The following is a 136,023-nucleotide window of genomic DNA, read 5'->3' on the forward strand; positions in this document are numbered from 1 at the left end:
ATTAGCTCGCCACGTCATCAATTTTTTTAGAAACACCTATCACCTCTGGTTAATCACGTTCTGGAATTCTACCAAAAGGCCCAGAGATGATCCGGTGAACACAAGAGGCTCTGCCTGGGCTACCTGTCCTTCTGACGGGGTCCCATCCTTTGCCGTTTGGAGGTAGTGGTTAATCTCCGTGCATCCAAAACTTGATCCAACGGGTATAAATGCCCCCAACACATGGCACTGTAGCTCTCTGCCGTTCCAGGACGCCAGAGGATGCGAAGCCCCTTCTGGCGTAGTTGAATTTAGGCCTTGTTTGAATGAGCCTCAATCCAAGCCCATAAGCATGATGGGCTGGTGTTTGAACCACGTGGAGGAATAGGTTTCATTCGGACTTGGGAGTATTGTGTTGGAATAAGTTTACCGGAGGTCCCTCAACTTAACAACGAAACTTTTTGAGATTGCTTAACCACAAACCAGAAATGTGCACCCCTAAACTTACACAAACCGTGCACATAAAATTCTATGGCAGTATATGTGGGTGGTTTCGCTGACGTGGCATCCTAGCCAGCAAAAATAAATAAATAAAGTACATGGGACCCATATGTAAGGGAGAGAAAACAATGTGGGCCCACATCCCTTCTTTCTTCCCCTTTCTTCTCTTTTCTCCTTTATTTTCTTCTCTTCTCTCGTCTTCTTCAACAGGTCGAGACGGCAGGTGACGGCCGGCGAGAGTGGCGGCGGGAGGTGAGGACGGGATCCGGGACGGGTTCCTCGACGGGCTCCTGCTCTGGGAGGGGATCCCAGCGGCCAACGGAGATGTCGCCGCCGGTGGCGGAGGAGGGAGCGAAGGGGGCGAGAAGGAGGAAGGATGCGATCCATACGGCGACGGACGTGAGCACCTGGTAGTCCGAGAGGAGGTAGTATGCCGCAGCAAGGAGCGCCACGGCCGTGGCGGCGTGGGGGAGGGAGCGGGATGGTTGGCTGCAGTCCTGGACAGGGCACATCAACAAGAGCCACGTGAACAAGACTACCGCGACGAGCATCCACGTCAACGACGTGGCCGACGGCGTGACCACGAAGGACCACGGTGGGCACGTGTGGCCGCCGCCGCTCTCCCCCGCCGCCCTTGCCTGCTTCGATGGCCACTGCCGCCGCTCTTGCCCGCCGCCCCTACCTGCTTCGCCCGCTGCCACCGTGTTCGCCTGCCACCGCCACCCCCACCTGCTTCGCGCGTTGCCACCGCGCTCGCCTACCCCCGCCGCTCTTGCCTGCTTCGCCTGCCGCCGCCGCCGCTGCGCTCGCCAGCCGTCGCCCCACCCGTCTCGGCCCGTCGAAGAAAACGAGAGGAGAGAAGAAAATAAAGGAGAAAAAGAGAAGGGGAAGAAAGAAGAGATGTGGGCCACATCGTTTTCTCTCACTTACATGTGGGCCCCACGTACTTTATTTATTTATTTTTAGTGACTAGGATGCCACTTCAGCGAAACCACCCACATATACTGTCATAGGACCTTGCGTGCATAGATTATGTAAGTTTAGGGGTGCACATTTCTGATTTTGTGGTTAAGGGACTGAAAAAATCTCGCTGTTAAGTTGAGGGGCCTCTGGTGAACTAAGGGCCGTTTTGGTTTGATACAAAAAATATGCCCTACCAATTTATAGGCAAATTGAATAGTATGTGTGTTAGTTTAGATTGAGCCAAATATTTGATAGTGCCCCTATCCTATTTAGTCATATTCTATAAGTTTCTTCCTTATACAATGAGAATTTGGTTTTATATTAGTAACAATCCAAATGATTTCTAAATAATTTTACCCTACCAATATTTGGTAGTGTCAAAGTTACTTAGACTTTACCAGTGAATTGGTAGGGTAAAGAATCAAACAAGCCCTAAAAACACTTATTGTGGGACGGAGAGGCTGTTTGGTTCACATACTAACATTGCCTAGACTTATCATACTTTTTTAGCTAAACTTGCCAAAGGTGAGGCTATCAAAATCCAAACCACACTCTAGCCAACAAAATGAAACTATGCCACACTTTTTAGAGTCACTTACATATGGGACCTAGATTAAAAAAGAAATCTTACCACACTTGTGAGAGCCAACCAAACACTCACCTGACATGGTCAAACTTGCCTAACCTCAAGTGTGATAAAATGTAGCAACTTATGACCATCAACCAACCAGCCCCGCAGCCACGGCGGGAGTACGAGTACTGCTTAGCGAAAATAAAAGTAAAAAATTCCTGCAATGTTGCTGACACCTAGTCAAATCAGTCACCGCTTGCACGGAGCTGAAGAGCCGGCTCGTTTCTCTCCTTCCAGTTCACATTTCAAAACCTCAAAGCCCCCCCAGAAACTTCGGAATCGAGGTGAGCGGGAGTTCGGAGAGATCAACCCGAGGGCGGCCGGCCGATGGCGATAGATCAGCCCATCAAAGCATGTTCTTTCCTTTCCCTCTCTATCTGTATCTCTCGTTTCTCGATCAAACCCAGTTTTTTGGGGGTCATTTGCTTCGCTTATTCACTGTTCATCCGGTTGATGGAAACCGAGGGTTCTTTGATTTGTTCCATTGAGTTCTCTTGAATCGTCGATTAATAGCGGCGGATTTGGGGGCTAAAAGTTTGTCTTTTGTGTTAGCTTTCATCTTCTTAGCTGCTTTTCTTGTTTTGATTCTTCGACGCGAGTGGGAGACTGAAGAGAGTGTTCTGTGTGTGTGAGAGAGAGATACGTGTTCTTGAAAATTTCCCCATGCCTTTTTTTTCCCGGATGACGGGGTGATCTGATATTTCAGCTATTTTATATGGTTATCTTTGATCTTCCTGGAGATTTTGCTTCCTCTTTGATCAATTTGGCTGTACTGCTCATTCTTGGATACGATTTTTGTTTTCTGTTTAATGACTGAAATATTGGTGTTTACTTCCATGGGTAATCTGAATCTAATTCGCTTGTCCTTTGGTTGGTTGTTCTTGAGCAGAAGAGAGGGAGACCACCAGGTTCCAAGAACGCGAAGAGCAAGATGGAGCAGAAGATGGAACTAGTCCATCAAAGGCTCGCCTTACTTGACAGCAGCAGTGGCAGCGACAGGGATGATGATATTGGGCCGAGGGTGAGATCCTTGCATTATCATTTCGCATTGATGCGATACAGGCATTCAAATTAGGACAGGTTCTAATAGGAAAAAAATGGGGGAGAGGCATATACTACAATACCTGGGTGTATGCCCAATCTGGATACTTAATTTGATAGGATGATCTACTTCTGCTTAAATGCTACCCTGAATAATTCATGTATTGCAGCACATCTGTATGTTGGTAGGTTCATGGAAGTGGATCCTATCCCCTCGTTCTTGCATGTTTTTGAAGTGACATATTACATATTAATCTATCTTATCAATATTTTTCATAATTATTTGGATGACATGCAAGAAAGAGGGATTAAAAAGAGTTTCCTGTAGGTGCACGAATTGTGTAACTCTGAACAGGTAAGTCATGACAAATTATCACATGCTGTATTTGCTTAAATGGTCACTTTATGTGTTAACTGTGATTTTTTTCCAGGTCTACAAAGTACTATAGATGTTAATATATTTTTCTATAAACTTGATCGAAATTAGAGAAGTTTTGACTTAGGACAAAACTAAAAGACCTTGAATTATGGAAAGGAGGGGGGTATTTCTAGCTTATGTTTCTTTTTTTCTGTTAATGCTTGTTAACATCTGGTAGCCCCTATAATAATCAAGGGTTAATTGGATCTATACCATTATAAGAACTATGTATTTACCATGATATCAAGAATATATGTTCTTTTTGTACTTGCAGAATTATAATATTGCTTTTGTTGTTGCTCCACAGGCTATAATAATTGATTGTGATGAAGATGATACGGATGACGTGATGGAGGTTGTTCCTTTGAAAGTAAGGGCAGTGCTGCTTTAGTTAGTGGGTGGAATTTTGTCACTCGAGAAGACATCCCCTTGTTTTGTGCATGTTGTTCAAAAAGTCATAAAAAAAGTGAAAACAAATTTGATAAGAAGATGAATATGTAAAATATCTCTCCACAAGCATGCAAGTTCAAATTCGACCTATACAAGTAGAAAAACAAAAACAATAAATTTGATTACAAATAGTGTGTTTGTTCTATCGTGTCACATATTGATCTATAATGTCAAATCTTCTTAAACTTTTTTATGATGTTTTGGGTGACATGCACAAAACAAGGGGATGTCTCCTCAAGGGACAAATAGACTTTTCCCTTTATATGATTATCTGTTTACATTGGTGTAAGTTTATATGATATAAACTACATGTGCTCTATTGAGAGCATCCCTGTCAATGATGCTACATCATTGATAGCACTCTATGTAGCAACAATATTTTCAATTGCACAAACTCACAATATCTGTCCTCCTTGTTATCTCATAACTTCATTTATTAATTCTCATCTCAAAAACAACTTATTGATTAAGTGTTCTGATTTTTCTTGGATTTCTTACTGTGCAAGATGCTGATGCCAAAGGAGGTGGAAAATGAGCAAAGAACGGTTCCTGGCATTCCTCAAACATGCAATACCCAGAACACTAGCAATGGACGCACTAACACCACTGAAGTAAGATATGTTCACCAACTCTATCTGTATTGTATGAATGCAGTATGAATGTAATTGTAAGAGGACTTTCAGTTTTCATCTATAAAGCTCATAATACCCCTAAAGATTTTTATATCATAAGCCATAGCATTTAGGATTTCGATTGGCTGGCTGAAATCTCCGGTTTTCCAATTCGAAAAAAAAAGATCACATAATGTAATCCTGGAACACATCTCCAATCTTTATTCAGTGGACTTTACCATTTCTTTTCCAATTCCTGTATAATGTATACGAAACCGTTGTACTTTTGAGCCATTACTCATAACTGAATGAGTTGTGACTTAACAGGTGCCAGTTAAGGGCCAAAATAAATGTGCAAGGTATTCCAGCTCTCCTTGTTCTTCTTATGAAAAAAACTGCTTATGTAGCTCACAAGCTTGTTCAATCACACGCAGTTATCTTCCAAAAAAATCTAGTGTTCAGACGTTCTGTGGATCTGCTATGGAGAGAGCTCAAGAGATTCAAACGAAGTTACCAGCAGAGCATCCTAGCTTTGTTAAACATATGTTACATTCACATGTTGTCAGCGGATTTTGGCTGGTAAGGGTTGTAGATTACTAGCTTTTCTTATGCTTGTCAATTTATGAAGCCTTAGATAATTGTTTCTTATGAACAGGCTGTGGAGAAGCACCTTCTGCAGAAACATACAAATTGCATTTACTATTAGAAGATTTTATTTGTCAAACAAATGCTCTCACTAAAATTAGAAAGTAAAAGTTTAAAGCGTGTTATGGATCTTATTTAAAACTTCCTACTGCCCTATTAACATGTTCTAAACTTCTAATCTTTTTCATTAAATTTTGTTTTAGGAAGAGAAGTCTCACACAAACAAGTTATATCCAACTTATGTACATTTCCTGCATGTTAGCTCTTACTGCTTGAGTTCTTGTGTTTATGAAAATGGCTGACACTAGTTCTGCACAAGCCACCTAGAAACTTCTTTTTGGTTTTCTCTGCATCTGATTATTGTTCTCCTCTGCAGGGTCTACCAGCTGGCTTCTGCAACAAGTATCTCCCAAAGCATGACACTGACATTGTGCTCGAAGATGAGAATGGGAACAACCATAAGACGACTTACCTGGGTGGTAAGCAGGGACTCAGTGCTGGATGGAGAGGTTTTGCGATTAATCATGATATCAAGGTTGGCGATGTTGTGGTCTTTGAGCTTGTGAGCACAACAAAATTCAAGGCAAGTGTTTCTGAAATGCTTGATAACATTCTTCCAAGTCTACTACTACTACTTACTTGATTGTTCCTTTATAATCTTCATTCATACCCATTTCTTGAGTTCCCTTGTGGGTTCAGTCTTCCCTAATCCAATAATACAATTGCCTCTTGTTTCTTCATGCCTTACATTCAGGTGCATATAATTAGAGAAAAAAACATCAGCACAACTGACAGAGCACCCGGTCTCAAGAGTTTTTACGCCTGCAAGAAACGGAAGATATCTAGTGAGTCAAAGTTTATGTTGTTAGTTTTACACCTTGAAATGTGTTACACATGGGAATATACACTAACTATTGAATCTCCCGAATCATGTGCTGTATTCTACATGACAGAAGAAGCTACTGATAATGCCACCAAGCCTAAGGAGGATCCAGAGACTACTAGAGTCAGTAGCAAAATGGCTCATGATGATACCCAGAATCTAGTTCATGAAGCAATAGATGGCATCAGGTTTTCAGACTCGGAGATGAGCTTTGATGACATGACGAGCTACAGTAACTTTAACATCGTCGTGGATGGCTTGGTCATCGACTGTAAGTTCCCCGATCACCAGCGCAGGACGTACTACGAGCTGTGCTGCGCCCAGAAGTCGTTCCTCCACAGGCATCTGCTGAGGCAGCTGAGCCTCACACTCGTCGTGGGGGTGATCATGGAGACGATCAACATCGCGGAGGGCATCAGGGCCTGTGGGGCAGGCACCTCCTCGCAAGAGGACTTCCTGATCTGGAAGAAGACGCTGCAGTCATTCGACCTGCTGGGAATGAATGTTGCGTTCTTGCTCAAGCGCGTTGACGATCTTCTCGGCCTCCCCGAGCAACCGAGGGATCCATCGGAGTGTGGCAAGTACAATGAGCTGAAGCTCGAGCGGTCTCGCGCTGGGGAGAAGGTGAAGGCTCTGGAATCCATGATGTTGACAGTGAAGGATGTGCTGAAGAAGATTGATGCCGAGATGGAGGAGATGGAGTCAAGCGTGAGGAACCACGACATTGCGCTGCGGAAGATCGCCACCGCGCCATGGTGATCCTGCTTGACATCTGGGGTACTTGTCTGAAACATTTTGGGTTCGTCATTCAGGGTTTCAGATGATGCACTGGGAAACCTGCGTGGTGAGTGACTGAGTGGTGAATCCTGCTAGGCTCAAGGACTGACCACATTTTTGTGTAAATTTCTCCAGTTACTACCACGCAGCTCAGTGCCTATCTAGAACTGTTCAGCAGCAAACCTGTCTATGAATCAGGATGCTGTTTTTACACGGTAAATCGTGTAACACAAGTTGTAAATTTTGGGGGGGCGAATGCGCTGTAAACAGTGCAGGAAATGCGAGGAAGAAATGCAGAACACTACTCAATTATTTCAGACTCCGTCATTCAGTGCACCCTATTCTTGGTGCCTGTTTGGTTGGTTGGTAATCTGAATACCGGATGCCGCCTTCAGTAATTTTCAGATTGTTCTAATTTACATATAACAAATTTGTCATTTCTTTTAGCAAGCTTGCTTTGCCTTGTATTTTATTTTACTGGTCAAATACCCGTGTATTGCAATGAGTTATATAAAAGGAAAAAAAACGAGTCTTTTTGTTGAGAAAAAAAATGGTTGCTTCTATTTGGTTGAAATGGGATTCTTTATCTTAAAAAGACAAAAAGAAAAGGGACATACTTAGGATAGTTCTTAAAGTGAGACATAAACCCTTTTTCACGTGGCAATGAAATTCTCATTATTAACAAATTGTGCAGTGTAATTAACTTAAATGTACAAATGAAACTTAAATTTTCATGATTTTTTAACTTGAATAGAGGTGAGAAAGAAGCAAAGAAATATAGCATTAAAGGGTTGCAACCCGAGTAGAAGCACCCAATTTCCTCTTTCCGGAGAGGAAAAGCGATGACTGCAACACACAAAGCAAGAGGACTCACATGTGCACTGCTCTCATGGCCCCACTCGTCAGTGGTGTTGGCGGCATCATCACCACAAGTCTTTCGAAAGGAGTATGGAAAATGATAAAAGTATATGACACCGTTAAGTTTTCTTATGCCAATCATAATACGTCTGATCCCCAATTCCCCATGCGGTTGAGGAGTGGAGGAAGCGGGGTCATGACCTCTACAGGATGGTGCTCTCTCTCTCCCCACGGTACTCACCCAGGATTAGGCTGAAGAACGAGCGATTATAGTTAAATACGGGGACTTTAAGTAGGTGTGACAGAAGCGAACGTGACACGGAATATTTATTGGGACACGATGAGGCCGAATGCCAACTCAATACACTGTAAACGCACTTAGCTCCTGTCCATTAGTGTTTTTATTCATTCCTAAGCAAATCGGAATGTATCTGTTCAAATTTACAGATATGATTCTTTTGGGCAACAAATGACATCTGAACGTATGTCCGCCCTCAAACTAATGGTAATGTGAACATATTTTCCACAGGTTAGATACTGACCATTTCGTACATCCGTCACATTTGACATTTTTGGCTTCATGCATGGGTTTCTTCAAAAAAAAATTTCGAGAACCACCACTATAAGAACCCCACGAAACCTTCATTAATTTTTTTTCCTGATCCGCCACTGAAGTTCATGCATCATATACTACTTGATCCATACATCATAATAAAATTGGAAAGTATTTATCTTAAACATTCCTTAAAACTAAAATGCATTATAACGTTAATAAAACTAAAACTATATCTTGAATCATTTCTTAAGGTATACTTTATCACTCAACTGAAAGTACATATCGCGGCCAAAGAGTACGCAGCTCCTTCAATTCAACATCATGACACGTTGTTGGCAACTTTTTATATGACAAGTTAACAACTAACGTTTTTGCGGTTTTTGCGGTGATCTTAGAGTCGCCAACCATCTTAATATAGTAAAAGCTAAACTAAGATAGGTTTTGATAACTAAACCGGCTAACGGAGCAGAGGTGTCGCATTCTCGCAGCGGCGGCGAACGATTTACGTTGCAAATCGACAAAGATGGACAAACTAAGAGAAAACTAAAATCAATATGAAAAACGATTCGATTGATTGTAGATTGGTTATTACAATGAACCGGCCTTACCCTCTTACATAGGGGTTGATCTTACTCTCTATAGGCCCTCCTCCACGTTCAACTCGGGATAGAATCCAAAGGAAACCCGAAATATGCCTTCCTGAGAAAGGAAACCCGAGATCCGACGAAAACAGACTCAGACTCGAACCGACCGGCCACACCGATCTGACCGGCCCTCAACCGGTGGTCTGACCGGCCCATACACAGCGGTTAGATCGGCCCCATAGAGGAAAACCGGCAGACTTCCAAACTTTGGGAATTTTCCCTATTTTACTCCTAGGTGCCAAATTTGGATGTAAACACGCGCAACATAAAAAACATACATTTCTTAAGATACGTTTTATCGGATGATAACATAGAACCAATTTAGAACCAATTTTCCCTACCAAAATACAGCTACCTCAGCTTTCTAATTCAAATTTGAACTTGCGAGTTTTGGAGGTTGCAGATCGACCCTACCGACAAGGAAGATACCACCATTGAAATTTGTTGTTCTTGATGCAAACATGTATACACATAATCCCACATAAATGCACAAACTATCTTATTCTGACATGTGTTTCTGAACGCACAACTTCAGTGGCTAGTCTCTGAATGAAACTCCAGTCCACGGTAGCCAGGCGGGGCACGGTAGCCAAACAGACGCCGGATAAGACCATTGCCAAAAGCTGTAATTGCAAGAGATAATAAGCGTTAATTACCATTAGCTGTAAAGCCTAATTAACTGCAGATAATGCAGTCAGCCAAATTAGCCGACTCATCGTCAGATGTGTACACACCTATTTTCGAGAAACTGTTAGGAAGCTCAAGCTTTGACCCAAACCTTCCTGGAGGAGTAGTTAACGTCTCCTTGGTCTGTGAATCGAAGGTAGGGTTGTCTATGATCACATTGAGGAAGACCCATAGATAGCGCTTCACATCATCTACATTGAAGTTACACTCCTCATAGTGCTCATTCAGAAAGTTCATCAGATGGATGGTAATCAGCTCCGTGACGTAATCAACATGGGTTCCACCTTTTAGTGTCTCAAATCCATTTACAAAGCTGACCTGCGAAACCCAAAAAAGAAGAGTAAAATGCAGCAACAACCATGGCATAACTAAGAAGCTACTCGGATATAAACATAACCAAAACATTTACCTGCTGAAAGTGTCCAGCATCACTCAGGCTCAAACAGACCTCACACCAATCATTTAACTTCTCGTAAACTCTGAAATCGATCAAGAAGGCAAAGGTGAATTCAGCTAATTAGAAAGACAAAACCATTATGGATAGATTTCGATCACTCAACAAACTAATATGCTCGTTCGAAACAACACAGCACAAATAACCTTGGGGACCCTACTCCTGATCTGTCACTGACAGGGGAATCGATATACAGGCGCACATAATCGTTGAAGCTGTTTATACGCAGCCTCACGCCATCCCACTCAACTTGCACGGAGTCTCCTAGAATTCCTGCCATATCAACCACTCTCTTCCACATGAGCGTCACGTGATCCTCTTCGAGGTAGGTCATGTTGAACCTAGCAAGATCTGGCTTGAACGTGATCATGGTCCAGTTCTCCCCTTGATTGCAGTCTGTGATATGGGGCACTGATTTCTTCCCCATGTTCTCAGAGAAAACCTGGAAATTAAAGTATTCAAGGAGTAAGTAACATCATGATCTATATTGTTTTGATAGTAAACTGACCTATCCAATGCACCATGAAAGTAGTAACTACATCTAAAACTCGGAAAATTTGTTGATAATACAGAATTTGCATGCCCATAAACGATGAGTTTTTTTAGCAAGAGGCCAGGCCTCCCATTTCCATTAGTAGAAATGGAGATAGACTTACACAGAGTTTTGACTCATTGACTACTACCTGGCAACTACATTCCTCCAAAAGCCAACCAAGTTTTCTAAAAAAGAGAAAAGCAGCTGGATCAGATCTAGACATCGAATAAACGACAGCGAGTATATATCAACAACAAAGCCGATAACCCCTGCCAAGTAACAAGGTCATAGAATAGGCAAAGAAAACATATCATGATCCTAGGAAATACTGGTCATGGTATAGGCAAATAAAACATATCATGATCCTAGGAGATACTGGTCATAGTGTGCAGGATCTAACAGTTAGAAGAGTCAATAACAGTATCAGGTGTACCAAACTATGCCACATGCTCTTTCTGGTTTTCCAATTTATGACGCCGTTGACTTTTTAATAAGATATACTAGTTTATGAACCCTGTTATTAACATCGTCTTGTCACTGCATGGGTCCTTTTAATTTTTTCACTGTGGAATCAAAATTTAAGTTCTTTGATGTTAAAATTTGAGTATAAACAACCATGCATATTATTTGTTGCTGTACTGTGCGAGCCACCGAATTTTCGCCATCTCTACTTATGCGCGACCACCTTATTCTCCTTGTATATTCCGTCTATCCTCCTACTTGTGATACATATGTTTTAGCAAATGTAATTTTATTTTACATATTTGAATAGGTGTTAAGAGAATATAGTTGGCAGGAAACAATAGGCGGTTTTCTAAAATTTAGTTTATTGGAATTTGATTTGTCACATCGTTGATTAGTTTTTTTTAGTTGCAAATTATTAATAGTTTTTTCTTTTGTGTCTCTTTTAGATTTAATTGAACATGTTGCTTAACCCCACGATCATTTGGCCCACTGAACTCAACTGATCCCATCCCATGATCATGCTTGCTAAGCGATAGCTGTGGCGGAGCGTTGTTTCCTTTTCTTTTCCTTTTTTTTAATCCTCTTTCTTCTACTACTATCTCTCTCTTTTTACCTTCAGGAAGGCTCTTCATTTGAACGGATGGCTACGATTTGTCATTTCTTTTTTGTCGTTTTCTGTATCGGATGGTCACCATTTTGTTCATTACGTGGCTCATCCAAGTTGCTGTTTTGTTCATTACATGGCTCATCCAAGTTGCTTTGAGAGATTTACTTTTCACTTAGGTAGATTTGATGATTTATTTTACTATAAAAGATTACGCAATTATCGTTTATTTTATGGTGACTTGATCTATCATGAAATAATCTTTAAGCATGACTTCTTTTTTATATATATTTGTACAAAAATTTTGAATGAGACAAATGATTAAACGTTAATAAAAAAATCAACGACATCATATATTAAAAAACGAAGGTAGTATCAAATTTGGCACAGTGGAGTTGATTTGTGAGGGTGTGACGCTACCGAGAGAGAGTAGAGGGTGTGTGCTCAGAATTGGCTCACTCACCTGCTTGTACTTCTTCATGCGGCACCCATCGGCGGTCTCGACGATGAACTCCGTGGAGAACAGGTTGGCGAGCTTGACACCGTAGCCACCGCCGCCGTCGTTCGTCGCCTTGTTCTGATCATCCTCTTCGTCGTCGTCATGGAGGTGGCCGAAGAACATCTCCGGTGCGTAGACGCCGCGCTCCTCGTCGACGAGCTCGACGGGGACGACGCCACGGCCGTTGTAGAAGACGGAGACGCTGCGCTCGACGACGTCGACCTCGACGGAGAGGGTGTCCATGGAGGGGTCGCACCGCTTGTTGCTCGCGGCGTGGACGAGGACCTCGTCGAAGATCTTGTGGAGGCCCGGGCGGTAGGTGACCTCGCGTGGCACCATGTAGTAGCCGTCGTTGATCCAGAACGTCTGCGTGCGCTTCTCCGGCGAGCCGATGTAGTCGTCCGGCCGCAGGAGGATGCGCTCCCGCAGCGCGCCGCTGCCTCCGCGCGCGGCGGCGATGCGGGCGGACCTCCGCCGAGGCGGCTGGCGATTCATGGCGTTGCCGGCGGCGCTAGGGTTTGCGTGGTGTTCCCTTGTGGAATTGGGGATCTGGTGGGGGGAGAGATGCTTTTGCGGGCTTGCGGCGTTTTATCGAACACATAGAACTTGGGCCGATCCACTAAGGGGCTGTTTAGTTAAAAAAAACTTTTCCAAAAACATCACATTAAGTCTTTGATACATGTATGGAGCATTAAATCTTTATCTCTTCTCTATCTCTACTACTACCTCCGTTCCAAAATAAGTGCAGCTGTGAATATCCATATCTAATGTTTGACCGTTCATCTTATTTGAAAAATTTATGAAATTTTTTTAAAAAATTAGTCACACATAAAGTACTATTCATGTTTTATCATCTAATAGCAATAAAAAATACTAATCTAAAAAAATTTCAAATAAGACGAATGGTCAAACGTTGAACGTGAAGAGTGCAAAACTGTATTTATTTTGAGACGGAGGAAGTATTATATATATATATACTATTATAAAAGTTAAAATGTTTTTGACAGAATTTTGGTACGTTAATTTTTAATGGATTAGGTTTCGAGTTGGGTCTTTAATTTTTTTTCTTTACCTACCTAAAAAAATTGAAGGGTCATGCGCCCATCGTCCGACTCGCCCACGATCACCTCTTCCTCTTCCTGGATTCGTTCTGCATCTAGCGTCCGATCATGTTCCCAACGATAGCAGAGCATGTATGTCGATATGTCCGTCTCCAGCGTGACACAAGCAAACGTGCACCTAACGTGTTCGACACCAAAATAGAATCGGATCGGGAAAGTGGGACACACAAGAACGCTGCATATATATGGTCATGTGTCCCAAGTCATCCAACACTTGCACAAGCATTCATCGTTGTCGCGAGGTCAAAGAAGACCTGGCAAGGGAGATGCTGACCAGTTAGGCCCACTTGCAACTTCTTATAAGGAAAATAACCTCTGTTATTAGTGCACAGTAATTTAAGTAAATAATACATTGCTCACTAACAAATGGACACTACGGCCCACGGGTTTTAAAGGCCCGGCCGGTGGTATATAGAGTCTACCTGTTCTTTCAAAAAAAAAAAGAAGAAAAAAGTACACCAAAGGTCCCTCAACTTGTCATCCAATTACAAAATCATCCTCCAACCACAAAACCGGATACAACGTATCCCCCAACTTACAAAACCGTACAAACTATGTCACTTGATGATTTTGACCCTGATTTTATCCGACGTGACGACTGACTCAGCATAAGACCCACATGTCAGGATTCCATGTTAGCACCCTCTCTCTTCCTTTTCCTCTCCCTCCATTCTCTCTCTCACTTTTCTCAATCTCTGCAAGGATGCTAACTTGAGATGAAAGTCAGACTCCTAATTACAGCTCATGATTTTCTAAAAAAATATCTAAGCGAATCCCATAACGAATTTCATTCTAGCTAAATCGTATAACAATAATAAGATTAAAATAACATTAACCCGTTGCAACACACGGGTATTTTTTCTAGTATATTATAAAAGTTGAAGATATTTTTATCGGTCGTTTGGTACGTCATACTAATCTGCTTTGTGTTCCAATTACTACTTCCATTTCAGGTTACAGGACGTTTTGACTTTAGTCAAAGTCAAACTGCTCTAAATTTAACTAATTTTGTAGAAAAAAATAGTAATATTTTTAAAAAAGGGCGGAAAAGAAATCCGCAAAAAAGTCCGACTCCTAGAAAATAGCAAAAATAAAACGTCCTAAAAAAATAAAAAAGGCCAAAAAATCACCTTCCGAAAAAAAAAACTGAACGCCAATAATCTCCTAAAATAAAAAGGGCCAAAAATAAAACTCCGTCCTACTTACAAAACAGCGAAAAAAAAGAGCCATCCGTAAAATTTTTTAAAAAAAGCAAAAAATAACTCCGATTCCAAAAAACAGATGGCAAAAAAACGTCCTTAAATCTTAATCTACTTTTATCTACTACTACTTAAAAAATTTAAGACGTTTCCGTCGTCCGTCTAAAAAAAATAGCGAAATAAAACATAAAAAAAAGAGAGATAGTCCGATTCGATCAATGACGCGGAGAACAAAAAAAAATCCGTTCGTCCCTCACCCACATCACGCACACCCCTCTCCAAATCCCAAACCATCACAATCTAAACCAAAAACAAAATCCCAATCCAAATCGGAATCATCACAAAATCATCTAAAATAGATCATAGGACAGGAGATAATCCAAACAGACCACAAAACAAATCACACAGGAGAGGGAGGGACGAGCGCTGCTCCCTGCCGGAGCTCCACAACGCCTCGCTACCGGGAGCTGCCGACTAGCCGTTGCGCAGTCGCGCCGTCGGTGCGCCGGGATCCGCCGACCCGCTGGTTCGCCGTGGAGAAGCCGAGGGAGAGAAGGAGGAGCCAAGTCCGAGTCGCCGCGCTACCAAAGAGCTGCTGACCCGCCGGATCTAGAGAGGAGAGGGCGGTGGTGGCACCCCGACGAGGAGGAAAGGGGTTGCCGGTGCACACAGGGAAAGCGCCGGTGGAGGGAGAGAGAGGCTGAGGCGCCGCCCACCGAGCGAAGGGCACCGCAGGCCGAGGGGAGGGCGCCGTGGCTGAGGGGTAGAGGGAGCGGCACCGCCGTGGGGGGGGGGGGGGGGGGGGGGGAGGCGGAGGGGAGGGGCGGAGATGGAAGGCGTCGGCGCGTCGCTGGCTGAGGTAGCGCAACAGAGGAGAGAAGGGATAAGGGCGAGCGGATAGAGGAGAGAAGGAGATAAAGACGGGAGAAAAAATCGAGGCGGGCGCGTGCCGTTCCCTCCGCTCTGGAGCGCACTTCAATCTCTATCTATATTATTTAATTAAAAACTGAAGAAAAAGGCAAAAAAAATATAAAAAGAAAAAAGGAAAGTCCGACTGACATGGAGAAAAAAAATTCTGGCGACAGTTTTTTTTAGAATTTTTTTTTAAATCTAATTATATGTAAGTTGAATGTAATTACAGTGTAACTAATGTGTAATTTTTGTTTTAGTTCAAATTTGATTGACCGCTCACTTGGTTGAGGCGTGATGCGTGTAACCTGTTGGTCCTAGGATTGATTCCTCTTACTTGCAGTTGATGTGTTTTTTTTTTCTGGCAACTAGCACGAGTCTAAACACAAAATCAATGGACCAGAAATCTGCTGTGTTTTTTTTTCTCTGGCAACTAGCACGAGTCTAAACACAAAATAAATGGACCAAAAAATCGAAAGATATCCATAGAAAAAACTGTCAACAGGTTTGTAGCCTTTCCGAAAAAAAAAAGACCTCCCAGGTGGCTCTCTTGTGTTCAATGCGAGTTTGATTAAAGCCTCCTATTTCTTTATACCTATTTAAAAAAATAAAATTTGATTCATCCTTCTGTCGTTGTATTTGATACGCTCGGTTTTTCGTCACGCACGCGCCACTGCCTGGGGCAGGTGGCTGGTGTGTTTCTTGGGGGGGGGGGGGGGGGGGTGTTCAAGGGGATTTCGTATTTTGGGCTTGGATTTAATTAGGGGCAACAGTTACGTCTATTTCAGAGGAGATGGTGTCCATGGCGGAGTCCGCCCTGATCACGAGCTTAAAGACGACACTGTAGCAGGCCCCACCTGGCAACTTAGGTGGCAACTTGAGAGGGACAAAAACAAACTTGGGCGGGCTGGGCCTCTTGGGCGAAGAGGCCCACACGGGAAAGGGAGGGAGAGGAGTTGCTGGGCGAGATAAGAGGGAGCAAAACTGAACTCGGAGGTAAATAAGAGGATGCAAGGCAGGGATTGTTCGATTAATGAATTGTTTGGCTCTGTTCTCGATCTCAGTTCATGCCACTTATTTTCCCCAGAAATTCTTGATTGTTTAGAAATCTTTGATGCTTAAGTGAGGCATGTGAACGTTAGGATTCAATTATTTTGTGATTTGTTTTATCAAGAAATATAGTTTAAGTACATAATTATTAATTATTTTATTGTAATTTGTTTTATCATGAAATATACTATAAAAGTATGAAATTTGTATACCCGTAGCAACGCACGGGCATTTTTGCTAGTCTTAACTAATTAAAAGATTTGTAATTTTCCTTTCGTCTCCAATTATTTTCGTCCGTCCTCCCACTTGAGTACGCAAAATCGATTTTAATCCGCTTAGTTGTGTCGGACGCTTTTCAATCTACTGCAAAACCACGGTCTAGATAGAATATGTATGTTCCAAGTAACAACCAAGCAAAAACAGCAGTCTGCCTACTTGGCTAAGGAAGGAGCTCTTCACAGTCCCCACCAGATCTCGATTCCCACCTTCATCTTTTTCATTTTTAAATTTATTCTTTTTAATATTTACAGAAATATTATATCGGTGAAAAGATTTTACATAAAATAGACCCTGCCGCCCTCTATTTGGGCGGTAAAGCTAACGTGGCACACGGCGTCGTGACGGCACCGTGTACGCATTTTGCACTTAAGCCCTTGCAGCCCGCACAGAGGGTGGCAAGGGGCTAAATGCAAATTTTGCCTTGCCAAAAAAGCAATTGGCTAGTTCTTTTAGTATCTGAGCTCCTTACCGCCCTTGTGAATTTTGCATGGAGGCCCCTTTGCCGCCCAGACTCCTTGCCGCCCTTGCGAATTTTGCATGGAGGCCCCTTGCCGCCCAGACAGAGGGCGACAAGGGGGCCACGTGCAAAATTCGCAACCTCCCAAAACGACCGTCATGCGTCCGTGTGCCACGTCAGCTTGCCGCCCAAATGGAGGGCGGCAGGGTCTATTTTTGTAAATCTTTTCGCCGATATAATATTTCTGTAAATATTTTAAAAAATAAATTTAAAAATGAAAAAAATTCTTATTATTTGCACTTGCATGATTTAAAACGTCAATGGGCCACTTCTGGGCCAGATTTGGCCTACTTTATCAAAACCATTTTACATATATTATTACTTAGAATAAGTCTACATTGCATCCCTCCTCTCAAATCATTTTTTTTTTGGTAAAAGGAAAACATATTATTACTTGCACTTGCATGATTTAAAGCGTCAATGGGCCACTCCTGGGCAAGATTTGGCCTACTTTATCAAAACTATTTTATGCCTATTATTACTTAGAATAAGTCTACTGTACATCCTCATGTCAAATCTTTTTTTTTTGGTAAAAAGAAAACGATAGAAGGGACTCGTAAATTAAAACTCCAACCCCTTTTGACCTCGGCAAATCTCTTTTATTATAAAAATTAAAAATATTTTTACCGTACTTTAGTACGTCATCCGTGTATAAGTCGGTCTTTAAGTTCGTTCGTTTTTAAAAATATAGATCCATATTTGAGTCGAGTTTTAAGTTTGTTCGTTTTTGGAAATACAAAACGAGTCGTATAAGAAATCTCTTTAAAATAATTTAAAATAAATTCGCATGTTAACTTGACATGATTTTCTAAAAAAGTATATATCTAAACGAATTCTCATAATGAATAATAATAAAATTAAAATAGCCTTCATCCGTTGCAACGCACGGGTATTTTTTCTAGTAAAGTTTAAAAAAGCCGTAAAAATCGCCTTCCAAAAAGAAAAAAACAGTTAAAAAAAAGGTAAAAAAAAACAACAACGCAACGTCCGATTGCAGCTCATGATTTTTTCTAAAAAATATATAAATCCAAACTGAGTTCTCATAGTAGATTTCACCTTAACTAAAATATATATCTCTTCTCTATCTCTATCTCTGTATCTATCTCTACTATTATAAAAATTAAAGATCTTTTTACCGATTCTTTGGTACGTTATCTTTCTTTAAGTCGGTTTTTTAATTTCGTTCGCTTTTGGAAATATAGATTCGTGTTTGAGTCAGGTTTTATATTTGTTCGCTTTTGGAAATACAAAAGAAGTCCTATAAAAAATATCTTTAAAAAAACTCGCATGCTAACTTCAGACGAAAGTCAGACTCCTAATTGCAGCTCATGATTTTCTTAAAAAAAATCAATCGAATTTTCGGAGTAAATTTTATCCTAGCTAAACCGTATAATAATAATAATAATAATAAGATTAAAATAGTCTTCACCCGTTGCAACGCACGGGTATTTTTTTCTAGTTAAAAAAAAGGAGAAAAAGGGATCGGTTAGGGCTTTAATTGATTAGATTAGATATGGGGCTAATTATAGGTTAAAAGTTTTTATGAACCGAGTGCCTAGGAACCCCTCCATCAATGTAGCTTCGCCTCTGCTTGGCGACGACCATGTCGGCTTCGATATCGGCGGCGGCCGTCTGGAGGAGCCGCCGGTCGTTGTGTTTCACCCATCTTGGAAAGTTCTCCTCGTCGTCGTCGTCACTGGTCAGTAACCTTCGGTGGAGCTGACTGTGGACGGGGACGTCGGAGAGCTCGCCGACGGGCCTTCCCCTCGCGACGAAGATGGCGAGGCTGTTGCTGAGGTGCTCCCGGAGATTGCCGAGCATCTGCTGCTTGATGCGGCCGTCGGCGTTGTCGTCGCCGCTGGCGCCGACTTCTTGGAGTCTGTCCTGGCACGTGTCGTGCCTCGATGAGCGCCTGAGCCACGTCATGATGTCGTCTCGTCCCGCCGTGTGGACGTCGACCGAGTCCGGCGACGGCGGCGGCGCCGCGATGGCGCCGACCGACCGCGAGAGGAGCTCCGACGCGGCGTCGAGCATCTCCACGCAGTCATCGTACGAGGCGCTCGATCTCGCCCCGGCGAGCAGGGCGGCGGCGCCGCCGAGCGCCGTCGCGTTATACAGCGCGTCCACCACGTGGCGATGCGTCGCGTTGAGCGACATCGGCACGAGCTCGGCGTCGCCGGCGCGAGCCCCATGAGCGTGCTGACGCACAGCTCCGGCTACGGCGTCATCCTCGACCTTCCCAAGATGGGTAAGTTCGAAAACCTGAAAACATATTTTAAGAGCTTAGAAAATTAAATGACATATGTGTATAAGTTTGTGGGTCGTCTGTGCCCTAACTAAAATTTCGTCCCTATAACGTTAGTACGGATATATTACTAGTTGTGATTAAGAGGGAAAAAAAAGGCGAATGGTGATGTGGTATCGCATTACTCCCATCCGCTAGTGCCGGAGACTCGGGGACTGGGACTGCTTCTTCGTTGCCCAGATCGGGTGTCTGCAATCATGCACCCGCCGCTTCACCGGCTTGATGCGGCCGTCGCCGACTCGCCGTCGTCTTCGGTTTAACTTGTAAGTGGAGCAAAAGCGAGGCTAGTGACTACTAAGCAGAGAATTTATAGCTAGGCTTGTTTGGCTTTTCTTTTTTAATTTGCTATCTTCAGGAATTCACTGTTTTTCTTTTCTGTCAATTTTGGTGATTCTCATGTTGCCAAATTTTGGGTGCATCAACTGGAATTGGCGTGCATTTACAATTCAATCTTAAACTACGAGGAAATTCATACAATTCAGAGGAAAAAACTCAAAACTGTGATCAAATAAGAGATAAAAAGGCGATGTGCCACAACACACATGCAGGCAACAGCGTCGGGTAGCGCTGGTCGATTCGGGCTACCAATGATACTGATGCCGTTGCACTTGCTCGCCTTGATTCGGTCCTTGCACCAGCACGGTTGGTTCGCACTTGCACAAACTGCTTGCATATTCCGGTATTCAGATCACACCAACAAAGCAACAAGAACAGGGTGCACTGAAATGAAACCCCGTTTTTTCTTTTTTGAGGTGTAACTAAGTCTGAAATAGTTAAAGAGTAGTACCACTGTACCACTATGCATTTCTTCCTCGCATTTCCTGCATTGTCTACAGTGAATTTCGTCTCCAAAATTTACAACTTCTTTTACACGATTTTGCCGTGTAAAAACAGCATCATAATTGCTAGACAGGTTGCTGAACAGTTCTAGATATGCACTGAGCTGCATGGTAGTAACTGAAGAAATGTACACAAAAATGTGGTCAATCCTAGAGCTTAAGCAGGATTCACCACTCAGTCACTCACCAATCAAGTTTCTCACTGCATCACTATCAGAAACTCTAAAGGAATAGCCCAAAGTATATCACGATGTAGTAGTTATAGCAGGCCGTGGTGGCCATCTTCGTTCTGCAACTTAATTGTAATGCTTCTACACACTAATCTCCATCTTTTGCCGTCAGCTTCTTCAGTATAACCTAATGAATGAGCTACGAAGGCTCCAAAACCTCCAATTAATATCCTCCCGCTGTATACTGATCAGCCTCTTTGCAGTCTGGTTACTGAGAAAAATCCTCAGGTAACCATTCCTTTGCCATATCAGCAGCCATCCTGGATCAGCGAAACCGACTAGATCCATCGTGTGGAGAGCATCCGGCGCTTCTTCTCCGCGAATTCTCCTCGTGCCAATGCTTCGACTTAAGAAAGCCGATCTGTTTCTGTTAACAATGGGAACAATGTCAATGGTGGTCAGGTGGTTCCATAAGTTTCCTTCTTCCAAGGTGAACACCAAGACTTTTCCATCTTCAACTGGCACAAGGAGCCCAAGGCATCCCTTCCACTCGCACATCAACCAGTCAGGTTGACAAACAGGGCTTGCTTGATAAGGTAGAACAATGGTTCCAACCCGATGAGGAGGGGCTTCCCGGTGTTTGTAGAAGACGATCTCCCCAGCAGAAATCTTGTAGTAGATAGTATTGTCGATGGTCACAGCATTTCTTGACCTGTTCGACCAAAATTGGTTGGCCGTTTGATGAACAGTCCACCCCTCCATAGCCGAGTCCCAAACTTGAAACCTCGGAGGTCTGATGGCCCAATCTCCCAAGGCCGGGGGACCAACATGTTCTGCTGGTATGGCTATCCAATATTGTGGTGATATCGCTTCGCCATTGATAACCTCAGCACACAAGCCTGGAGGCCCTACATTAGCTTCAAGATCGGGAGGGTGAATGTACACCTCCTGGTTCACCATTGGGTTCCAAAGGCACATCTGAGCTGGATTTGATAAAGTGAGCAAATGCACACCAGAACATGTGGCCACAATTGCAGCATCACGGCCATCAAATTGCTCATCCATCCTGGGGAATGATCTCTGATTAGTTAGGCCATCTGACACTTGCGCCTGTAGTGCATCAGTTTGCAGCAGAAAACCAACTGAATGGTTGCCACCAGTTGCTGGTTGTGCAGCATTAAGGGAACCTCCAACCCCAACGCCATCAAGATAAGCCTGGTTCCATTCCCTTGCAAAAAGTCTTGTCCTCTGCACGATGCACGCGGGCAGCCGAGGGTAGATGAATGCCCTGATGATATCTGATGTAGTATTATTCAAAGCCATATCCTGAAACATATAGAACAAGAGAGAATGTTGACAAAAAATGGCACCAATCTAAACATCAAGAAACATTATTGAAAATAAACAATGAATTGGTAGGGCGCACCAAACCAAACTAGCCCTAATTTGTTTTTATCTTTGTCCTCACCTCAAATCAGAAGGTATTCTATAATTATGTTAAGAGAGGATATCAAAATTCCTAAGTCTCCCTTCATCCGAAGGGATTACTCGTATGCTAAACAAGCCCTTATGCTAATAAGGCACACGAAATACACAGAAAGCCTCCCAAAATAGCACAATACGGCCTCTAATGTCACACCAGCGCGCTTCTTCTCCATCCCCCAGCACCCCTCCCTCCCTGAAAACCTAACCCGTGGAGAAGCCGATGAGGATAAAATCCAATCCTGTGGAGAAGCCGATGAGGATAACCAGAGAAGAGAAGAAATCCAATTCATGCGAATCTGCACATGTAAGTGGGGGTGATACGAAATGAAGGTGGCCTACCAGCTGGAAGCGTCCGTCGGAAGGCGGCTGTGGGGAGGACACCCGTCGATGGATGATCCGTGGGAGCTAGCGGTCGGAGGCGGTGGACGGAGTGGCCGATTTCGTAGAGCTCTACTGGAAAGAGGCGGCGGCGAGGAAGGTTAGTGGGTAATTCGGAGGTCCGAATCCGATCGCGGGAGATTGGGAGAAGATTTAGGGTTTTGGTCTTTTCGCAAGGAGCTCAGCTGCAGCCTACAGGCGGCGCTTGGACCTAAAACTAAAAGCGTGCACGGCCAATAAAACTAGGCCACTTGTCACATAATTGTCTATTTGCTCCCTTAATCAACACCAGTCAGTACAACATCCGATTAGCCCGGACTTCAAATTAGAGTATCGTCGGGCACTCGGGCTCGGCTCCGTATCGTCTGGCTTTTCGCCTCAAAGGCAAATTTTGCCGTTGTTTTCATCTCAACCACCCATTCAGTGATCAACGTCTCACATGTATTATACCTAGCTACCCGGTGATTAATTTACCATTAACTACCCGAGACCACCATGAATCATCAAGTGACTAATTTAGCAGGTATGAGTAATAACTAATCAGATCTAGAAAATTAATATTCCCCATCTTTCATATTATAAGTCGCTCTTACTTTTTTTTCTAAATTTATCCCTGTAGTCTAGTGGTTACAACAACCTCAACTTCCCATGGGAGCGAATTTTTCAGGATTTAATGGTGTTGTGCTTTCAGTGGTAGGCGACGTACCAATATAGTAACATTTCTAACACAGAATAAACATATTATCAAAATATATTCAATGTTATATTTAATGAAATTAATTTGTTATTGTAAATGTTATTGCTTTTTAATAAATTTGATCATACCTACTTATTATATGAAGGAAGTATCAACCAGGCAGTAAAGCGGGCGCGAATTTTACCGAGCTATGCTATCTTTGATTTCACATTCTTTTAAAGTATTCTTTTACAATATATTCACTCTGTATTTATGCGTCACATTTTCTCAAAAGCCAATTAAAATTTTACACTATAAATTATATACATTTTACACGCTAATTACACTGTAACATTCAGAACTTATACTGAGAACTAGGATAAAATCAATTGATTACCTACTTGAAATAAATATGCACATATTTGTAGCAAAACCGTATCCAATGTCAGATATTTGGCTCTTAATGTCAGTTGATCCTTTATCGCTTGTCCAGTCAAGGTGTTTTTGTTCATGTGTGCTCTAATTTGCTGTCGGAATTTTTGTTTGCTGATTTTTTTTCCTTAAGAGTTGAGAAGCAAGTAGAGTAGTGACGGTTGATTAGACATTTAAAAACTATAAATAAAACCTTAAACAGAATCACGATCACGATTTAGTGGATGGACGACGAGCATGTTGTTATGTAGCACGGTCACGACGGTTAGTGGGACTTCTAAAAAGTAAAAAAATAAATCCCCATAATAATCATGTTCGATTTTTAAAATCTCAATGACTAAAAATAGGAGGCAGCGGGCGGACCGTAGAGGAGTATAGTGACGTAGCTGCTGATGATTTGGCGGGACTTTAAAGTAAAAAATGAACCCAAATGATATTTATGTTCGATTTTTAAAATCCCAATAACAATACAGAGATGTAGCGTATGCGCTGTAGAGGAGTACATTGCCGGCGTTTGACAGGGCTTTTAAAATTATAAAAACGAAACCCAACGAGACAATGAACTCTAAAAATTGGTAGTCCAATTTTTTTAAAAGTACCAATGAGGATGAAAATAAGCATTCGTAGATCGGTGATAAAGAAATAAGGGGTAGCGACTGACATGACTTTTATAAACTATAAAATTAGAAATATGGAGGATTATAAGGTTCGATATTTCAAAATCCTAAAACAACAAGATAGATATTTAACAAATTTAAAGTAAAAAATCATATTTAATAAATGGATAATTTTATACAGTTGCTAGCCGTGCACTTACGCGGGCCACCCAGCTAGTCCCAATCAAATAGACATCCTCCACCACAATGTTTAAGGTTTCCACCACTATGCTGTGTTCTTTCCCCCAATTTCCCAACCCACCTCCAGCGTTTTCCGTGCGCACGCTTTTCAAACTGCCAAATGGTGCGTTTTTTTGCAAAAATTTTCTATATGAAAGTTGCTTTAAAAAATAAAATTAATCTTTTTTGAAAAAAGTTGCTAATACTAAATTAATCACGTGCTAACAGACTGCTCCGTTTTCTATGTGAAGGAGTTGGCCTGAAGTTGCGAACATAGCCATATATGATTTAGGCACCTTCCTCTCCCAATGCCAACCTACACATGCCAGAAATATTGTATTAAAAAAGGAAAAAATATTGCTAGGATGAAACCGAAGACCTTATAATTCTCGGGGTTTTGTGAAAGGAACCGAAGACCAGCTTGATCCTTATCACAATCCTTATCACAAAACCTCGAGAAGTATAAGGTGCTAGGGAATAGTTCCGTGCTCCCGTATTACCGAGCTTCAAAAAATACACATAAAAGTCACAAAAAAAATGTGAAAAAAAATCAGAGATCTGCAGCACTATGACAGGTAACATCACACAAAAAATAAAATCAAAATACAATGTAGGTAGCGAGAAAAAAAAGGCAAATCTCAGGTGAATAGTAGAGTGACATGTTTGAACATTGTTGGAGCATGAATTCGTTGTTTTTTTTTCTCCCTGCGTGCATTATATTTTAAGCTGATTTTTTATGTGATAATACATGTCCTAGAGCTACACATATGTGAATCTTTTTTTTCACCTTTCTTTGTGCCTTTTTGGGTGCATTTTTGAAGCTCGGTTGTACCGGTGCACGGAACTGTTCCGTAGCACCTGATACTTCCTCACAAAACCCCATGGAAACAACGCAAATGCCATACAGCTAACGCCATTGGCTCCTGAAACATTCAGAGGAGGTTTAGAGAAAACTGAAATAAACAAATAGTATAGCGGTTTGCAAATATTCTAGACAAGGTACTAACAATAGGAAATATTCAAGGAGGAAATAAGTAAGGCATGTCTGGACTACAACAAAGCAAATCATTCAGGATCAACATAACTGCTTCTCATGATTCTAGCTAATACAAGACCCACCAAACAAACATTTCTCTGCAATCTGCATATAATGGATTTGTGAATTGGAAATATATTCTCAATGTTATTAAACAGTAGAATCACTTTGGTTATCCCAACTCGCTTACATCCTAGACACTTGCCTGAATTGAACTTTCAGTAAGTTCCATCCATCCCAAGTCATGGAATATGTATTTGCAGAACAATCATGAGTACAATTCCTAAATCCTAATTCAATGTGTTACCCGCTAGGAGAATTTAGAACATTTGCAATATTTTGAATCTGATTCAGCTTTGGATGGTGTTTCCTAAGGCTCATGCTAGTAATAGTAGTAGTAACAACAACAACAACAATAATAATAATAATAACTTGAACATACTAGAATAAGTTCCAATCTTCATCGCTAAGATATATACTCCCCTGTTTCTAAATATTTAACACCGTTGACTTTTTAGCGCATGTTTGACCGTTCATCTTATTCAAAAACTCTTGTGAAATATGTAAAATTATATGTATACATAGTATACATATACATAGTATACATATACATAGTATACATATAAGTATATTTAACAATGAATCAAATAATAGGAAAATAATTAATAATTACTTAAATTTTTTAAATAAGAAAAGAATTAATAGTATGTGATATGTCAGGCTTGGAGTGGTTGTTTATTTTTGCATCACCATGCTAGAATAATTGATGCTCTCCTGGACCCGCCAGACGAGCTGCCGCAAGTGACCGAAGAGACCAAGCTCCGCCTCCCCAACCTCCCATGATGCTCTCCCTCCCTATGCACCTCCCCCATCCCCGGTGGCGGCGAGCGACAGGGAGGAGGGCTGCAGGAAGGAGAATTGGGAGCACTGGTGGCAGGACCATACCCTGCGTAGTGAAAGCAAATCCTAGCTAAAAAGGAATGCTTTTCTATCATGCTAGCAGTTGAGTAAGATATCTGAAGGGAGTACAAAAATCGGATCTTTTTTTTTTGAGAGTCATATGCACTTATCTTTTCCTGGCGAGGCCCAGCAAAGGTAACACGGAAAGCAAGCATTAAGTGAAGGAGCAAGGTCCAAACAAAGTAGTGAAAGATTGACATTGAAAAGCTTATCCATGTCTACATCTGTCTGATGGACCAAGTTCAAAGGAAACGACTTCTCTCTACATCAAAAAACCCACAACATTTGCACATTTGGATGCTACTACTGTACTTTCCAAAGGATTAGCTTCTAAGGGTATCTCCCCACTTGTTGTTCCATCTTGCCTCCTCGCCCGCCTACCTCCGCAACCATTGTACTCGTCGGCTTGACCTGTTGACCACGCCCACGCATCCAGATCCTAGCAACTGCACAATCAACAGTGAGGCGAGGGGAGGCGGGCGATGAGTGGCCATCCTAACAGTCGCCAAGCAAGAAGCTCTAGTTGAGAGGCGAAAGAAGAAGGGGGTGGCTAATGGGCAACTGGTCGCGCCCGCGTGTTGGCGCACGACCACCCCCATCCCTCTAGTCTATATAGTACTGCTGGTACTGGTACTAAGGTTTTTATACTACTACTAGTATACTACTACTACTATACTAGTACTACTGTACTAGTACTATTGCACTGCTACTACTAGTACTACTAGTACTATTATAAAAAATATATTTATATGTATATATTTTTGATGTATTAAAAAATATATACATATATAAAAAAGTTTATATACGACGTATACAAACTTTGTATATATGTATACAAACTTTATATACGTTCGTATTAAAAAATCAAAAGAAGAGAAAAAACATCACGGATACAAATTTTATATACTTATACAAAGTTTATATAACGTATACAAAGTTTATATACGCGTATACAAACTTTGTATATAGATATACAAAGTTTGGATACGCGTATACAAACTTTGTATACATATGTTCATATTAAAAAATAAAAAAAGAAAAAACATCACATATACAAAGTTTATATACAAACTTTATATAACGTATATATACGTATATATATGTATATAAAGTTTGTATACGTTTATATAAAAAACCAGAAAAAAAGAAAAAACAAAGAAAGAAAAAAAACGAAACCACAAAAACCGGCGAAAAAGGAACGCGGGCCCCCCACTGCGCGCAGCCGCCGCGCCCCCTCCCCTCCTACGTGCGCCACGTGTCCATCTGCGCGGGGGAGGGGCGCGCAATCAGTCGCCAATTAGCAATTTCGAAAGAAGAAGCTCCAGCTGAGGGAGCTATTTTGTATGGTTTTAACAGTTCGAAGGGTTGTCATATCCTGTTTAGAGCAAGGATAACAGTAGGCTATAAGCCAACTATAAGATTATATGGAAGAGAGAGAAACAAAAGTGAGAAGTGTTGGCTCTCATGTAAGAGCTAGCTATACACTAGCTCTAAGATATATACATTAAATTTATAGTGAGAGAAAGAGAGAGGATAAGAAAAATAGAGCTGACCTTACAGCTAAACTATTATACAAAACTCTAATATGGACTATAGCTAGCTAGCTGTCCACTTTACTATTAAAACTTGCTCATAGATGTTGAGGGATTTGGACATATATTCTTAGGGACTGATGTTGAATTTTTTTGCTTCTCGAGTTGGCGTGGTACTGAAGCGGTGTGGCCCATGAAGCAGAGCGTCGGCCGTAGCCCGTCGTGTGTTAGTTTAGTGGGCTGACCGACCTTTCCTTTTAGTGGATTGGCCCACGTTCAATGTGTTCGATAAAGGAAACACCGCAAACCCGCAACCGCATCTCTTCCCTCACCAGATCCCCAATTCCACAAGGGAACATCAGCCAAACCCTAGCGCCGCCGTCAACGCCATGAATCGCCAGCCGCCGCGGCGGAGTTCCGCCCGCATCGCCGCCGCGCGCGGAGGCAGCGGCGACACGCTGCGGGAGCGCATCCTCCTGCGGCCGGACGGCTACATCGGCTCGCCGGAGAAGCGCACGCAGACGTTCTGGGTCAACGATGGCTACGCCATGGTGCCACGCGAGGTCACCTACTGCCCCGGCCTCCATAGGATCTTCGACGAGGTCCTCGTTCACGCCGCGAGCAACAAGCGGCGCGACCCCTCCATGGACACCCTCTCCGTCGAGGTCGACGTCGTCGAGCGCCGCGTCTCCGTCTTCTACAACGGCCGCGGCGCTGTCCCCGTCGAGCTCCTCGACGAGAAGCGGGGCGTCTACGCGCCGGAGATGTTCTTCGGCCACCTCCATGACGACGACGAAGAGGATGATCGGAACAAGATGACGAACGACGGCGGCGGCGCCTACGGTGTCAAGCTCGCCAACCTGTTTTCCACGGAGTTCGTCGTCGAGACCGCCGATGGGTGCCGCATGAAGAAGTACAAGCAGGTGAGCGAGCCAATTCTGAGCACACTCTCTTCTCTCTCTCTCTCTCTCTCTCTCTCTCTCTCGGAAGCGTCACACCCTCACAAATCAACTCCACTGCCAAATTTGAGACTACATTCCTTTTTTAATACATGATGTCGTTGATTTTTTTTATGAACGTTTAATCATTCGTCTCATTCAAATTTTTTGTACACACACAGTCATGCTTAAAGATCATTTCATGATAGATCAAGTTACAATAAAATAAATAATAATTACATAATTTTTTTAATACAACAAACGATCAAACGTATATAAAAAGTCAAAGGGATATCATATACAGAGAGAGTAGTACGTGGCATATAAATTTGGTACTCCGGACACTGTTATTGACTCTTCTAGCTGTTAGACCCTGCCCACTATGAACAGTATTTCCTAGGATCAATGGATCATGGTATGTTTTCTTCGCCTACTCTATGACCTTTATTACTTGGCAGGGGTTATCGGCTTTGTTGTTGTTATATACTCCTCGTCGTTTATTCAATGTCTAGATCAGATCCGGCTGCTTTTCTCTGTTTTTAGAAAACTTGGTTGGCTTTTGGAGGAATATAGTTGCCAGTTAGTAGTCAATGAATCTAAAACCTCTGTGTAAGTGTATCTACATTTCTACTAATGAAAATGGGAGGACATGGCCTCTTGCTAAAAAAATCATCGTTTATGGGCATGCGAATTCTGTACGAAAAAGTCCAAATACCCCCCTAAACTTTGGACAGAAGTCCGTCTAGCACCCTAAATTTTAAAACCGGACATCCAACCCCCTAAACTTTGCAAAAGCGTTCATATTACCCCCTAAGGTGGTTTTGTATAGTGGTTTTTTTTATCTAATTTGTATATAACTTGGATGAGTTTGATCATTTGACATACACAGGACATATATATATATATTAAAATCTCCACTTAAATCATTCTTTTTAATCACTTGTTAGCTCTCACTTACAAACAAGTACCAACATAATAGTAGTATAGTATTACTGTATAAGTATAAATTGATGACTTAGAACTAATGATAAGCAAATATGCAAAACCACCATTCAAAACCACCTTAGGGGGTAATATGAACGGTTTTACAAAGTTCAGGGGATTAGATGTTCGGTTTTAAAGTTCAGGGTACTAGATAGACTTTCATCCAAAGTTTAGGGGAGTATTTGTACTTTTTCCAATTCTGTATTATCAACAAAGTTTCTGAGTTTTAGATGTAGTTACTACTTTCAAGGAGCATTGGCTAGGTCAGTTTACTATCAAAACAATATAGATCATGATGTTACTTACTCCTTGAATACTTTAATTTCCAGGTTTTCTCTGAGAACATGGGGAAGAAATCAGTGCCCCATATCACTGACTGCAATCAAGGGGAGAACTGGACCACGATCACCTTCAAGCCAGATCTTGCTAGATTCAACATGACCTACCTCGAAGAGGATCACGTGACGCTCATGTGGAAGAGAGTGGTTGATATGGCGGGAATTCTAGGAGACTCGGTGCAAGTTGAGTGGGATGGCATGAGGCTGCGTATAAACAGCTTCAACGATTATGTGCGCCTGCATGTCAATTCCCCTGTCAGTGACAGATCAGGACTAGGACTCCCAAGGTTTTTGTGCTGTGTTTAGTTTCGAACGAACATATTAATTAGTTTGTTGAGTGATCGGAATCTATCCATAATGATTTGTCTTTCTAATCAGCTGAATTAATTCACCTTGTCTTGATGATCGATTTCAGAGTTTATGAGAAGTTAAATGATTGGTGTGAGGTCTGTTTGAGCCTGAGTGATGATGGACACTTTCAGCAGGTAAATGTTTTTGTTATGTTTATATCAGGGTAGCTTCTTAGTTATATGCCATGGTTGTTGCTGCATTTTAAACGTCTTTTTTTTATGGTTTTGCAGGTCAGCTTTGTAAATGGATTTGAGACGCTAAAAGGTGGAACCCACGTTGATTACGTCACAAACCAGATTACCACCCGTGTGATGAACATTCTGAATGAGTACTATAAGAAGAGTATCTTCAATGTTGATGATGTGAAGCGCCATCTATGGGTCTTCCTTAATGTGTTCATTGACAACCCTACCTTCGATTCACAGACCAAGGAGATGTTAACTACACCTCCAGGAAGGTTTGGGTCAAAGCTTGAGCTTCCTGACAGTTTCTCGGAAATAGGTGTGTAATACATCTGATGATGAGTCGGCTTATTTTTTGGCTGACTGCATTATATGCAATTAATTTGGCCTTACAGCTAATGGTAATTAACGCTTGATTTATCTCTTGCAATTGCAGCTTTAAGTGGTGGTCTTCTCCGGCGTCTGTTTGGCTGCTCTGGCCCGCCAGATGCAAAGATAGTTTCATTCAAATACTAGCCACTCAAGTTGTGCGTTCAGAAACACGTCAGAATAAGATCATTTGTACATTTTTGTAGGGATTATCTGTACGAGTAGAAGTTTGCATCAAGAACATCAAATCAAATATCAATGGTGATACCTTCCTTGTAGGTAGGATCTGCAACCTCCAAAACTCGCAAGTTCAAATTTGAATTAGAAGCTGTATTTTGGAAGGGAAAGGAAAATTGGTACTATATTATCATCTGATAAACCATATCTTAAGAAATGTTTTAAGATGCATGTCATGTTGAATTGAAGGAGGTGTTTACTCTTTGACCGCGATATGTACTTTCAGTTGACTGATAAACTATATCCTAAGAAATTATTTAAGATATAGTTTTAGTTTTATTAACGTTATAATGCATTTTAGTTTTAAGGAATGTTTAAGATATATACTTTCCAATTTTAGTATGATGCATGGATCGAGTAGAAGAGATACTCATCTATGGAAGGATAAAAGTAACTCTCGCTCGTCCTTGGGGATGTCATCTTTGAAGAAACTCATGCATGAAGCCGAAACATCAAACCTGTGGAAAATATGATCACATTACCATTAGTTTGTGGGCAGATACGTTCAGATGCCATTTGTTGTCCGAAGGAATCATATATATCTGCAAAAACTAAAATTTGACCAGATACATTCCGATTTGCTTATGAATGAGCAAAAACACTAATGGGCATGAGCTCTCTAGAAATTATGGTAAATATGTGACAATACCTTCAAAGCTTGTGTCTGTCTCTATTTCACTAAGTGCGTTTACAGTGCATTGAGTTGGTATTTGGCCTTATTGTTCCCCCAATAAATATTTTGTGCTACGTTCGTTTTTGCTACACATACTTAAAGTCCGCGTATTCAACTTTGGTCACTCGTTCTTCAGCCTAATCCTAGTCCTGGGTGAGTGGCTTGTTCAGCCTAATCCTGGGTGAGTGGCTTGTTCAGCCTAATCCTGGGTGAATGGCATGGGGAGAGAGGACCGTGTGAGCTCACTGTGGAGGGCGTGACCCCACTTCCTCAACTACTCAGCCTGCACACGTGCATAGCTCACCGCATGAGGACCTTAGGGTGATGATGCCGCCATCAGGCCCTCACAGTGTGGTGAGCTGGACCGGTGCTACGCCCCTCCACATCGGATTCGTGCGTACGTGGAGCGAGAGCGCGCGTCCAAACAGAGCGCCTCGCCTCCAAGTTGAGGCACGCGGTTCCTTCTCTCGCAAACCCACGCGCGGCAAGGAATCGCGCGGTGTGGAGCGCGTGCCCCAGACACAGCGTGACCTCGCCGGCGAAACCCAAGCGTGAAATCCCCGATACGCCCTCCAAATCCACTCCCGCCACTGCTAAATCTCCTCCTCCCGCCATAGCAAAATCAAGAACACAGATCACAGCGGCGACGTTACAAGAAGAATCACACAAGAGTCACACAAAAATCACAAAAGAAAAATCAAGAGACACAAAATCACACAAAAATTAAACACAGAACGCCAAGGCAAGGCGGCGCCGTCGACCGCGCCGCCCGTTCTTGAGCCGCCGCGGTGGTGGAGCGGCAAAGTTGTCGGTGACGACGTCCTCCATGGGTCTCCCTCGGCGAGGTCGCCGCGGTGGAGGAGGCGCGTCCATGGCCGACGGCGGCGGATCTCGCGCGTCCATGGCCGACGGCGACGACCCCGAGAGCGGAGAAAGTCTCGACGACGACCCCGCGGCGGAGACGACAGGCGGAGGGAGAGGGGATCTGGCGCGAGGTGGACGTCGTCGGCCACCCTGCGCGCCCGTCGTCGTCGGCCACCCGGCGCGCCCGTCGCTGTCGTCCACCTCGCGCGGCACTCGCCACCGCGCCCTGTGCGCCGCTCGCCATCGACCGAGAGAGAGAGAGGGAGAGATCAGAAGAAGAGAAGACGGTGGGCGGCGGTGCTGGTAGAGGCGCGACGGATGTAGAGGCGCGGCCTCCTGTCGGCGTCGCGGCGAGGGAGGAGGAGGCGAAGCAGCGCGAGTAGTACTCGAGGAGAGGAGGCGTCGAGGCGAGGGTGGTTCGGGAAAGTGGAGGCGATAAAAAGTAGTACTCGATGCCTCGATTCCTTTTGGTGGGGTCCATCGGCTATGGGCTTGGTACCTCTGTTTAGGGGTGCTTGCACTGTGGGTTGAGTGTCTTTGGGTCAACTTTTAGGGCTACGGGTACGGGCCCCATAGCTTGCACTGTGAGAGGCCTCACCACTGACGTGTGGGGCCATGGGAGCAGTACACATGTGAGTCCTATGCTCTGTGTTGCAGAGTCACCAAGTTGCTCTTCCTCTCCGGAAAGAGGAAATTGGGTGCATAGACTCGGGTTGCAGCCAACTTCAGACCTTTTCCATCACATCAACCTGTCATACACACACAACTTTTCAGTCACATCATCTTCAATTTCAATCAAAATCTAAACTTTACGCTGAACTAAGCACAGCCTTAATGTTATTGCTGTGCTTCTTTTTCACCTCAATTCAAGTTAAAAACCATGAACATTTAAGTTAATTACACTGCTCAATTTGTTGGTAATGAGAATTTCATTGTCACGTGGAAAACGGTTTATGTCTCACTTTAAGAACTATACTAAGGCTGTATTCAGCACCCCTTGTTCCCAACCCCCTCCCTCATTTTCCGCATGCACGCTTTTCAAACTACTAAACGATACGTTTTTTTCTAAAATGCTTATATACGAAAGTTGCTTAAAAAATTAAATTAATCATTTTTTTAAAAAAATAGCTAATACTTGATTAATTATGTGCTAATATACCGTTTCGTTTTCCGTTCGCACTATTCCTATTGGAAACAATGGGTGCCGAACACAGCCTAAAAATATGTCACTTTTGTTTTTTTTTCTTTTCAAGATAAAGAATGTCGTTTCAACCAAATAGAAGCAACCATTTTTTTTTCTCAACAAAAAGACTCGTTTTTTTTTCCTTTTATATAACTCATTGCAATACACGGGTATTTGACAAATAAAATAAAATACACGGCAAAGCAAGGAAGTCATGCATTCCACCATAAAATATACTATTTGAATTGGAAACATAAGGAAAAGCAAGCTTGATAAAAGAAATGACAAATTTGTTATATGTAAATTAGAACAATCTGAAAATTACTGAAGGTGGCATCCGGTATTCAGATTACCGACCAACCAAACAGGCACCAAGACTAGGGTGCACTGAATGACGGAGTCCGAAATAATTGAATACTGTTCTGCATTTCTTCCTCGCATTTCCTGCACTCTTTACAGCGCATTCGCGCCCCCCAAAATTTACAACTAGTGTTACACGATTTACCGTGTAAAAACAGCATCCTGATTCATAGACAGGTTTGCTGCTGAACAGTTCTAGATAGGCACTGAGCTGCGTGGTAGTAACTAGGGGCGGATCTACCCATTAGACGGGGTGGGTCGATCGACTCAGTTACAACTCGTGTCGTCCAACACCCTCAAAACCCCCCTTACCCTATTGTAGTAGTTATGGGCCATCAAAATTAGGTATAATAAGGTGTGAACACCCAACAAATTGAGGCAGTTATGCGAATAAACTATTAACTCAATATGTATTGTGTTCGAATGCTCTTAACGAGTGAACATCTCTGTTCTCCGCCCCATCTATATTTTAAAGCTGCGTCCGCCACTGCCTATGGATGCGATGCCGATAGGAGTAAATGGTGATGTGGTATCGCATTACTCCCATCCGCTCGTGCCGGCGACTCGGCGAGTGCTTAGCTTGTTCGTTGCCAGATCGGTGTGTGCGTGCGTGCATGTGCAATCATGCACCGGCCGCCGCCGCTTCACCGACACCGGCCGGCCACTGGTGATCCGCCATTCCGGCAGCCGCTCCGGTGGTACGTAACATGGCCGGCCACCTCCAATCCGGAGCGGGCTCCAATGCTTCAATGTGTTTTGGTTTGTGAAGGATTGGAGGCCGCTCCAGATTTTATCAAGGTTTTGGGGAAAAAAGAACGGCACAGTCAGCAGCAGACTTTTTTATTTTTTGAAAACACATGAACTTTATTAAGCAAGAACAGAATTAGGGGATAAACCCCATTACATAACCAAGGATAAAAACTGAAAGCAACAGAGCCACCCTTGAGAAGGGAGGGTTAACTGAACTACGGAAGCAATCTTCCTGAAATAACCTAACAGCAGAAAAATGAGCAAGTCGACAGGGATCTGCGGCGAAGCCGCGACGACTGCTACCATGGGCCTCAAAAGATGTGCACTCCGCTTGACATACCATTAATCCTCATCGGTTGCCTCCTCGGAAACGGCACAAGACCGAGGTTTGTTGCTGAGCCGTAGATTTTGGTGTGTGCGTCACCGGACTCAACGAAGGATCCCCACGAGTTATCACGAGTCAGCAGCAGACTGAATACCGCTCCTGAGCAGTTGCACCAGTTATCACGATAAAATGTACGTGCGTTCACCAACAAAAATCATCGTGTTAATCAAACATATTTCATTGAAAGCTTTGAATTTTCTTTAACTTGACTAGTTGTCCAGAAAAAACCCAATACCGCTAACTACTTGTCCAGATATATACTACCTTTGTTTTTCTAATATATGATGCCGTTTATTTAATATAATGATTGGCTATTCGTTTTGTTTGAAATTTTTGTGCAAATATAAAAAAATTAGATATGCTTAAAGAACATTTGACGATAAATAAGTTACAGTAAAATAAATAATAATTACATAAATTTGTTACTCCCTCCGTCTTTTAATATAAGGGATTTTGACATTTTGCTTGTATTATTGACCACTCATCTTATCCAAAACGATATATACGAAGGCTCCAAATTCATGAAATTTACTCCGAATAAAACGAGGCAACCACATCTTCTCTTCCCCGGATCTCTCAATTAATTCCACGAGTGTTCAGAATTTAGACTATTTACCATTCAATTCACGTGCCTCAATTATTTTACCACTTAATCCGCGTGGCCTCTATAATATGTCATTGGGAGTGCTAATTAGTCTATTTGGTACCACTTTCTCAGTTTTTAATGTATTTCTTATTTTTTAATTCCATTTGTATTTCTGCTCAAGAATTGTGGACTGTTTTGCCCCTGGGCCCACTGTCAGAACGAAGAGAACCTCTTCTCTGGATCGATCGATCGGTCTCTGTCTCGCTCTCGCCTAGCGCTATCCCGAGCGCGAGAAGCACTCCACCGCCGGGCGCCACCACCCCGCCGCCGAGCGCCTCCACCCCACCGCGCCGAGCACCGCCGCCGGCCACCGCACCCTGGCGCCGCCGCCCAGGCCGAGCACCGCCGTGCGCCCCACGACCGAGCGCCTCCCCCGTGCTGCCTCCTACATGTATCAGGAAAACTTTCCACCGGTCTTTACCACTTGAGTAGTTTTCATCTGATTGGTTCATTTCTGTTTTTGTCATTGCAGTATTTGATTTGTCTTGAGCAGGCAGAGCGGCAGACCTCCTCCTGGAGCATTGCTAAGCACCATCATTCTCAGACGAGGAAAAGATGTCTAGTGATATTCTCAAGATGTACAAAGCCTGCTAACTCACTAAAGAATCCTTGTCAACCTGGTGTGAAGAGGTTAAGCAGCAGGATGAGTATAAAGAGCTAAAAGACTAGCAGAATCAGAGAAAAGACTAGCAGAATCAGAGTTACAGACCCAGGAAATCTGGAAATGAGCTGATGATTAACTGAACTTTGGTAAAAGCTGCATATACAGAGGTGAACCAGCTGGGTGCTTTTGCCATTCAGTTAATCTAATCATCCCTCACACACTAGTACTATCAGATTATACATCATGGACCAGCTTTTTGAGCCTCCATTTCTGAATTAATCCCCACACTAAAAAAAACTACTGATAGCATATCCAGTTGAAACACTGAAGAAAAAACTACATCTTTGCTACTATCCAGTTGCTGAAAACTACAACTTTGCACAAATCCAGCTCTGCTCATTGCCTCCATCTTGCACGGGCGGCGGCGCACTGTGGCGGCGGTGGAGTGGTGGCGCTTGGCGTTGGGGTTGTGGCGCGGCGCTCGGCGTTGGGGGCGTCGAGCTGGGGGCGGCGCTCGGCGCTTGGTGGCGGCGCACGGCGGTCGTCGCTCGTGGCGCACAAGGCCGGTCGTCGCTCGTGGCGCTCGGCGCTCGGCGCATGGCCTGGAGCCCCGCGGCGGGGTTGGCGACGGGCCCGGCGGCGCTTGGCGGCACCCGACGGCCCTTGGTTGGCGGCCCCCGGCGGCGAACGGCGCCCGGCAGCAGGGTTTGGTGGCGCACGGCGTTTGGAGACTGGAGGGATCGATCAATCCTGAGGAGGAAAAATCACCCTTTGATCTGACAATGAGCCCAGGGGCAAAACAGTCCACAATTCTTGAACAGAAATACAAATGAAATTAAGAAATGAGAAATACATTAAAAACTGAGAAAGTGGTACCAAATTAAATATACTAATTAGCACTCCCAATGACATATTATAGAGGCCACGCGGATTGAGTGGTAAAAAAATTGAGACACGCGAATTGAAATGGTAAATAGTCTAAATTCTAAAGTGTGAACACACAACACTGACACACACCACCCAAAACCCTAGCGCCGCCGGCCACGCCGCCATGAATCGCCAGCCGCCGCCGCGGCGGAGGTCCGCCCGCATCGCCGCCGCGCACGGCGGCGGCGGCGGCGGCGGCGACACGACGCTGCGGGAGCGCATCCTCCGGCGGCCGGACGGCTACATCGGCTCGCCGGAGAAGCGCACGCAGACGTTCTGGATCAACGACGGCTACTACATGGTGCCACGCGAGGTGACCTACCGCCCGGGTCTCCACAGGATCTTCGACGAGGTCCTCGTCCACGCCGCGAGCAACAAGCGGCGCGACCCCTCCATGGACACCCTCTCCGTCGAGGTCGACGTCGTCGAGCGCAGCGTCTCCGTCTTCTACAACCACCACACAAGCTCTGTCGACATGTGGGACCCCTGCACCGGCGTCCCCCGCCGGCCAGCCTTCGTGTGCCGAAAACTGCGCCACACCCACCGACAGCTCCTCCTCACACCTAGGTCGCCTCCTCTACCGCCGGCCGTGCCTCTCGCGCCAAGCCGACCTCCTCCACCGGACGCGCCTCTCGCGCTAATCCGGCCTCCCTCCATCGGCCGCGCCTCTCGCGCCAAGCCGGCCTCCAACTCTGCCGCACGCGCCTCTCGCACCGAGCCGCCCTCAGCTGCCATCGGGTGCGCATTTCTACGCCAAGCCGGTCTCCGACCCTTCCACCAGACGATGCCGCGCCAGCCAAATACAGCCGTTTCCCACGCCTTCGGCTAGCCATCCAAGGCCGCCATGCCTCCGGTGACTGCTGTCATGGCCACCAGCCACCGCCTCCGCGAGCTGCCATCACTGCCAGCGGCCGCTTCGTTTATCGCCCTCCGCCAAGTCCTCCGCCGGCGTCGTCAGCCCCACACGCGCGTCGCTCCACGTTCTAGATCTGAAGAACAACACCTAAGAAACAGGCTCGCGTAGCTCCAGCCCCAGGGGCAACGCGAGCGCCCCTACACGCGCCGGCCGCTGCCGCGCCTTCCCCCTCCTCTTCGCCTCGCCGCCGCCCGAGTGGCCCCCCGGAAAGCTGGCCGGGCGCAAGGGCGGCGGCGGCGGGGCTTCTCTCGAAGTGGCGCCGCAGCTAGGGCATCCCGGTGCCCGTGGTGGCGGAGGCGGCTAGATCCGGGGCGGGGGCGGCGACGGCGGCAGGGCAGAGGAGATGGCGGTGGCAACGGGGCGGACGAGGCGGCGTTGGCGGCGGCCGACGGGGTGGAGGAGGCGCTGGCTGCGGCGTCGACAGGATGGGGGTGGAGCTGGCAGCAGAGACGGGCCGGGTCTGCCGGCGCGCGGCGACCGGATCTGGCAACCTCCTCGCCGGATCCGGCGCCCCCTAGTCCGGATCTGTCCCCGGATCCCCTCCATCGAGGCGGTGGCCGGCCAGCACGTCGACGACAGTGTGCAGCCGGGTGTGGAGGCGGGGAAGGAAGAGACTGGTGGCTGTGTGGGCGCAGCGTTGGCGGCGGGATGTGGCTACGGCTAGCCAGCGTGACCCGCGTAAGTCCCTGCGCGGCGACAGCGCGGTGCTCGGTGGCGACGGCAGCGGTGCCCCCCAGATCCGCGCCTCTCGGCCGGATTTGGAGGGTGGCCGGCTGTGGTGGTCGGCGACGGCAGCCGACTTGCGACGGCAGTTGGCGACGGCGGCGATGGTGGTGGTCGCTGCAGTTGGCAGTAACTTATAATATGAAAGATGGGGAATATTAATTTTCTTGATCTGATTAGTTATTACTCATACCTGCTAAATTAGTCACTTGATGATTCATGGTGGTCTCGGGTAGTTAATGGTAAATTAATCACCGGGTAGCTAGGTATAATACATGTGAGACGTTGATCACTGAATGGGTGGTTGAGATGAAAACAACGGCAAAATTTGCCTTTGAGGCGAAAAGCCAGACGATACGGAGCCGAGCCCGAGTGCCCGACGATACTCTAATTTGAAGTCCGGGCTAATCGGATGTTGTACTGACTGGTGTTGATTAAGGGAGCAAATAGACAATTATGTGACAAGTGGCCTAGTTTTATTGGCCGTGCACGCTTTTAGTTTTAGGTCCAAGCGCCGCCTGTAGGCTGCAGCTGAGCTCCTTGCGAAAAGACCAAAACCCTAAATCTTCTCCCAATCTCCCGCGATCGGATTCGGACCTCCGAATTACCCACTAACCTTCCTCGCCGCCGCCTCTTTCCAGTAGAGCTCTACGAAATCGGCCACTCCGTCCACCGCCTCCGACCGCTAGCTCCCACGGATCATCCATCGACGGGTGTCCTCCCCACAGCCGCCTTCCGACGGACGCTTCCAGCTGGTAGGCCACCTTCATTTCGTATCACCCCCACTTACATGTGCAGATTCGCATGAATTGGATTTCTTCTCTTCTCTGGTTATCCTCATCGGCTTCTCCACAGGATTGGATTTTATCCTCATCGGCTTCTCCACGGGTTAGGTTTTCAGGGAGGGAGGGGTGCTGGGGGATGGAGAAGAAGCGCGCTGGTGTGACATTAGAGGCCGTATTGTGCTATTTTGGGAGGCTTTCTGTGTATTTCGTGTGCCTTATTAGCATAAGGGCTTGTTTAGCATACGAGTAATCCCTTCGAATTGAGGAGTAGGATGAGGTTATGGAAATCGCTGGAGCTACCTGAAGAAATTTAGATGTAGTTTGTTTAGGGGTTTACTTGATGGACTGGCGATCTTACCATGTTCTGAGCTCTAGCTCAGCTGGGTGGTGTGGCGTGTGTTTGCATGATCATCTTCTGGGCTTTCTTCCAAAAGCCGGATCATTATCAATATAATGATCTTTCATCTAAAAGTAATCCCTTCGGATGGAGGGACACTTAGGAATTTTCTGATCCTCTCTTAATATAATTATAAAATACCTTTTAATTTGAGGTGAGGGCAAAGATAAAAACAACTTATTGTATTGTTCTATATGTTTCAGGATATGGCATTCAACACTACAGCAGATATCATCCGGTCATTAATCTACCCTCGGTTGCCCGCGTGCCTCGTCCACAGGGCAAGACTAATTGGAAGGGAATGGAACCAGGCATATCTGGATGGCGTTGGAGTTGGAGGTTCCCTTTGTGCTGCTCAACCAGCAAACGGTGGCACCCTATCTATTGATTTTCTGGTACACAACGATGAACTACAGGCGCAAGCGTCAGATGGCCTAAATAATCAGAGATCATTACCAAGGATGGATGAGAGATTTCATGGCCGTGATCCTAGAATTGTGGCCACATGTTCTGGTGTGCATTTGCTCACTTTATCAGATCCAGTTCAGATGTGCCTTTGGAGCCCCATGGTAAATCAGGAGGTGTACATTCACCCTCCCGATCTTGCAGATCATGACTCTCATGGGCCTCCAGGCTTGTGTGTTGAGGTTACTGATGGCGAAGGGATATCACCAAGATATTGGATAGCCATACCAACAGGACGTGTTACTCCCCTGGTCTTGGGAAATTGGGACATCAGACCTCCGAGGTTTCAAGTTTGGGACTCGGGTACGGAAGGGTGGAGTGTGCACCAAACGGCCAACCCATTTTGGTTGGACCAGCCCAGAAATGCTATCACCATCGACACTACTATCTATTACAAGATCTCAGATGGGCAGATCATCTTCTACAAACACCGGGAAGCCCCTCCTCATCGGGTTGGAACCATTGTTATACCTTATCAAGCAAGCTCTGTTCATCAACCTGACTGGTTGATGTGTGAGTGGAAGGGATCTCTCGGGGTCCTTGTACACAGAGTTCAAGATGGAAAGATCTTAGTGTTCACCCTGGAAGAAGGAACTTTATGGAACCACCTGACCACCGTTGACATTGTTCCTATTGTTAGCAGCAACAGACTGACTTTCAGAAGCCGAGCCATGGGCACAAGGAAAATTCCCGGAGAAGAAGCATTTCAGGCTCTCAGCTCGATGCGACTAATTGGTTTCGCAGATCCAGGATGGCTGCTGATATGGCAGAGGGATGGTTACGTGAGGATTTCGCTTAGTGACCTGACAGCAAGAAGGCTGAACATTGGGAATATCAGTTGGAGATTTTGGAGCCTTCGTAGCTCATTCATTAGGTTATACTGAAGAAGCTGACGGCAAAAGATGGAGATGAGTGTGCAGAAGCATTACAATTAAGTCGCAGAACGAAGATAGCCACCACGGAATGGTGATCCTGCTATAACTACTACGTCCAACATTTTGGCCTAATCCTTTATAGTTTCAGATGCTGATAATGATGCAGTGGGAAACTTGCTTAGTGAGTTAGTGGTGAATCCTACTTTTTGTGTACATTTATTCAGTTACTACCATGCAGCTCAGTGCCTATCTAGAACTGTTCAGCAACCTGTCTAGCAATTATGATGCTGTTTTTACACGGCAAAATCGAAATTTTGGAGACGAAATGCACTGTAGACAGTGCAGGAAATGCGAGGAAGAAATGCATAGTGGTACTGCTAACTATTTCAGACTCAGTTACACCTCAAAAAGGAAAAAAAACAGGGTTTCATTTCAGTGCACCCTGTTCTTGTTGCCTGCTTTGTTGGTGTGATCTGAATACCGGATGCAAGCAGTTTGTGCAAGTGCGAACCAACCGTGCTGGTGCAAGGACCGAATCAAGGCGAGCAAGTGCAACGGCATCAGTATCATTGGTAGCCCGAATCGACCAGCGCTACCCGACGCTGTTGCCTGCATGTGTGTTGTGGCACATCCCCTTTTTATCGCTTACTTGATCACAGTTTTGAATATTTTTTTTCCTCTGAATTGTATGACTTTCCTCGTAGTTTAAGATTCAATTGTAAATGCATGCCAATTCCAGTTGACGCACCCAAAATTTGGCAACATGAGAATCACCAAAATTGACAGAAAAGAAAAACAGTGAATTCCTGAAGATAGCAAATTAAAAAAGAAAAGCCAAACACGCCTAGCTATAAATTCTCTGCTTAGTCACTAGCCTCGCTTTTGCTCCACTTACAAGTTACACCGAAGACGACGGCCGCATCAAGCCGGTGAAGCGGCGGGTGCATGATTGCAGACACCCGATATGGGCAACGAAGAAGCAGTCCCAGCCCCAGAGTCGCCCGCAGTAGCGGATGGGATGGGAGTAATGCGATACCATATCACCATTCGCTTTTTTTTTTATCTTAATCACAAGCTCACAACTAGTAATATATCCGTACGAACGTTATGGTGACAAAATTTTAGTTAGTGCACGAACGACCTAAAAACTTGTACATTTTTTGTGAAGGCTCACAAACTTGTATAGGTGTGTCATCTAATTTTCTAAACTCATTCGTTAAATTTCTTTTTCTAAACTCCTAAAAAATATATTTTCAGGTTTTCTAACTTATCTTGTTGGCGTCAGTGTCTTGGTGGCGATCGCCGTCTTGGGGAGGTCGAGGATGACGCTGTACCCGGAGCTGTGCGTCAGCACGCTCATGGGGTTAGCGCCGGCGACGCATCGCCGCGTGGTGGACGCGCTGTACAACGCGACGGCGCTCGGCGGCGCCGCCGCGCTGCTCGCCGGGGCGCGGTCGGGCGCCGCGTACGGCGACTGCGTGGAGATGCTCGACGCCGCGGCGGAGCTCCTCGCGCGGTCGGTCGGCGCCATCGCGGCGCCGCCGCCGCCGCCGGACTCGGTCGACGCCGACACGGCGGGACGGGACGACGACGACATCATGACGTGGCTCAGCGCGGCGCTCACCAGCCACGACGTGCCTGGACAGCCTCCAAGAAGTCGGCGCCGGCGCCGGAGACGACGGCCGCATCAAGCCGCAGATGCTCGGCTACCTCGGCAACCTCGGGGAACACCTCAGCAACAGCCTCGCCATCTTCGCCGCGAGGGGAAGGCCCGGCGGCGAGCTCTCCGACGTCCCCGTCCACAACCAACTCCACAGACGGCTACTGACCATCGACGACGACGACGACGTCAGCTTCCCAAGGTGGGTGAGACACAACGACCGGCGGCTCCTCCAGGCGGCCGCCGCCGAGATCGAGGCCGACATGGTCGTCGCCAAGGACGGCACGGGGACTCACCGGAAGATCCGCGACGCGGTCAAGGCGGCGCCGGAGCACAGCCGTCGCCGCGTCGTGATATACGTCAAGGCCGGCGTGTACACCGAGAACGTCAAGATCGGCAGCAAGAAGACCAACCTCATGCTCGTCGGCGACGGCGCCGGCAAGACCGTCGTCGTCGGCTACCGCAGCGTCCACGAGAACTACACCACCTTCCACACCGCCACGCTAGGTACGTAACGTACTAGTACGTAGCACTGTACCAATGGCGGCGGAGCACGTCGCTGATCGTGTCGGTCTTGGTCGTCGCCGCAGCGGTGGCCGGGGCGGGGTTCATCATGCGGGACATGACGGTGGAGAACCGCGCCGGCGCGGCGAGGCACCAGGCGGTGGCGCTGCTGGTGAGCGGCGACCACGCGGTGGTGTACCGGAGCGCCATGCTGGGGTACCAGGACACGCTGTACGCGCACGCGCAGCGGCAGTTCTACCGCGACTGCGACGTCGCCGGCACGGTGGACTTCGTGTTCGGGAACGCCTATGTGGTGCTGCAGAACTGCACGCTGTGGGCGCGGCGGCCGCTGCCGGGGCAGGAGAACACAGTCACGGCGCAGGGGCGGCGCGACCCGAACCAGAGCACCGGCATCTCCGTGCACGGCTGCCGCCTCCTCCCTTCGCCGGAGCTCGAGCTCGCGCCGGCGGCGCGGCGCGGCCGCGCGGCGACGTACCTCGGGCGGCCATGGAAGCCGTACTCGAGGGCGGTGTACGTGATGTCGTACATGGCGGGCCACGTCCACGCCGCCGGCTGGCTCGCCTGGGACGCGTCGGGGCGCGCGCCGGACACGCTCTACTACGGCGAGTACCGCAACTCCGGCCCCGGCGCGGCGGTCGGCGGGCGCGTGCCATGGCCGGGCCACCGCGTCATCAAGCTGCCGGAGGAGGCCATGGAGTTCACCGTCGGGAGGTTCATCGGCGGCTACTCCTGGCTGCCGCCCACCGGCGTCGCCTTCGTAGCCGGCCTGACCGTGTGAGGCGACTCTCACTGACTCATGGTAGCTTAAGCCAATAAGTGGCATTTGCTAATTGGGAGATAGGTGGTAGTAAAAGTAGGTGTAATTTTTCAAGGATGATGTAATCATCTACACATGCTAACTGATTCAGGAAAATTATGATTAATGATTAGTTTTTAGGCTTGAATTTGAATTGAGAAATGAGAATTCTGAATTGGGCACAAAAACAACATGAATGTGAATGAATAAACCTGTGAAATATTATACAATAACGATATTTTTTGCAATGTTGGTGTAATGAGAAAATAAATTGTTTGTCCAACTACTTGGTCCCTGCAAGCAATGAGAGTGCAGATGAAAATAGTGTACTAGCTAGTACCCTGGAAATAAAATATGCCAACCAAAAAGCTCCTTTTGGTTGTCACTTAGGCTGCTCACAATATCACAGTGAGAATATATGCTTTTCTTTGCATTGGATTTCCAGGAAATAGTACCTGCTAGATGGGTGTGGGGCTTACCACTAGAAGATCGAAAGAACCAAAAGCTAGCATAAAGAGAGAATATCAGAGAGTGGCTTATAATTGATGGGCTATTGCCACTAAATTCCTGGCACAAATTCTTAGCTAAAATATCGTGTATTTGTGCTCCTTATCTTGTATGTAGGGGAATAATTGTGTATTTGTGTTCGACAATCTTCAGCTATTTTTTCCCGGCAAAGCAGTAGCATTGTATCGTTATCAACAATGACAACTGATAAAATTTAAACATAAACAATTGGATCCAAACCTTCACATAAATACATAATCATGTGCAATCATCTGTACATAGTCCCATGCTTTCTCATGCGATTCAATTCTGCTTGCTTGGGCATGGAAGGCGAGCATTCATGTTGATATATCCATGGTGTTTTCGTCTGTCATTTCCTACTTAGCTAAAAGGCCATTGATCAGTGCATGCCTTTTGAAAGCAAGCAGAGCCTTTTTATCCCAACTACCCCCCTACTCCCCCCCCCCCCCCCCCCCCCAAAAAAAAAAATCCAAAGGTGCAGCTTCTTTTGCTGACAAAGTAGAACTAGAAGGTAGCTATCACACGTACCAGATCCAAGATTGAACTTGGGCGGTGAGGCAATGTGGAGCCCTTGGAAGAGTTGATCTTGAGCACAATGATGTGAGCCTGAAGAGTGACAGATTCTCATGTTTTACAAGCATAATGCAACTGTTAGAACACAGGCACAAATTTAAAGCAAAATTAAGGTAACTCTAATCTGGTGGACAATGTCCATGTTAAATTTTACATAAATAAAATGTCCATGTTAAAATTGGCTCAATTGAAAAGCAAATTAAAGAAGCCCAAATAGAGAGCTCCATATTCTACTTTTCTGTAACAAGTGATATCAGAGCATTTTAAAGAAGTACGGACACAATTAAGGGGAATGCTACATGACAATTAAGAAGATGTACATCAGTTAAGTCCAGCTTTGCGATGGAGGACGCCAGTTGGATGAATCCATGTCGCGCGGCCGACCTAGTTGCCGCCAAGGCCAGTGGCGTTCTTGACGGCGTCGGCGGCGCCCTCCTGCGCGGCGCTCGCCGCGCCGTGCGCCTTCTCCACCGCCTCCTCCCTCCTCGCCTGCGCGTGGCCCGCCGCCTCGCCGGCCTTGTAGCTGAGCTGGTTGGCTTGGTCGGCCATGGCGATAGCTCAAGCTGCTGCCGCTGCTCCTTGAATTCGAATATAAACGCCCCCCGCTCTCTGTACGTCTTGCCGTTGCCGTACGTCCTCCTGGCGCGCGGCCGCCATTTGTAGGTGTACGTGCGTGGTCGCCGGCGTGCTGTCGCTACATTTGCCGTTGCAGCTTGGCATGCGCGCCCCGGCCGCCGCACGAGGAGGACGAGGAGAAGAGAGAACGGCCGGCCAACAAGCCCGTAATGGATGGGCCGTGAAGGTACTGTGATGACGGGGAAAAAGTTCACTTGAGATCCCTCATCTTGTCGTCGAGTTTCAAAATCGTCCCACAACCAGAATCCTATCTTTCTATAAAGTTATCCCCCACTAACTGCTTAAACTTAACATGCAAAGATGCCACATCATTATCCACTAACAAGATACCACATCATCATCCACTAATTAACAAGATGCCACATCATCATCCACTAACAATGATCACATTTAAACATCATGCAAACATGCTATATCTTTATAGTTTTTATAATTTAAAAGCTTTTCAAATACAAACATGTTAAATTATCATCTAACATAATTCACATAATGTTTCAATATATATCTGTATTATGTTTTTTTTATATCATATATACTTATATAGTTCATTCTTACTTAGTTAGTGCTTAAATGATTAATCTATGGTCCAAATTATCTTTCTCTTTTTTTTCTAATTAAGTCATATCACATTAATTGTTTTTAGCCTTGAGATGAATAATCTACGGTACAAACTATCTCCCTACTTTTCTCTTCTTCCATAAAGTCATACCACCTTACTTTTTACGTTTGAATCACCATTCTACATACTATTTAAATTTAAATTATTATAAACCATATTGATTTACTTAATATGATATTATCTAGCTATCTTACACATTATTTTTTATTGTTATCATACTAAATTTCCGTAGCAATGCGCGGGGTTTCACCTAGTATCATATATAACGTATCCCTAGCCTTCCCCTTCACCGATTGACTAGCAGCCAGCTAGGCATGATTGACTGGTGGTGTACCGCGCGTGCACCGCGCCGACGCAGGCGAGGCTCAGGCGGAACTTCGCCGGCTACTGCGCCATCGAGACCGCCTCGTTCCTCTGCGCATGCGGCCTCTGACGCTGCCACCTTGGCCCCGGCCACAACACCGTCGACGCGGGCGGGGCTAAGGCGGAACTCTTCCGGCAACTGCGCCATGGAGACCGTTTCGTTCCTCCGCGCTTCCATTCCTTCCACTGAACAAGGCGCGCGCATTTTAATATTCAACACTTTTAAACATTTGACCAATAATTATTTTATTATAAATTAAATTTTATTTGATGCAACTAATATTATTGGGTTGACATTTTAATTTAATTTCCTATGATTATGATTTTTCTTATAAACATTATAATATATGAGAAATTTATTTTATATATGTGAGAGATTTATGGTTAAAGATTAGTTTTGGAGCCAGTTCTAAATTTGACAGCACCTTATTCGGTGGGTAGGGCATTTTTTTTTCTAAAGAAAAAACTATATATACAGATTTCTTGGAATACTTTATATGTTCAATGTTAATTCACTCATTTGTGCCCTTAAATAATTGTAACAAAACCAGAATAATCTACCATCCATCCTCCACAGTTTAAAACGAATGGGGGCTAAATTTTTTTTCGAGGAACAATGGGGGCTAAATTTCCATGCTGTGAATTTCATCGTCTTTGATTTCTTGAAAATTTTGTGATTATTATATTTTATTTGTTGTTTCGAGCAGAAAGACGTACACTTCTGGGGTGTGGCAATTCGAGGCATACGGGTACGTGCCATCGGGCACGACGGGGGTGTCCATCCTGCAGGTGTTCGGCGCGTCAGGCTGCAACACGACGCTGATACCTTTGAAAGATTAGGGATAAGTTATATCTGGTATTATTGGTATTATATAGTTGAGAGACGATTTTGAAACTCAACGACAAGTTGACAAGATGAGGGACCTCAATTTAACCTTTTCCTACTGTGACGAGTGTGCGTGCAGCCCATAATGCATGAGCCGGATGTACGGCCCGACCCGTGTTTATGGTTTGGATCAGATCAGACCATTGTTAATTTGTATAATGCAGGAATAGATACCAGCATCCGTTGTAGTCTAGCTGGTTAGGATACTCGGCTCTCACCCGAGAGACCCGGGTTCGAGTCCCGGCAACGGAATTTTTTGCTTTTATTTCTTCTTTGTTTCACATGGCCAGATGTGCGTCGAAGTTTCTTTTCTTTTTTTTTTTTACCGTCTACCTTACTACTCCTACTTTGTTTTTATTATTTCGAAGTGAGGTGGCCAGCAATCCAGCATCCTTGCCAAAAAGCAAGCGAAAGACGACGACGATTCGGCCTCTTTTTCCCAAGGGAAAAGAAGGCGCAATCAACGCGGCATGTTGCTTACACACTAAGCTCCCCGCGAGCGAGAGCTTTGCGTCCCAAAAGAAACACACACAAAAAAAAAAAAGCCAAAGAAATACCATTACTACAAAAAGAATACCGAACCTCATCAGCCATAATCCCCAACTCCGTTCCAGTTAATTTCCTGTTTGGTGGAGTCCGCGTCCTAACTTCTTTTCCCTTTCGCTCGTCGCTTTGCTATGCTTTGCTTTGCTTAGTCAAGTCACACTGGTAATACCAAGGCTGTGGTTAGTTCACGCTAAAATTGTAAATTTGGTTGAAATTAAAATGATGTGATGGAAAAGTTGAAAGTTTATGTGTGTAGTAAAGGTTTGATGTGATGGAAAAATTAGAAGTTTGAAAAAAAAGTTTGGAACTAAATGCGGTGCAAGTTTATCCCACATTGCTCGACAAAGCCCAGCTAATCAGTGAAGCTGTGCTGATCAGCTGATCAGCAGTTCAGCGTAGAACAAAGTCTAGCTAACACGACAGTAACAGCTTCACTGACACGAAAGAAAACGAACGTGAAGCTGAAGCATCTATCAATACAACCATCGAACCAACGGCCAGGATTCGTTTGCCCTTAGAACACACGTCGTCACATCTCCTCCTAGGGGTAATAACGGATCGTATGTTAGTTCTGCTTTGAGTCTATCCAAAATGACGGTATAGTATCGGTTTATAAAAATTTTAGCGAATATGGATGCGGATTCAAATAATATGATATGAATACGTATATGATATCCCTAAAATTCAATGGATGCGGACTATCCTATGAAATAATATATGCATAATCACATTATCTACTCTATATATTATGAGTTGACACATTCAATAGCCCAATTTATCAGTCAACCGCTGATCAGCATGAGCTCTCACGATCTCTTCTCACGACCGCATACTACCGTCACTCACCGACACAACGCAGGATGCAATGAGCCGCGAGGGAAACCCTTTTCAGCACTTCCCCTTCCACCTCCTAATTAATCTCTGATGTAGGCTCTGGTCTCGTGATCTTCAATGTACATAGCAACGACAACAGCCCACCACACACATAGTTAAAAAAAATAAATATTAGAGAATGATCTAATATCAAATAAATAAAATGAATGAGGCTTTGAACTTTGGTCGGCTAACCCACCATTTGTGGAGCTAGCCAAAAGACCCTGAGCACTTCTCCCACCACACAATGGGGTTCACATCGTCTGCTGTTGAGGCTTACGGCAAACATTGCCGTTGCATTCATCCGTGCCACACATCCTTCTATCAACGGCTGTATACAGTGATCCCACCATGATTAATTAGGGCCTACTAATCAGCATAATTACTAATTTCTCTTTAAAAAAAATCAGAAAACAGAATATGCACTTGGCGGCAAAGCGTGTGAGAACAAAAGTAGAGTAGACTGTTTTTTTTTAAGATTTGATAAATTCCATTTTTTTAACTTATATCAGTCTATACATTTGCAGGGTGATTCAGATGGTTGTGAGTTGTATTCTCAAGGATTTTGTTAGTAGCTTCATTTCGCTGCTAGTTTTTGGATAAAAAAAATACTATGTATGGACATAATAGTAGTGCGGCAATGCTATTTTTATCAAATGAATACTTAAATAGTATTTTATAAGATATGTACTATTGTTCGAGGATTTGGATAGCTCTTAGTATAATAGAAGCTTGCTTTGCTGCAGTATTTTGCTCTACTCTGCTTCTATGCTCGATTGCTCGCACGCTTTGCCGCCGAGTGCGTATTCTATTTGCTGATTTTTTTTTCAAAAGAGAAATAAGTAATTCTGCTGATTAGTAGTTCATAATTAATCACAATAGTGCGATCACTTCATGCAGCTGTTGATAGGAGAATGTGTGGCACGGATGAATACAACGGCAAAATGTTTGCCGTTAGCCTCAACGGCAGATGATGTGAACCCCACACAATGGTTGACGGTGTGCACGAACAACTTGACATTGTTTTATTTACACACAGCATCTGAGAATTTTAATTATTTTCCGAACAAATTCGATATCGACCCCCACCATTTTCAACGTCCGAAATTATCCCTTTCATATCCGCTCCAACACATAGGTCATAGATACTCCCTCCATCCTAAAATGTTTGACAACGTTGACTTTTTTAAAAATGTTTGACCATTCGTCTTATTCAAAAAATTTAAGTAATTATTAATTTTTTTCTATCATTTGATTTATTGTTAAATATACTTATATATATATATATATATAGTTTTACACATTTCACAAAAGTTTTTAAATAAGACGAACGGTCAAATATGTTTAAAAAATGAACGGCGTCAAACAATTAGGGAAAGGAGGGAGTACGATACAACCACTACCAAAATTATCGATCTCACTCCAAACTAGAACTCTCTCTCCTCTCCCCGACAGCCGACAGCAGCAGCTGCGGAGGCTGCCGCGAGAAGCCTCCACTTCGCCGCGCTCTCCACTTTTGCAGCACATGCCGCCCCCAACCACTCCATGCCATCATTCACTCCTAAAGCGGCGCGCCACCTCCGGCGCAAGCCAACAAATGCGCTCGCCACGCGCACGCCCGCCAGCAGCAACCACTTCCCACTCACCACGCATGCAGCCGCCGCCAAGAACCCGCGATCCGGCCATCGCCATCGCCGGCGACGGCGCGGCGCGGCGAGGTCCCCCGCCGATGCAGCCGCCCGGGCCGCCGCCGGTAAGGCATGGTCCGCCGCCGGTGCGGCAGCAGCACGGCTACTACTACGAGGAGGAGCAGAGGCCGCTGCACCTGCACGTGAGGCCGGCGAGGTCGTCGTCGTCGGCGCTGGCGTCGTGCCTCGTGGCGGCGGCGTTCCTGGCGCTGGCGGTGGGCGGGGCGGGGGCGGCGCTGTTCGTGCTGTTCCGGCCGCGCCCGCCCGACATCGCGGTGGCGGCGGTGCGGCTGCCGGCGTTCGCGTCCGGCCCGAACGGCACGGTGGCGTTCACGTTCGAGCAGACGGCCGCCGTGCGCAACCCCAACCGCGCGCCGCTCGCGCACTTCGACAGCTCGCTCCGCGTCGCCTACGCCGGCGGCGAGCTCGGCTCCGTCTACATCCCCGCCGGCCTCATCGACGGTGGCCGCACCAAGGACATGTCCGCCAGCTTCGCCGTCCCGGCGTTCGCCGCGGCCACCCCGCCGCCGCTGCCTCAGGAGCAGATGGCCGCCGCCGCCGCCGCCTCGGCGCAGCAGCAGCAGCCGGCGGCGGCGGCGGCGGTGATGGAGGTCGACTCGCTGCTGGTGGTCAAGGGGAGGGTGACCGTGCTGCGTGTGCTGACGCACCACGTCGAGGCGGCCAAGGTGTGCCGCGTCGGCGTCTCGCCGGTGGACGGCAAGGTGCTCGGCTTCCGGTGCTGAACACCACTATGGATTTGGATTTGGATGAAATCCAAATTAAGCCGAAATTTTGCGGGAAAGAATGTAATTTAATTTAAATTCTGCAGAAACCAAGCATTCCCGTGAAATTTCTGAGCTCCAAACTGGTGGTGTAATGGTAGATGATGATATACTATGTAATATGTTCCATTCTTAAGACACGGTGAAATACCAGAGTATCAGTAGCATTTTAGCTCAAAGGTATCATCAAGGTTGTTCATGTTCTACATCAAGATCATCTCAAGTTGTTGCATGTAAAAAATATCATATTTAGCATAGCATTTGAGCTCAAGACAAATAGGCCCTTCATACTTAACGTTGTTCTATCTCAAGTTGTTGCACTGCATGCCAAAATCTCTGACTACAGAAGCTGATAATCTGGCAATGAGAATGACCTTTCTCCAGCAGCATAACCGGACGTATTCGATTGCAGCTAAAACGTCTGAGTCACAAGACATTCCATGCAGCTTTGGATGGTATGTGCCTTGTCCATCCATCAGCCTGAAACATCAATTCTTACATGGTGAGTTTGCAAAGAACATATACCATTTCGGAGGTCGAAAAGCCGACTCTACACAACAATTAGCCAGAAATCGGTGCTGCAAGAACTCAAGGACTTCTTCATCCATCAGGATAGGCTGGGTCGATGACGAGGGTTTATACTACAATGGGTTTAGTTTGGATGATCTTTGTTGGGAGGAATGGGCAAAAAACAAAAAAACAAAAAACAAAAAGCACGGAAGAAGAGCTACACTACTACTCGCTTGAATGGGCAGATGCGGGATAAGCCATCAAAGCATCTGTTGAGCCAGAATCGATTCGGGGTGCACGGAGAACTCAAGTTCCAGCACCGTAACAGGAGGCCTGACTGTTACTCTCAGTCACCATATCTTGTTCTTGACCCAAAAGAGCATCAGTACTATTCCAATCACAATGGCAACAGGGGCATACTTGCGAATAAGGGCCTGAAAACCATGAAGGAAAGCCTTGTAACAGACGTGAAACAGGTGAAGTGGTAAACTGGTAATGCAGATCAGGTGTTTGTTATGCTTAACAGTCCACCAGTGATATGACATAGATAGGACATAGTAACGAATGAGAAATTCCCATATCCCTCACGTGCATTGGTGAACATAATTTGGGGGTATGGCAGGAATTCATATGTTTAACAAATAAAGGATGTAGACATGTTCTAAGCATTACTGTGTCAAATTGATCGCAAAAGGACCAACTTAGTTGTTGACTACTTGAGCACAAATTCCCCCCCTTTTCTCCTCAAAGAGCAATGAAGGTAAGGAAATTTGAAGTGGAGTTGCTGGAACTAAGCAATACAATTTTACGGATTTTGAAAATAAATTGCAATTGCCCATCGATCATTCTAGGAAACAATGGACTGTTGATGTATAATTTTGAGAAAAGTAAAGTGTCACAATTCTAGAAAGCAAATGAGTAGACTCCCTTAAGACTTCCATGAATAAACAGCAGTCACGATTTATCACATATCCAATATTAATTCACAATTTATTGAAATATTAATTTCATATTAGTTGCTTGGAGATTGAGATTGCCAGATGGCAAATGCAGTAAAGGGAATAAGGGATCACACCTGACGATTGAGATCCTTCGCCTTCTCCGCATAAATTCTAGTATCAGAGGTCAACCTATTGGACATTTCACTCACCTCTGCAAACAGAAAACTTTCACTGAGCAACAGCTGGGAAATGTAAACCTCTAAGCATGAAACGAAATGTGAGATGAGACTGCAACAAGTCTTGCCAAAAGTGAAGCACTCATGCAAAACTGTCAAAGCGTGGGATTACAGGCAACACAAAGAAAGAAACAGCTTTGGTGTGTACTGGAGCAAACAATTCAAAAGGAAGCATGAGTCTAAGAAATATTAATAAGATGTGAAACAACAAAATGGCCTATTGAAGGAAAACACAAAATATAACAACAATATAGTGCGGAATGAAAACACAACTCAAGTAATTTTAGGGCAAGATAGTCTGCTGAAACCAAATTGATTTTGCGAATTTGACTGCTCACCTATTCACTGATAATCTTTCAAGGAAATACGTAAACTCAAGTTAATCTCATATGCACAGAAATCATTGACAAGTCCATCGTGCTAAAAACTATGATGAACGATGCAGCATAACACAGATAAGGTGCAAAGGCAAACTCATGATCTAGTTTTTCACCAACACCGAGAACTTCTTGAAAATTGCGAGTCATAATCTGGTGCACCTCATAAAGCTCATCATTCAACTTGGCCAGGTTCCTTTGGGTTCTGGTATCCAAATACAACTTCTTCGTCTTCTGTATGAAAGTGTCTAAACAGGAAATATAAGCCATTAACTAGTAGAATTAAGAGAATGAGTATAAAGAAAAATATCATGAATGTAAGAACCATACCAAACTTAATAAAAGCATATGGTCTTGCAGCAGTTTCAATTTGGTTGCCATTGACCCTCTCAAATTCATTTTTGAGATATTCTAAGTACTGGAAAGCAAGTTTCTTCGGATAAGAGCAGTCACATATTGTCAAATAGCACACACGGCCCTCGATGATGTAACTGTTTGGTTAAATCAAGGTGCAACAAGTGTACCACAAATGATTTTCACAAGGCAAACAGCATGAAAATTCAAGAAATGATTTAGTTTCTTAACATACGGCATTAGTAACACAACTTTCCTGGCATCTTGGTGCCATTAACATCCAAGTATATGACGAAAGGCAGATGATGCATATAGGGCATAGAATATACAAGTTCTTGCTGATGCAAAAATTGGGAGAGTGGTAGACCAAGTAAAATGTCTAATACAATACTTATTACTCACCAATTCACTCCCCCATAAGCAGCAAGAATATGTTGTCAATGGAATGAGCAGTTAAATTTAAAATAAAGAGGAAAACTAAACAGAGTGTATGTATCAACCAACATATCTAGTTGGAATCATTGTCTTTGCTGCTGCAATTCAAATTTGAGCCTAAAACCACAAAAAGGGTAACCATGAGTTAATCTTTTGGGAATTGGCACGGAACACCTATAAAAAAAATCATGAGGGAATAATCTTTTTCAACAGGAACTCTAAATCTGCAGATAGCATAAGAATTAAGGATACTGGAAAAGGTATGGCCCAGTCTCAATTGACATCCTTGATGCTTCATGTTGCCCTTTCGATAAGTTCTTGAACAACAGTTTAGCTTGCTGCTTGTAGAAGTCAGCATCCTTCAGATCCCGACCATCATCTAATCCCTCCACTAACGGAAGGTCATCAGTAACACGTGCTATCATTGTCAGCTTCACCATTTTGGATATGCAGCGTGAAATGAACTAGCATAGGCAATCTGAAAGTGCCACCTGCATGGTAAAGCAGATAAAGGGTAGAAGATACATTAGACATGTCCCATAGTCAAACTTAGCTGCGAAGTTTTAATGTTCAGTGTGAATTCTACTTATTGCAATGGGCCAGATCTAGTTTTGGAGAAATTCCATTTTAATCACTATGTCTAAACCGGAGTGCAAATAGTGCTACCATGGGATTCATTATCCAACTACTCAAACAGTAACAGCGTAACACACATTAAGCTTCCTAGTTTCAGAGGGCAAACGCAATCCATACGAAAGCCAACAGGGATGCATGATAGTGATCAAACAAGCTGCAGCAGAACAGGTGGAAGTCGTCTGAACTTTTGCATTCTTCAATCAATCACTATCTACACATGCTAAAGGCCTACGACAACCAATACCAGTAAAACTTTAGATTATAAAATATAAGCGCATATTCGATATTCTTAAGCTTGACAGGAACACCTAGAAATTATAAACTAATCATACCCCCTGCATAACACTAGTGAGACTAGTAACAACAATGTTACGATCAACCTAGGAAGTGCAGAAACCTGACCAAATTCAGCCAAAGTAGATAGCTAACAGTCTGTGCCTATAGCCCTACAGACCAATTTCCCTGTAACACTACATAATTGACCACTCTTGCAGGTAATGAAGCAAATATCCGCTTAATGTGGGGGCATAGGGTTTCAACTGAATCCCCAATTATTTTTGCAAACAAACTGCTAGCAAAACAAGTCCCCTCAATGTCAGTACTGCACCAAGCAGCGAAGAAATCCGGAATCAAACCAAGGGCTTTGTTCGGTTAATCCCTAGGAGGACCACACCTCACTACGCGTGGAACTATTCCCTTCCAAACAAATCCCATCCAATCTCCTTGGGGGAAGATTCAATCACCGGATGGATCCCCAATCTACGCGCCACGCCGGCTCGTGAAGCGGCCACAGGAGAAGGGGGGAGGGCTAAGCGAGGCGAGAACGAATACTACCTTCAAAATTTCGAATCGGGCCGCGAGGTGGGGGCGCCGGTGGGATGAGCCGGCCGCGTCGCCGCCCCCGGCGAACCCGCTCGCCGGCGATCGGGGGAGGAGAGGAGCACGTCCGCCGCCGTTGCCTCCGGCGGTAGCAGAGAGAGAGAGAGAGAGAGAGTAAAGTGGAGAGAGGTAGATGAACTGATGAGGGTGTGCACTTAGCATTTTGGTTGGGTGAATGCCATTTTTTTTTCTCAAAAATTTATTTGAATTCGAAATTCCTGCCACTGTCGAAACTCATTTTCGCCCAAAGGGGGGAGTCAAATAAAGTGAGATCGATAACTATAAGTTTTGTTATAGTAATATACACGTTTTCTTTAGGAAAAAAATTGCATAGCGTGTTGTTTGTAGTGGTGTGTGTGCATAGGTACATATATATTTTATGTATTATCATGAAAAAAAAGGTTTTAATTTTGATTTGATCTTTGTGTTACTTAATGTTTTGAGAGTTCATACTAATACTTATATCAGCTGAACATGTTTAAAGTCCCCATAATTTCATCCTCAAGAGGAAACTTTAAAGAGGTATCATTCAATTACTTTACACAAAATTTTGAGACAAACCCTTGTTTCAAATAAAAAAACACTGAACATGCAAGATGTTGGTGAGATATACACAATCCATTAATTTACAACATTCTTCACTTATATTCATTTACAATTTACATCGAGAAATGTAGGAAGGACCAATGATCCTTCCTTATTATTCATAGAGGCGATATCTTGACACAAAAGAGACTTACATTACTTACAAATTCACTTATCACACACACTCGAAACCATAATTCACAGTCATCTTGAGGAGCATTTCATTTGAAGAGTTCATTGAGATGGCGATCCATGATACCTGAGATGGCTTCCATGAATGCCTTTTCACCTATCCCAGGAAGAACAACATCCTCTGCCTCTTCAACAATCTCTTCAATCTTTGATTTGGTTGTAATGTTCTCCCTACACAGCATGTTACCGATCTCATATGGAGTTAGACCTCTCACAGCACCCTTCTTCAACATCATGGTGCTTAGACGAAAAACACGAACACACTTAGATGATGGTTCACAACCATTGAGCTTGAGCAACTTGATATCCTCTTCCTCATCAAGTGACTTTATGTAGTCCAGGGTTTCAACATTGAAAGGTTGGCGTGCTTGGGGCCAGTAAAGCCAATCAAATGTGCAGTCTTCAAACTGTAAATTGTTTAGAAGTCAAATCAATTACTAAAACTGAAATAGTTCAAACATTGTTTACAACATGAGAAAACAATCATTGCTAGTAACCAAAATTAGGACATAAAATTTAGCAATGGATACTATATTAAAATGTGTACATAGTGTGTGGTCGTGAAAATTACTCCCTCTATCCTGAAATATAAGCCTCCCGCAATTTTAGGAAGCCAACATTTGCAAACATTGACTAATAATTGAACTAGCGGTACATATGTTTAGCGTCAAGCATGTGGCATCATAAGATTTGAATTTGAAAGTACATTCACGTTATGTCAATTTTATAGTTGTTGATATTAATACTATACAAGGAATTAAAGGTCAAAGTTTTGCACTAAAGACGGTGTAAGAAACTTATACAGCTTATATTTTGACATGGAGTGAGCAACTCTTTATGGCGATTAGTGACTATGGGTGATCATAGATTTCAATTTTCAGTACAAAAAATGCAGTTCAAAGCAAAACAAAATACTTACGCTTTCAGGCAGACAATACCCATGATCAATTGGTATCAGCTCAATCTGCCCATTCTCATCCTTACGAATCAGTATGTTGCCGCCATGGCGATCCGCGTTAGCTAGCCTCATATCCAAAACAGCAATCTTGTGCACCTCTTGCACAGGGAAAGCCCTAGGACCAAACTCCTCACAACTCCCAGAATTCTTCACAAACATTTGCAAGGACCCAATTTTCGGTTCTTTCTTCGCGCAGTCATACTTAGTCTGATCAACATAACCATTCAAACATCGAACAAGAACTGTCGGAGGAACACCAGCAAACCCTAGTTCATCGCTCACGCGATAACCACTAATAGGATGGTCAAGAATGTATGCTGCAACCTCCCTGAATGCACCTTCACCGACTCTTGTTCCTCTCTTTAATCCTTCCCCATCACTGGACAAAGGGTAGCCATTAGGATTGTCCTTTGCCATTGGCTCTTCATTTATTGGCTTGAAAATAGCAACATACTCTTGGCCTGATGAATCTAGCATGAAGTAGACTCCCCCAGTGCCCTCTGAGGACATCACAGGTGTGTGCTCCATTTCTAGCCCAGCAAGTGTAGCTTCGATCATACCCGTAATTTTTGGAGTAAGGGTAACACTTGGGTTGACAAGAACTGGTTCAATCAGGGGATATTTCTCCTTGGCATCATCAAATTGTAAATTATTTCCAATGTCAGAAGAAATGGATAATTGCTCAGAAGATTCTTCTATTTCATTTCCATTAAAATTTTCTGACTTGTTTGCAAGAAAATCGGTATCAGAAGTGTTGGTCTCACAAATAGTGGAGATTAATGTGCTTTCATCAAGCTTTTCACCATTGACCAAAGTCACGCTCTCTCCAATACCATTGGGACTTTCAACATTTCTTGAAATCTCTTGCTTCATATATCTAGCATTTCGACGTTGGTCCACTTGGAATTTAAACTTCCTTCCATAAACAGTCCTCACAGCGGTTCGCCGTGGATCTGATAGTCGGATCACGAGATGAAGCACACTTCCATACCTCACCCCATAGTCACGGATACGGCTATCATTGCGAGAGAGCTCTCTGCCTTCGAAAACCAACCTTTGGTTTCTCGCCACAAATCCTTTGCTGTTTTGGATCCGAAGCTTCACTGCGGCAACCGAATCAGACTCAAGCACTTGCATTTTGGCTAGAGGAACACCGGGAACTGCAAGGTAGAGTAAGAAGACCTCTGGTGTATGATGATATGAAGATTGATCACCATCTAATTGTGCAACAGCTAGGTCCAAAGCATCGTTGTTGCTTAGGCTCACTGCAATGCCTGTTGATGCCATGCTCTTGTCAACAATAGTTTCTTTGATATGCACCACAAACTTTTAGTAGCGTCTATGGAAGCTGTGAGGGATGTGTTTTTAATTACAATATCTTGGAAGCCATCTCCAGAAATCAACTACATGAAGAGAAATAGTCGTAAGAACATAGATAAAGGAACTTTGCATTTCGAATTCCAAATATAGTTATTGTGAAATTAATTAAAGTAGTACTCCATCCGTCCAAAAAAAAAGTCCAATCCTAGATATATATCTAGACATACACGTTGTCCAGATACATCCCTAGGATTGGGGGGTTTTTTTGGGACAAAGGAGTATGTGTTAGGACATCAATCACAATTTTGATTTGATCATTTTAATCACACTACATAAGCACAATATCCTAAATAAATTGAACATAGTGTTGCCACACAAAAAGGCACATCCATAAAAGTAGCTCCCACAAGACCTACAGTGTACTTAAAAGACATAATTTTCCCACATTTAAGTAAAGATTAAAATACACTAGAAGTGCTCCCTAAACTTGTTGCATGGTGCCATGTTGATCCCTTAACTTTGAGAAAAAAGTACACATCCTAATCTTATTAAAATACCAAATACTCCTTCGGATATTGGTGTGGTTACCGCCTCTCTCTCTCTCTCTCTCTCCCCCCCCCCCCCCTCCTCTCAAACTCCATCTTCAAAGTTTATGGACTAGTATGACATCACACAACAACTTTAAGGACCAACAATGTATTTTACTCTACATGTTACCTTCGAATCCATCCTCCATAATAAATGCCAAATAATAATAAAAATCCACAGAATATACCCATCAACACATGAATTTGTAAGAAAAGGGGGTTAAGATTTCTAGAAAAGTGGCCAATAAAATAAATGACGTGCATATACATATATAGTGTGGCACATAAATGATACTTACCAAAGTGATGGGTATGGATATGTTTAGTTAAACATTGAACTAAGAGTAGTTTAGCCTTCAACCTCTTGATGGAGAATAACTAAAGCAATCAAACATGAGTGAGATTTTTGGGAGCTGAGAGAGGGCAATGATAACAAAGTGGCTAGTCTTGTTTATATAGCTTAAAACTAGGAATAAAGGTGAGTTTAACATTAATTGTTGACATAGGATTTAATTTTTGGTGAGTACAAGATTGCCCCTGCGAGAAGTAGGATTCGTTAAATCACTTTTCCTGCTATGTCCCCAGATCATTTGCACCAAATCTTTTTTGTTTGTTTCTGCAGAATATGAGCTTGGATTTGTCTCTGCAGCATATTATGCATTATGATACTCCATGGATATGATTATTAAGAGTGCAACTATTAATTGTTGCTAGAACTTTGAGCTTCGATGATGGCATGCATGCTCTAAAATGATAGTACCTGCCTTCTTAAATAATTGACACTGAAAATATTTAATTTCAAACCACTTTATTTAGCAAAATATCATAAACAGCTGAAAATATGTTATGTCATCGAAGCGTGCAGCGTCAAAAATTATAATCATACAACTTTCATTTATCGAAGTGAGATGGCAATAAGGCAGTAATCAATAGAGTCAATTACTCCAAAACACAGAGAGGAGATGTGTTATTTATATTTTTATGTCATATTTTAAGTATTTTTTTTCTGTTTTCTTGCGAATTGGTGAAATGTTTTGCTAAACATTATTTTTTTTATTGAATCAAATAGTGAGGTCAGGGATTTTTCTTTTATGTCCGTCTCTTTAAGCGTGTGTTAGGGCCTTTGGGAGGGAGGTGGGGGGGGGGGGGGCTTCGCATGTGTGTGATGGTGTGCATGCGTGGTGGTGTGTAGGCATGTGTGTTTCTTGTAATAGCAAAAACAATTTCACTTATACAAGAGAATAATAGATATGAGATTTTTTAGCATGCAAGTTTCAAAAAATATCCTTACAAATACTTTCTTAATTTAAGTATTAAAATATGATTTGTGCTCATTATAAAAAACAATATTTTCCCATTCTACCAAACTATGCTAAGTGTTTTCATATAAAAATATCATGAAACATTATAATTTGATAGTACTGATAATGTTTTTATATAAAAAAATAGAATATATAGGAAAGGGTATCCACTACACAGGTCCTTATAGAGAACTTAATAACTTTCTAAAAATATATTATGACTATACTTACACAGGTCCTTTTCCTTATCCTCCATGTAGAACAAAAAAACTCAGAAACAACATTGAAACCCCTTGGATGATGAAGATCATATGTCATACTCTCAAATTCCGACATAATTCTTCTAGTGGTTAGATCATTTACTGATGAGAAGCACGACGGTTTGACCGATGGTGCTTGCCACCATCAACAATCGACTCTTGCAACCATGAGCCAAAGGAAAATGCAAAAACAGGAAAATAATCGTATCATCTACTAAGGAAAGCCATTAGTCTCAAGGGAGCAAGTAGAAAAAGAACAAGAGTTGAGAGGAGACGGGGGTGAGGGGAGGGGGAGGAGAGAAATGTGTTGAGTAGAACACCCACACCCCCTTCCTCTTCAGAGCTGGTTGGCGAGATTACAAAACGTGAAAGGAACTTGTTGGAATGCTTGTCGAGGTACCACACTGAGCAACGCCAAAAAAAGGACGGTCGTATCCACATGTCAACTTGACGGTTTGTATTTGCTTGAACTTCCGAATATGGGCCTTCCATTTTTGATACACTGTACTCCTCCCATAGTGTCCAATGCTAAAAAAGTAAATTAATGGGACATATGTAAAGTGGTAAAATTAACATTAAATATGCTCTTAGTAATTTTAGTTTGGTGCAAACGTTATTATGCCACATAAATATTCAAATCTGTAGGTCACAGAGGATCCCCATAGAAGCTTAGAAAGCAAGTGGCAGTTCAGTAAATATAGGAAACATGTGAGGGGAGAATCAACGAAGGTGAGTGGCATTTCACAATATTAAAGCCAAGTTTAGGGGCATGGTGGTATATTAGAGATAGACATTTCGTCACGAAGTACATGTCGGTGAAAAAAAAGGAACAAAACAAAACGAGCCAGCATGACATGCCTATAGTCTTGACGTGGCCTTGTGATAACCTTTGTGATGCAATATACAACAAAAATAGTTGGTAGCTAGGATCACGCTTGAGAAGAGTTTGCCGTATGGTATAAATTGTTGATATCTTCTTCTTGTTGTTTCCTTGCACGGGTGGATGCAATGAAAGCTTGCGGCAAAGAAAAAGGATCCATTTTGTGACTAGGATTGTCCCAGAGGGAATGTGACTCTTGTTACCTTTGCTCACAAAAGGTCTTGTGTTTTTTGTTCTCTACATGGAAGGATAGAAAGTTTTCTGGCAGTATGCAACAGCAAGACAGGAGATTTGACCATGTTCTTTGATGAGCCTGAACCGTGGAAGAAATAAGATCATTGTGGCATTTTGCCCTTTTGACAGAAGTGATTTGCTTCTCTTTGCGTTAGCGTCTTAGGATGAAAACTTTTCTAGGAAGTATTCAAAAGAAGTTGTGAGGTGTGACACTATATCCTTTGGATGACTGGATGGCGTAGTGTGTAAGCATATTGTGTGTATAGGAAAATGTGATTCCATTGTTGTGTTGCTGTTTACAAAGTTTATACGTATATATTTTACCTACATTTTTTTGTTTGATTAAAGAGGATCTAAAGTTCTCCTGGAATCATATATGGAGGTTGGGAGATTCCTGACAGAAATGCAACCAGGCTGTGATGCTGTTCTGTAAAGAAAAGCATTTTTGTGTTTTTCTATCTTTCTGTTTGCTCACATGAGATGATTGAAGTTGCCTACATTGTATTATGCAGCAAGAAATGTGATCATGTTGCGTGCTGAGGCTGGATATTATGGAGAATGTGACTCTGCCGTTGTGTTGATCTGTGGAAATTTCATGTGCATATGTATCCATTTGTTTGCCTACAAGCTAACTACAGAGGAAGAGGAAAGTTTTTCTGAAATTTATGTGGCTCTGTAATGTTCACTATTAAAATATGTATATTTATTATATATCTGTAAATGTTATTCTTGAACAGTGGCACGAAAATTTGGCCTCCTTGTCATTTTATTTAATGGGAAGATATTATTTCTCCCTGGGATTATCAAACCGAAGTTTGGCCCTATACCATATTCTAACTTAGCCAAGATCCCCCCATTACCTCCTGCCCATTACTCTCAAGTCTCAACTCTCTTAGCTCATCTTGACAAGGACATCAACACATTTTACTTAAGGGGGTGTTTGGGAGAGAGGGGCTAAACTTTAGTCCCTCTCTCAAAACCATAAGTCCCTAGTTTAGCCCCTCTCTCAAAACCATAAGTCCCTAGTTTAGCCCCTCTCTCAAAACCATAAGTCCCTCAAAACCATAAGTTTTGTGAGAGGGACTAAAGTTTAGCCCCTCTCTCCCAAACACCCCCTAAGTCATTAATTCTTCACACAAGAATGTCCTGAAGCAAAATAAATATCATTGCATATAGGTCCAATCTGGACAAATGGGTGAAGATCAGTTTGCCCATGCCAATCGTCCAGAATAACTGATAACTAATCAAAACTGCTGATATCATCGTAGATCTCCCAGATCAAAATCAAGTGTTCAACCATGTTTTGCTGTCAACTTGTAGCTCTTCAGAATAACCAGAGCCATCACTTGAAAAATAGTCACATCTCCATCAAGACCCTTCGCTTCCAATGCTGAAATTTGCTGATGCAGGTAACTGAAATTTGCTTGCAGTTGTGGGACTAATGGAATTCACAATTTAATAACAGGAAGCAAAAATGCAGTTTCAGATCCAGCCGAACTGAAGACAACAGAGAGCTTGAACGCTCGATCAGCCAACCTGTAAGATATGGGGTGCCATATACACACATTTTACTTTACAAGAGAGTCCTACCCTCCTAATGTTTGTTTAGCAAAGGTACAACATGAAGGCGTTGCCTCGGAGCATACAAAAAAACAGTAAGACATGGCAACGGGATAGATGTTATCCGGCCGCAAAGTGGAGTTGAGTTTCTTTGTTTCTTCTGAATGTTGTGATTGCTTAGCTACAGAGATTTGGTATGCAGGCACCGTCTGGGGTCTGCTGCTCCTTCCAGATCCGGCCGGTGATCCTCAGCTTCAGCTCCTTTCGGTCGCCCCCCGAGAAGAACAGCGCCATGTTCCTCTGGATGATGAGGCCATCATGGCTGTCCCGCACCTTCCGGTGGCTGTCCCGGACACTTCGGGGGGTGCCCTCCCATACCATTTTCCTGCCGTTTGCGCCGACCTCAAGGCTGTAGCTATAGTTCCTTGCCTCATTTTCATCACCCATGAAACGGAGAAAGGCCATATAGACTGGTGCCATCCCAAGCTGGAAGGCCTCAAAGTGCAGGCAGAAGTATTGCCCGAAACAGTGGAAGACCTACTCACAAGACAGCAATTCAATGTTTCAATATTTCTATAATACAATTTCCACAAGATAATCTTATATCTACCACGGAGGTATTATAGTTCAAATAAGAATAACAAGAGCGCCACAGTCTATAGGTACTTACCGTCAGCATCCAGGTGGCATTTTCGACTTCTCGTGGGTTGGACTTGACATATCTATGGTTGAATGTGCAACCACTATGCATATCAACTTTGTGATCATCCCTCAAATGGGCAACAAGATAAGGGATATCACCCACCACAGCACACTCAGAACCAGCATAAGGGCAATTGTATGGTCTAAACATGCACTGTGCTTCATGTTTTATCTTGCTGTAGTATGGGAAGATCTCTGGGCACCCCAAAGAGCAGTACTTACAGGGAAGCTCAAGCGATTCAGCTACTTTCTCCAGTGCCAAACACCTGATATCACCAAGCTCTTGTCTGCATGTAGGGCAACGGTTGTGCACCCTAGCTTTGCAGGTGGAACACAGAGTGTGTCCATTTTGGCACTGCAATGAAATTCAAAGAGATGAGAATCATATCCAAAGATCAGAAGTTCAGAACTACATAATGAGACTCTTCAGGTTTACACCACTAGATCAATCTGACACAACGAATTGGGAAAGGGAGTGTATGGTTAGAATTGCTTATTGAAATTGAGCCCATGTATTCTCTAAGGATCTTCGAATGATCCATTTTTAGGTTAATTAAGTTCTATACTTCTACCCAACATATATACTTCACAAGTACCGTCGTCTTCCTTCCCTTTTATAACTTGTGCTAAAAGGGAAAACTCACCATGGCTAAATGTTAAAGGTACTACTATTTTTTATAAATTCTGCTAAAGATAAACCGAATGACCTGAAGGCATGATTATTTTGGCAGCTCATTCCAGATTATAATAGATATTAGCCATCTAATTCTAACAGTTGATCATTTGCAAGATTCAACATTCCTGCTTCTTCTTAGGCATCGACTATATGTCAAAAAGGAGCTCTATAATTACTAGAAAAATAATGCAGGATTTGAACAATAATCGGCCGATCGATAAGCTAAGTCAGCAATTCGTGCACGAGAATAACAGAACAGATCACCGAAATTATTCAGGAATACACAACACCAATCGGGAGCCCAGAGAACACCAAGATCCCAGGAAATTCTGAACGACCAACAGGAAGTCTACCCCCCATTGTGCCAGTATCATTGTATCAATGATCGAATTGGATATGATGCTCCAATCACAAGAGGAATCAAATCATGACAGGCATGGCGAAAACGACATTTTCCTCTCTTTGTTTCGCTCTAAAATTCAACCCCGATTCCGAGGCTCCCAAGCCCAGACGCACACAGATCCCCCCCCCCCCCCCCTTCCGAATCCCCCACGGATCGCATCCCACACGACGCGTATGCGAGCGCGGAATCAAGCGAGAACCTCACCTGGTGGATCGGCGGGTACATGGAGTTGGTGCAGACGGGGCACTCGAGCAGCTCGTGCACGCCGCTCCCTGCCGCCGCGCCTCCCCCTCCCCCTCCCTTGGAGCACGCCGCCGCCCGCGCGGCCGCCAGGAGCGCGCCGTGCGCGTGCAGCGCGAGGCCGACGTCGTCCGCCGCATCCATGGCGCCTACGCCCCCACCCCCACCCCCACCCCCTCCGCCGCCGGCGCCGGCGCCGGAGGAGGAGGAGGAGTCCGGCAGCGACAGGCACTCGACGCTGTCCACGTCCATGGCCGCACCCGCGCCCGCGCCCGCACCCCCGCCTGCCACGAACGGGGAGGAATTGGGGGGCACGGCGGGTGGGCACGCGGGGGGGGGGGGGGGGGGGGGGCTCCTGCTCCGGCGAGCGGGGGCTTTGTTGTGGCGGTGGCGTGCCGCGGATTGCGGGGGTAAAAAGGGAAACGAAAGCGAGAGGGAGAGAGAGAAGAGGGGAGCTTTTGGCTGAGAATAGATGGATGGGGAGGGGGGGGGGGGGGGGGGGGGGGGGATTAGGTGAGGACGACGACCACCGCGACGCGCTATTATTGCTGGATCCTGGATGCCGTCTCCCCTCGTCTGGGTTGTGGTGGTGGCGCCGGCGACACCGATGGACCCCGCCGCGGCGAGCACGGCGACGACTGCCTGACTTTTTTTTTTCTTTTCCGTTCTTTTGGGTTTTCCGGCGAGTAAATTTTGTGAGTGACTGGACTGACTCCGGCACTGGTTTACCTAGTCATCCGGATGTGATATTGACGTATTGTGATGTGATACGGGTGATACCGACAACAAAAATGCGGCCATAATTCCTGGGTTTCCTAGGTGCCTGCCTGGATGGACTACTGTTCCATCTGAACCGCTCCCTCCCTCTCATCAAAAAAATCAATCTATTACCGAATATGGCACATCTTAATACTATGAATCTGGACATACATACTCCCTCTATTCTAAAAAAAACTAAACCTAGGAGGGGATGTGACATTTTCTAGTATAATGAATCAGGACAAAGGACTATCCAGATTCATTGTAATAGATGTCACATACTTGCCTAGGTTAAGTTTTTTTTAAGGACATACGTGTCAAGATTTGTTTGTACTATAATATGTCACATCTAGTACTATATTTGTTTTTCATGGGATGGAAGGACTACCTTCGTCTCAAAAAAAATTCATTCTAAAAGGAGATATAACCTCTAAGGTTGGGGTTTTTTTGGAGGGGGGAGGAGGGAATATGTGTAGATTTATTGTTATGGAATGGATCAAATTTATTTCAAGTTGTAAAATAAGTTTAGATAAAGGTAGTAGTATTCTTTGTGCTTCTTTCACATTTATAGTATAGTGGCTAATCGAATATTATATATTTTAAAACAAAAAAAGTATACGGGTTTTTTTTTCATAAAGAAATTTTTACATAAGATAGCTGCTGTACCGATACCAAAGATGGGTAATCTGCATGATATGGAACGAACCGTATCCTCTGACATTACTCAGTAATGTCACGGTGTGGCATTACTTCAATCCACACCATCCATTCTAATCAACGGCCGTAGATTATTTGACATGCAATTAATCAAACTAATTAGTAGATTGTGCAGCTATAATTGTCCCTAGATCAGATATTGCATTTTCAAGAGGCAAAAATCGTTGACCGGTGGAAGAATCGGCACATGATGATAATTAGGTTTCACTTAGTACTTCTTAGATGCAGCGATTAGCACATTATCCTGGAGGAAGTGAATCCTGTGCATCAATTTTGTGCTGCCACATCCTCTGTCGTCGGAACGGGGCAATTCTTAATCTACAAGCCGATGGGTTAATGTTTAATGAAGATGAAGAGACTGCTTTAGTGTTAAAAAAAAATCCTTCCCAACTATTAAGTACATACCTACATAGTACATACTCTGCTAGTTAGTTTGATTAGTTAGATGGAGTACCAATTAATCTACGGCCGTTGATTTAGATTGGGTGGTGTGGATTGAAGTAATGTCACGCGGTGACATTATACAATCAGAGGATACGGTTGGGATATGGAAGGGTTTGTGTTCGGCTGCAACACAGCTAGCAAGCACAATAATTTATGTCTGTGGCAACGGATATACTGGCTAGTTGTGTTGTGTATACTATATCAAACAGTCGAATAGACCCTCTAAAAGAAAAGAGATGTAGATATGTTTATATTTTGATCTTATCGATTTATCATTACCAATTTTTTTAAGGGCACAAAATAAACAAAATCCAACCATTATTTTCGTGCTAAAATATGATAGTTTTGGAAGCTTTCTTTCTTAAAAGTATACTAAAATTTTGTGAACTTTTAAACCAAACAGAGTCCCATACTACCAAAATTCGAAAAACTTGAAATTATGTCATCGTAAAAATAGGTTTAACCTAAATATCGTTATGTAAATGGGCTTTACTCTTATACCATTTGCAAAAAGAGCTGCACACTAGAAATGCCCTTGGACCTTTACTTCTTTTCTAGTTCTGGCTGAACCTCATCATCCATGTCTTCTCCTCAGGGGGTGTAGGCTGTTGTGGCCACCTCATCCCCTCGCAGCCATGGTTCCTCCTTATGTCCTCCATGTGTAGGCCCTCCTCCTCTACCATGGTTGTTGTCTGGATCCGTCCTTTAGTCCTTGATGTTTCACTACCGTCCTAGGCGCTTTCTCGCACTGCCACCAGCTCAAAGCCCAATGCTCAATCACAAGTCCCGCCAACCTCCTTTAGCTTCCACGTTGTCGTCCTCATCCAGCTCTCGCTTTGTGATCTCTTCAAGCCCATGCATCATCGTCCTCGTCAAGCTCCTATGTAGCCACAACCTCCTCAAGTTCCTGGTCTCACGGAACTCCAGTGTTGGCTGTCCTTTCTCATCATGCTCATATACCAACTGTCCTTTGTAGAGCTCCAATGTGGTAGGTGGTAGCGATAGTGCATGCCTTATCACTGAAGAACACACATGATATTGACTTAAGGGATCTACCATCATCTCGTTGACCCTATCAGCTCCATGACTCCACCTCCCACCCCAATTGTTGCACCGAGCCTGGAGGTGGAAGATAAGTAGAGGGACAAATGACATTTCTATCATTTTAAATTGCAAAAGGTTTAGCGTGTAGCTTCTATTTGAGAATGCCATTTTAGTGAAGTCTATTTATGGGGATAACATTTAGACGGGTTCTATTTTATATGATGGTGTAATCCCAAATCTCTCCCGAAAGTCACTAGTGTAAAAGTATACCAAAATCCACTATATTCCTAATATTTGGTCAGGTTTAATTGTTTTGATAATGAACCAGGCCTGTCCTATCTATAACATTATAAGATCTATTTATAGACTATATATAGTGCAATTTGCATATAAGGACAGGTACCTCTTATCCACCAACTGTGAGAAGTCACATACCAATTACACCTACAAGAGTACAAGTACAATCTCTATATCCAAATTTATGTGCACAGTGCGCTCCATTAAAAATGTTAGGGTTCTACTTGCCTAGCGATGGACGTTGTGGCCGCAGCGGCGGGTGAGGGCGACCGGCGACGATGTGCTTCATCCATGCCATGAACTCCGGCAGCTGCAGTCTAATCTAAAATTTAAACTAAGACAGCGTTCGAGATAACTAGAAAGATGGAAGATTTGTTTCCACGCACATACGCTTCTCGAACTGTTAAACGTACGTTTTCTATCAAAAGTTATATAGAAAATTACTTTAAAAATTTATATTAATCAATTTTATAGATATAAAATAATCAATACTCATCCATTAATCATGTGCTAACATCTAACCTCGATTTAAATATCTCAATTTTCTTATATCCTCTCCTAAAGAGGTGGGCCTGGAAATGATACGTGTGGTATTGGGCCTGAAGCCCAGAAAACACCCAGGAAGGCCCAAACAAAATCGCTGACCAAACACCGATCACTCAATCTGGACCGCTCAAAGACAATCGAACGGCGGCACACCGCCACCGCGGCCGTTCCCCGTGCCTAGCGCCGTCCACCGGCCGCCGGCGCGCAGCAGAACACCAGCCGGTGGTGGCGACGACAGCCACGGCGGCGGTGCGTGGCTGGACGAGGCGAGCGTGCCGGCGCCGCCGGCCGGCGGCGAGCCTGGGAAATCAAATGTCAGCTGCCATGCGAGTGTGACTGACAGTTTCTGTTCGTGCAACTGATGGAATTCAGAGGAGAGAAGAGACAGTGTTTTTTTTATCTTGATGACTTTTAAATTCTATGAAGATTCCACGAGAACCAAATGAAATGAGAACAAATTTAGTAAGTATTGGTGGTTCGTTAGGTTGGTGATAGTATATGCAGAGTTTCAGCACAAGACAAGAATCAACTGAACAGGAACACTATAGGACCATTATATTGATCATAATGCAGTGTTTCCTGGACCTAGCAATCGGCAGGGACAAGTTCTTTTGCTTTTTAATTTAAATATGTTCGGATGTTGGACATAAGCGGTTCCATGGTCTAGCGGTTAGGACATTGGACTCTGAATCCAGTAACCCGAGTTCAAATCTCGGTGGAACCTTTTTTTGCATCAATTTTTTCCTGCCTTTATTTTTTGGGAGAATTGCTCTTTTGAAGCCGCCCCTTATTTTTTGGCTCATTTACACGAGTGGCTGTTCAATTCTTCATGGAAGATCCCTAGAAAAAAAAATTCTTCTGCCTTTTTTTTTTGGGGCTCATTTAGTCATTTACACGAGTGGCTGTTCAATTCTTCATGGAAGTTCCCTAAAAAAAAATTCTTCATGGAAGAACACGTAAAACAATATGTTTATTTCCGGAAGAAAAATAAAATCCAACGAGCAACATCCACCACGCATTATCCCACCACAAAGGTAAGTAGCCCACGTGGCACCCAGTTCGTCCTCCAATCCCCCCCCCCCCCCCCCCCCCCACCCCCCCCCCCCAAATTTCCACCTCCATTTCTCTCTCTCTCACCTCACCGGGAGGAGGAAGCAGAGGAGAGGGCAGGAGGCGCAACAATGGCGGCCTCCCTGTGGCTGCAGCTCCCTGCTCCACCTGCTTCTGCCGCCGTCCACAACCCCGTCTTCCTCACAGGCAACCTCAGCTCTTCACTGCTCTGCAAGAAGCATCCACAGGCGGCCAGAGGGAGCATTCTGTGCAGCAGCAGCAGCTCATCCAACTCTTCTGCTTCTGTGGTGACCAAGGAGCAAGAGGCAGTTGCTGCTGCTTCCTCCTCTCAAGAGGAAGGAGTAGCAGTTTCTGAGACTGAATTTGTCAGCTACAGGGATGACCCCAACTTCAGGTAAATATATATGCTTCATACTTGTGTGTATACGTTTGTTTTCTGAGATGGAGCTTCATGTTTCAGAATCTATAATTGGCATGTTATTAGCATCAATCAGTGGTTCTTGGCTTCCATTTTAATGTCAGAATAAATCCTTGGAATTTATGTGGAAATGGGTTCCTGAATTTTATATAATGGATATTAGATTTGTTTTGTTCTCCGTACCAACGAATGGTTCCATGGTCTAGCGGTTAGGACATTGGACTCTTAATCCAGTAACCCGAGTTCAAATTTCGGTGGAACCTCTTTTTCCCCCTATTTTTTTTCATCTTATTCATATATATTGGCTAGAGTGGCTGTGTGTGTCTATATATATATATATATATATATATATATATATATAGGGAGCGTATCCTATGCACACAGGCCCTCGCGTGTACACACCGTGTACACCAACTAAAAATTATCACAAAAAATTCTAGAAAAATTCATACATGTACTTTCAATAGTATTACATCTACGTGCAAAGTCGCATCTTCAAATTCATTCTACATAGAGAATAACAAAAAAGATAAAATTCTGACAAAATTGCAACCTTAAAACTGTTAGATTTTTTGTTTTTTTTTGTTACGGCTAAAATATAATGAATTTGACGTTAAGATTTTATCCCTATGTGTAATACAATTGAAAGTATGTGTATGATTTTTTCTAGATTTTTTGGTGACATTTTTTAGTTGGTGTGCACGTGTGTACACGTGAGGGCCTGTGCGCATAGGATATGTTGCCATATATATATTGGTTAGAGTGGCAAGCACTTTTTTTCCATTCATCTCTACATATATTGGCTTGAGTAACAAATTCATGATTTGTAAGCTATTGGTTAGAGTGGCAAGCACTTTCTTTCCATTCATCTCTACATATATTGGCTTGAGTAACAAATTCATGATTTGTAAGCCAAAGCTCTTTTTGTCTTTTTGTAAAAAAGAAACTTCTGAAGATTGCCAAAAAAAAAAAACTACTTTATGTACATGTAGTAAGATTCTTGTATCAAAGAAGAGAGAAATTCAAAAATACCAGCTCAACTTTTTCTTGCACCTTCTTGACAATGCCGTGTGCGTAACTGCGTATGTATATGCAGGGGATGCAGAGGGTGCGGGCGGGAGGAGGTGGAGAGGGGTTGCAACGGCGAGGGGCGGATCCAGGGCGGCATAGCCACCGTCCCCGGCTTCGGGTGGTGGCCGATCAAGGCGTACCGGCCGTGCCCCGGCTTCGTCGCCTCCGGCGGCCGGTACCGGAGGCAGGGGCAGAGCATGGACGATGTGGCTTCCGGCAGAGGGAAGAAGGTCCCCTCCAACAACAAAAAAAATACAAAAGGTATTACTACTCCCTCCGTTTCTTTTTTTATGATATTGGTTATCATCGTACATTTTAGAATGGAGGGATTTCTTTTTTATGATGTTGGTTGTCGTCGTACATTTTGGGATGGAGGGATTTTTTGTTTTTTTATAATGTTAGTTATCGTCGTACATTTTGGGATGGAGGGAGTATTTTGATTATGAGCTTATGGCACAGCACAATTCATTCCGTTATCACATGATTATGAGTTTATGGTGTTTATAGGAATTTCATAGGAAACTAAGAATTATTCCAAGAAAAAAAACACACTCCTTTTATGATTTTAGTAGGAATTTTACAGAAAACAGAGAATTCCTGAGGAAAAAAAAACTCCTTTTGTATATGAAATGACATGTATAAATCTTGCTCGTACATTGTAGCATATCAGTTGATCTCACTTGGATTTTCCAACTTGCAGCGAGAGCTGAGAGGTGATCCAGTCCAAGAAATTTCAAGCCTGGAAATGTAAGCAAATTTGTCTATGAGGTGATCAAGTAGGAAGCAGTGTGCATCACCAAGGATGGCTTCCAGAATTATTTCAGATTTTTAACATTCTCTAGGCTGGACAAGGATGTTCAAAACTTCAACCCCAGCCTGCAAAACTCTGTAGCTGACGTAATATCCCAGTGCCTCATGGCATTCATGGGTTGCATATTGCTACCAGGTGTAATAGCGAAATTGTATCGAAACTTTGAAAGTACTACTATCCTATGATAAGAGTAGCAATATCAGATTGTTGATTTACTGGCTTGATTACTATTGAGCCTTGACACTGCGACATTATTGGTAATGCTGTTGCTGAATGTATTATGAACAACGGCAAAAAACATTAGACTGGTACTCCCTCCGTCCTAAAATAAAATCATTTTTGGCTTCATCCATTTATTCCAAAATAAGTTTATTTTTAAGCAAGTAGAGGATAAATGCATTGGGAATAGATAAATTGAGAAATAATTACATTGATATTTGATTAAGTGAGGGTATTTTTTTAATTTTGTATTGGTATATGTGTAGGATAGATGAAAAATAAACTTATTTTAAGACGGAAGGTCATTTTCAGAATGTATACAAGTATACAACCAAACTTTAAAAATGCTGGACATAAAGTATAGGCTAACGTTATTATGATTAGTCATTTGAAAATTGAATCAAACGGCAACACCACGCATGCAATTGTGTTGATGCCAGATAAAGGTGGTGACACCCTAGTTATACATCTATCTCTACTACAGCTTTGGATCATCATCACTTAAAGATCAGCAAGAGAAATTGAAACTGGTAAATTCTCATCAAAGTCGGGTTTCTTCATTGATGATAAAGCTGCTTTCTACACCATGTTCAAAACAAAAATTCCTTGCATCATCCAGCAGGAAAGTTCTGAAACCACACGCATTTCAACAAATTAATGGAGAAGGTACATCCCGTTTGCATGTTCCTTCAATTCTTCACTACCTGCTCTATTATCTTCCTCTAACAAAGATGCAGAAGAGCTAATTAAAGGGTATTCTTTTGACAAGATGCAAAAGAGCTGATGAAAGGGTTAAAAAAAAAACTAAGAGAGTATAATCTGTTGCAACTTGCAACTAGCAAAATGACAGCCTAACTTAGCAACATATGGTATGCCAGTAACATCAAGATTGTTTTTTTCCTCGAATGCCATCAAGATTGTTGCACAATGCATTCTGACGGCATGAAGCCATCAAGCCATCATCTATCACTGGCAAACTCCAATCTGAAGGAAATGCCTAGAGTCTTATGCTATCACCGCAGGTGGGGAGGCCTTGATCCAAATGGATTGCTTCCAGGAGTAGCTGGTGAAGGAATTGTCGGTGAAGCCTGCGATGCTCTCTGAAAAAGTGAAGACATCAGATCCATTGTCGTATCACCATTTTCCATTCTTCTGAATTCAATATATTTTGGGGGAAAATAGAAATTTGAAGAAAATACATATCATAAATGATGGGCACAAATGAAGTATAAATTAAATGCAATTTATCCTCAAAGAAACAATTTGAACCTGGACCTCATCCTAGAATTCGCCAGTTTCCACACGGGCAAGTTAAATAGTTAGCTGACTGAGATTTTACCCTATCCAAGAAGAATACATGGACAATAATTTACAGTATTGCTCTTCAGATGTCTTAACAGAAGTATAGCTTGTACTAGTATGTTACAATATTAGATGCTAGTTCATATGTAAGTTAACATTGCTAACATAAGCCATAGAATGGGTGTGGATCCTGCTATGCACTAATGCACATGCTACTTCCATTCAATCAGCCACAATTTGATCAAACAAACGATCATCAATTGACTGCAGCAACAAAGTTATACTTCTTATATCATCAAACAAGTTCTTTTCTTCAAAATGGAACATATACTATCTAGAAGACCCCTCTGGCCTCCCCTTTGCTCTCACAAGGCAGCTACCTGCATCCTACATCTAGTTTCAGGAAAAACAAAAACCAAGCTTAGCGTATCAGATAGAAGACACGTCTGACCTCCCATTTGCTCTCAAAGTGACAAGGCAGCTACATGCATCCTACAAACATCTAGTTTTGGAAAAAAAATATTAAAAAAGCTAAGTGTATTAGATTCTCTAGCAGACCCCTCCAGCAGTCCGGCCTCCCCTCCGTTGTTAGAAGCAAGCGACCTATATGTGTACTTGCTACAGTGGCACTTCATAGAAATAGAGAATTCTATTCATTATCTAACTGTAACTCCGGATGACAATAAATTACTAATAAATTAGTACAGTCAAGAAAATAACAGAATAAATTGTAAGTTCACCTGTAACATTCCTGGTTGAGTGATATAAGCCATGAACTGTTCCTTTTTCTTGCTGAACAAATCCTTAACTTGGTTCAACAAATCTTCTTGTCTTTTTATATCCTCGAGAAGCCTTTCCTTTTCCCAATTCTTATGTTTAACTTGCTCCTCCAGTTCAGTGATAGTTACGGGTAAGTTTGAGACCCCAAGATTTGCAGTTACAGGAAATTGTATTCCTAAGCTTGCCCTTCAAAAGTAAGGTCATGTATAATCATTAACAAAAAGAAGAGGTGGAATTAAGCTTAATATGCTTGTTACAGAACAGTGCAAATTAGTGTTACCAGACTTTATGTAGTAAGCAAACCAGGGTAATGTATCACGCATATACTCATAAAATGAAAGGACAATTAAATATCACCGAAGGACCCACAATATGCAGAACACTAATGATCAAATAAAAGTATATGATGTGATGTTAAAGGATAAATCAATATAATTGCATACCTATTACCTAGGCAGAATGAGCCATTAGGTCTTAGTATAGACCCATCAAGAGAAACAGCACCATCATTTATCAAAGGAATAGCATTTCGCAATTCAGCTCTAGTCTTATAGACTTGCAACTGAGAAAACAGGCTGTAAAATAAAGTTTCCCTAAGACCGTGGCCCCCAGCTGTGAGACAACTCAAATTTGCCTGGTCCAAATGTATCATATTTACTGCAAAACCAAGAAAACCAGGTGGGAACTCTCCACTAGGCAACCTTGGTTTATGCAAAAGAAGTTTCCTCTGAGGATCATCGATCATAAAATCACCAGAAAATGGCCTGCAAAGTGTAATAGTTATAATGTTAAGGTGTCCATCCAGTAGAGTCCAAAATATAACGGCACAATGAAAACACACCTTATATTTTCAAGACAAAAGACAGTGAATCTTCCATCTAAAAATTTTCCAATTGTGCGACCTAGTCCATGAATGCCACTGGTTTTATCAACCATACCTTCCTTGTCATATGTTTCAAGACCCTCGACACCATCATAAGTCTTGCAGACGACACCAAGCATATTGTCCAATCCCAAGTACTCTGAGAGTACTCTATAACAAATTCATAAGAAGAAATGGGTACCTCAAAAGTAAACAAATAATTCTGCCCATTAACTTTGCACCAGTTGGTGCAATAAATCTTATTATATGTCAAAACAAAGCGAGAATAATGACCTGCTGAGGTTGTCATTATTTATTTTTCCCAAGGTAGCTACGACACCAAGGACATCTTTCATCAGTGGCAGCTTTGATGCATGCTGATAATGACGGATCTTCAGTTGGCATATAATCCCAGCTGCTGTCTCGTCCTGTTTGAGTATACTTTGAATAGTGCGTTGTTCAGCTTCTTCAACAGATGTGTCATTATTTGCAATTGCCGCCATCGATGAATAATAATTGCCTATTTTAACTGAGAAAAGTTCCAGGGTTCAGCATATAAATAGGGGCAATAAGATAAAGAAAAAGTATATGGAATTATGGAAATGAGTTAAAGAAAGAGTATATGGAATTATAGATAGCTTTGATATCTTTATCCAAATGGCGTTACTTGCATGATAAATTCAAATTTACCACAGCCATCTAATGCAATAATCCAATGGTGCTAAGAACATTAGATGATAGGAATGGTGGATATGTTAGGCTCATGCAAAAAGATTCAATTTCCAACGTGATAATAAAAAGATTTTGCAATAGCTTGCTAGTCCTACCACTAATGCAGAGATGTTGTCTCAACAACCAACTTCCAATGTTCTACTCAAAGAGGCCTCAATTGATTTAGATAGATGCATATGTCATGCGAAGTAGTAGCACACTAGCACCTAAAGGCACACACGCAGAAGCAGCAAAGGCCACAGTTGGCTTGCCATATGGACCTTAGGATAAGCATGGGTAGTAAGTAAGACATGAATTAGAACGCAAGTTTTTTTGGTCTACCTCTACCAAGGTATGTCAGATTTGCTTGTCAGCATTAGAATTATTGCATTAGGGTGTATCAGTTCCTACACATGTTACAGCTTATCATATACTCCCTCTGTTCTTAAATAGATGCCGTCTCAGAATGTGTATAGTCAACCTCAAAATTTAAATCATCAATATATACAAAAATATTAAGATATACTAATATGCAAAAAAAAATGATATTACAGATTCACCATGAAAAACACTTTCATGCAATTATATTCTTAATATTTTTTATAAATATATTATTAGAAATGTTAATTATCAAACATATGCATTGGATACTGTATTGATGCCCAAAACATCAAGTAAAAAGGAGTAGAGCTAGTATAAAGTAAACCAAGACATTAGCTACTATTGGGCAAACAACGGCTCAACAGACCTGTTCATGTTGACTGTTGAGTCTCTATCTCTCTCTACCTCCACTGAGTACCTTTGCTATCTTAGCTCTTTCTACATTAACCCATGCCTACTGGTCACATCTAACAGTAGCTATCCTCCATTGTGTACCAAAGTACAGGACAATGCAATCCACTCACAAGGATGCTCATTCATCCCAAATACTGCGAGTTCCTCTTCCGATGACATCACTAACTACATTTAGGTATTTTCACTGTTTTAAATATTTAAGTTGGCGATGGTTGGTTTCACACCCCATCCCTCCTCTCATAAATATTTTCATGCCAACATATGGGTCATTCATCCTCTTCACAGATCCATGACTCCACATCTGGCCAACTTGAACATACATATAAAACTCAAGTTTACAGAAAATATATCTGACATACTAAAAATTAATGACCACAAGCTCCATAGTTAATAATTAACAGGCCTTATTTACCAGAAACTAGGTATTGCAAGGCTCGAATTATTCACTATAGTGTTTAATTAATGATCTACGCAGTTATTCTGCATCATGGTACCGATTTATAGCATTACTAGACTACACGAATATAACCACGAATCCATAAATTAAAAGTATATACAAAAGCAAGGTGTCACAGGGCATTAGGATCTCACTGCCCAGGTCGGCGCACGAGTCCTCGACGGCATTGAGCTCCAACTTGAGAAACCTGATGTTCTCCTCGTGGTGGTTCACCTTGAGCGCCAGCTTCTGCAGCTCGTCCTGCATCACCTGCAGAGCAAGGCGCGCGCGCACACCCAATATCAGACACGAAGAATTCCCATACTCGCTCGCATCAACAAAAAGCATTGAACCGGATCAACAGGCGGCGGGCGGCATCACCGTCACCGGAGGCACACACACACACAACCTTACTGTTGAACTCGAATATCGACAGCGTCAGAGGTGGAGCCTCCACGCCGCGCTCTGCAGGTTGAACCGCCATAGGTAAGGAAGCTAGGCGACCAAATCTGCAGGGGCGGCGGATCCAACTTCAATTGAACCCCCCCAAACTCTTTTTTGCGGGGGAACAAACAAACTCAAACTGTTATTAAGGCTCTGAAATTAAGAGAAGAACTTCTTGCAGATCTACAAGAGAAGCTAGGGTTAACGAACGCAAGCGAAAAAATCGAGGGCGGGAGAGAGAGATGAATCAGAGAGAGGAAGTGCGATGCTCACCAGGATCCCCTCCGCGAGATGGCGCGCGCGAGGAGCGGAGGAGAGGAGAGGAGACGGGAGGAAGAAGGAGCGCGCGCGACAGAGAATTTTCGGTGTGGGGGCGCAGGGGAATAGAAATGGGGAATTTTCGGATTGATAGGAGTATATATATATACGAGTAAAGATATCAATTTTTTAGGGCTAATTGAATGCACTTTAAAAGGCCCCCAGGCCCAACTGAAAATCCCCAATGTACTACTCCCTCCGTTTCAGGTCAAAGTCAAACTGATTTTACTAAGTTTATAGAAAATATAGTAATATATATAATACTAAATTAGTTTAATCAAATCAATAATTGGATATATTTTCATAATAAATTTGTCTTGGGTTAAAAATATTACAACTTTTTTCTACAAATTTAGTCAAATTTAAAGCAGTTTGACTTTAACCAAAGTCAAAACGTCTTATAACCTGAAACGGAGGGAATATTATAAAAAGTTGAAACTAGATAGGTGCTACTTATACTTCTCTAAATTAGAATATATCATTATATATGCCTCAGCCACCCTTGAGTCAGTTTTTTTACTTAGTATTTTCATATGGACCATATTGCCCCGATTGTATTGATTTGATTTGATACATGTGCCCTCTATCCTTGGAGAGAGTCGTCATAATTCAAGATGGATTATAGGTGGTTGGTAGGAGAGGGAGGAGGAAGATGGAGAAGCCATCATCACACATGAGGGCTCTAGATGCTATGTCCTCTTTCGGTCCTGCCGCTCACATCGCCGGAAGAAGACGATGGTCGCAGGGTCCCTTTTATTGTCGTCGTAGGAGATGATCATCCTGAAGTGCCTCCCGCTGATGGATCTAACCTTCCTGGCCTCGACCTCTAGGGTAGCGACAATATTCGGGGGTCTAGGACTACGAGACACACAAGTCCTGCAGGCACAAGGTTCATGCATGTGATACCTTATGCACATATCGTCGGCTGACCGGTGAAGGGTGTATCGATCAATTAGCGCTTGGCTCCATCCTATGCAACCCTGGAAACAGGGGGTCGATGCTACTGATGCGGAGGCGGAGTTTGGCTAGGTTGCTGAGAAGGGCAACGACGACCACCGCCGTAGGGTCGTCGAGGTTTTCCACCACCGTGGTGGTGCACGTCGAGGTCCACATCGAGGGAGCTTCACGGTGTGCGATCGACAAGCAGGTTGTCTCCATGGCCTACTAGGCAGTCTGCTGGCGGCAACGAGGAACAGGGATGATGTGGGCATCAGCAGGGGCAATATGACCTATCTGAAAAGTTGATTCAAGGAATGGTTGGGGCGTAGTATATGTTAGCATGGTTCTAGTTTAGAGAATTCTTAGTGGCACTGTTACAGACTTGTGTGAGAGAGAGTGAGAGGGAGATGGGCCTGGTGGGCCGTTGTATTCTGAGTGTGAGGTTGGCGCAGGTGTGAGGTTTAGTCTTTGGCCTGGTGGCGTGGGAGTTGGGGTATATAAGGCTGAGCTCTGTAAGAGACAGATTATCGATGAAGTAAAGAACAAATCAAACTCAACTACCTCTCCTACCTCGTTCTGTTCTTCCCCAAACTCTGCTCCAAACCTGCAAATCCTCTCCTAAATCCCCAATTCTAGCTCTCAAACTAGCGGAGATCCGTAGGTTCGTCACAGGCACACACCCGGTTTCAGCCTTTGCAGTGGCATGATCTAATTAACCTCATTTTTAAGAGCATTTACATCGTGAGTTGTTTTGGTACCATATACTCCCTACCTAAAAAAAAAAAAGCTAACCTTATACTATAATATTAATGTGAATGAATCTATGTCATAGAGTATATTCAAATTCGTTGTACTAGAATGAGTCACATCATAGTATGAGGTTGTTTTTTTTAGACGGAGGGAGTACTTATTAAATATTATTAAATATATATGATATGTAGGTTTCGAGCTTCGAAAGTTATCCTAGTTAAAGGAGGAATATGTGCTTTTTACGTTGAAAACACTATGCTCAATTTTATTGCCATTAAAGTAGTGCTCACTTGTCAGAGAAGATTATGGCGGGTCATTTAAGATTTATCATTTCTTCAACTCACATTAGTCGAACGGGCATACAAGTTTTTTTTCACTTATTCTCTCTTGCTATCTTCTTATGACATATAATATACACACTCCTCTCTATGTTGAGTTAAAACTACAATTAACATGTACACAGACGAGTTTTATCTGGTTTTAGAAGTTGTGGAACAGGCTTTAGACCAAGAAAATTCCCATTATCACTATATCCACTAAAATTAAAATACAATGATCTGATCTCTAGATAGCACTTCTCAAACTAGCTTGAATGCTTGATCATCCATAGGGGACTCGATCATCATATTGCATGTTGCATTATGATGTTCAATTCTGTTATCTAGGAAGAATTTGATCTTTGTGAGAGATTCCTATAGAAGACAAAATCATATAGGATCATGTTTTTTACTCATAAATTAGGGGACCGATACAGTACTACGAATTCTTTGGCTGCATCAGTGAAGAACTGAAGAATCTTCCATGTAATGTAACTCAGAGATAAAAGGTACTATATGTTGATTTGCTGGAGAGCTAATTGATCCATTGGATTGTTTCGTAGCCAGTTTCGTACTAGACCTCACAAAACACCCTACCATGTTATTAGTCATATTGATATTTACAACCTGCAAGAATTATTGACGGCATACGTCATTTGTGCACATTTGATTGCTATATATATCCAGTTAATTGGTTGCTATCCAGTTTGTTAAACCAATCCACTGAAATTCAGTTCCATGTCTACGGAATTTAGTTCTTAAAAAAAAAGAAGTCTATGGAATTTGCTTGACTAGATCCTACAAGCACGAACCCTTGATGCTGTTCCTCCTGACAGTAATTCGTTCCAGTGCCTGAGATGTCAGGCGATAATCTCTAAACTCCTCCAGGATCAGAATGGCAATCCCCATCCAAAATCTGGGCTGTCGTGGTTCTTTGTCCTTTTGAATTGCTTTGCCCCCAGTTCTTCTCATGCTCGCTATTGATGATTCACTCGTTTAACCTAATCCAGAGGAATCACGCACTGAAGAAGGTGGTCCTCTTACTTTTTTTTTACACCCGGTTAGATTTGACTTGCTTTATATTGATAGGAGAGGGTTAAAGTACAAACAGCCAAAAGGCTAAGCAAGGAAGAAGAGAAAAAACCGTACATGCCTACGTGCAAACAAGCAGCTCTCCTAACTTCTCATGGCAACATTCTCCCAATATGTTTAGCGCCGGCCATACATCACCAACCCAACTCCTCTTGGATGCGATCATCTAGTGTACTGTCGCCTCCTTTTCTCTGAAGATTCTTGTGTTCCGTTCCTTCCAGATTTCCCAAGTAATGAGCAATAAGAGAGATACGAGTCCTTTTAGTTTTGTTACTTATGGGTCGCTTGTTTCTTGTGTCCACCAACCCAATAGATTTCTATTGTTATTACATTTCAGGATGTTGTGCCCTTGACGTAGCTATGTGAGAACGTCAAACCAGATTTGCTTCGAGATCGGGCATTCGAACAATAAGTGGTTGACAGTTTCAAGATTCTGGAAGCATAACTGACAGAAATAATTATTTGGTCATCTCCTGATCTGCAACTGGTTAGCTGTCCACACCCGGTTTTGAAGCACCAGCCAGCTGAAAATCTTGCAATTTGCTGAAGCCCATTCCTCCCAGGACAACTTTGTTGATGGCGATAGTACCATTCCGTTGAATTGGAATTGATATGTAGATTTTGCACTATATTCCCCATCGGTTGTCCATCGCAAGACAATCAAATCTTGTACCTCCTCTGTTAGTTGTGGGGTGTCACGGGCTAGAACTTCCCATAAGAATTCATCAAGGAGGGGGATAGTGAGGTTGTGGCGGATGTCATTGATCCATCTTCCTTGTTGCAGAGCTTCCTGGATGGTGCTGTTTTTCCTCTTCGAATGCCTATAGAGATTCGACACTTAGACATTTTACACTTTAGGTACCAAATCAATTAGATTCTTAGAAGCTCGCCTTTTGCCCATCACCAATTTGGACTTTCGTCGATGCATCAAACGTATCCTTATCCAATTCATTGCAAGGAGTTTTAGTTCCTATCTAAGGCTTTTCTGACGTGATCCATACAAACCATAGCCACCTTAGCCGAAAAGCTATGGTAAATTTTTCTAAGTTTGGAACCCCCACGCCACCATACCGAACGGAGAACAAACCTTAGGACCAATTGAGCTTAAATTTCCCACCATGCATGTTCTACTTTTTAGTACTCTTTATTAACATCAACGACACATCTTTATTATCACTTTCTCTAATTACATCTACTCCTTTCTTAACCTCTGCTATTCCATGTAAAAAAAACTTCAAAATAAAAATCAGCTTAAATCAACCAAAAAAAGGTAAAAAAAATAAACTTGTTTCATATATCAAATTAAACAAAGTATCTTGCGCAGACATGTGACTTGTCAAAAAAAAGAGAAAGAGCACATCTTAAAACTGCAAATACTTTGATAAAATTATCACAAAACTACATACTTACGATGTTCTATCACAAAACTATAGATTTAATACAAAATTTCTCAAAAAATACATATTTAAGATGGAGTGTCAAAAATAAAGATTGAGTGTCACAAAACTACAGGTTTAGTATCAATTTAATTAGAAAACTACAAATATTTATAGCTCTAACATAACGGTAATGATAGAGATTTAAACTAGGATTGTGATAACTTCAATACTAAATATGTAGTTTTGTAATATTTTATCTTACTTTATTGGTAAATCTATATTTTTTATACAACACTTTTAAATCCACTGTGGCCCTGTTTGGATCCAAGGGATATTTTTTAGCCTTTCCTCAAATAGCTCAAAAAGATCTAAAAGTTAAGTTATTTTAGGGCTATTTGGAAATAACCCACCCAAAAAACTATCCCACCCAAGAAGTGCTAATTGGAGCTATTTCAAATGGGGCCACTGAAAAAGTGTCTTTTTTCCTCTATCTCCCTCCATGGGAAGGTACATTAAAAGCCAAATAACTCTCAAAATAACCTTTGAATTCAAACAACTTAGGGCTATTTTATTGGAGGGCTATTTCCTTGTGTTAAAAAATAGCTGTCAAAATAACTCTTGGCTAATTCTCCAAACAAGGTTTGGTTAAACTCGTACTACTAGAATTTACTCTTTTTCATTATTAACAAAAATAATTTACTCTCTTTCTAAAAAAAAAAAAACAGTGATGTCCAGAACTGAAACTTGTCGAAACACAATTCTCCAATCATATACCGACTGTTGTACGTATATTTTACTCCGATCCACCGCCGATCGCCTCCCCAAGCAAGCAAGCAGCCGCTCGGAGCGAAGACTGAGGCGGCGGCGACCATGGCGGGGCTCGCGCACCTCGTCCTCGCCCTCCTCCTCCCCCTCGCGCTGCTCCCGCCGGCCGCGCGCGGCACGGAGGAGACGCCGCAGTACACGACGGTGCACGCCGAGTCCGACTTCGAGGTGCGCCGCTACCGCGACACCGTCTGGATGTCCGCCCCCTCCGACGACATCTCCTTCCACGTCGCCACCAAGCTCGGCTTCCACCGGTAAGCAAAGCCCGCCCCACCCCGATCAGATCCGAGACCCTCGTCGCTACGATTTGGTCCGGGGGATGGGGGATCAGCCGCGCTTGATTTGGAGCCTGTCTGTAATCATGTGCGGTGGGTGGTGGAGTAGGTAGGAGATGATGATTTTTTTTGGTGAGCACAGCTCTTCGATTTGCTCGTTTTGGGTGTTGGTTGCTCTGCAGGAATGGAAAAGATCGGTGAATTGTAGAAGAGATTGATGAGTGAAATCGATGGCTATTGTCGGTTGACTTTAGCAAGATGCTTGTTCATTTCAGTTGAGAATCGGGAAGAATGTGGTCTTGAATTGAGACAGTATTGTGATGTTAAATAGTACTCTATTTTAATATATGATGCCGTTGACTTTTTAACCAACATTTAACCACTCGTCTTATTCAAAATTTTTATGCAAATATAAAAATACTTATATCATGCTTAAAGAATATTTGATGATAAATCAAGTCACAATAAAATAAATTATAATTACATAATTTTTTTGAATAAGACAAAAGGTCAAACGTTTGTCAAAAAGTCAACGGTGTCATTCATTAAAATACGGATAGAGTAGTACTGATTTTTTCTAGAAAGAATTGGGTCTTTGTGAGAGATTTCTATAACAGAAAATATGCAGGATTGTTTTGTTACTTGTTAGCCATAAGTTAGGGGCTGCACTGCCAAAACTTTTAGTTGCATCAGTAAAGAGCTCTTCATGTAATACAGAGATAAAAGGCGTTATCTGTTGATTTGCTGGAGAGCTAATTGATCCATTGGATTGTTTTGCCACTTCCTTACTAGACCTTACAAAACTCCCAACTATATTACATTTGTTGAATATATTAGCACTTTTGTGATTATTTTGATTCCTAAGACAACAATTAACAACATGGTAGCCTGTGAGTTCATCAGATTCACTACTACATTGATCTTCATTCATAATTCACTCTCATTTACACCTTTCTGAAATTCAGTTTCCCTGTCGGTAGAATTTATTTTACCAGATCCTACAAGCACTAACTCTTGATGTTATTCCTGCCAGATTGTTCCAGTACCTGATGGGCGCGAACCTTAACTCCTCCAGGATCAGGATGACAACTCCCATCCTAACTAGCATCGTCCCAGGTGCAGGGCCGCTACACTCGTCTGCCTACTTTGTGCGGCTCTACTTACCAGCGAAGTTCCAGGCTTCCCCTCCTGTGCCTCTCCCCGAACTGAACCTCCACCCGGATAGGTGGCCAAGCCACTGCATTGCAGTGAGGAGCTTCTCGGGTTATGCACGGGACAACAATGTCGTCGAGGAAGCGGAGAAACTTGCGTTGAGTTTGAGCCGGTCACCATGGGCTAATTCCACAAACTACCCTAGCAAGAGCGCCTACTCAATTGCGCAGTATAACAACCCCTTTCGCATCATTGGCCGTCTCAACGAGGTATGGTTCGATGTTGATTGCAAGTCTACTGGTGTTGAGGCATACTAAAACGAAGGTTTTACTGTGCACCATCACCCCCCCAAAAAAAAGGCTTATTGTGTGTTAGTACCACATAAGCCATGTACATCTTTGTATATATGTGTTCATGGTGATGAATTCTGATGATAAAGCTGGGGGGTGTTTGTGGTGTGTCAATCCATCAGTGATGAAATGACACAGATGTCAATTGTAATGATCCACTATGTACTCACATCTTGCAAGCTCGAGTGCTCGATTCAGACTGATCTTGCATGTCATTGTGTGGCTAATGTGATGTTTCCACTGCAATTATCAGTTGTCACAGCCCTGATTCCCAACTTATGAACGAAGAAAGTTTACAGTTTAACTAAAGAGTAAGTAAACAAAATTGTACTTGTATAACATAACTGCTCACAAATACACAAATGGATTTTGTACAGATGAGCTGAACCTACTAAACCATCATCTGTCAGGCTAATTGTATCTGTGATTCTGTAAAATAGTGAAGATCACTTTGTCTAGAACAAATGCTACTCGATATTAGTCAAGTACTCGAAATATATATACAAGTAGATACTGCATGAATTCTCTGTTGCCAATTTGATTTGCTTGGATCTGCTAGTTCAGAGAAGGCATGGAGCATACTTGCTCAGTTCAGATCTACAATCTCTTCTACTCCAGAGAGATTATTTGACACATAGACAGTTCATGCAAGAACTGACACTTGCAACAACGACCACTACCAAAATTGACTATTCCTACAATGATTTAGAAGAATCATTACAGGAAAATTACCTGCTTTCTATCTGGTCCTACAAGCTGCGTTAATAGATCATAGGACATGGTCACCTCATTGGTACGGTAGGCAGACGAGAACAGCAACCAGCAAGACTAGGAATGCCGCAAAAATCCACTTCCAGTTCAGGATTTTTGGTTCAATGGACCTCACTGTGTTAGGTGTGCTGCAGGCACCGGAATTATCCTCTGGTGGAGCAGTAATCTCATCTTCCTCCTCTCCAAGAGTGTTAGCAACTCTCTTCACCTTTTACCACATTAATAAACATCGTAGGGTGAATTACCAATAAGAACATAGTAATTGTGCTTGACATAAGTTCCAAAAGAACAAAGTTTGCTTAAAATAAATAAATATGTTAACCCTTAACCGTAGCAAGTTTTGGTCCTGAGACAAGAACCCCAGCTGTGAATGCTTATAAAATCTGAGTTCTGCTAGTAGAGCTTTGCGCTATCAGGTGATTACTCATGGAAGAGAGAGCATGGTGGGTGGGCAATTTCAATGTAAAGAGTTGTTTTCTACACTGATGATTGTCTTCAATGATGCAACAATTGTGGTCAATGTGAGAACAACAAAGAGGATCAGACCCGAAGAATTTGCTGCTTCTACATGTTTTAAAACAAGACACCGCAAGAACTTACCTTGGTTTGTGTAGGTGAAGAATCTGAGACCATTTCCTCCATTACTTTAGTAGTCTTGAGTTCACCTTCACTAGCAGCAATTTTGTTGTTTAGTAGTGTAACTTCAGTAATATTTTCTTTGCACTTTTGAGCCAACATCCTGTTCTTCTTCGTCAGTGTAACAATCTGTACAGAGAAGATACCGGGAAGCTGGTTAAGAAGCAAGGAGTACATATATTCTTATTTATACTAGTAATTTCTGCAACACTGTTAACTGAGAAAAGGAGGATGCAGTCATAGGATTGATATCCAAAGGAATTTATTAATAAAATATCTAATTTTGATTAGCACCAGTCTGTTGAAAAGTCTGATGCCTTAAAAAGGCTAAAACATGCCAAAGAAAGAGCAGAACATTCAGAACTAAAAGGAGTAAAGAAACATAATGCAGATTTTATGAAAATGAAATACAAATATGAACTATTTTTTCAGTCTGTTCAGTGTTTCTACTCAAAGCATTCAGAATCTCAAAATATGAGCTTGGTATATTGACTAGATGACCGTGAAAAAAATCCTGCATATGTCTTTCTATGATTAACTGATTGCCTGGCTCCAAGAATAGCCTTCATTCTTTTTATCTTTTGGCGTTTCTGTTTCAACCGGAAGTCCAGAACCCCAAAGATATTATTTGAACAATGTGAATCATAAGCATCAATTTTTTTTGGTAAAAATCATACAAAGTACTTTTGGTAAAAATCATACGAAGTACAGTTACATAACATACAAAGAACATAAATACACAGGACAAAGTTAAAATACTGACAACAGTATTTTTTTCTTGAATAATAAAATTTATACCTGTAAATGAAGGTGCTCTCTTTCCAATGCAAGTTTTGCAACCAAGTCAGTGATAGTTTTGGTTTTAATGCCAATATCTTTTGCTGCGGACATCTTCAGTTGGTTGGCTTTGCACAGTGAATTCTCTAAAGTGTCTACTCGACCTCTCAGAAATGACAACTCTTCACTAAGCTCTAAGTTAGTGTCTGTCAGCAATGTACATTTTGATTCAGCATTCTCAGCTCTGGTTTCAGCTTTCAAATATTTTTCCTTTAGATCATCAATCACCTGCTCCATATCAGACATTGAAGACTTAAATATACTGTGCCGTTCGACAATAGCCTCAATCGATGCTTTTGCATGCAGTAACTGAGTTTCTGACTCCTTAAGCTTCTCCTCCAGTAAGCCAGCCCTATCTGACCCCTGACTTTTGAGGGATTTTAGCTCCTCATCGAGTTGTATATTAGCGTGAGAAAGTTGTTTGCACTTTGCTTCAGCATTCTGTGTTCTACTTTCTGCTCTGAAAACAGCATCTTTAATATCATTAACAATATTTTCGAATGTGCTCATCTCATCTTCGCCGACTTCATTTTCTCCTGTTGATGCAATTGTCAATGGCAATCCAGACTTAGATTCCCTCAGCCATTCCTCTAGTTGCTGAATTTTATCCTGCAAAGTCAAGAACTCAGAGTCCGGTTGGGCTTGAGTCGGCATCACTTCCTTTTCACTGTCTTGTTTCATCTTCTCTAGAGTGCTATTAGAACCATTCGATTCTGTCAAGCTTTGCTCTAACTTTGATTTAAGGTCACCTTCCCGACGAATTGATGCACTTAGGTGGAACTGTATTGTATTAACTTTACCGATAAGTTCCTTTGACGCTCCAAGAAACAATTCAGATGCATTTTCAGCTGCAAACATTCTTTCAGAGATCGCTTCAACAGATTCCTCCAAGAAATACGATTCATGTTCTACATGATGCAGCTTAAGCTTGACCTCTTCCATAACGGACTCCGAATCATGTAACTTCTTTCCGAGATCCAGTTCACTTGCTATTGACTGATTTAACAGCTGCAGAGTATTTCTTTGTTCCTCGGCAGGCATGGCTGAGCGAGATGAACCATGACCATTTTCGTATCCACCATCTTCACTAGTTCCTGTACAAATGCAATTGTCAGGAAAAAAAAAACATACAGCAAACAGCTAGCACTAGTAGCACCAGACTAACATGAGCATACCAGAGTTGTCCTGAGAAGGGTCTATGACATTCACAAAGTTTGCCGATTGTCTTCTAATAGCAGAAATAAGGTCCTGCATCTGGTTCAAAGACACGGCTGCATCTCGGAGCTTGCTGTTCACCTCACTCACCGGATCTTCATCAGAAGCCATCATCTTTCCACCATTCCCGATATCCACTTCAATGGAATCAACTAATTTCTCCAACTCCTTGACCTCTGAATCTAGGATACAATGCAAGAGGTCGAATTCAGAAACCCTCTGAACCGACTCGGCCGATATCGACCCTGCATCCAGCACGAGGGGCTCGATCTCAGTTGCGCGATGGGCGATCTCCATCAGCAGCATCTCCAAATTCAGCAGCTTCTCCGAGCCAAATGCGACCCCGAGGTCCACCCTCGTCTGAATCTCCGCGATACTCCCTCCATTCCTGTCGTCGTCTCCACCTGACAGCAGGATGTCATCACCATCCTGGATGCTCTCGGTATCCATATGATTCTTGCTTTCTTTTTGGTCTTCAATGTTGCCTGTTTGCACATCGTGTAAGCGAAGAAACAAGGGAGAAAACATGATAAAAAATGAGAGACGTATGAAATGGAATAGATGGAAAGAACTCAAAAGGGAAGTAGGAAATGAAAGAAAAAAAAAAGGGAAACTCGGAGGAGCAAATTCGTCGTTAGCCCCCAGTGCATCGAGAACTCGAACCACGCGCATCGCCATCATCACAACGCGCAGCTCGGGCGAGCCACACAGACCGACCACTCGGCGGCGGTGGCGGCGACCGATCGTGAGCTAGGTAGGGCGGGAGATGGGAGGAGCGGGGAATCGAGGAGGATCCTTACCCGGCGCGAGCGCGGGTTGGCGTCGCGATCACCGGGAGAGAGAGAGAGAGAGAGAGAGAGAGAGAGAGAGAGGGAGAAGGGGGGGATCGAGGGTCGAGGGATTTTGCGGGATTGATTTGTGCGAGAGCGAGGCGAGGTTGGAGGCGAAGGTTTTGGTTACCGTTTCTCGCTGATTCGTCGGGAGCGGGGCCGTGTGGCGGAGGCGGAGGCGGAGCAGCGCCACGAGCCACGAGGTGGTGATGTGGCCGGCGTGGGTTGGGCAGAGGCCGGTCGGCCACGCAAGCAGCACAGGTGGCATCGCCACGACAAAAGATGAAAAAGGTTCCGTGTACGGTTTTGGTGCTTATAGTAAAAAAAACTCAACGGGATACCTTTGTCCATATTTATTGTTCTCTGAGTTTTTTTAAAGAGGAAGTGCGTAACAAAAACGTGGGGATATCTTTATCCATATTCATTGTTCTAAAAGGAGAGGTTGAGTTTTTTTTTTAATAGAGAGAATACGTAACAGGAATACGTAACGGAAACGTAAAAATGACATAAAGAAACCTCACGATTATTCAACACTGTGTAACCTTCGTTCAAAATAAATAAATATATAAGAAAATACGATCCACCATAATATTACAAATCTAGATTTATTTAGATTTATATTATTAGCATATATCACGCTCTGTATTTATTTATTTATTTTAAGATAGAGAAAATATATAAGGATTTGCAACACCGTGCGGTAAAAGACGAAGAGAGTAGATCACGGTTTGCATAGTAACCGTGCAGTTCCCACGATAATGTTGGGGTGACAGTAACCCATCCAAAACAGCTTGATGAAGCTATAATCTAGATGCAAAGCAAACGAAATTACGAAACGGTAGAAATGGGCAGATGCTATAGTAGTAGCTTGCAACGGCTCAATGCATTCAAAAAACAGAGCAAATGGCAGCAGGATCGCGAGGTCCAATCGAGGTTCGCAAGATTTTTTGTAACCCAACCTAACAAAGGGTGATGACCGATGACAATATACTCCCACGCCATATACCATTTCCCACGCCAGAGCAAGGCATTCAGCCAACAAGGGCAAAAAAATTACAGCAAAGTTCCACCAGGATGGCACACGCCTACGCTGGCAATATTCTCGGGGTATCCTCCACAATGTTCATGTTTTCCGGGGGAAACAAACCTCTTCCACACCAAAAAAGAAAATTCCAAATTCCAATCAAAGAGACATCCTCCACCACAATGTTCATGTTTTTCCACCACTATATGATTTCGACATCCTTCCTCTCCCAAGACCAACCTACACATGCCAGAAATATTGCAAGGATGAAACCGAAGACCAGCTTGACCCGATAGACCGACCGACCGATAGACTCCCCTGAGACATCCTTTGACAAAACCCCATGGAAACAATGCAAATGCCTTACAGCAAAGCCATTGGCTCCTGAAACATTCAGAGGAGGTTTAGAGAAACTGAAATAAACAAATAATATAGCAGTTTTGCAAATATTCTAGACAAGGTACTACCAAAAGGAGATATTCAAGGAACAAATAAGTAATTGGCATGTCTGCACTACAACAAAGCAAAGCATTCAGGATCAAGATAACTGCTTATCATGATTCTAGCTAATACAAGACCCACCAAACAAGCATTTCCCTGCAATCTGCATATAAAGGAATCACGAATGGAAAATATGTTCTCAATTTTATTAAATAGTAGCCTCTATACTTTGGTTATTGCAACTCGCTTACATCCTAGATAATTGCTTGCATTGAACTGTGTCCATATGCTTTTCAGTAAGTTACATCCATCCCAAGTCATGGAATATGTACTTGCAGAACAATCATGAGTAAGATTCTCGCTAGGAGAGTTTAGAACATGATCTTGAATTTGCAATATTTGGATTCTGATTCACCTTTGGATGGTGTTTCCTAAGGCTCATGATTGACACCACAATAATAATGGACAAAAACTAGAACATACTAGAATAAGTTCCAATGTTCATCACTAAGACATATGTCAGGCTTGGAGGGGTTGTTTTATTTTTGCATCACCATATTTCTCAGGAAAAAAAGTTCCTATCAACAAATTATGGATGTACTTCTGCCTGCAAGTGACATGAAGCATAATAACTAAATAATATTTCACATTATGTTTCAGACTGCCATTCAATTAAATCCTAATGGCAATTTAGTACTATATTTCCCAACCCATGTCTGAACACATAGCACTCAATTTTCATACAAAATTTTGATTATTGAAGCAACTAAACTAAACATAAAAATTTGGATGCAAGGCCTAATGTCAGTGCAGTTTAAAATGTGAAGTAATAATAGAACGTTTATGGCTTTAATTATGCTCCAAGATGATACAGAAAACTTGATAAAGAGTTCTTTACACCCTAACCAAAAAGAATTGTTAAGTGTGGGCCCAGGTGTCCTGTGTGGAAGGGGTATGCCAGGGATAACAAACTCATAGTTTAACTCACAGGAACTCCCACCTACATAGTTGTCAGTTATTGTGAATTCTGATACTATCTGGGTATTTAATCCAATATGTGACCAATTCTACTTTGTGACTCAAAAAAAAAAAACACTTTGGTGAAACATAAATCATGGGATACTAAGATAACATAATCTATTGAATGAATAGGTAAGACAGAAGCTATTAATGGGCCTAGCCACAATGTGCATAATAATATCCTTTTCTACACAGAACAAGAGGCATCTCTATTATACAGTTGAAGCACCAAACTAAGAAAAAAAGTTGTACAAAGGACAACATTGCAGTTTATAGGATCATCAAACTGAGATTTTGTTGCATGTGTCCAATGGAAAGTTCACTTACAGCTAATATTAGAATGTATAGATGAAAAACTTCCATGTTTTCAAGACAACAAATGAAAATGCATTGGATTGACTCGATGCAATAAATGGGAAGGAACTGAGAGGTAGTTTACCTAGACAATGTTGGTATTGTAAGCTGCACAAAGTTGAATAAGAGCGCCTTTGTTTGCAGGATCCACGTTCTGCTCAATGATAGGACCAAATCTCCCTGGAGATTGCGCAGAAAGAGTAGCCAAGGAGGTGACCAGAAACTGCTTTGGATCATTTACCTCTTTCAACAGATCATCTTCACTCTTTCCAGCATATTGAAGACGTACAAATGAGACAGAATAACCTGATGTCCTCTGACTATCTGCATCAGCACCATCATTCTGATCTTGTTGCGCCCCATCTTGATCCGTTCTGGACAGCAATGCAACAATGCTGTCAAGCAATTTGCCCCAAGTTTGGGCTGCTGCACCATCCAACAGCAGTGCAGATTCACAGATCAACTTCGTTGATGCAACTGATGTCAGCTTAACTTCAACAGTCCCTTTGATGAATTTAAGATTGGGAATCCAAAAGCGCTGAAGGATTGTCATGAAAATATTTGGCTGAATTGCATCGACAGAACTGACAAGAACACCTGGTCCATATTTAACCACCACCAAGGACATGAAGACCACAAGAGAATTCACAAACTTCACTGCCTGCCTTGTCTGTAGTCGAGTAAACAAAGCACTCCATATCTCATTTATGTGAGGATTCATGATGTCAAAACTCACATTTTCCACAAGTGTGTTAAGCATGTAGAAGGCAGAATCTTCAGTACTGCTCCGCGAAAGGAGACTGCGGAATATCACTAAGATATTCGGTAGCCTGCCCTCTTGGTTAAGCTCATTTGGAATTTTCCGAAGGAATGCTCTCAGCAACCGAACCAAGGCAGGGACACACGGTGGACGGTCCCAGGTAGCATTACTGAGCAGGACACCAAATAGCTGCATGTAGTTCTGCGAGAGAGGTGGTCGGCTCAAATTGACAAGTTGTGCAAATATCTGGAAAGCATATGGCCAGAACTCTGAGATGTCCTCAACCAATATCCTCTGAAGCACCGGGAAGAGGCTTGCCTCAAACACAGGAAGTAGTGCTGGGTCCTGCTCACCAGCCCGACCAATCACTGCTGCCAGGGCTTCAAACAAGTAATGGTTAAAATCAGGGTTCTTGGGGTTATTGCACACTTCCATAAGAATACCCACAAGGCGAGCAGTAATCTCATGAACAATTTGCCCAGCAATATTAGCAATCCCAAGCACTCTCATCAGGCACTTCATCAGATAGGGGTTCTCATATGATTCAGGAAAACTTAGTGCCTTGGACAGGTTCTGAACAATCGGCTGGGCATATGGGTTGATATCAGCAGCAACATAGCGTGGAGCCCTGGTAATCACATTTGCACTTGGTACTGGTACCATATCCTTGATGATCAGAAGGTTCTCAATAAAGGTTGCAGCATATGAATGGACAACATTTGACTCATGTATCAGGAACCTTATTACACTTGGAAGCAGTGCCAGTGCAGTGGATTTGGGGATTTGATCCTTGAATTCCTTCAAGAACCTCAGCACAGTTGCCTTCAGCATTGGTTCAGATTCCCAATCAGGGGCCTGCAGCTCAGGCACGATCACAGATGTAAAGAAGCTCTCCATATCAACCACCGGTGTCCCACCTCCTGTGGCACCAGGCTTCTGCATAAGAGAAATAACAAGGTATATTGCAGCATCCTTCTCTTTCCAGTTGTTCGTCCGATCAGCTGCATATGCAGCCAACATCTGCTGGACCTGTGCTGACACAAGTGCAGCCACCTGCTCCCGGTAGTTTGCCGCAAGCCCCCGCAGCAACCGGCATGCAGCCCGCCTCAGTGTATCCGCATCACTCCCCTCGGCATCACGCCTAACATATTCCACCCAGTTCCCCTCAAACAGCTCCTCATCATCATCCCGTAACCGCAGGTTAGGAACAACAACACTATCGCATATCTGCTTCATTGCCTCAGGGCTCCCAAACAGCGCGTGGTGCACGCTCTCAGCAACCGTTGTCAAAAATCTTATTGCGGTCACCGCAAGCTGTCCGCGGGATGGTGAGACAGATGGTGCCATGAGGAGGCCCCAGACCGCCTCAACGAACTCCTTCAGATATCCCCTGAACTCCTCTTCATACTTCTCCATGTACAGCTGCAAGTTGTCACACACGGCGGCGCGGAGCGCATCCGGGGCGCCATCTGCCTCTATCGCTGGCGGGTAGGAGGTGGTGAGGAACGCACGGAACTCCGTCATCCACTCACGCATGTGGTCCTCGAAGAACTCGGGCAGGTCGATGGAGTTGAGCGAATAGAAGATCTCGCAGCATAGGCGAAGGCACTCAAACACCGGGCGGGATTCAGGCGGGGTGACCGTGGGTGCGGCAGCCTGAAGGCGGCGGGAGGTGGAGAGGAAGACCTCGAGTAGGGGAGCGGCGAAATTCTCGAGGCAGTACTTGAGGTCGAGGCGGATGAAGTTGCTGTCGAAGGCATTGCGGAAGCGGGAGAAGAGGGAGGCCGCGGCGGCGAGGAGGGAGTTGGTCGCCGGGATGTCCCCGGCGGAGAGGGCGGTGCCGAGGGAGGAGACGATGGAAGGGAGGAGCGACTCCCACCTGGCAGGGAAGTCGGAGGCCGCGGCGGCGGCGAGGGCCTCGGAGAGCTGCGCCTGGATGAGGGGCGGCGCGGTGAGGAGGAGCTGGAGGAGGTTCGCCTTGATGATGGCGCAGTCGGAGGGCGGGAGGTGGTCGGCGTCGTCATCGCCGCCGCCGTCGGGGGAGGGCTTGGGCCAGCGGCGGCGGAGGAGGTTCTTGAACTGGACGGAGGCGGCGAGCCGCGACTGCGGGTCGTGGCGCGGGGAGGAGGCGAGGCCGAGGAGCGCGAGCCCGAACCCCGGCGAGCACTTGGCCGACTCGATGCTCTGCTCGGCGGCGCGGCGTGCGGCGGCGTCCGGGGAGAGCGACTGCGCGAACCACCCCGCCAGGGTGTCGAGTGTCTCCGGCGCCACCTCCATTCCCGCCGCCGCGGCGATCTAGCAGAAGGCGGCTAGGGTTTCGTGGAGATCGGGAGTGGAGGTAGGGTTTTTGAAATTTCTCGTGGGGAAGGAGAGAGAGAGAGGAGAGAGAAGAAGAAGAAGAAAATGCTTCTGCTTGGTCGGTCGATGCGAGGAAGAGATGGGGAAAGAGGAGAGAGCTGAGCCGTTGGATTTGGGCCGCCCTTCTTGGAGAAGGAAAAGGCTGGGCCCGTGGGCCCCTGGGATCCTGGGCCCAGCCCACCAAGCTTGCTAGCCCATTTCAGTGATGTCTTGTGAGTTGTGACTGCTGTCCCGCTGCGTCCGCCGCTCATTGGGGACGCACCGTCGGAGGCGAGATATTTAACTATTCGCCACTTTTAGATGTTATTTGTCACTGGACTCACATGTTATAGACACATGTGGACCCACGTGTTATTGAGATAGGGATGGCAAAACGTTAAATGCCAAATCTAAAAGTGGCAAATAGTTAAATCCCCCGGAGGAGGCAGCATCGGCATGGGGATCGATTGCGCGGTGGACACACATCGCGTTATGTGGGAGTTGGTGCGGTCAGCCAAGCCGAAGGGCGGGTCCCGCGCATTCAACAACATCCGTCCTTCATAGGGATGAAAACGAAGCGGATACGGACGGATAATGCTTATACCATATTTGTTTTCATATTTTTTACCGGATATGAAAATGAATACAGATAGCTTGAATACGGAAACAAATACGAATTATCTCAAATACGAATAATAATCGAATATGATCTGGCACGAATACGAAAACAAAGTTTTCTCGGAACACGAAAACCAACTCAACTTCTAATAGAAATAAATATCAGCATATCTAATTAACTCATTTATATAAAATGAAGTATAATTTATAATTTTTTTTAAATTTAAATAAAGTTTATACGTATGTATATATATTGATTTATTTCATATCAATCGCTTTGCAATCAGAAAAATAAATTAAACAACTTTTTTTAAAAAAAATCCAAGATAAAAAGGGCATTTACTTCCCTCTTGCCCTGGCCTCCCAAAATGGTAGGACCGGCCATGATTAAGCCCCCATCGTTTTCTCTATTCAGCATCAGCCAATGACAAAATTTGAATTTTAAAGCTTAATTTTGAAGTTGAATTTGAAGTTTCTTCATCGAAGTTTATTTTTCAACATTGGCATTTAAGTCGCTAAGAACACATATATAAGTTTTACCTACAAATTATGTATTATTATTTTGCTAATACGCCATATGGTGTATTATCCGTATTATCCTTAGGTTCTGCGAAGACAAATGGTTGGGAAATATAACCCTGCGAGAACAGTACTCATTCCTCTACAACATTGTCACGCACAAACATGCAACTGTCCAAGATGTCTTTCAAAATGGATATCCCAAATTTCATGGAGAAGGGATCAAATTGGATCGAAGTTAGTCACATGGAACACCTTATCACCACGCATCGCTAATATTGGTTTAATTTAGGAGCAAGATGAGTTTCCAATGAAGATGACCCCTATGGAGTCTCATTATCATCTCTAGTTTATAGTGACATCTCGAATATAAATAGACGCCTTTGGAAACTAAACATGCCATTGAAGGTTAAGATTTTCCTTTGGTACCTTCATCGTGAAGTTGTGTTAACCCAAGACAATCTAGCTAAACATAATTAGCAAGGCGATCAAAACTGTTGTTTATGTAATAATAAGGATACAATTAAACACATTTTCTTTGAATGCCTCTTAGCCCATTTAGTTTGGTCCATCATTTATGTGGCGTCAAGAATTACTCCACCTGATAGTGTTTCACAAGTGTTCACTAGTTGGCTTTCGGGTTTTCAAAAAGATATGTAACCATATGTCCTGTTAGGGGCGACTGCCACATGCTAGTTGCTTTGGTTATGTAAGAACTATATAGTTTTTGATAGAAAAGCTATTTATCACCTATACATGTCATATTTGTAACTATCCATTGGATGCACACCTAGGTTATTCTTAAAAAGCCGAGCTCGTGGGATTTGGTTATTGCGATGTGTCTACACTTGGAGCAGGTGGTCAAGTAGTGTTTTACCTAGGGACATTGGTGGCGATATAGTCTTAGGATGATGGTCCTTAATGCTTCTTGTACTTAATTTCTTTTAAATTGGTTCGTATGTGTTTAGTTGTGTGCATCCTTGGGATGCAGAGGCTGGGAGTGTTACTAGCATAGTAATATCACCTTGATATTATTGACTGAGTTCGATAAAAGATTCCATTGTCTAAAAAAGCAACCAGTTACCATGGCCATGCACTCGACACCTGGCTTCTCGCTAATGACATGTGATTGGGAGAAATGCGCGGTGGCCCAAAGACTTGGCACATATGCATGCAACCAACCAATTTTTGACCACAAAGCTCCTGTGGTCCTAGGCCATCGCCTTACACTATTTAAAACAATCACGTCCCACTTTCATAATAGCAAGCAGCTCATCAACCTAGGTTAGCTACTTCTTGTTGCATTGAATCATCCCTCATCAAATCATTGGGATATATATTCCACAATGGCCAAGGTAATCACACTAATCCTTGTGGTTATTACAGTGTCGACCATGTTAGCCTCACCTGTGGAATGCACCAACAAGATTGTTGGTGCCTCTCCTATTGGAATATCTCCATACAACTTTACGACAATGATAGATATCTTTAAAGTGGCCATGTTAGTGCCAATGGAGGATTGCACCACCAATGTCGAGATGTGCATAAGCGAGACATGCTCCTACATCAAAAAGGCCCTTGATAGTGTTGTTGCTGCTGCCCTACCAGCAAAAAAGGCGGAAACTAAGGAGGCCACGGTCAAGATGGCTGGGATTGCTGCCACTATGCTCGACACAGCTAGGGCTTCAGGAGAAAAGAGACAAGTTGCCGCGGTTTCCATTGCCTTCATGCTTGCTGCTGATGCGATTGACGCAGCCACACCTGCTGACAAGTTTAGAGTAATGGATGAAACATTCAAAGCAGCCGCTTCTCCTATCGCTTGAGCGAGCAACACCTCATCTTATCCATCCATCAATAAAATTAGCATATGCTACCACAACCACCACCAGATGTACTGAGTGGCATCACGATATATTCTTCATGTAATAGCCGGGTTTTTCCCTATAGTCTTAGTCATGCTAATGACTTGGTCACACTGGCTCGAAGCGGCGTTGAGGAGCCATATGGCTAGATAAGACCTACTGATATGTTGAATTGTCTCTTTTGTTTTGTATTGCAATTTATGAATTGAATATTTAATGGTCAATATTAAGTCATATGCATATGCACCATTAAGAGTTAGACTAAACCTTATGAGAGTGGGTTAAGTCAAATGTGGTTCATGCATGCCATGTTGCTGGTCAAGAGCGTACCAATTGAATGTAATGGATCCAGAATCTTCCTCCATGCTTCATGACTTAAAAACATTTTTTTCCTATCTTTGTTCCAATATGTTGCACTACAGGTGTTGGTGGTTATACGTAGCCAATTTGATCAAGTACTTTTGTAAGACTAGAATCCACTGTTTCATTTGTCTTGTTCATGTCACGCTTCATGCTTGGAGTAATTGTTACTAGGTGCTTTGGATTTGGTTGCAATTCAAGTTGAGATACCAGAGGCACCATGTGTGCATAATCAGCAGGATATCTTTGCTAAATACTCCAACCATGTGTATATACTTCTACCTTTAATTTTCTTCTGTTCTTTCATGGAAATTGCATGCTTGAACCTTTCTATGGCATCTAGTGTTGAGTGGAAACTTTTAAGTTGTTACAGTTTCGTCCCTGTGTACTGAACTGATTATTTAGGTTGCTACCAAACTCAAAGTAAATAATAAAAAAGATGATGTGTACAGTGATAACCATGACCTTGTACTGTGCAGTTACATGTCCACCTGAGTTTGAAGCTTCATAAATCATATACTTTAAAATCCATTGCAGAATTGCAGTAAGCGAGCAGTGCCAATCTACACTTTATTTGAATTGAGCATAAGTTAAATGACATATAAACTTTGCATATGTACATCTGTACATACCCGCGCACACATATACATTATAAATGCTGTACAATATGCATCTAATATGTTGCACCTATACATTGTATTCATACGCAGCATTCACTAAACTCATAGACCCATATACAAGTCAAAGTAATATGTTAAATTATTAGAAAATGTTTGTGTGATCTTAGACCACACAATTTTAGTTCAGGAGTTTATGAGAAATAATTTCATAGTTTTTTTACGATTAATGGTTTCTGACACATATAGATGTTTCTGACAAAGCATGTGCACTTCATATGCGTCGTTTCTATCGGAGCTTTCTTTACTCCGTTTTCCATGTCATTAGCGCATCAACTCGATCACATGAAATTGAAACGAGATTTCTTTCATTTTGGATCTTCCATGATTAATGATGACTCCCAAATTAGGCCCCCATCGTTTTCTCTATTCAGTATCAGCCAATGCCAAAATTTGAATTTTAAAGCTTAATTTTGGAGTTTCTTCATCGAAGTTTATTTTTAGCATTGGTATTTAAGTCGCTAAGAACATATATATATATATATATATATATATATATATATATATATATATATATATATATATATATATATATATATATATATATATATATATATATATATATATAAGTTTTACCTACAAATTATTGTATTATTATTTTGCTAATACGCCATATGGCGTATTATCCATATTATCCTTATGTTCTGCGAAGACAAATGGTTGGGAAATGTAACCCTGCGAGAACAGTACTTGTTCTTCTACAACATTGTCAGGCACAAACATGCAACTGTCGAAGATGTCTTTCAAAATGGATATCCCAATTTTCATGGAGAAGGGATCGAATTGAATCGAAGTTAGTCACATGGAACAACTTATTACCACGCATCGCTAATATTGATTTAATTTAAGAGCAAGATGAGTTTCCATGGAAGATGGCCCCTAATGGACAGTTCCATATGGAGTCTCATTATCATCTCTAGTTTATAGTGACATCTCGAATATAAATAGACGCCTTTGGAAATTAAACATGCCATTGAAGGTTAAGATTTTCCTTTGGTACCTTCATCTTGAAGTTGTGTTAACCCAAGACAATCTAGCTAAACATAATTAGCAAGGCGATCAAAACTGTTGTTTATGTAATAATAAGGATACAATTAAACACATTTTCTTTGAATGCCTCTTAGCCCATTTAGTTTGGTCCATCATTTATGTGGCGTCAAGAATTACTCCACCTGATAGTGTTTCACAAGTGTTCACTAGTTGGCTTTCGGGTTTTCAAAAAGATATGTAACCATATGTCCTGTTAGGGGCGACTGCCACATGCTAGTTGCTTTGGTTATGTAGGAACTATATAGTTTTTGATAGAAAAGTTATTTATCACCCATACAGGTCATATTTGTAACTATCCATTGGATGCACACCTAGGTTATACTTAAAAAGCCGAGCTCATGGGATTTGGTTATTTGCGACGTGTCTACACTTGGAGCAGGTGGTCAAGGAGTGTTTTACCTAGGGACATAGGTGGCGATCTAGTCTTAGGATGATGGTCCTTAATGCTTCTTGTACTTAATTTCTTTTAAATTGGTTTCTGTGTGTTTAGTTGTGTGCATCCTTGGGATGCAGTGGCTGAGAGTGTTATTTAGCGTAGTAATATCACCTTGATATAATTGACCGAGTTCGATAAAATATTCCATTGTCTAAAAAAGCAACTAGTTACCATGGCCATGCACCCGACACCTGGCTTCTCGCTAATGACATGTGATTGGGAGAAATGTGCGGTGGCCCAAAGACTTGGCACATATGCATGCAACCAACCAATTTTTGACCACAAAGCTCCTGCGGTCCTAGGCCATCGCCTTACACTATTTAAAGCAATCACGTCCCACTTTAATAATAGCAAGCAGCTCATCAACCTAGGTTAGCTACTTCTCCTATTGCTTGAGCGAGCAACACCTCATCTTATCCATCCATCAATAAAATTAGCATATGCTACGACAACCACCACCAGATGTACTAAGTGGCATCACGATATATCCTTCATGTAATAGCTGGGTTTTTCCCTATAGTCTTTGTCAAGCTAATGACTTGGTCACACTGGCTCGAAGCGGCGTTGATCGAGCCATAATACTAGATAAGACCTGCTGATATGTTGAATTGTCTCTTTTGCTTTGTATTGCAATTTATGAATTGAATATTTAATGGTCAATATTAAGTCATATGCATATGCATCACTAAGACTTGGACTAAACCTTGTGAGAGTGGGTTAAGTAAAATGTGGTTCATGCATGCCATGTTGCTGGTCAAGAGCGTACCAATTGAATGTAATGGATCCATCTTTGTTCTAATATGTTGCACTGCAGGTGCTAGTGGTTATACATAACCAATTTGATCAAGTACTTTTGTGAGACTATAATCCATTATTTCATTTGTCTTGTTCATGTCACGCTTCATGATGTGACCATTAATTATATGCATACAACCAAGCATGACAAATATAAAACTTTGCCAAAGAATACATTGGACGAATGAAGGATGTACAAGATATTCAAGTCCAATGAGTTTTGGAATCCAGTTCGGCCTCCCAAGACAGCACTTACTTCAAACGGACCTAGCGTCTTCATGCCAACTCCGATTTGGGTGATCTTGGACTTGATGGAAAGTTTATCTCGCTACCTTTCAAGCGCATCCAGTCTCATATCCAAATTCATTATTAGCCAACGGAAATCGTCAAAACAAGGCAGTGTTGTTGCTGAAACCGAACTTGTGCCTTGAGCCTTGTAATAGACTAGGCCCATCTCGGAAGTGTCTCCCTCCACCTCCACAAATTAGCACTAAACCCTAGATATATTTTCCTTTATAAATGTCTATGTGCACACTCTAGAACATTTGGGTTTTGTTTAGTTGAATTTTGCCAAATGCCATTCATCTTGTCTCTAGTACTCACTCGATTAGTCGGCGACTATTGATTCAGAGCCCCCAATAGTTGGTATGTTGATTTGCCGGGTCGATTAGATCTACCACTTTGATCACAACTATTTCTTTATTCTTAATCACATATTCGCAATATTTAGATTGCATCTTATCTTGTTCTTCCAGTGTTCTCTCGTTTGCATTGCAGGGATTATCAACCGCGCGTCACGGTTGGTACGACATCGTTTGTGATGTTGCGATTGCACGCGTCCTAGACTTATTCTGGTTGGTAGCCACGTCGCACTCGATCAAAGCGAGAGTTACCCCCTCACCAGAAGATTGGGCCACGAGAGAGAGAGAGTCATCACTTCATGCTTGGAGTAATTGTTACTAGGTGCTTTGGATTTGGTTACAATTGAAGCTGAGATACCAGAGGCACCATGTGTGCATAATCAGCAAGATTTCTTTACTGAATACTCCAACCATGTGTATATACTTCTACCTTTAATTTTCTTCTATTCTTTCATGGAAATTGCATGCTTGAACCTTTCTATGGCATCAAGTGTTGAGTGAAAACTTTTAAGTTGTTACAGTTTCGTCCATGTGTACTGAACTGATTATTTAGGTCGCTATTAAGCTCAAAAGTAAATACTCCCTCCGTTTCAGGTTATAAGGTATTTTGACTTTGGTCAAAGTTAAACTACTTCAAGTTTGACTAAATTTATAGAGAAAAATAATAACATTTGCAACCCAAAACAAATTGATTATGAAAATATTTTTAATTATTGATTTAATGGAACTAATTTGGTATTATAAATATTATAATATTTGTTTATAAACTTAGTCAAACTTAAAATAGTTTGACTTTGATCAAAGTCAAAAGTCTTGTTACCTGAAACGGATGGAGTAATAAAAAAGATGATGTGTACATTGATAACCGTGACCTTGTACAATACTCCTAGCTACCTATGCACCTGAGTTTGAAGCTTCATAAATCATATACTTTCAGATCCATTGCAGAATTGCAGTAATCTAGCAGTGCCAATCTACAATTTACTTGAATTGAGCATATATTAAATGGCATACATAAACTTGATAAATAAAATCTTGAGCCGAGAAATTAACTAAAATTGGTAAACAGAAACAGATTATTACCAACTACTAATAATAAAGCATCAGTGGCAGTGATAAAATCAAACGGACGCGTCGTCTTCTAGCTTGAGCTTATCGGCCATCTCCCGCGCCGCCAGCCTGGCCTCCCGCCGCTGCTTCCGCTGGGCAATGGCGGCGCGGTGGCTCCCCAGGCAGGCCGGCGAGCAGTGCGTGCTGTTCCACGAGCCGTTCTCGATCCACCCGCCGCCGTTCTCGCCGCCGCAGTGCTTGCACCTGCCCGGCGTCGTGGTCAGCACCGGCAGCAGCAGCTGCCCCTCCTCGCCGCCGCCGTTGCCCTCCTCCACCGGGTCGCCGAGGATGCTCTCCAGGTAAGGGAACCACCACTCGTACCCCGTGCAGCGCACGCCGCGCGCGGCGGCCTCGCCCTCGATGCGCACGACGGCGGCCGGGCAGCAGTCGAAGTGGTGGTGGGAGCAGATGGCGGCGGAGAAGGCCTCGCCGCAGCGGAGGCAGAAGGAGTCCCTGGGGTGGCGCGTGACGTAGTCGTTGTTGGCGACGAGGTCCATGAGGAGACCCACTGGGCCGAGCTCGCCGAGCAGCTGGGCGCCGCCGCCGGGGAGGTCCGGGCGGCCGTCGGGGGTGACGGGGAAGGCGTGGTCGGCGCCGCACAGGGCGGAGCTTCCCGGGTGGCTGTGGCTGTGGTGGTGCCTGTCGCAGCAGTGGTGGCAGTACGCGTGGAAGCAGAGCGCGCAGAAGCTGTCTCGCCGGCATGTGAGCGACAGGTCCGCCGCCTCCAGCCGCTGCGCCGCCCACCTCAACCTCCTCTCCGGCACCGGCACCGCCGGCGGCGTCGACATCGCTCGCTCTTAATTAGCCCGTCGATTGCAATAGGAGTCGTCGTGTGCGGCGCGCGTGCGTGGGTACGAACGAACGATGGTTCGATGGCTCGATCGCGATCGATGCAAATAGTATATGGGGAGTCTGATAGATGCGAGTCCGACTCGATGTTTTGTGGGCGGCGTCGTGTGATCCGAATCGCGATCGGTGGCCGCTCCAATTGTCCGAGTCCAACTGTTAGTTCCGTACCGAGGTAAGTACTCCTTCCCTTTTGATTCTTTGACTTTTTATAAATAATAATAATAATAATAATAACTTTTTTTAAGATTTGATTAAGTTTCCCTTTGACTCTTTTTATCTACTCAAACTTTTCTTAATGTTTGGTTAAGTTTATATCTAACATAAATTTAGCACTATTTATATCACAAAACAAATATTTATTACAACATATTCAATGTTATATCTAATGAAACTAATTTAATGTTGTACATGTTAATTTAACTATTTTAAAGTGAATTTTACTTTGTGTCACATTTTGCAATTAAGTGAATTTTACAGAACCAGAAAGAAAGAAAGAAAGATATGTCATAAAAATACACGTGCAAAAATTGAGGATTGAAAAACACATTAATTTGTATGAGTGAGCGTTTGATTGGACCATAGAGAAACATATTATTTGGTAAATTGGAATTCTTAGTCTATTTACATTCAATTATCCTAAATTAAGGTCCTATTTGAGATAGATAAAATTAATGGACCGATGGATTATTTGATTTTTTTTTACAAGCGAATGAATCTTACAAGGTACAAAAGTCGTGTTAGGAAAGTATACCAAAAAAATTTATATAGATTTTTTTTCACAAAACGCAAAGTTTAGGAGCCAGCTTATGAAGCATGCAAATAAAAAAAATTCAAAAAAACAGAATCAGGAAAAGAACATTGCCTAATTCATTAGACAAGTGGGTAGAAGTATGGATTTTTTATTATTTTTTTCCTATTTGGTTTGGGGCATGTTCAGATTGTAGCCAAAATAAACCTTGCCAAGTTTTGGCAGTGCCAAAATTTTGGTAAGATGACAATATTGCTAAAATTTTGACAGGATTTCTTATGTATTGACCAAATTTGACAACAAACTAAATGTAGATATTTTTTTGACAACTTCGCTAAAAATGATATGGTTGAAAATGACATCAAAGTGAACAGGGTTGGTTTCAAAACTTTTCCGACCAACACATTGACAACTTTAATACTTATTCTATGGATTTGAAGCCCATATGTGCCAAATCAATACAAGTTGAGAACCTTGTACTACCCAAAATGTTTTTTAGTGCCAAAGCAAGGGTAGTAATCCAAACATGCTCTCTGTGTTTTCTTCATTTCAAAAAGGCCCTAATCCACACATAGGCCACGCCTGGTGTACAGGATGCCATCCATATACAGTAGCAGAATAGAGATAGCACTACCTCTGCGTATACCGAATTGTCAGGGCCAAGTAAATCAATTGTTTACATGCAGCTTCACCTCGTAGGTGAACATCAAATGATCACAAGAAAAGGATCACAAACTGTGAAACTCACAAGAGCAGAAAAAGGTTAAAAAGGCTGTGCATCAATCCTGACGTACTCCGTTTCAGTACTCCTGATTTAGTTTGCAGAGCAATGAGCACGTATAATCCTTGTACTCAGCACTGCTCAGCCGCCTCTGGCAGACAGAACACCTGGATGCTTCCCTCCCGTGGAGTGGCACCAGATGGCAGCCCGGAGCGCGAGCTGAGGAAAACTCCTACACACAAATCAGTGCAGCATTGTATACTGAGGTTCAAACAAAGCAAAATATTGTACGGTACACAATGAGTACTACTAGTAGCCATCAGTAGTAGTACACATTTACCTGAACACCATCAAATGCATAGTAGTAAGAGGCGCCCGTGGCATCATTTGGAATAACCACGCAGGTCTGATCAAGGTACTGGGTGATTCCTACCCACGAGTGGGACTTGTGATGACCGCATAGTATTTGTGCAAAACCACACTCGCAATCAAAGCAGAAGGCATCTCTCAGAAAGCTGTTGATGTCACTATCAGGCTGAGACCCCCGAAGACATGTTTTGTTCTTCAAAAGCTAAAGCAAATTGTAAAATCAAATCAGTGAATAAACATTCAGTGACACGAAACACGAAGCAAACTCGCTTGAGTAGAATACTGTACCATATACCGCAGGCACGGATGTCCCCAGCAATCAGATAGTGATTGCAATGGAGTATCGCATTTAACACACAAGCCAACACATTGGCCTTCACAGTTTGTCCCATGCTTGACGGCATCAGCGCCGGTAGTACTAACTTTAAGCATTCCATGCAATTGTCCAAACAGTTCTGTATTGGTTGAGTTAGAAATCTGCACAATGACATCAAAATTAAAAAAATAAAAGATCACAGTCATTGACACAAGAAATACTTCAATGCAGATAGAGCAGCTCTCTAATGTTAGTTGGTGGGTGTTGGGAACCCATCTCCCACGTACGGAAAACGGAGCAGTCCATTAGCGCATGATTAATTAAGTTTAACTATTTTTTTTGAAAAAAATGGATCAATATGATTTTTTTAAGCAAATTCCGTATATAAACTTTTTTAAAAAAACAGATCATTTAACAATTTGGAAAGCGTGCGTGTGGAAAACGAGATAGAGGAGTTCGGAACCACCTAGAAAGAACGCAGAGTGTTGTGCACCCCTTTTCCCAACCATCTCCCTCGTTTTTCGCACGCATGCTTTTTAAAGAGCTATACAGTATGTTTTTTGAAAAAGTTTCTATACGAAAGTTGCTTAAAAAATAAATTAATCTATTTCTGAAAAAAAAGAGTTAATACTTAATTAATCACGCGCTAATGAATTGCTCCGTTTTACACGCGCACTTTGTTTCCGGTTGGGATAAATGGACTAGCGAACACTATAAATGTACTAACAGGCCATCATTACCTGCTCCTTGCCATGATGCTTGGAACAGCAGTGCTCGCAGAAGGAGATTGGTGGGAACCCCTCACACAGGGAGTCAATTACACAGGTCAGGCTGAAGTCCTGAGATAACAAAGCAGTCGCCCATGGGAAGGAGTATCCCTTGACGGCTTCTGACTGAGCCTTGCATTTGAACGTGCAGTATAATGTGCCCATACTGACTTTATCATAGCAAACTTTTCACTGTCCTTTTCCACCAGCTGGATGTAGTGGCACATAGCTGCCCATCCAATCTATCCAAGGTAGACTCTGCATTAACATGTAACAATCAGCCAAAACAATAAGCTTACAGTAAGAACGCAATTACTATACACATGTATAACTCACATCAATTTTTTCAAATATGGAGGCCCATGGTTCGTCGCCTACAACGAACGCCCAAGCAGTCCAACGATTTTCATCTACTGTAAGAGAGTGGTGGACAGAACAAGTCGTGCTCCACACACAATCAACGTAAAGGCAGTAGTGTAGTCTTTTGCCTGCAGCTGCATCTTCCCAATCCTTTCCAGTCATACCTTCACAGGTGGAATTCTGGGAAAAATATTATACTATAAGTATAGTGGAATTCTGGAAAAAAAATACTATAAGTATACTATCCTGTACTTATTAAGACAGGACCTAGTACTGACAGAGAAAAAATAGTTAAGTAGGCTTGTTTGGATTAATGCCGTGCCAAAATTTTGGTAGTACTAAATCTTAAATAAGTTTTAACACTGTTAAATTTTTAATAGGCTAGTGGTGCCTCAATTATATTGACTTTAATATCTACTAGAGTACTGACAAAAAAAGATTGAAAGGGCAAAATTTTACATCAATCCAAATATCCAGTAGTACTCCTGTAGTCCTATGCTAGTTCTCCCTCCATTTATAGAATTCAAAATTTATTCTCAAAAACTTGTCACTTTATATTTTTGTCACATCAATTAACTCTAATTCAATTTTTTCTTCATCATACCCCTAACTACCCACCCTCTCACATCCAACTCTACATTATTTAATAGGGGACACTGATTTATTTCTTACTAAATTTTAAACTTTTAAAACCTTAAACTTTTTAAATACTCCCATACTCCCTCTGCCAAATTATAAGGCACCCATTGTTTTAGAAAAATCAAACTCGATAACTTTTAACTAATGATCATATTAATCATATAATGCTAAGTATTATACATGTTATATTACTAGACTCATATTTTGAAGTACTTTTATGTTATGCTAATTTAATATCATTTGAAAACATAACATACGATGAATTAATGGTCAAAATATATCATTGAAAACCGTGTCAAAAATAAGCATTAGGAAGTAGGGCAAAATTTTGGAATGGTGGCAAGTACCAAATAGGATTAAAGTAGGGCAAAATTTGACATCATGTACTCCTATCAGAGTCAGACAACTAGACGGGAAAAATATACTAGTAGTTGTACACACTGACCTTTTCTTTTGTCCCGCCGATGCCAGACAACCTTCTTAGCCAGCCGTTGATGCGCTTAACACATCTTTTACACAACATGGGCACAGAACAATTGCTGCACATTGCAACGGTATGTCAATTAGTACTACTTGCATTGCAACAGTATGTCAATTACTAGTAAGATTTGGTTGATAATACACTATATATAGGAGTGTTCAATAAGGTCTGGTTTAGTTCCCAAATTTTTTTCCCAAAAACATCACATCGAATCTTTAGACACATGCATGAAGCATTAATATACATATTAAAAAAACTAATTACACAGTTAGGGGGAAAATCGCGACACGAATTTTTTGAGCCTAATTAGCGATTAGCCATAAGTGCTATAGTAACTCATATGTGCTAATGACGGATTAATTAGGCTCAAAAGATTCGTCTCGTGATTTCCAGGCGAGTTATAAAATTAGTTTTTTCATTCGTGTCCGAAAACTTTTTTTGACATACGGTCAAACATCCGATGTGACATCCAAAATTTTCTTTTCGCGAACTAAACAGGCCTGAGATCAGTTTCTCCATACCACTCTTTATGTAGACATTCCCCGCACTTCAATTCTCCGTCTGACGTTCCACACAAAATGCACGTGCCGCATTCCCTACATGTCCAACAATAATAAAAGATGGAATCAAAGTCCGGTCAGTAACATATCAGGTTAAAAATGTCAGCAAATTTGCAGTGCATTCTGTGATACAGTACATCATTCAAACAGAAAAGACAAGAACAAGCGAGTTCATTGTGTTTATTTTAATAAGATAAAAAAAATATTAGGATCGACTTTGTAATTTAAGAAGAAAATAGGCAACCAAATTCGACTTGATGAAACTTTTGGTCTAGGCGTACACCTACACTAGCTATCGACCAACTAAGCTGGCTAATTAGTTCCTTACACAAGAGACAGCAGAAAGAACGGTGTACAGGTATACGCAGGTCGCTGCTTGTCAAAGTGGCTTCATCAACATGCTCAATTGGGTGATTGTGAAACTTTTACTGCGCATTGGTGATGGCCAAACTACACCTGAATATGATGGACCACTAGCATGCAGCTCGCTTCCGAGCTCTTTTTCCCAACACACAACGAAACTAGCAAGCAATCTCAACGCAGAACCGTTTCCTAGTACCTAAACTCGCAATGCAAGCTGAAGAATAAACAAAAGAATTGCAAGACATCATCCAATGGGTTGACCCTTACAGACAATGCCAGATGAGAGGAGAGAATGTGCACCAGGCTGGGAAAACAGAGAGAAGATGAAGAGTTAGTGACGAACGGATGCCATTCATTTGGCGAAACAAAACCCCATCCCGAATAAGAATTTTTTGCGTGTCTGCTTGCAAAAGACCGATTACCAACGTGAATAAACCTTACCAGCAAGAAAATTGTGCAAACAGCCTTCAGAGATATGCAATCAGCGAACTGAAGATTTCTGAACTTGCAAGCCCAACATAAGTTTGGTGCAGGAAATCTACAGCCGAATCGAACTTGCCAAAGCATTTGAAAGCAAACCCTACAGAATCTTCCTCGCTTCTAGAGACCGAAGTGACGCAATATCCTACCGCATCAAGAACTCATCACACAGCACACATTGAAACGCTAAGAACCAGCCACAGAAATCGATCGCCATTACCACCCCCAATCCCGACAATTAAATTGAATTTGCGATTCAAAAAAAAAAAAAAGCAGGACACACCGATCCGGATACCACCCCCACCCCCACACACAAACCACCCTGCTTCACAAACTCTCAACCGAAAAACCGGCCGCAGAGAAGACGACGACGAACTAACCAGAGAGCCACGCCTCCTGCTGCTGCTGTACCCACCTCCCGCGCTGCGGTCGCCGGCTGACGCGCGCAAACTCCAGCCGCGCTTCCATCGACGCGACGCGTCCTGCAATGCTAGATGTCATTACTCGCGAGAACGCAATATTCTCAGGAAGAGAAGGTGAAGGAGAGGGGAATCGTAGTATCGTACTGGCTGTCGCCCCGCCACGCGGTCGCCGCCGCCGCCGCCGGGGGTGCCGATATGCCGATCAAACCGCGAGAACTAGATTCTCAGACAGAGACGTCGACGAAGGAGAGCGAAAACGTACAGGACGTCGTCGGCCGCGGCGTCCGCTGTCGCCGCCGTCGATCGGGCGCGCGCCGCCTTCCCCTCCGCCGCCGGCATCCTACTCCTCGTGCCGCGCGCGTGCAGCGTTGCAGGAGCGAATCGTGATTTGAGTTGTTTCTGATTCTGAGAGAGCGGGGGAGGAGAGCGAGCAAATGCGAGGAGAGAATCTTCCAGAAACGAGGCGGGGGTTTATATAGCTAGTTTCCGTGTGGCGTAAGCACCAAGCCACCAGTAGACTTAATCTAGTGATTAGTTTCATTAGTACAGACAGTATCTTAGAGGAAAATGAACCTTCCAACCTTATCCTATCCAACGAAAGAGTAAGACTAGTTGATGACTGATGGTGATAATACTATTACATACTCCCCCGGCTCGTCCTTACATATTAACTTAATTTGTTACTCCGTCTCTCATAATACACATTCTCACTAACTTATTTCATAATATTTTATTAACGATCATTTTACAAATTATTTTTTCTTTGTAAATATGTTGTTTGGCTTATTCCCTGACGAATAAACCAAACGATTGGACCGTATATGTGAGGATATTAAACATATTATTTTCAATGAGATAGAGCTATATAGAAGTGTGGATAAGATGTGAATTTGAAACAAAATTGAGAATATTCCCAATATTGATCAATCGGGTTTTGTTTTACTAGAAGACAATCATGAGGGGAGGTACTTTACCACACCTCAATGATTTGAGATTTGCTGAAATTGTTTCGATAGGGGAATGGTATATTTGATGGGAAAGGAGGCAAATGGTGAATGTTGAAATGATTATCAGCTATATATCTGTTGTTACTCTTACACTAAATTATAAAATGCAAGGAAAAAACAGATGCAAAAACCACGGGAAGGATTGCATAGACCACCTCCTACGGGAAGAAATTCTCAAGATAAATGTAGATGCTTCGTCTTTTGACATTCTTTCGAGTACAGGAGGAGCCAGAGCATACGAGATGCACAAGGAAATTTTGTAGTTGGTTCTTTCAGGTACTTACCTCATGTCGTTGATGCAGACATAAGCCTACGCCCTCAAGGAAGGACTCAGCGGATTGGTTGCCAAAATATTAGTATTACTCAAACATACTGTTTGCAAGTGGTGGAAACAATGCAGCTTTTTGTCAACAAATTTTTATGAATGTAATATTTTAATATGTGATTTTGCAAAAGTCTCTGTTGAGCGCTTCGGGAAGCCAAATTTTTTGGCACATGTTCTATCTAAACATACATCTAATTTGAAGAGTTCTTGTATTGATGAGCCCCCTATTTTACTGAACGTTCTATGTTTTCATATCAATAAAAGTGTGCCAAATGGCTTTCTAAAAACATGGTCCGGAGTTAAATTTAATAGGAGTATTAGGGCAGTCCCAACCCATAACACTAGATATGGTTTCCATAAACTTCACATCATCAAGAAACTAGTACTAAACACTACTCTTCCAATGCAAACACCACTACTCCATACTTCAATTTAATGCTACTTATCTCACATGATGTCTTGGATGTTGTGTAGAAACCATGTCTCATGCAAGACATCATTTTTTGTCGTATATGGCAACTTACTCAATTATATCTGTTTCTTGTGCTAATTGCTATGGCTGTCTCCTGTGTTACGCAGACAGTTTCTATTGTATCTCGCCCACGTTAAGAGGAAAAAACTCCCTCATTTTTCCCTCATTTATTGCACACACCGCTGTGTATTTTTTTTTAAAAAAACTATAAAACTACTTAAAAATCATGTTAATATATGTTTAAAATTTAAAATAATTAATACTTAATTAATATAATGTACTAATATCTCACCTCTTACGTGTGTTTTTAATCTTCTCGTTTTCATTCCTCTCACACACTCTAAGAATATAAGAACCGACAAAAACCTGATAACCAATGGATAAGAGTCACCTCCCCAAAAGGTCACTAGATTGAAAGAACACAGATCACAGATGTGCCTACTGGCCCATGTAGCCCAGCTGCCCCAAGTAACATGCCGAAGTTTAAACACCAACTCACTTGACATACAAACGAAAGCACAGAATTAGCAGAAAAGCAGGTGACTTCTTTCCCAACTCATGCATTTGACGAGATGTACTGTTTATGGTTCTGCCACAAGCAATAAACTAAGAACATGGTATTCTCCCCAATAAACAACAAAAAGAGAAAAACTACACCGACCACAAAAGCCTACCATACAACAATGGCAGTTTTAACTTGAGAGCTTTGTCTTCCCCTTGGATCGCTAAGTCAGAATCTGAGCTTTCTTTCTCTGCCTACAAACTTCTTCTATCAACAGCGCTGAAAGGTGGGTGGATGGGTGTCCGTCCAACCGACTGCTTGCTGCTTGTCTGCAACCAGCGAACGAAGTAAAGCTGCCTCTACCGGTGGCGCCCACTCCCCAACTGATTCTACCCTGAGTTCATCACGCGAGACATGGCGGCAATCACCTTCTCCCTCGTTTGCTGTTCGGCGCCAGGGCACTTGATGATGAAAGAATGCACGGCCGTGCCGTTGTTGCTTGTGATCTTTGACTCCCCTGCATGGACTTCTGCCTCTTCGAAAGCTTGGAAGATGGCCCTGACAGGGTGGCTTTCCATGGGGCTCATCACTCGGACTAGAACCTCATCCTGAACCACCTGAATGTCCACCTCAGGTCGAGGCGTCCGATCCCTCGGATCGATCATTCCAGACTCAATAAGCCTTTCTCGCTCTACCTCCATCTCTTTGAGCTTCTTCTGTAGGTCAGTGATGTATGTTATGGCGTCACCAAGGAGGGATGCCTTGTCCATTTTTGATATATTGGGTACAACGGCTCTCAGTGCATAGAATCGCTGGTTGAGCTTCTCCCTCCTCTGGCGCTCGGCCTCAACATGATTTAGAGGCTCTTCCCTCCCGTTTGCAGGCTTTCTTCCCCTCTTTCTAGGCCGCCGGTCTTCTAATGCAGGTGGCGGACCTTCGTCTTTACACAAGCCATCCACCTCTGCACCATCCCCATCAATACCAGCTGGTTTTTTAGTCAAAACACCAGGTTTGGAACTGGTCCCAGCACTGAAATCTATTTGCCTGGGAGCTTGAGGCTGCAACTGTTGCTGACTCACTAGTTGCTGTGGCTTTACTAGCTGATGTGATTTCTGGAGCTGTGGTAGTTTCTGAAGTGGTGGTGCTTTCTGAAGCTGAAACTGTGTTGCAGTAGAGCTGTCGACAACTCCATTGTTGCGCGGTGTGGCTTCATTGCTCACAATCAATATACCGTTGCCAAACTTCTGCTGATGAGAATTCAGGCCCCGAGCCTGACTCCAAGTGAAATTCTGCAAACCTCTTTGGACATTGGGGAGCAATGAGCTCCCACCACCAGTCCTTTGTTCCCACGACCTTTCATCTGCCTTTGACACGCCAGTTCCTGGGCCTGCTGAAGGCCGGCCAAGGTTAAGGTCCTTCCCAAAAATCTTTGCCAAACCTGGTGACTTATCTGTAGGGCCACTCCCCTCGTGTCTCTGAACTCCAGCTTTATTGCCAATTGCCCCAGCAAACACAGATCTTATGGTCTGGAGAGTGTCAGAACTCTCCGCTACCTGTTGCATCGAACCCAGTTCAAGTACACCGGTCTCAAATGGAACTAGCACAATAGTTCTAAATCCTGCAGCATTTGCAAGGTATCCCCGGTAACAGTAATTGGCAGGAAATACGTTACGTTCAGTGTTGGGAATCCACAGGGGCACGCCTGCTGCAAATACTTGACCAGGGCCACCAGCACGGCGTGGAAATGCAAAGTACATAGATGCTAGAAAAAACATCTCTGTATCTGTCACCTGATCAATGCCTGGGGCATAATCCTCCTCGTCAACACCTCCGAATGCTGAGTGCAATCGCTGCAGCACACGCTTGCGCATCCTCTGTTTGGCCTCGTCACTACCTGCAGAAGCAGCAGGTCCCATCTCACCATCACGAGGCTCACGGCAAGAGCCATCCCCCCATCCAAGGACAAGGTCACCGGACTTTGTGCGCGACAGCTGCCAGAATATGGCATAGTTCCAACCAGCACCAGGACGATCTGATTCGACAAGCTCCTGGAGTCTATTTTGCAAGTCCACTGGCAAAGATGCAGCAACAAGGCCCTCGGATATGGCACCACCTCCTTTTGTCAAGTAAGCAAAAGCATCCGTTCCAAGCACACTGGCGGTGAGCGCTCGGTCCTCGTCAGTCCATGTCCCACCAGTTCCGCCATTGGCACCATCCTCATCAGCCTCCATCTTCATCACCATAATACCTACTCAAGATAGTATATATATCAGGCCAAATATAGCACTAAAAATGCGTAATACTCACAAGAATTGACTGGCTGGACGCCACAAGCACAGTTTTAGACAAATACAAGCAACAAAATATCATTTGGACTTATGAATAATCGGGTGCTGAACTCAGAATAACAGGAACAAAACTCTCAGTTATCATCCAGCTAAAAACACACTGTGATGAGTGATAAAAAAAAATTCACTGCTCTTACGTCAGTACAGATTATATTCGCGGACACATAATCGCTAAATAACCCACTCAAATAACAGAAATCGTCCACAAAGTGTGCAACCAGAATTTAAAACTAATCCTGACATTTCATATGGCACCATTTCAACGGATAAAAGACATGGAGGGAAAACACGATTGAATTCTATCCAAACCTGACCCAGCAAAAAGCGATACAACCAGTAATTTTCCTATCTTTTTCACGCTATAGGATACAGCCAAAACACCCGTGCCGATCGCGGCCAATCAGATTCCACCCTAAGCAAACCCTCCTCCCGCCTCAACCCGCCCAGCTCGTCAAACCCCAACCATCCCAAACCCCCATCCATTCCACTGTTTCCGCAACAGCGAGCAGCCACATCAACAACAACAACAACAACAACAACAACAAACTAGTACAGTATAGATACGGCAATTCTCACAGTGCAGCAAGGCAGCGGGGGAAAATCTCACCGTGCTGGGGCTCCCGCGCCCGAATCGGCGCCGCGGCCACGGAATCCAGGACGGGCGGGGTCTCCTCCGCGCCCCCCCCCCCAAGAAGAAAGAGGCGGGCCCCCCCACCCGCCGCTGGCTGAATCCGAGCACCCTCCCCCCCGGCGACGGCGACGCCCGGATCTCCCCCCACCCACACCCCACGCGAGCGCGAGGGTCCCCCGAATTCGCCGCGCGCGCAGGAGGCGGAGGCGGAGGCGGAGGCGGAGGCGGTGGGGGTGGTGATGGTGGTGCCTCAGGTTTCTCTGGTTCGCGAGGGGATTTCGGGGGCGGAGGAGGGAGGCGACTTGTGATGTGGAGAGAGAGAAGAAGAGGGGGGGAGAGGTGTGAAAGGAGAACGAGGGTGCCTTTGCCTTTTCTACACCGGTGGGATTGGATCCCGAGCCGAGCCGAGCCGAGCCGGTCCGCGGCTCGCTGGGGGCGGGGGAGCCGGCTCGATCGCCGACCCATGGGCTCTTCTCGGCTTTGCGCGCTGGTGGTTTGTTCATACACAGTGTGGTTGCGTGCTCTACGAGCATTCAAGTCGAGTCGATGGAGAGTGGGAAGCATATGGGTTGATTTGTTAATCGGGTTAAGTTAAAATAGGGGATACTTGATTTATAATATGGTTATTATTATTATTATTAATGTATTCTTTATTCGCTTGTTAATAATTGAAGAGCTAGAAATGGTAACATTTATACCTCATGAGTTTCAACAAATTTAGTCTGATGAATTTCAAAATCATGGGGCTGGTTCCCCTATTCCAACACACCATCATACTCCCATTGGCACTAGCATGTATAAGATATTTACGAACATTCCTAAAAGTAGCGATGTTGCAGATATAGGATATCGAGCCACTTTGTGGCGCATGGGAGAGCCGGCTCGCTTCAAGCCATTGTTTATATTTGTTTGGGTCCGCATGTTTTCTTTCACCGATGGATATGGTATTTGTGATATTGATTCAGGCAGGGACATAAGTGAATTAATGAGTAGAATTGACCACTGCAGATAATTTAGATGCAATTGGACCCTACTGCAAAGTGTTGAATGAGCAAGCCAAACTAGTGTTTATTCTCCTTAATTGTAACCTCGCGAGCTCCCTGAATTCACCAGGATCGAAGCATGCACAGGGCTGAGGAGCTGGGGCTGAGGCTAAGGCGGCGTGTTGAGGAGATTTTGAGGAAGGGGAAGGGGAGGAGGAGACGACGCGTGATGTGTGAAGAGGGAAGGTGTGAGAGGAGGACGAAGAGGGTGCCTTGCTTTCTCTACCCCCGGTGGGACTGGAACCCGAGCCGATGGATCCGTGGCTCGTGGGGGTGGAGAAACTAGCTCAATTCGAGCCTTGGACTCTTGTCAGCTTGGGACAATTGGTTTGCTCATATAGTAGCCACGTGCTCTTTGATCATTCGAGGAGACGGAGGTTGAGGGGGGATTGGTCTATTTGTTAATCAGGTTAAGCCACAAGAGGAGATAAGTGATTTATAATGTAGTTTTTTTACTAGAATGACTTTGGTTTATTAATATTTGTATCCTAATTAGATGGATTCTTCAATATTATGTTAATATTGAAGGAGCTAGAAATTGTAAAATTTACTGGTGGGTAAATGACAATGTTTTAAATAAATTTAGTTTATGAAATTTCAAAACCAGGGGTTTTCGTATCCATGTCTACCTTCTTCGGTTCTTCCTCCCCTTAGGCACTAATGTGTATAAAAAGGTTGTATTTAAACTTCCCTATATTTATAAGTGTTGATGGATGTAGGATACCTAATAACCCAAACCACTTCATAGAGCATAGAGGACCGGCTCGCTCCAAGCCATAGCTTACCTCTTGCTTACTTTCACCAATGGAAGTAGAATTTGTGATATTTATTAAATTTCAAAACCATGGGGTCTTATGCCCTTCCCCACCCTCTTGCTCGGTTGGCACTAATGGATATAAGAAAGATTTTGTACTTTGTAAGATATTTTTGGACTTTCCCGGATATGGCAATGTGGCGGATATAGTATGCCTAAGCCATTCAATAGCGGTTTGGGGCTTTGGGGGAAGGGGGAAACTCGCTCCAAGCCATTTTGGTATACATTTGTTTGGTACATATTGCTTTCTTTTACCACGACGGATGTGGCATTCGTGACATTTATTTGGGCAGGGACAAAGATGAATTAACACATTAGTAGGATTGAGCAATGCAGGTAATTTTAGCTATTAAGATTAAATATGATTAAGATGCAATTGAATCATGGTTGTAAAGGTAGAATAAGCAAGCCAAACTAGAGTTTCTTCCCCCTCAATTGTAAACTTGGAGAGAAATGCATTTATAGGAACAACTCTAAACTCTCTTTTCAAATTGTGCTCTTTGTTTGCCCATTTGGCTAGCTAGCTAGCCAAAAAGATCCCTCTTCAATTCTCCATATTTTATGTGTGCTCCAACAAGCTCTCCATCTATAGTTTCCACTATGATAGTGGGACCCACATGTTAGTCTCTCTCGCATACTTCCCCCTCTGCCTAGTTCTCCTCCATGCCATTTCTCGATCTACCCTCTCCAATGACTACTTCTAGCCTTCTATCACCAATGAGAAGACATCGTCTACATAGACAGCCTTGCAAAGGAGGAGACAGGGATGTAGAGCTTGGGATTTGGAGGACTTCATCGACCCTATTGACCTCGCTCCGTCCTTCTTGACAACGGGTGGGAAACTATGAAAGAAGGCCACACTAGGAGGCTAGGAGAGGCATCGCCTTAAGTCGGTGGTGATAATGGACGATGACGGAAGATGACGATGTAGTAGTTTGGAGCAAGGCATACTTGGGCTAGGGGAGGGTGGATAAGGTGGCACTAGGTGCCCGGGGGGATGTGGCGCTTGAGTTAGCGATGATGATGGACTACAACAACGGTGGCGCTGGGACAAGGCGAGCTAGAGGAAGTGCGTGTGAGTCACGTCTTCTCGCAAAGGTGATAAAGGAGAGAGAAAGAGAGGATCAGCATGGGACCCATGAATGGCCATTGATTATGGCTGGCAATTTTGAACATCAAAGGGAGGCATTTGGCCAACTGGTTGGCAAGTATTTTGGAGGTTGATTTTTTGACGTTTGCTAAAATTTAGCTTGGAGAGCCGTCTAGTGAGTCTCTTAGTGTTGCTCTAAGGATTTAATCAAGGAACCTATAATAATTCTATAGTGTAATGAAATCTCAATACCTTGACGAATAAGATTTACACACGTTGGGGGTCTTGTGCTACACCTAAGATAAAAACGTGAATCAAGTATTTCCCCTCCATTAGCATGATCTCTGCTAAGTGGTTTGGATCTTGACACTTCACTATATAAAGCATCGCTTGTTGACCCAGACTAACCATAATACTCCCTCTCGCCGCTTACCCCTTCTTCCTTCATTGCCTTCCCTATTTCGTGCGATGCCTTCAAACTCCAACATATATACCGACGAGTCCTATCGGCTTCCTTCGTTACTGCCAATCCTCTCTCTAGCCCTTATACTTTTCATAGGAGACTAGCGACAATAAGATTGCTATGCCCTTGTTACACATGTTTGAGTCGTTTGTGCTCGTCACCTCAACCTCCCCTGCCTCTAGGGGGTGGTGGTGAGGGTTGCTAGTGAAGTTGGGCGTGGTACTATCATGGAACCAAATTTTGGTAACTCGATGAAGGTGAGAAGGGGCACAAATCTTCATGCAGATGGAAGGTAACTGTTAATAGCAAGATTTTGTTCTTAAAAAACTATATGTGTATAGGAAACGAAAACATTAGTTGTGTTAGTGTCAAAGCCAAGACCCGGCCACTAGGGACGGTTACCTAGGTCAACCGACTCATGGTAAGAGGCAGAAATATGCGTCGTCGGTATCCAACAATACCTAATATCACAAAAATAATCCACAACATATGCATTCAAAATTCATCGGCACCTGTTCGACAAGTTTTAGATGAACTACCAAAATATTAATCTAGGAATTAATAGCTTTATAACAAAACATCACATGTGACATGGCTGACGGTTGTGGTTAGAAAATTTTTTATAAAAAACAATACATTTGCCTTGTATGAAGAGCATATCTTCTAGTAGTAGCATAATGTGGTTGGTAGCGTGCAAAAAATCTCATATGCTCATATACGCTTCTCTCTTACCTTCACGGTTTTGCTCCAGCCGACACTAAACTTCTAACTTTACATCTGTATACACATCACCAAACTACGGCTACATGCTCTTTCGTTTCACTTAAAACAAATACACCTCCTTTTTCTTTCTTTTTTTTTCCCTTTGCCTGATCACCGCAGAAGATCCTGGCCGCTACGCAAGTCGATCCCTCTCGTCTCCGCCTTCACGTGAACCCACACCTCCTTTCCTCGGCTCGGCTCAGCTCAGATCGGCTCCAGCCGTCAGCCGGGGAAGCCTCGGCTCTGGCCCCCCTCCTCCTCCGCGTGAGCGAGCACGTGCGCGGCGCGTGTCGCTGGGGGATCGGGAAGGCGACTCAGGGGGGGCTCGTGACGCCACGTGACCCGTGCGCCCCCGCCCGAGGAGGAGGAGCCCCCCGTTTGTGGTGCACCACGTCCCCGTCCACCCGCAGGATCGCACGCGACGCTGACGTGCGGGGACCAGGGTTAGGTGGGCCCCACCTCGCAGTCACGCGGAGGCGGGGTAGGGTCGCCGGGTGAGCTGGGGGGCCCATCGGGCGCGTGTGCGCGTGGCGTGACGAGGTGGTGGGAAACGTGAACTCTATTTAAGGAAATACGTGACACGTTTTCAGGGCACCCCCCTATCTCCGGCGCTAATGCTAATGACTCTGCCCTTCCCTCACTCGTGCCGTGTCCGCCACGGGAGGCTGACGTGTGGGGCCAACGAGGGGGCGGGGTGGTGGGGGCCATGTAGGCGTGACTCAGGCGGGTAGGTTCGTGGGTGCGCCGTGACGCGGCTGGCCCCCACCCCGGGTGATTAGAGCAGCTACAATAGCAGACTATCAGCGCTATAAACATATTTTAATGAGATAAAAGATGAGAGAGAAAAGCTGCGGGCTATAAATTTGTAGCCAGCTACAGCATGGACTTTAAGACGTAATATGTGTATGATAGGTGAGACCATATATTAATAATATAGTAAGTAACTATTATATGAACTGGCTATTAGATTAGTTATAGATGAATTGGAACTAAGTAGTGGGCTATACTATTAAACTTGCTCTTATACTAGATGATGATTTATTAGCGCCTAATGCATGTGTTAACCCTCCGAAAACAAAGTGGGGGGGGGGGGGGGGGCGAGTAGGCGACACGAGTAAAGGCTGATGGGCGTGCACCTCATGACCACCCGCCCCACCATGCCGGCGCGCGCCGCCGCCGTCGAGGCTCTGGTGGTGCACGGCAACCGGGAATTATCTGCTCCTTTTCTGTTGTTGTCCGTTTCGTTTTACACGTCATGGGCTCGTCATCTCATGGGTGTGGTGGTGTGTTTCTTGTACCGTGCTAACCAGCTGTTTGTCTCGTTGAAAGTCTATTGTTGCGCCTTTCACGCGTGGTTACAGTGATAGGTAACTCTGGCTACGATTCTGGACACATACATGTAGGTTCGTTGCTAGAATATATTTTTTTTAAGGAGGGGTATGTTTGAGAAGAAGAAAAAACGCAGGTTATTTCAATGTATCGAATTATTAGCATAACGTGATGATTTGGTCATTTTCACCGGGTTAACTGATTTTGGAGAATATGTATAAGTTGTATGCATCTTTGTATTAAGATTTTGAGTAAATTTCACAAAACTACAGGTACTTTAGTTAAATCATCATAAAACTACAAATTTAATATGATGTATCATAAACTACAAATTTATAACACTAAATTTATCACATAAGTACAAATATAAGGTGGATTATTGCAAAAGGATATCTACAGGTTTTATATCAATTCAATCACAAAGTTTGGACATTATAACTCAAAGATAACGTTAATGCTAAAAATTTTAACCCCAAAATATATTTTAAGATAATTTTATAATAAAATATATGGACAATAAAACTGTAGTTTTATGATAAATTTATTGTTAAGTTTGTAGTTTTGTGATATACCATCTTACATCTATAGTTTTACAATAATTTGGTCAATATATATATAGTTTTGTAAAATTTACTCTAAAATCCGATTTTAGAGATTTACAATAAGTTTTGCATAGAATGAAACCGAAAGAAAAAAAGACCTATATCTTGTGGCATTAATTTAGCGGCCAACTACCGAACGTTGAAAACGCTAGCCGGGCAACAATCTCACCTCACATCAACGTGTTATTTTTTTTAAGCTGTCACGCTCACCACCTCCCTTTTTCCTTACATTCTCTCGAGGTTCCAAAATGTCTTGTTTTGAATGAAATAAAGAAACGGCTTTGACTAGGTTTTTTTTATATTTTTTCACTTAACTACCTATCTAATGTGGTGCAACATTTTTGAAAGAGTCAAAACTTGTAGTATATAAATTCATATCTTATACATTAAATTACATACACTTGTAATATAATTTCCAAATTATACAATGTACTATACTCATTTTATGTACGATAAATATGGAAAAACGATTTATTATCTATTTAATTGTGAGAAAAAGTATTAGTTCAAATTAACATATATGTAAAAAAAACAATATGAAAGAATTAGGGGAAATAATTAATATAGTTATGCACATATTGATAAGAGAGAATAATCATATATCATGTAGTGAGAAAAAGGAGACCACAATTGAATGTTGTACTATTAAGCAAAATTGATGTTATTGTTTTTTATTTTTTAGCCAAATCTATCCAACCATAATTAATCAACCCGTGTTAGCAGAAGCCCATATCATCACGCGCCAACATATCATGAGATTATTAGTAGTAGCTAAGTAAACCGACCAATCATATTATGTAGAGACAATAAAATTATAGTGGGCTTAGCATAGCATGGAACTATCGGCTAACGAATAACTTATCTTTAATTATGCCAGAGAAAAACAGTAAATTATATTTTGTACTATGTATTCTTAAAAGTTTTCATATTATATCATCTTTAACCATTATTTTCTTTGACAACAACTAACTTTACAATTTTGTTTCAACTTGGACCATCCCATTATATTCATCTCCAAGTTCGGTGGCTCTATCATCACTCCACCTCCAAATCCAATGAATCTGCCACCGCTTCACACACTAACTCTCTCTCCTCTTTTTATTCTTTCCTTTGATTGCGGAGAACTACCGTATATAGTAAGGAGGAGCCCGAATCTAGCATCTCCACTCTCTACCAGGTTGACTCCTGCCTCCCTGAGTCCCTGTAAGCCTGACACCCCCGGCCTCAATGATGACCATAATAATAGCGTGCATGATGATAAGGAAGGATAAGAGACATATTGTTTGTCACATTTTTTCTCTCAGTAGCGTTGATATATGGGTCACCAGTCATTATAAAAAACTAGCTAAAGGTCTGTGCGTTGCAACATATTATATATTATAAGAGATAAAAAGTAAAAGCACAAACTATAAGTTTATAACACAGTTAATTGATTAGACATACAATGCTATATACAAAAACAAAAGTATTCACGTGTGAGGATCTTGTGGTCCCAGATGACAGCTTGTGATATTGAAGGCGAACTTAGATATCATCATTAGCATCATTTAAAGTACTTCCTCTATTTTATATTATATAAGTTGTTTTGACTTTTTTCTTAGTCAAATTTATTTAAGTTTGATCGAGTTTATAGAAAAATATAACACAAATCAAACATATTACCAAAATATATTAATCCTAAATTTAACAAAACTAATTTGCTATAGATGGTAGCAAATACCTTTACATATTGCTAAAAGAAAATACCATGGCGTATAAAAGAAAATCTCCCGTCTCGTCTCCTCTGCTCTTGCGCCAACTTGCGGCTGAACAGGGGAGGGGCGCCGACCTCCATCTGGCGAGCAGGGGAGGGGAGGGGATTCTGGTGAGCATCCACATCCTCTTTCTGATTCATCTCTCTCCCACCGGGTGTGCTTTCGTTTGGAATTTGCTTGCGTAAACCCTAGCTTGATTCATCTCTCTCTCCCACCGGGTGTGCTTCCGTTTGGAATTTGCTTGCGTAAACCCTAGCTTCTCTTCTAGATCTGTAAGAAGCTCTTCTCTTAATTCCAGAGCCTTAACCTTAATATACAAGTAACAGTTTGGTTTGTTTGTTCCCCCAAAAGTTTGGGGGTTTAACTGAACCCCCCATGTCCCAAGTTGGATCCGCCCCTGTCTACCCAAGCTGATGAGAGCATAAATTGACCAAAGAGACTTCGATTATAGTTTTTTTTCTATTTGATCGTGTGTGCATTGAATTTAACTTGTGTAAGGGTACGAATTCTTGATTTTAGTTATATTGGCTTAGACTTTTGAGCCCATCCTCCATTTTTATCCTGGATTCGCCACTGCTGCAGGCTGTGCATTATGTAGCATAGTGGCAGATCACTAATCTTTGTTGCTCTCTTTTCCTGTGTTCAGGCAGGGGAAGACATGGCTTCACGCTCGACGCCTTCGAAGAGGCCGTTTCAAAAGAATTCTTCAGAGCAAAATGGTCGGGGCAAGTGGCAGAAAACAAAGCACAATTCTTCGCAGCAGCCTCAACTGATAGTGCAACCTGGCGTTCCTATTTTCCGCATTCTCTGCCCTACTTCAAAATCTGGGAATGTCATTGGCAAGGGTGGAGGCATCATTGCAAAGATAAGGCAAGAGACTGGAGTAAAAATCAGGGTTGATGAAGTTGTCCCTGGTTGTGACGAGAGGGTTATTGTGATAACTGCCATTGATAAGGACAGAGAAGTTAGTCATGTGCAAACTAAGGACAACGACGGAGGTGTGGCTTGTTCTGTTGATGGCAGCCATGGAATGGAGAAGGACCACACTAAGGAAGAAAAGGATGAAAGTAACAAAGAAATGGATGATTCAGAGAAAGGCCTTGGTAAGGAAGAAAAGGATGATTTAGAAAAAGATCATGATAAGGAGGACAGGGATGAGTCAGGGAAAGACAATGATAAGAAAGCAGATGATTCCTCTGTTGCAAAAGATACAAATTCTGAGCCAGAGGCGCAGCTGGAGCTGGAGAAGGGAATGCCATTAGCCGTGAAGGCCATTTTGCTTGTATTTGACCGGATTTTTGTAAATGAAATGGAAAATGGAACAGGAGATGCATCTGGTGAGAGAAATCATGTTTCATTGAGATTATTGGTGCTAGACAGCCAAGTAGGTTGGCTTTTGGGAAAGAATGGTAGTGTGATTAAGCAAATGTCTACTGACAGCTGTTGTGAAATTCGAGTTTCAAAGGACAAGCTTCCATTGTGTGCTTTACCTCGAGATGAACTTTGCCAGGTAATTTTTCAGAATTGGATTTCATTATCTTGTTCTCTACTGGTCCTTTTGTAATATATCTGTTAGATTTTGCATCAGAAAATCATTACATACTCCCTTCATATATCATTTCTTCAGATCACTGGAGAGCTCGACTCAGTCAGGAAAGGTCTGAATACAGTTGCTCAGTTGCTATTTACTCATCCTCCTAAGGAGAGTGATGTTCCTGGTGCTCATAATTCTGGTTCATCTCGTTCATTCTTCAATCAACCAGATGTTCTTCCTCCAGGAATGCAACCTAATCTCCATCTCCCTTTTCAAGGGCCAAATGTTGCTCATCTTCCCAATTTTCCTGAAGCTCTAATGCATGGCCATGGCCCAGTCCCACCTGAACCCCTTACTTTTAGGTTGTTATGCTCAAGTGACAAGGTTGGAGGTATAATAGGGAAGGGTGGAAACAATATCAAGTCTATTCAGAATGATACAGGCTGTGAAATAAAGGTTCTTGATACTGTTCCAAAATCTGAAGATCGCATCGTATTTATCTCAGGACCTGCGGTAACCAGCTTCTTTCCCTCTTGATAATATTCGTTTGATCAATATCAGTTTAGTCCATTTGTAACCTGCTTTGTAGTATCTAGTAGCCCATTAGTCCTAGAAATATATTCAGGATCCATCTATCTGAGAAACATGGCATTCAGTAGAACTATAGGGCGTATATCTTTTTCATACTGCATCTCTAGCATTTGAATATCTAGATTCTCTGAAAAATATTAGTATTGTATTTACATAATTTTTTATTCTCCCATTAGTTCTGCATTTGTACCACTGTATAGAAATGGAGAAATATTAGTGTAACATAGTTGCGAGGCAGCTTGCCATAAATCTCAACAAAATATATCCAACAGATGCATATTTCTGCATACTGCACTGTTTCTAGTGTTTTGAATATTTCAATGCTCTAAAAAATTACTCACATACTTTTTGATATTCCGTCTTTAATTATGCATTGGCTACCATTGCATAGAAACTGCAAAACATTAGTGCAATGTAGTTGCCAGGCAGCCTGCTGTTAATCTTGAAAAACTCAATATTAAAACTCCAATAGAACTCTTGTTTTTATGTGCACCGAGACAGGAGAGGGGCATGCATAGTGTGCTAGAAAGTTGGATGTAACAAAAATTTAATTACATCTCCTGTGTTCTGCACTAATTTTCTCTGCTTCGCAGCTTTTGTTCTTAATTTTGACACCTGAGGCAGTTGTTAGAAATTTGTAATTTGCAATGGACTTAGCTCTGAGCAATCTTATTATTACTGTCTAGCGTGTTCTCAAGATAGATAGCCACTGATGACTAATGTATTCAAATTCATTTGTCTCTATTCTGTAGCATCCGGGTGATGGAATTTCCCCTGCACAGAATGCAATTCTGCATGTGCAGCGTAAAATTGTACCGACCTCCAACACCAAGGAGGGTCCTGCGATATGTAGGCTGATTGTTTCACCGAACCAAGTTGGTTGCCTTCTTGGCAAAGGTGGTAGTATCATAGCTGAAATGAGGAAGCTATCAGGAGCACATATTATAGTGCTGAGCAAAGACAAGATCCCAAAGGGTGTCCCAGAAAATGATGAAGTTGTTCAGGTCTGTTTTATATTGTTATCTTGCAGAACCTACACTATTTGGGGTTGAGCATGTAGCTCAGTGGTACAGCACCTGTAGAGATGCCACACACCCAGGGCTCGAATCCTGGTTACCGCATTTGTGCCCTGCATAAGGTTTTGGTGGGCCCCTTCTTTAAAGCAAAGTCAGGGGGAACGTCCTTCCCCCTTGATGGGAGTTCTTTTAGATCTTATATGTTCAGATTCTACTTTGTTATTATGTATCTTGACTTGCCTGTGCTCCTTTTTTTTTCTATGTTTTTTTTCCTTGTATGAGTATATGATACTTCTTTTTTTCTTTTGGATAATTGATTTGCAAAATTGGTATTCTTTCAGATTAGTGGGGCCTCTGAAGCTATTCAGGAAGCTCTAATGCAGATAACTGCAAGACTGCGGAACCATCTTTTCCGGGACAGAATGGCTTCAACAGTCCCTAATGTGCAGCCACCTTTTGGTTTGGTGGATCCTCAGTTTGGTCCATATGCGGGAAACCATGATTCTATATCTCCTAGGATTTTTCCTAATGTGCCTCAGTTTCATAAAGATTTTATAGGACGACCATTGGATGAGATGTCTGCTCCTTGGACCATGAAGGTATCAATCTATGTATTTTTTTTTCACTTTAAGATGTCATGGACCATGCATGAGAATGTGAGTTGCTTGAATCTTTTTTCTCCATTCTCCCTTTGTTGAGATGCTTGCAATGCTCTCAAAGACCAGCACAATTTCCTGTTTTATGTATATTTGGCACCAGATGTGTTCCTACCTTGTTACAAAGTTCTGGTGGTATTGCCTTCAGCCTGGAGTTCCTTTGTTGTGTTTGCAATATTAAGCTGAAGTCCCTATGAGTGTCTCTTAGGATACAAATTGAAATGGTACTATCTCTGTTTTTTAGATGACGCCGTTGACTTTTGACATGTTGTTTGACCATTTGTTATATAAAAAAAAATAGTGCGATCATGCAAAAATATAAGTCATGCTTAAAGTTCCTTAACGGTAAAATAGGTCACAGCAAAATAAACGATATTTACAAAAATGTTTTGAATACGACGAATGGTCAAACGTCATGTCAAAAGTCAAAGGTGTCTTCTATTAAAAAATGGAGGGAGTATGTGTTTACCTTGCTTTGTTTGACAATTTGGCTGGGAACCAAATTTGGTTACCCATGAGTGTGGCATTCCACAAGATCTGTTCTTGCCTTCTTGGTTTTCGGTGCCATATGTGTCACCCCTTTTTCTGAGAATAAGTAATTTAAAGTTGGTGTCAGAAGTGTTTTATAGTCACCACTAGAGTAGGAAAATTGTTGATGGTTGAAGATATGTCATGATGCATTGGTATTGTAACATGGTAAACAAGTATGATTGGGAAGAAAATAGCTTGTATACTACTATATACAAGTTTTATGATTTTCCTTACCATTGTGGTCTTTACTTTGTAGGGCATGCAGGTTGTTGGTGATCCAATTTCATTGCCTGATATCCCAGGAATGGCGCATAGAGGAATGGGTGGATTTCCTGGGTTTGTTTCTTGTCTTGGCTTGAATATGTTTATCTGTTGATCAACAGCAATGAAAACATCATGTTTTTTATTGTATTGCAGGCCTGGTCAGCCATCTATCGTATCAACCATAACTGCAGATGTCATGGTCCCAAAATTAGTTTTACCTTCTCTATGTGGGGAAGATGGAGGCTGTTTAAACAGAATTCGTGAGGTTTGTATTCGGCTAGTGCATTTTGTAGCATATCCAGTAAATGGTTGGATGTATCATCTGACATAATTAAGGCCATGTGCAGTTTTCAGGGGCTAAGATAACAGTCGCAGATCCGATGGGTAATGCAATGGACACTGCTATTTTGATATCCGGCACACCAGACCAGATGCATGCAGCCCGAAGTCTTATTCAAGCATTTGTCCTAAGTGAACCACTAGCCCCCTGATATTTCAAATACCTGAAGGTAGTGACCATGGACTGGTTGAGTTGCTGGTGATGATGATTGTGTGGGCAATGAAGCTAGTGACCTTATGTGTTCATATTTATGAATATGCGTGCCCTGTTTGCAGACTTGCATATGGTCGAAGAGGCTAATTATGCTGAATAGTGACTAAATTTCAACATGATGGATCTTTGCTAGGTTCTTTGGAAAATATCCCAGTCTTTTCATTGTGAGATAGAAATGCTATGGTTAGCTGCACAGTTCTCTTTTCATGCAAGCTATATGCTTGGAGCTTGAAAGCTTCAAACTTTTTTTTTGTATGATGAGCCCATCATGTTGATTTTCTAAACTTATTTAAGGAAACTAGCCTAATTATTGCATTTTTGTTTGATATGTACATTGGTAAGAGAATGTTATACAGTTTCATGTCTCTATTCCAGTACCCTGATATGAATTAAGTATATGGCACCTACAAGCCTCAGTTTATTTTATGATATATATAAGTAATTTTCCAAATGATAAGATGCATAACAATGTGTGGGAGTGTGAGGCCGCTCAGTGCTCATGATAGATCCAGGACTCGTAACAGAATGATAGTAGAAGAAGAACAGTGATAAGCTGGACCTTACCCTGCTAGATGGAAGAAGATTGCTGGAAGAGATATTGGCAGTAGGGAAGACCGAAGGAGAGAAGATGAAGATCAAGGCCTAGTCCGTCTTCCTTAAAGCTCGTCACTGAGGCGATTGCCCCGAGTACTGTTGTCTTGTTGTCTATTGCAGGAAGCTCATTGTGCTCTTATTAGCTGAAGGTAGGTTTGGTGATGCATATGGTCCATGGGGTCCTCCCTGTGTACGTCCGTGGGCCTTTTGTGACTGGCTGCGGTATGTAGATTGGTGATTTCTTCTCAATTCTTATATCTATCAGGCATTATTTTGTGAAGTTTGAGACACATATTTCTACTTTTTTCATTTGCAGAAGCTGTACTGGTAGGTCCTCCCCTGCTGTATTGACATAATTTTTCTGAGTAGTGAACTCAACAATTTTGCAACAATTTAGATGGTAGAACCATAGAAGTATGTTGATTTTACATATATGTGCTAGTTTCTAAAATTATTTAAATATACATTAGAACATCTACTTCATTTATGCATTTAGGAGAGAAACTTTAACTGTTTACGCACCAGTCCTTTTTAGTCATGTCCAATTTAATTGATATGTTATGATTAATGATTTGTTTCAATTCATGCATTGTGTGAACCAACCCAAATCATTTGTTTATGTCCTTGAGGGGAAGTAAAAAGGCTACAAAAACAAATAAAGAATTGCAGGAGCTTGCCAGGATCAAAGCTTCAGTGCTGCCGTGTATAGAACTCAAATCTTCCATGATCATGAGTTGTATGTAGCCAACTGAAACTCCTGACCTAGTGCTTGTAATGTGAACAATAATCTAAACTTGATCTCATATGAGTATTATACTAGTACTTCCTCCGTTTCAGAATGTAAGACTTTCTAGCATTGTCAACATTCGTATAAATGTTAATGAACCTAAATATATATATGTGTCTAAATTCATTAACATCTATATGAATGTAGGTAATGCTAGAAAGTCTTACAATATGAAACGGAGGGAGTAGTATGCAATTCTAATCGTGGGAGCTCGATGCCTTTAAGGAATATATGGAGGATTATGGTAGTGATTAGTGATTGTCTTTCCAAATGGTGACTGTTGTATGGGGTTACGTTTTATCTTTCAAGGTATATGAAATCATCATTGAATACTAGGATTTTAGTTGCAACCTTGAGAAAATTAGTGAATCTAATGTACCATAGTTTATATAATCATGATGCTTTTGGACGCTTTGAAGCAAATTTTCCGAATGGACATGTGGATTTTTGTCTGCTTTGTTTGTAATGCTGATTGATCAAATAAACTATAATGGGTATATATAATTAGCTTTTATATTTTCATCCGCTCTTTTAATTCTTTATCATCATACCTACTTTGTTTGCTATTTGCTTTTGAGAGCTAGCTAAACAGTGGAGATACACCAGTGACACCTTCCGTTACTTGATGAACCTTGTTTCCCAAGGTCGGAAATTTGTCGAGGTATCAGCCGATAGTTTGGTTTCTTGTTTGCAGTCTGTTGTGATCTTCTTATATATACTTGGTTATCATTGCTATATCAGCATTGGAAGCTGCACTCCAGAAGGTATGTTTGACAACTTTGTTTGTCTACCTAAGAAGTGTTCATGGAACGAGCTATCCGAATGTTTTTCACCTTTTCTTTTGGTTGGCTCTCGTGCTATGTTGCACAATTGACATGGATTTTAGTGGTCTCTTTCTTCATATGCAGGCCTAGAGAAACCAGCATCGTTACCACGAAGAATGGTTGCTTGCACAATTTTATTACAGTATCTTTAGTTTTAGGTTTCCATTAGGAAATTGGTTTCTTTTTGCCTGGTTGTACTGTTTTGTATGATTGTTCTTTTTTCCTTTGCACTTTCTTGTGTCCTCTTTGTACATACCATTTCAACATTAGTCCAGCTCATCCTTGAATGTGCATGCTCATTGTTTTTAGGTTGGTTTCAAAAGTTAATATAACACCTGCCTTCTCTTCAATTGGCATTTAAGGCTTCCCTACTCTAATCATGTTATTGAAAAATATTTGTTTAACGATCAAGCAAATTTGACTAATGACTACTTTGGTTTAATTCTACAGCTCCCTTACTAGCGCTTGTGCCTCGCAACAATGATTTTTGAGTTTGGCATTTATGGCTACATGTTTTCGTTATATTTTGTAACCCTGTTTATAGTACTACATTAGTTCTTTCCTGGGCTATATAGTACTTTTTTGCAAATTGGTTAGGCATGCTAAGTTTTTATTCGACTTGCAGTTCCTACGTTCTCCCTACTATGGCCAGGGTTTAAAAGCAGAGATGGATTAAATCCGAAACTTTCCTAATTTCGGTTGTCACCTGAAACCGCCCAGGTTCTTTTGTACCAAATGGTGGCCAATATGTAGATTACAATATTTCGAATTGAGTTTTCCAGCTTTTGGTGTTCACAAACGATTCATAGGCCCTTCGTTGCCAGTACAAGTCTTGGCTCCTGGGCAGTTGTGCATTTGTGCTTGCTCTGTTATGTCTGTGTTTGTAACCAGTAACCCGTTGTTCCCAACCTGTTTCTCTCGTTTTTCGTGCGCACGCTTTTTAAACTACTAAACGGTGTGTTTTTTTTTAAAAAGTTTCTATACGAAAGTTGTTTTAAAAAATCAAATTAATCTATTTTTTTTAAAAAAATTAGCTACTCTATTTAATCATGCGCTAATGGACCGTTCTGTTTTTCGTGCGGAGGGAATAAGTTCCCATCGAGCTCATGCGAACACAGTCTAAGTATCTTTTCCATAAAACTTCATCTGTCTGTTTACGTATATATACTCTCATTTCTTTAAAAGTAAATCAACAATCAAACCATGCCATGTTTGGATGGCCTTCAAGGCAGTAGAAACAGCACCTCAAAAAATATTTAGGCTGATGTTTGCAGATTTTGGACAATAATATCTGTACTCTTCTGTACACACTACATGTACATTGGCCTCAAGCAACCCCATTTATTCTGGTGATCCAGCTTCCAGCTATGCATACTACAGAATTGTCAAGCATTGTTGCAGAAAGAGCTTGTGGCAAAGAACTGCACGAAAATGACATGCACAATGCAGCCAAAGATGAAACTACGTTGGCTAGTTACAGTTTACGCCCAACTGTTTCCAGTTGACTACATGGGGTCTCATACTCTCATGACATGCCAAGAAACGTCATTAGTAAGGTGGGCCCACCTGCACAGTGACGTCTGAAATTCTGAATGCAGCAGCTTGTGTTGGTAAAATACGAGTAGTGGTAACGGTTTACTAAACCGTTATCGCCACTCTAAGGTTTGACGGTAACCGTGTGGTTATCATATAAACCGTAAGGTTACTGCGAGGTATATTGTGGTTTCAAAAACTGAAAATGTTATCGCACGTGATAACCGTAGTTTTGTAAACCCTGGTAATTCTCAGGAAAGGAAGGACGAACTAGCAACATAGTTTTACCAGTTGGGAGTTGGGACTATCCTGTTAACTTTCAGCCTCAGGTTTCTACTTCGCTGTCAAACAACCTGTACTGCATCAGTTCATGGGTTTTCCGTGAATTTAATGCTGCTTTTTTTTTTTTTTTTTTACTTCTGTAGTTTCACAGCTGAGATGCACTGTGACGATACTTCGATATCGTGAGTCTGCAACTAGCTGTGAATCACGTTTCTTGCCCCTGTTATCTTTCGGGCATTCAGGATGTAAAGGTCTCTGATCTGTGATCTCCCTGTTCTTATCCTTAGTTATGCAGTAATAACCAGTTGTTTGCACTCTAACTAACTACTCCCTCCGTCTCTAAATATAATAAATTTTATTGGATGTGATACATCCTAGTATAATGAATCTAGACAGACTTCATGTCTAGATTTATTATATTAGAATGTGTTATATCCAATCAAAATTTCTTATATATAGAGAAGGATGGAGTATTGAGTTAATCATCGTATCTAGTTCCGGCTTTGGAATATGATTTTGCTTTATGGTTCAGATGGTTACCAGAGACACCTTTATCCAATGACTATGAACCTTTTTTTTTTGAGAGAGAGAAAAGGACTATGAACTACTCCCTCCGTATTTTAATATATGACACCGTTGACTTTTTAACCAACGTTTGACCACTCGTCTTATTTAAAAATTTTATACAAATATAAAAATACTTATGTCAATGCTTAAAGAACATTTGATATAAATCAAGTCTCAATAAAATAAATTATAATTACATAAATTTTTTGAATAAGACAAAAGGTCAAACGTTGGTCAAAAAGTCAACGGCGTCATACATTAAAATACGGAGGGAGTATTTGAGATGTTCCACAAGTACGTAGTATTATAGCCAATTATCCCATCGTCTACCTTTTGAGCTTTTAGCTTATGTAAGTTGTAGCCAAAATTTAAATTCTAAAAATTTTGGGATTTTTCAACATAGTTTATTATCCAACGTTTGTGTTTAGATTGCTAAACACTCACACATATATACAAGTTTTATTTACAAATTATTCTTTAATTATCGATAATTTGTTACAAACAATTTCAACGTAGTTTACTTTTTCCGACATTTGTGTTTAGATTGCTAAACACACACATATATATAAGTTTTATTTACAAATTATTCTTTGATTATTGATAAGTCGTTACAAACAACTTGTAATCATTGTAAGCGAAACAATAACAGTACAAGACAACATCATATCTTGTAAGCCCTTCCGAAAAATACATTGGGTGTTTGGTTGTTTGTGCCACTATAGGCTCTAGCTTAGTCCATACTTCTTTCATCCTAAAAGGAAAATCCAATTCTAGCAATGATTCTAAACATATACATGTACGGATTGAGATTCTTTAACTTAAATCACATGACTTTCAGTTATTGACATATGGACCCTCTTTATTATGTGCTCACATGTTAGTGAGCCTAAAGTCACTGTAAATATTTACAATAGATGATCTCAATATAGGCCCTGTTTGGATCCGGAGGGCTATTAAATAGCCCTCCGGAATCTTGCTATTTAGGAGTATTAAACGTAGATTACTGACAAAACCCATTCCATAACCCCTAGGCTATTTT

General features: G+C 42.7%; 17 protein-coding genes, 3 non-coding genes and 1 pseudogene across 28 annotated transcripts; 12 read left to right on the top strand and 9 right to left on the bottom strand.

The window, feature by feature from the left end:
• The first annotated feature begins 2,237 nt into the window (after positions 1-2,237).
• Positions 2,238-7,336, top strand: LOC127760865 (B3 domain-containing protein Os01g0234100). Of its 4 annotated transcripts, none has more exons than XM_052285187.1 (9): positions 2,239-2,429; positions 2,964-3,095; positions 3,841-3,903; positions 4,490-4,594; positions 4,922-4,953; positions 5,029-5,173; positions 5,616-5,822; positions 5,994-6,084; positions 6,193-7,336. In XM_052285187.1, the coding sequence occupies exons 2-9, from the start codon at positions 3,006-3,008 to the stop codon at positions 6,879-6,881; spliced, it is 1,422 nt and encodes a 473-aa protein (XP_052141147.1). In that variant the 5' UTR covers positions 2,239-2,429; positions 2,964-3,005; the 3' UTR covers positions 6,882-7,336. The 4 variants fall into 4 exon arrangements, with proteins under 4 accessions (XP_052141145.1, XP_052141147.1, XP_052141146.1 ...); XM_052285186.1 differs by having other exon boundaries at positions 2,239-2,425; XM_052285188.1 differs by having other exon boundaries at positions 2,245-2,358.
• Positions 7,337-9,208: 1,872 nt separating this feature from the next.
• Positions 9,209-12,903, bottom strand: LOC127774752 (DNA topoisomerase 2-like). Its single transcript, XM_052301048.1, has 5 exons — positions 12,166-12,903; positions 10,245-10,540; positions 10,054-10,123; positions 9,692-9,962; positions 9,209-9,580 (listed from the first exon to the last, which is right to left on the bottom strand). Exons 1-5 carry the CDS (start codon positions 12,694-12,696, stop codon positions 9,489-9,491), a joined length of 1,260 nt encoding a protein of 419 aa, XP_052157008.1. The 5' UTR covers positions 12,697-12,903; the 3' UTR covers positions 9,209-9,488.
• Positions 12,904-20,353: 7,450 nt separating this feature from the next.
• On the bottom strand, positions 20,354-22,617 carry LOC127759963 (uncharacterized). Its single transcript, XM_052284172.1, has 2 exons — positions 22,415-22,617; positions 20,354-21,916 (listed from the first exon to the last, which is right to left on the bottom strand). The coding sequence occupies exon 2, from the start codon at positions 21,911-21,913 to the stop codon at positions 20,768-20,770; it is 1,146 nt and encodes a 381-aa protein (XP_052140132.1). The 5' UTR covers positions 21,914-21,916; positions 22,415-22,617; the 3' UTR covers positions 20,354-20,767.
• A 5,611-nt stretch (positions 22,618-28,228) lies between these two features.
• LOC127760185 (DNA topoisomerase 2-like) lies at positions 28,229-31,603 on the top strand. The gene is made up of 5 exons (XM_052284405.1): positions 28,229-28,848; positions 30,177-30,472; positions 30,601-30,670; positions 30,767-31,037; positions 31,155-31,603. Exons 1-5 carry the CDS (start codon positions 28,315-28,317, stop codon positions 31,232-31,234), a joined length of 1,251 nt encoding a protein of 416 aa, XP_052140365.1. The 5' UTR covers positions 28,229-28,314; the 3' UTR covers positions 31,235-31,603.
• Positions 31,604-39,905: 8,302 nt separating this feature from the next.
• LOC127764470 (uncharacterized) lies at positions 39,906-42,873 on the top strand. Its single transcript, XM_052289357.1, has 2 exons — positions 39,906-40,110; positions 40,741-42,873. The coding sequence occupies exon 2, from the start codon at positions 40,744-40,746 to the stop codon at positions 41,884-41,886; it is 1,143 nt and encodes a 380-aa protein (XP_052145317.1). The 5' UTR covers positions 39,906-40,110; positions 40,741-40,743; the 3' UTR covers positions 41,887-42,873.
• Positions 42,874-43,054: 181 nt separating this feature from the next.
• Positions 43,055-45,105, top strand: LOC127764461 (pectinesterase-like; annotated as a pseudogene).
• Positions 45,106-48,642: 3,537 nt separating this feature from the next.
• TRNAE-CUC (transfer RNA glutamic acid (anticodon CUC)) lies at positions 48,643-48,715 on the top strand. The gene has a single exon. It is a non-coding gene; the product is annotated as a tRNA-Glu (tRNA).
• Positions 48,716-51,254: 2,539 nt separating this feature from the next.
• On the top strand, positions 51,255-52,675 carry LOC127759987 (uncharacterized). The gene has a single exon (XM_052284195.1). It carries the CDS (start codon positions 51,408-51,410, stop codon positions 52,311-52,313), a length of 906 nt encoding a protein of 301 aa, XP_052140155.1. The 5' UTR covers positions 51,255-51,407; the 3' UTR covers positions 52,314-52,675.
• Positions 52,676-54,023: 1,348 nt separating this feature from the next.
• LOC127759988 (25.3 kDa vesicle transport protein-like) lies at positions 54,024-56,863 on the bottom strand. The gene is made up of 4 exons (XM_052284197.1): positions 56,676-56,863; positions 55,458-55,696; positions 54,747-54,907; positions 54,024-54,664 (listed from the first exon to the last, which is right to left on the bottom strand). Exons 2-4 carry the CDS (start codon positions 55,643-55,645, stop codon positions 54,414-54,416), a joined length of 600 nt encoding a protein of 199 aa, XP_052140157.1. The 5' UTR covers positions 55,646-55,696; positions 56,676-56,863; the 3' UTR covers positions 54,024-54,413.
• Positions 56,864-57,526: 663 nt separating this feature from the next.
• LOC127783397 (phosphatidylinositol 4-kinase gamma 4-like) lies at positions 57,527-59,742 on the bottom strand. Its single transcript, XM_052310921.1, has 2 exons — positions 58,417-59,742; positions 57,527-57,904 (listed from the first exon to the last, which is right to left on the bottom strand). Exons 1-2 carry the CDS (start codon positions 59,740-59,742, stop codon positions 57,527-57,529), a joined length of 1,704 nt encoding a protein of 567 aa, XP_052166881.1.
• A 4,793-nt stretch (positions 59,743-64,535) lies between these two features.
• Positions 64,536-66,961, bottom strand: LOC127760268 (E3 ubiquitin-protein ligase SINAT5-like). The gene is made up of 3 exons (XM_052284499.1): positions 66,583-66,961; positions 65,268-65,654; positions 64,536-65,134 (listed from the first exon to the last, which is right to left on the bottom strand). The coding sequence occupies exons 1-3, from the start codon at positions 66,868-66,870 to the stop codon at positions 64,775-64,777; spliced, it is 1,035 nt and encodes a 344-aa protein (XP_052140459.1). The 5' UTR covers positions 66,871-66,961; the 3' UTR covers positions 64,536-64,774.
• A 4,116-nt stretch (positions 66,962-71,077) lies between these two features.
• TRNAQ-CUG (transfer RNA glutamine (anticodon CUG)) lies at positions 71,078-71,149 on the top strand. The gene has a single exon. It is a non-coding gene; the product is annotated as a tRNA-Gln (tRNA).
• A 380-nt stretch (positions 71,150-71,529) lies between these two features.
• On the top strand, positions 71,530-74,163 carry LOC127753037 (uncharacterized). Its single transcript, XM_052278497.1, has 3 exons — positions 71,530-71,890; positions 73,011-73,246; positions 73,686-74,163. Exons 1-3 carry the CDS (start codon positions 71,607-71,609, stop codon positions 73,700-73,702), a joined length of 537 nt encoding a protein of 178 aa, XP_052134457.1. The 5' UTR covers positions 71,530-71,606; the 3' UTR covers positions 73,703-74,163.
• On the top strand, positions 72,106-72,177 carry TRNAK-CUU (transfer RNA lysine (anticodon CUU)). The gene has a single exon. It is a non-coding gene; the product is annotated as a tRNA-Lys (tRNA).
• A 132-nt stretch (positions 74,164-74,295) lies between the features above and the next one.
• On the bottom strand, positions 74,296-79,735 carry LOC127753015 (protein DEFECTIVE IN MERISTEM SILENCING 3). Of its 3 annotated transcripts, none has more exons than XM_052278486.1 (8): positions 79,619-79,735; positions 79,316-79,528; positions 79,057-79,171; positions 77,254-77,488; positions 76,939-77,130; positions 76,541-76,861; positions 76,058-76,283; positions 74,296-75,115 (listed from the first exon to the last, which is right to left on the bottom strand). In XM_052278486.1, exons 3-8 carry the CDS (start codon positions 79,166-79,168, stop codon positions 75,029-75,031), a joined length of 1,173 nt encoding a protein of 390 aa, XP_052134446.1. In that variant the 5' UTR covers positions 79,169-79,171; positions 79,316-79,528; positions 79,619-79,735; the 3' UTR covers positions 74,296-75,028. The 3 variants fall into 3 exon arrangements, with proteins under 3 accessions (XP_052134446.1, XP_052134431.1, XP_052134438.1); XM_052278471.1 differs by having other exon boundaries at positions 79,311-79,528; XM_052278478.1 differs by having other exon boundaries at positions 79,311-79,454; positions 79,619-79,728.
• Positions 79,736-84,912: 5,177 nt separating this feature from the next.
• Positions 84,913-86,957, top strand: LOC127785411 (uncharacterized). Its single transcript, XM_052312855.1, has 2 exons — positions 84,913-85,219; positions 86,274-86,957. Exons 1-2 carry the CDS (start codon positions 85,011-85,013, stop codon positions 86,707-86,709), a joined length of 645 nt encoding a protein of 214 aa, XP_052168815.1. The 5' UTR covers positions 84,913-85,010; the 3' UTR covers positions 86,710-86,957.
• Positions 86,958-87,058: 101 nt separating this feature from the next.
• LOC127785389 (WPP domain-interacting tail-anchored protein 1-like) lies at positions 87,059-91,245 on the bottom strand. 3 transcript variants are annotated; one of them, XM_052312843.1, is made up of 5 exons: positions 91,162-91,245; positions 90,162-90,686; positions 88,948-90,080; positions 88,114-88,278; positions 87,059-87,721 (listed from the first exon to the last, which is right to left on the bottom strand). In XM_052312843.1, the coding sequence occupies exons 2-5, from the start codon at positions 90,649-90,651 to the stop codon at positions 87,530-87,532; spliced, it is 1,980 nt and encodes a 659-aa protein (XP_052168803.1). In that variant the 5' UTR covers positions 90,652-90,686; positions 91,162-91,245; the 3' UTR covers positions 87,059-87,529. The 3 variants fall into 3 exon arrangements, with proteins under 3 accessions (XP_052168803.1, XP_052168795.1, XP_052168787.1); XM_052312835.1 differs by lacking the exon at positions 91,162-91,245 and adding an exon at positions 91,002-91,151; XM_052312827.1 differs by lacking the exon at positions 91,162-91,245 and having other exon boundaries at positions 90,162-90,988.
• Positions 91,246-92,004: 759 nt separating this feature from the next.
• LOC127780808 (exportin-2) lies at positions 92,005-97,031 on the bottom strand. Its single transcript, XM_052307785.1, has 2 exons — positions 93,956-97,031; positions 92,005-92,439 (listed from the first exon to the last, which is right to left on the bottom strand). Exon 1 carries the CDS (start codon positions 96,905-96,907, stop codon positions 93,956-93,958), a length of 2,952 nt encoding a protein of 983 aa, XP_052163745.1. The 5' UTR covers positions 96,908-97,031; the 3' UTR covers positions 92,005-92,439.
• A 2,345-nt stretch (positions 97,032-99,376) lies between these two features.
• On the top strand, positions 99,377-100,202 carry LOC127760126 (uncharacterized protein OsI_030282-like). The gene has a single exon (XM_052284340.1). It carries the CDS (start codon positions 99,451-99,453, stop codon positions 99,925-99,927), a length of 477 nt encoding a protein of 158 aa, XP_052140300.1. The 5' UTR covers positions 99,377-99,450; the 3' UTR covers positions 99,928-100,202.
• Positions 100,203-114,295: 14,093 nt separating this feature from the next.
• On the bottom strand, positions 114,296-117,733 carry LOC127785684 (transcription factor MTB2-like). The gene is made up of 2 exons (XM_052313087.1): positions 117,372-117,733; positions 114,296-116,664 (listed from the first exon to the last, which is right to left on the bottom strand). The coding sequence occupies exon 2, from the start codon at positions 116,657-116,659 to the stop codon at positions 114,806-114,808; it is 1,854 nt and encodes a 617-aa protein (XP_052169047.1). The 5' UTR covers positions 116,660-116,664; positions 117,372-117,733; the 3' UTR covers positions 114,296-114,805.
• A 7,512-nt stretch (positions 117,734-125,245) lies between these two features.
• Positions 125,246-130,774, top strand: LOC127782212 (RNA-binding KH domain-containing protein RCF3-like). Of its 2 annotated transcripts, none has more exons than XM_052309303.1 (8): positions 125,246-125,362; positions 125,899-126,762; positions 126,880-127,299; positions 128,130-128,381; positions 128,735-128,992; positions 129,837-129,916; positions 129,998-130,109; positions 130,192-130,774. In XM_052309303.1, the coding sequence occupies exons 1-8, from the start codon at positions 125,246-125,248 to the stop codon at positions 130,333-130,335; spliced, it is 2,247 nt and encodes a 748-aa protein (XP_052165263.1). In that variant the 3' UTR covers positions 130,336-130,774. The 2 variants fall into 2 exon arrangements, with proteins under 2 accessions (XP_052165263.1, XP_052165272.1); XM_052309312.1 differs by lacking the exon at positions 125,246-125,362 and adding an exon at positions 125,400-125,524.
• Positions 130,775-136,023: the final 5,249 nt, after the last annotated feature.

This window comes from Oryza glaberrima, chromosome 1 (assembly GCF_000147395.1).
Source record: "Oryza glaberrima chromosome 1, OglaRS2, whole genome shotgun sequence".
NCBI lineage: Eukaryota > Viridiplantae > Streptophyta > Magnoliopsida > Poales > Poaceae > Oryza > Oryza glaberrima.

What these genes read in the sequence shown, in the direction of transcription:
- LOC127759988 (XM_052284197.1), bottom strand. Translation starts at nt 55,645, where the DNA reads ATGGTGAAGCTGACAATGATAGCACGTGTTACTGATGACCTTCCGTTA. An exon ending in ACTGGGCCATACCTTTTCCA is followed by an intron (nt 54,908 to 55,457) that starts GTATCCTTAATT and finishes TTAACCAAACAG; the next exon opens with TTACATCATCGAGGGCCGTG. An exon ending in ATATGCTTTTATTAAGTTTG is followed by an intron (nt 54,665 to 54,746) that starts GTATGGTTCTTA and finishes TTTCCTGTTTAG; the next exon opens with ACACTTTCATACAGAAGACG.
- LOC127759987 (XM_052284195.1), top strand. Translation starts at nt 51,408, where the DNA reads ATGCCGCCCCCAACCACTCCATGCCATCATTCACTCCTAAAGCGGCGC.
- LOC127760865 (XM_052285185.1), top strand. Translation starts at nt 2,402, where the DNA reads ATGGCGATAGATCAGCCCATCAAA. An exon ending in CGATAGATCAGCCCATCAAA is followed by an intron (nt 2,426 to 2,963) that starts GCATGTTCTTTC and finishes GTTCTTGAGCAG; the next exon opens with AAGAGAGGGAGACCACCAGG. An exon ending in ATGATGATATTGGGCCGAGG is followed by an intron (nt 3,096 to 3,840) that starts GTGAGATCCTTG and finishes GTTGCTCCACAG; the next exon opens with GCTATAATAATTGATTGTGA.
- LOC127753037 (XM_052278497.1), top strand. Translation starts at nt 71,607, where the DNA reads ATGGCGGCCTCCCTGTGGCTGCAGCTCCCTGCTCCACCTGCTTCTGCC. An exon ending in AGGGATGACCCCAACTTCAG is followed by an intron (nt 71,891 to 73,010) that starts GTAAATATATAT and finishes ATGTATATGCAG; the next exon opens with GGGATGCAGAGGGTGCGGGC.
- LOC127760268 (XM_052284499.1), bottom strand. Translation starts at nt 66,870, where the DNA reads ATGGACGTGGACAGCGTCGAGTGCCTGTCGCTGCCGGACTCCTCCTCC. An exon ending in TGTACCCGCCGATCCACCAG is followed by an intron (nt 65,655 to 66,582) that starts GTGAGGTTCTCG and finishes ATTTCATTGCAG; the next exon opens with TGCCAAAATGGACACACTCT. An exon ending in ATGCCACCTGGATGCTGACG is followed by an intron (nt 65,135 to 65,267) that starts GTAAGTACCTAT and finishes TCTTGTGAGTAG; the next exon opens with GTCTTCCACTGTTTCGGGCA.
- LOC127782212 (XM_052309303.1), top strand. Translation starts at nt 125,246, where the DNA reads ATGGCGTATAAAAGAAAATCTCCCGTCTCGTCTCCTCTGCTCTTGCGC. An exon ending in GGGGAGGGGAGGGGATTCTG is followed by an intron (nt 125,363 to 125,898) that starts GTGAGCATCCAC and finishes TCCTGTGTTCAG; the next exon opens with GCAGGGGAAGACATGGCTTC. An exon ending in GTTTAAACAGAATTCGTGAG is followed by an intron (nt 130,110 to 130,191) that starts GTTTGTATTCGG and finishes GGCCATGTGCAG; the next exon opens with TTTTCAGGGGCTAAGATAAC.
- LOC127760126 (XM_052284340.1), top strand. Translation starts at nt 99,451, where the DNA reads ATGGCCAAGGTAATCACACTAATCCTTGTGGTTATTACAGTGTCGACC.
- LOC127780808 (XM_052307785.1), bottom strand. Translation starts at nt 96,907, where the DNA reads ATGGAGGTGGCGCCGGAGACACTCGACACCCTGGCGGGGTGGTTCGCG.
- LOC127759963 (XM_052284172.1), bottom strand. Translation starts at nt 21,913, where the DNA reads ATGGCTTTGAATAATACTACATCAGATATCATCAGGGCATTCATCTAC.
- LOC127753015 (XM_052278471.1), bottom strand. Translation starts at nt 79,385, where the DNA reads ATGGCGGTTCAACCTGCAGAGCGCGGCGTGGAGGCTCCACCTCTGACG. An exon ending in AATAATGACAACCTCAGCAG is followed by an intron (nt 77,131 to 77,253) that starts GTCATTATTCTC and finishes AATTTGTTATAG; the next exon opens with AGTACTCTCAGAGTACTTGG. An exon ending in CTCAACCAGGAATGTTACAG is followed by an intron (nt 75,116 to 76,057) that starts GTGAACTTACAA and finishes TCACTTTTTCAG; the next exon opens with AGAGCATCGCAGGCTTCACC.
- LOC127774752 (XM_052301048.1), bottom strand. Translation starts at nt 12,696, where the DNA reads ATGAATCGCCAGCCGCCTCGGCGGAGGTCCGCCCGCATCGCCGCCGCG. An exon ending in GCATGAAGAAGTACAAGCAG is followed by an intron (nt 10,541 to 12,165) that starts GTGAGTGAGCCA and finishes TTTAATTTCCAG; the next exon opens with GTTTTCTCTGAGAACATGGG. An exon ending in TAACAGTTTCTCGAAAATAG is followed by an intron (nt 9,581 to 9,691) that starts GTGTGTACACAT and finishes TTGCAATTACAG; the next exon opens with CTTTTGGCAATGGTCTTATC.
- LOC127785389 (XM_052312827.1), bottom strand. Translation starts at nt 90,882, where the DNA reads ATGATGGCGATGCGCGTGGTTCGAGTTCTCGATGCACTGGGGGCTAAC. An exon ending in CCCTTCTCAGGACAACTCTG is followed by an intron (nt 90,081 to 90,161) that starts GTATGCTCATGT and finishes GCATTTGTACAG; the next exon opens with GAACTAGTGAAGATGGTGGA. An exon ending in CTTCACCTACACAAACCAAG is followed by an intron (nt 87,722 to 88,113) that starts GTAAGTTCTTGC and finishes ATGTGGTAAAAG; the next exon opens with GTGAAGAGAGTTGCTAACAC.
- LOC127785411 (XM_052312855.1), top strand. Translation starts at nt 85,011, where the DNA reads ATGGCGGGGCTCGCGCACCTCGTCCTCGCCCTCCTCCTCCCCCTCGCG. An exon ending in ACCAAGCTCGGCTTCCACCG is followed by an intron (nt 85,220 to 86,273) that starts GTAAGCAAAGCC and finishes TATTCCTGCCAG; the next exon opens with ATTGTTCCAGTACCTGATGG.
- LOC127764470 (XM_052289357.1), top strand. Translation starts at nt 40,744, where the DNA reads ATGGCATTCAACACTACAGCAGATATCATCCGGTCATTAATCTACCCT.
- LOC127785684 (XM_052313087.1), bottom strand. Translation starts at nt 116,659, where the DNA reads ATGGTGATGAAGATGGAGGCTGATGAGGATGGTGCCAATGGCGGAACT.
- LOC127760185 (XM_052284405.1), top strand. Translation starts at nt 28,315, where the DNA reads ATGAATCGCCAGCCGCCGCGGCGGAGTTCCGCCCGCATCGCCGCCGCG. An exon ending in TCAGGACTAGGACTCCCAAG is followed by an intron (nt 30,473 to 30,600) that starts GTTTTTGTGCTG and finishes GATCGATTTCAG; the next exon opens with AGTTTATGAGAAGTTAAATG. An exon ending in ATGATGGACACTTTCAGCAG is followed by an intron (nt 30,671 to 30,766) that starts GTAAATGTTTTT and finishes ATGGTTTTGCAG; the next exon opens with GTCAGCTTTGTAAATGGATT.
- LOC127783397 (XM_052310921.1), bottom strand. Translation starts at nt 59,742, where the DNA reads ATGGCATCAACAGGCATTGCAGTGAGCCTAAGCAACAACGATGCTTTG. An exon ending in GGTATTGTCTGCCTGAAAGC is followed by an intron (nt 57,905 to 58,416) that starts GTAAGTATTTTG and finishes AACAATTTACAG; the next exon opens with TTTGAAGACTGCACATTTGA.